The sequence below is a fragment of the Lepidochelys kempii genome, chromosome 20 (genome assembly GCF_965140265.1).
Source record: "Lepidochelys kempii isolate rLepKem1 chromosome 20, rLepKem1.hap2, whole genome shotgun sequence".
Classification (NCBI taxonomy): domain Eukaryota; kingdom Metazoa; phylum Chordata; order Testudines; family Cheloniidae; genus Lepidochelys; species Lepidochelys kempii.
In genome coordinates this window covers 20,529,987-20,651,882 of record NC_133275.1, presented here as the reverse complement: position 1 = coordinate 20,651,882, position 121,896 = coordinate 20,529,987, and the positions used below count along the sequence as shown (strand labels likewise).

The 121,896-nt window shown below is 48.7% G+C and overlaps 1 protein-coding gene across 15 annotated transcripts; it reads right to left on the bottom strand.

Annotated features, from left to right (window-relative positions):
- Positions 1-6,165: 6,165 nt before the first annotated feature.
- On the bottom strand, positions 6,166-88,748 carry EVI5L (ecotropic viral integration site 5 like). Of its 15 annotated transcripts, none has more exons than XR_012155756.1 (22): positions 88,544-88,748; positions 80,401-80,549; positions 74,664-74,890; positions 66,097-66,286; positions 65,470-65,694; positions 60,755-60,829; positions 59,481-59,606; positions 58,991-59,134; positions 54,714-54,803; positions 51,875-51,972; positions 50,820-50,880; positions 50,066-50,119; positions 48,610-48,642; positions 42,449-42,589; positions 35,812-35,940; positions 29,682-29,822; positions 23,915-24,073; positions 21,340-21,486; positions 20,615-20,710; positions 20,302-20,397; positions 13,862-14,289; positions 10,746-10,831 (listed from the first exon to the last, which is right to left on the bottom strand). XR_012155756.1 is itself a non-coding variant. In XM_073319073.1 (21 exons), the coding sequence occupies exons 3-21, from the start codon at positions 74,843-74,845 to the stop codon at positions 10,640-10,642; spliced, it is 2,379 nt and encodes a 792-aa protein (XP_073175174.1). In that variant the 5' UTR covers positions 74,846-74,890; positions 80,401-80,549; positions 88,544-88,748; the 3' UTR covers positions 6,166-10,639. The 15 variants fall into 15 exon arrangements, 13 of the variants coding, with proteins under 13 accessions (XP_073175174.1, XP_073175166.1, XP_073175170.1 ...); XR_012155755.1 differs by lacking the exon at positions 10,746-10,831 and adding an exon at positions 10,957-13,010; XM_073319073.1 differs by lacking the exon at positions 13,862-14,289 and having other exon boundaries at positions 6,166-10,831.
- Positions 88,749-121,896: the final 33,148 nt, after the last annotated feature.

The following is a 121,896-nucleotide window of genomic DNA, read 5'->3' as shown; positions in this document are numbered from 1 at the left end:
GTTTACAGCTGTCGGACGGGAGTGGTCTGTAGTGGGTTAAGGCATGGTGGAGCTGGGGCTCAGGACTCCTGGGTTCCATTTCCTGCTCTGGGAGGGGAGTGGGGTCTAGGGGGTAGAGCAGGGTGGGCCTGGGAGTCAGGACTCAACGGTTCTATTCTAAGCTCCGGGAGGGCAGTGGGGGGGTCTAGTGGTTATAGGTTGGGGGGCTGGGAGTCAGGATGCCTGGGTTCTGTTCCTGGCATCCAACTCTGCGAGGTGTCCTGCCCAAAAGGGCCCTGATTGTGTCTAATCTCCATACTATTTCCTGCCATGTGGAAGCCCCAACTGTACCCGGTCTGGACAGACACAATCCATCAGCAGTAAGGAAGCCGTGGCAAGGCACTCGCATGGACCTCGCACCCCCAAGGGTTCACTCACCTGCAGCCTCCGCGCTGTGGGGGAGCCTCTGCGGGTGGCTATTCCACCACCTTTGCCATCTCAGCCTGAGAGCCGGGGCAGGGCAGAGCACTCGTGTGACGCGCAGCCAATCAGGCTGCCGGACGGGGGCTAACGCTCCCCACTGCAAACCACAGCTGGCTTCCTTCTGATCCGAACAGGCGCCTAACTGCCAGCTGCAAGGCAGAAACCACTGGCTGGAGGCAAGGGGGCGGGGGTGTCTAGTGGCAGCAGTCCCTGATCCAGCTGTGCATTCAGCAGGGAGCTGGGGCTGTTGCAGTTAACTGGGGCCATCAGCTGAAGGTCCTTAGATTGGACGCACTCTCTCTTGCCCCAAAGCAAAGCGATGGGCCCAGATTGTCCCCACGCTGCAGTTTAGAGACCCCATCCATCTGTTGATCAGGCTCTTTCCGCCAGCCCATAACGCACGCACGGCCTCTCTATTTTACCTACCAACCTGGGCAGAAATCTGCGCTCTGAAACCAGGCAGCTCACTGCAGGGCCAGCAGGGGGAAGCATGAGGCATTGCTTTTGTGTAGAGCCTACAAAAACGTCTGGAGGGAGCCGATCTCGAGTCCAGCTACATCATTGTGATGGAGATCTCTTCCCCACTGTCATGCCGGGTGCTGTGCAGACAGCGATGGAGACTGGAGGCCCTGTTGTGCCAGGTGCTGCGCAGATGCCTAGCGAGACAGACAGCTCCTGCTCACAGGAGTTTACAATTTAAATAGATGGGAGAGATGTCAAATTCCCCTTTTACAGCTGAGAAACTGAGGCCCAGATCCACAGAGATACTTAGGTGTCTACGTGTAAGGGGACTGTTGGGCCTTTACTAAAGCTCAGTGTGTGTGTGTGTGTTGGGGGGGGGGGTTGGCTAGCTCCCAGTACCAAAAGACATGGGAAGAGTCCATGAGAAATCAGTCCCCAAGGGCAGTGGGGAGAGGCCAATATTCCAGGTCAGCCTGATTGACGGGGCGGGCAGGTTAATCAAGGAGTCAGGAGGCCAGGGGGTTCCCACCCTCCTTGTGAGCTGGAATTGCCTGGGTCAGACAGAGTGGGGCTGAGCTAAGGCAAGAGCAGGGGCCCAAGCTGAGCTGGGGAGCAGAGCCGTGCCAGCCAGAGAACCAGAGAAGCAGCCCAGGGAACAGACGTGTGCTGGGAGCAGAGCTGCAGCAACCAGAGCTAGAGGGGCCAGAGAAGCTTCCCCCAGCAGCAGCTGTGCTGAGGAAGGGTGGAGCTGGGGCTGGAGCAGCTGGGGGAAGCGAGGCGGGACCCTCGGCAGTGGGCCCAGTGCAGGGAGATGGCCCCCAGCCAGGGGGCTTTGCAGGCCAGACTTGGAGGGGGATCATAACCCCAATGGGGGAACTGATGCGAGGAAGAAGGGTCCTGCCACCTAAAGCCTGAGGGCGTGTGGCTACCGCCAGAGCAAGTGTCTGACCCGCAGCATCCCTGCAGCACAGCCAGGCCTGGGACATGAGGGACAGACTGTGAACTGCCCTGACATCCCAGAGACGCTGGTTGTCATGTCCCCTGCCACAGAGAGGGGTCACGTGATTGCCTTAGCTTTTTAAAATTGATTGCTGTTTAATACATTGTATTTGCTTTGAACTGTATGTGATGATCAGTGGGTCAGGGAAGCGTCCAGAGCAGAGAGAGCACCCCGGAGTGGGACACCCTAGCCCCTGCCCTAAGTGACCATGACAAGGCTGGGGGTCAAGCCCCCCAGGAATCCTGGGCCCAGCCTTGTTGGGGTTACAAGGACTCTGCCACAGGAGAATGGAAAGGCAGCCCTGGAGGTCAGGCAGCCTCTGGGTAAAGGGAGCGGAAGCGAGGACTCAGATACTTTCACTAGCCCATTCCACTGGGGTCGTGTATAAGCCAGGAAAGTTCCCCACAATAGCGGGACCATTCCCTGGCTTCCTTATTCACCCTCGTGATCCACAAAACCCCTCCTGGCGGCTGTCAAACCCTGTAGGTGCCTAAACTTGGCACCCGTGTTTTCAGCATAAAGTTTCCTTTGGCACCAAGTTTCAGCCTCTGGGCATGCACACTCCTGTCTCCCTCTACTTGACCGGCACCTAAGCCCCAGACATTTGTGAACCCGGGAAGCTAAGCAGAGGAGCGCCTGCCTCAAGTGCAGGGCCTGAGCCGGTAGTCGGCCTCCCACTCCCATTCGGACGTCAGCCAGAGAAGACAGTGGTACCACCCCCCAGTGTTTCAGGCCAATGGTCGGGCACTCCGCAGGGATGGGGGGGACCCGGGTCCAATCGCCCTCCTACCTGCGGGGGAGTGAGGATTTGGACAGGGGTCGCCCACATCCCAGCTGAGCGCTCAAGCCACTGTGCTAAAGGTGTAAGTGGGGAAGCGTCACCCCCTCCTGCCATGCAAAGAAACAGGCACGGCTCTGATTCTCACCACAACCATCTTGGGCGCCCCCCCCCGCCCCCAGCAGAGGGCTTCCCGCTGTGCATTGCTAGAGGGTGGAGGCATCTACCGGCAGCCCTGATTTGTGCTGAATGCCACGAGAGGGGCGGGGCTTCAGACACACCCCTTTTGTCAGCATCGCCCCATTGGCTAGTTTTGACAGCTCGTCCCCCAGTGTGCTGGTTTTTGTGGGTCCTATTTGACAGCCCCACAATGGATGGGAACAGCAGATATGGTCTGGCGGAGCGGTGGGAGCAGCCCTGGATGGGCCCTGCCCTGCGATGGATGGGGATAGCTGATACGGATGGGGGGACGGGAGCAGCCCTGGATGGGCCCAGCCCTGCGATGGATGGGGATAGCTGATACGGATGGGGGGACGGGAGCAGCCCTGGATGGGCCCTGCCCTGCGATGGATGGGGATAGCTGATACGGATAGGGGGACGGGAGCAGCCCTGGATGGGCCCCAGCCCTGCGATGGATGGGGATAGCTGATACGGATGGGGGGACGGGAGCAGCCCTGGATGGGCCCCAGCCCTGCGATGGATGGGGATAGCTGATACGGATGGGGGGACGGGAGCAGCCCTGGATGGGCCCTGCCCTGCGATGGATGGGGATAGCTGATACGGATGGGGGGACGGGAGCAGCCCTGGATGGGCCCAGCCCTGCGATGGATGGGGATAGCTGATACGGATGGGGGGACGGGAGCAGCCCTGGATGGGGCCAGCCCTGCGATGGATGGGGATAGCTGATACGGATGGGGGGACGGGAGCAGCCCTGGATGGGGCCAGCCCTGCGATGGATGGGGATAGCTGATACGGATGGGGGGACGGGAGCAGCCCTGGATGGGCCCAGCCCTGCGATGGATGGGGATAGCTGATACGGATGGGGGGACGGGAGCAGCCCTGGATGGGCCCTGCCCTGCGATGGATGGGGATAGCTGATACGGATGGCGGGACGGGAGCAGCCCTGGATGGGCCCAGCCCTGCGATGGATGGGGATAGCTGATACGGATGGGGGGACGGGAGCAGTGCTGGATGGGCCCCAGCAAACAGAACAGCAAGAGGCCTGTATTGGTCCCTGTTCCACTCCTCCAGCCCTGGAAATTCAGAGGGCCGGGAAGAAGGCAGGAGCAGCCCCTCTGTCCCAGCCAATGCACATCCAGCACTGTTGGAATACAGCCACCTCTGTGGTGGAGTTACCGGCTTGAATCACAGCCATGGGGGGCGGTTTTGGCCAGGACACACACTGCTATTGCAGAGGGATCTTTAAGGTCTACACCCAGGCAGACAGGGCTTTAAAATCTTAACAGAGTGCTCCACCAGCAGTCAGCTGCTCCGAACCCACCTGCCTGGATGATAGTTGACTGCATGGGGCATTGCTGGGTCCAGCTCTCAATCCTTCAAGCAGCTCCTGCAACATGCACCTCTGAACATCCTCCCCATCGTGTCAGCCATGTGCCAGTTTCACTCTCTTGCCGTCTGGTTCTGCTCTGACTCACGGGAGCCCTGATTCCCCTGCCCACTTCCTGTCTCAGCTGGGAGGCTGTTTGCACAGATCTCGCTCTGGCCGGGCAGGCTGGCTCAGTGCAAGAACTGAACGGGCAGTAGGGGTGATGCCTTTGCTCTGATAAATCCTTCTCATGAGCAGCAAGTCACAAATATCTGGTGTGTGCAGCAGTTGAGTCCATATGCCATTGGCTGCCAGCCTGGCTCAGACTGATGGGCCCATCTAGCCTGGTATCCCACCTGCGGCAGCGTCCAGCACTGCTGACCTGGTAGGAGCCTGCCCGGTGCAGCCATTGACAGCGGAGGAGCAACTCAGCTTCACTAGATATTCCAGCCGAGAGCAGCTCAGATCCCCCCAGCTCAGCCAGAGGGAAACTCCTATTTGCTGCTGAGGCACCTGCCCAGCCCTGCTGTTCAGACCCCAACTGCAGCAGCATGTACTGTCCACTGCTTCGCCCGTCTCTATGGAGGGGAAGCTCGCAGGGTCCCTGCTAATAGGGAACTCGAGCAAAAGGCCAGCAGGGCAATTGTGGCTCACAGCCACAGGGCAAGGAGTGGGAGTCCTGGAAGGGAATTATGATCAAATTCAGGAGCCCTGGCAAAGGGATATCTGGCCAGGGTCACCTCGACAACAGCCTGAGTTTGGCGAGAGCCCGCTCAGCACGGGGGAGAGGGCAGCCACGCACAATGATCCGCACGAGGTCAGAATGTGAGTGTCGTGAATCTCCCCTAAGCGGGAGATCTTACCCCACTAGCCTTCCTTTATGGTGCATTCAGTCATGGCTCTGGGGTCCCACAGCTGCCAACTAGGACTGGACTGTGTGAGATGGACACCAGCCCTTCAAGAACCGGGACTCAGACCCACCAAACAGCCACCATCAATTTTCACTACCTGAGCTGGGCTGGCTCTGAACCACTGACCAAGATGGCAAAGGCTTTGGGCAGGATCCCAAGCTGATGTAAATCAGAATTGCCCCATTAAAGTCAGTGGAGTGATACTGATTTACACCAGCTAAAGATCTGGCCCGCTATGTCCCATATCAGTTCTCCCCTCACCCCTTGCATAGAGTTTAAGACCAGAAGGGGCCACTATGCTCAGTGTCTGCCCTCCAGCATGATCTAGGCGAGAGCAACGCACCCAGGGCTCCCAGCACACAGCCCATATCTCGTGCTTGAGCTACTGCAGCTCATTGAAAAACACTTCTGCTCAAGTGCTGGAGAATCCACCCCGCACCAGGTCATTTCTGGTGGTCAGTCACCCCTCTCCTCATTTGCACCTTATTTTTAGTCTATATTTGTCTGGTTTTAAATTCCAGCCACTGGACTGCGTGATGCCTTTGGCTGCTGGTCATAAGAGCAGCCTTCTCCCAACCCCGAGTACAAAGGCAGAAAAGATCCACTGGCTGGAAGCTGAAGCTAGATAAATCCAGGCTGGAAATAGGACGTGCATTTTAATGGAGAAGGAAATGAACTACTGGGACAATTTCCCAAGAGGTGCAGTGGATTCTCCATCACTTGGAAGACCGACTCAAGAGTGGCTGTATCTTTCTCTGTGTGAGCACGCGTGTGGTCTAGCTCAACCACAAGCTATGGGCTGGCTGCAGGAGTCACTGGGCGAGGGTCTATGTGGTTTATGTTATACTGGCCAGACTACCTGATCACAATAGTCTTTTCTGGTCAATCTGTGAATATTTTTAACACGCTGACATTTTCCAGATGCGCTCCGGAAGAGGTGCTGACCTGCCGGCCTTCCCAGCCACGCCTGGAACAGAAGCGCCCTACAGAGCCCAGAGGCACAGAGTTAGTAAGACAGTGTAAATAGTTTATTGTTTTTGATGGTTTTTCTCTCTTTTTCTGAAAGTACAGATGCTTTTTGCACAAGTCAGTTTTTTTTTAAAATGGGCGTGGGCTGAAGAGGACGAAGGTTACAGTCAGAGAGGAGGAGGAGGGGTCATCGCTACACGGATACACCAGACACACGAGTTTGGGAGCGGTCAGACCGTCGGGCGGCAGTTACAATACCATCAAAATGAACCAAAATTCACTGCAACCTGAGTGCGCTTCTTGGATATGGAGCCAAACGGGCTTCCCCACAGCTGAGCTCTGCGCACCCCGCAGGAAGGCAGCATCCAAGCCAAGGGGGTGGCACCGATCTGACATGCCTTTGCATGCTGATTGCCAGTGAGGGAGGCGCCCGTGTGTTGGATTCCCTGTGGGGTGGGGTGTCGGTAATGACTCCACCCACGGGTGGGAAGCCCTGCCGGGTCCCCTCCTCCGTCTCACTCGCATTTCACGGTTACTTTCTCTGGAGAGACCAGTTCCACACTTTGCAGCTCCAGTGTGACTCCAATGTACACCAGCTGGTTCACCCCACCTCGGGATCAGTCCCGTGATTCCTGATCCATAGCGGGTGAGCGATCTCTGTGTCTGAGTGCCGGCCAACAGCCCCTGGTCTAACCTCACCTATCCTGGGGGTTTCCCCTGCCTCGCAGAGGAACTATTGGAACCATTTACCAGGGTCGTGGTGGATTCTCCATCACAGATGATCGTTAAAGCAATGCTGGACGCTCTTCTCAAAGCTCTGCTCTAGGAATTGTTGGGGGCAGGTCTCTGACCTGTTATCTAGGTGGTCAGACTAGACGATCACAATGGTCCCCTCTGTCCTTGGAATATGTAACTCCTTATGATCTCCTCCATTGAATCTTCTGTGCTCTCTGCTTCCTGGCCCCCAAGGGTCTCCCATCTGGCTCCCATCAGCACCGCTCCTTACTCAGCATGGGGATGGGCATGGAGAGGTCCTAGTTATTCCCTGGCAGCCAGGTGGGGAGACTCAACCTGTGTCAATCCATGTGACAGCTGAGTCCTAGACACAGATCCTGGCTAGTCCTGGTCACTCTGTGGGCCTTTTCTCTCTGGGTCTGCCCTCTGTGGGACTGTCCGCTAAGAAGTAGGGCAGACCTGGAGGGGGCCGTGTGGGAGCTGTTAATGCCCCAACAGCACAGTGGCTTTACAGCCTCTATTAAAGATGGACAGGCAGGAGATCCTGAGTGGTAGAAACTCTGACATTTTTGCTCTTAAATGTTGAGGCTTCCCCAACTTCAGGGGTGTCACAAAATGTGTTTCCTAGAGGTGGATTTGAACCCAAGCCCTAGCTCCAAGTGCCCCCAAATTTGGGGGAGTCCAGGCTGAACTTTCAGGCTCTAATTTTGCTTCCCCTTCTCTCCGGGTCCTGCACTCAATAAATTAGTAGTAGCTTAAAGCCTGCTCTGAACTTCCCTACAGGATGACCTTGGGCAAGTTCCTTCCCTTCTCTGGGTCTCAGTTTCCCTCTCACCCTCCATCCTGTCTATCTAGACTGAAAGCTCTTTAGAACAGGGGCTCTCTCCTACTGTGTCTGTGCAGCACCTTCCAGCCCTGATCTCAGTTAGGGTCCCTCGACACCGCCATAGTTTACCTACTAATATTTCATCCAGCACATTCCACATGTTTTACAAACATAACTAGTTGACCAGCCTGGCACCAGATGGGGAAACTGAGGCAGAAAGGAGGAGGCAGTGACTTGCATTGCATGATCTGGAGTCAGAGCTGGGATGGGAACACAGGAGACACCGGGCTCCCAGACTCAGAGTCTACCCACTAGACCATGCCTCTCCCTCCCTAAAGGGCAGAGTTCAGGTGAAGCCCCCCCCCAACAGCTACTCAGCACCTACTCCCTCTCTATGCATCCACATGGGCGCTGCCTGCAGCCTGCCCCGCAACCCTGGCTGTGCTAAACAAAGGGCTTGCCGGAGTGGATCAACCTAACGGTCTATCCAGTCCTGTCTACAACTGGCCAGTCCCAGCTACGTCAGAGGAAGATGGATCCTTGCAGCGGGCAGGCAGTTGAAGAAGCAGCAAGGGGACCAAAGCTGCCAGGTTAGAGGCAGCTAGAGTGAAATGTCTGGCTGAGGTTTGCCCATGGTGTGCTGAGCTGTACTTACGCTCCTGCCGGGGAGGGGCGGGCATGCGTGAGTGTCAGCAAGCAGGTGTGCCCTGCCGCCCTGGATGCTGCCTTCTCGGATCTAGGCGGCTGCAGCCTACTACAAAGCACACAGCAGGTCACCTTTAGGCACCTTGTTTTAGTTGCTACTCAAAAATCATCCAGGAAAAAAACAAACCAAAACCAAACCCCCCAACATAAGTAGCTCGAGAATGAGCATCGCCAGAGCCGCGGGGAGCTGGGGAGGCGGTGGATTTTCCCTTCTAAACTCAGTTCAGTTTGCTTTAGTCATGATCCAAACCCTTCCACGTGCCATAGTAGCCAGCACTGCAGGTGGGATTTACAGGCTCTGTCCATGTCACGGAGGCGATAGCAACACATCAGGCAAACTCCCTTGCAGGCAATGGGAGCCTTCAAAAAACGCCTTCTCCGACGCCTTGAACTTGGCACCGCTTATCCACACAGAAAAGCCAGCTGAGACCCCGATGGCCCGCTTGCATGGAGTGCCTGGGAAGGAACCTGCAGCTGAACTGGCCCTGTCTACGGTGGATGGAAAGCCACCCAGAGCCTTCCTACCAAGTCACCCCACAGTGCTCAACTTCGTCATTTGTAAGAAGCCCATGCTCCCAAGCCGTATGGCCCGGCGCTATGGAGCGGGAGCCCCAGGATACATTGCTACTGGGGACATGGTGTACGGATGTGTCGAAGGGTGTGGGGTGAGGGACCAGGCTGAAGAGCGACATGCTGCCATTGATGCAACCAAGGGTCTGCCTAGAGTAGACTGTGTCCAAGGCTACTAGGGAGTCTGGACAATATTCTGCTCCGACGCCCTCTGGCTGGGCACTTCCACTGACAGCAGTGGGGGCAGAAAGTGGGTGGCCAACCACGCCTTGCAGTTCTTCTCTAGGTCCAGCCCTGGGGGGAGGGCAGTCAAGGAGTAACCCAGTGGCCTGCTGTAGGCAGCAGACTCTGCTGGGCTGGAATCCAGCTTGTGGTTACACCCATGCAGTCCCACCCATTTCAGTGGCATTGCATGGGACTCAGCAATGGCAGAATCTGGCCCTCTGTTCATGCAGGTTGCTGCAATTCTGACTTGAACCAGGGACCTCCTGTTGGCTGCAGGCAGCACCCCTATCAAAGAGTCCCTTCCCCACCAGCTGTGCAAGAAGAAGGGGTGCTAAACTGGGAGTCAGCTCATGCCACCTCCTGGGGTGGTCTCCAAGGATATTACCCCACCCTGCTTCCTCACGGCCCAGCACCTCTGTGGATGGGATGATGTCCTAGGGAGGGTCTGGGTCTCCCTGAGAGCTGATTCCTTATGGGGGGTGGCGGTGGGCAGGGAGCCGGTCCTGAACACCTGACTGCTCAGTGTGCAGCTGTGGAAGTGGGCATGCAAGAGCAAAGTGGGCATCTGGAGCCCACTCGTCCTGTACCCCAGATTCTGCTATTACTAACTCCAGTGTGATCCCACTGAAACCACTGTGTGGGTCTATGTGGGGACAGGATTCCAGCAGAGCAGAGCAGGGCTAGTGTCTGCTCCCTACAGCAGGGTCACACCCAACTGCAAGGTGCAACGTGCGAAGTCTCTGCTAGAACGTGATAAAGCCGCCCAAGGGGACTGTCCTCTTGGAAAGGGTGTGAAAATAAGGGCCTGATCCTGACTACAGCAAAACTCCCAGCGAAGTCAAAGAGCCAAAGCCAGAGACCGTGAACGATTTACTCAGTTTACTCAGGATATACTCTAGAAAACTCCCGCTGATTTCAAAGACATGTTTTGCCTAAGTCCTGAGGGCCAGATCTCCAGTTGGTGTAAATTAGTGTCACTGTGCTAGAGCCAGCGGGCTAAATCCCTAGCGGGTGTAAATCAGCGTATGTGCACTGGGGTCAATGGGGTTACGCCCATTTGCGCTGGCTGTGGATCTGGTGCAGACGCACTGCTCTTAGTAGTAGAAGCAGCCCACGAAAGCTGACGCTCCAATAGATTGGTTAGTCGCTAAGGTGCCACAAGTCCTCCTGTTCTTTTTGCAGATACAGACAGACACAAGCTGCTGCCCTGAATCCTCCAGCTGTCGCCCCGGTACTGCTCCCAGCTGCAGTACTTTGGAAGTCCTTTAATAGGAGCCAAATGCCAAAGCCTTTCCTTCGGCAAAGCTCTCAGCTCCTTGACTGGGTAAGGCCCAGGTAAATGCCGAGTACAGGAAGGACTTGGCCCTATGGGACAGATTCTGATCTGTTATTCCAGCGTTAATCTGAAGCAACTCCACTGAAATCAATCAATGGGGGAAGGAGCTCCAAATCAATCCCTTATTTCCAGAAGGGCTTGTGCCTTCGGGCCGCTCTCTGAAGCTGCTAGTCCTCGTCTGGTGCTATACAGAATAAATAAAATAAGGAAGTGGCGCATATGACCAGCTCCGTAACCAGCAAATGGATTCACAAGCCATCTTCTGTTGTAAACAGGGCCCCCAGCATAGGAAAGTGGCATCTGGAGCTAAAGGCAATGGCAGAGAAAGGCCTGCATGTTAATCACCCTCAGCTCATGTGGGATGCTGCTGCTCTCTGTGGGGGAGGGAGGAGGAAGGGGGAGAGGTATCACAAGAATTTGGCAATACAGTGCAGCATGTATATATATATAATATATATATTAAAATATACAGATTATAAATACCCAACCAAAGCCTCTCCCAGACATATTTATAGAAGTATACATAATACTCTAGTCCAGTGACGTAGTGGGCCAGTGAGGGGCTCAATCCAAGCATTCAGGTCCACTGGGGCTGTTTTCCATCTCAGAAGGGGAAGGTTTAGGATATGGGGGAAGGTTCTGCCAAGCTGGGAGGTCCAAGGCATCCCTCTTTGGAAACAGACCGAGTGAACTTAATACACCAGCAGGGAAGGGGAAAGCTATGAAAATACCTATTGGCAGGGGAGGGTTGGAGGTATATACTGCATTGAAAGTGACATTTGCAATCGGCCGGAGAGGAAATCAGGCAAAGCCATCCATGGGAATGGGTTTTCCTCAGCTGCTGGATGTCTGGGTTTATTGAATTCAGAGAGCAGAAGGGAAATAAGAGGAGGGTGTAAAGCAGGGGCAGGATGGGAAAGAAAGAAAGGAAATAAAACTCAAGTCCGTAAGAGAGCAAGCCAGATAATCTCCACAGGGACTGATGGATCCAGCCAGCTCCACACCCCTTCCAGCATTCTGCTTCTCTCTGCCTAAGCAGGTCTGTGCACAGGCTGCTCTCGATGGCTGGTACCCTCCATAAATAGAACAGCCAATGGGCAACAACGCACCCCATGCGCTCAAGGTTTTAAAGCGGCCATTTGTGCCTAGCAGCATCAGTCTCTCCCAGGGACATGACAATGGCCCCGAAAGGGCCCTCCCGCCATGTCCCAGCACCACGTGAACTCTGGTCCTGAGCCCCACGGCCTTCGTTTGCCATCCAGGTGCCTGGAAAACTCAGCCTTCATCCCAGCCACCCGAGATCTTCCACCCCTGCTGGGAGCAGCCAGTCCTGGAGATCTCGCCTTCCATTTTCCACCCGTGCTCCTCGAAGGGCATTGGAATGGAGCTGTGTTTCTGCAGCACAGAGGGGTTGGAAATGAACGGACACTACAGGCTCAGGGGCTTGCAGCTCCATGGCATCTCTCCACCGCCAGGAAGTGATGCAAAGCCCCGAAGCAGGAAGTGATGCAAGACGGACTCTGTCACAAACAAATGGAAGCGCAATCTGGACCGTTTCGTAGTGAGGGAAGCAGAGCCCGACACTGGAAATTAGGAGTCAGAGCTGTAGACAGAATGGACTAGCTCCTGTGCTGGTGTAGATCAGTGTAGCGCCATTTACTGCAGCTGAGCTCGGGGGATTTGCACCAGCTGAGCAGCTGGCTTGCTGACTGCAGGCAAAGCTCTTGGGGTGAAGGGCTGTGATGGTGGGCCTGGCCGGCTCTTCCACACAAATGATACTTGATGGGCACTGTTGCCAAGACCGATGTCGCTAGCCAAGGTGGGAGCACGGCAGGCTGCACTTTATTGGAAAATTCCTTCAAGAGGGATCATGTTTGCAGACTGGCTCCATCCCAAGGAAGCTGCTTCATCTGCTGCCTGATCACCAGGGCAGGCTTCGAAGTGGCGAATGGTTCAGCAATTCTGGCCCAAGGTGGCCTATTTGGAGATAAGCAGCTTGGGTTTCTCTCTGATTAGGAGCTGAGCTCTCTATTAAGGGCTACTCCAAGGAGCTGGCATTTCCATCATCTGACCAGGGCTCGCTGAGCCGTGCATGCTGTCCATCCATCGCTCCAAATCTCCTTACTGCTCTGGCAAACTGGAGGGCATCTCACGGGGCTACTGAAACGGTACGGACACATGGTGCCAGCTGCAGAGCTGGGAGAGCCAGTTCAGAGGAACACAGGCCAGGCTGGCTGAGGGAGGTGAAGCCCCATCATGCATAGAAACAAACCTTCTCCAGATGATTCCTGGCTGGGGACTTCTCTCTAGGCTCCTCCCGAAACTGCTCTTGCTTACTGGGCACCTTTGCTGTGCACCAGACAGATCTTGGTAGGGACACGAGGTTTAAGGTGGCTCTCTGGGTAGAGTAAGAAAGGTTCTCCTAGGGGATTTGTTTCCACATAGCCCTCTCCAGACAGGGAGGTTAGGAATTTAGCTGGAAACCCTGCAGTTTGCCATATGGAGCAGAAGAGAAAGGGAACAATTACAACACCTTCTGGAGAACTTAACTGAGCAGGAGATTGAGAGCGCAGCTCCATTACGGATGGAGGACAGGAAGGCAGCAGGGCAGAATGCTGCTCCCCTAGATTTCCTTATGACACAATAATGGTCAGTGTAATTTCCTAGAACTTAAAGCTTAGTGTGGAGCTCCCCGAGGGGAGCCCAGTTGGCATCATAACAGTTTAAATAAATAACATCTGGAGAACAAAAATAAAATATAATCTCTCACGTAACCAAGCAGGCTCCTCGATCCAGAATCCCCCGCGCTGGGCCCTTCCCATCCTGGGGAGAGCTCCCTTGAGAATAGGGATATGAAGGCCTCCAACTCTCCCCTCTCCGAGCAGATGCTCTCGGGATCATCGGGGACATGCATTTAAATAAAAGGAAGAGGGACCCACCTTCCTGCCCTCTGAGTGTGGAGGGGAGGGAATGGTTTGTTGGGCAGTTGCCCACAGGTGCTCGGACCAGGTGGATGGTCATTGGGCCTGGATATCCAGCGGCCTTGCCGTTTCCACACCCACTCAGGATGACACTGAGTGAGTTCTCAAGTGTGCAAACTTTTGGGAAAGGGCAATACAAGAAGGAGGCATTAGGGGGTGGGGTTGGGCGAACAAGGGTTACTCAATGGAGTCGGAGTGTAACTACCGGTGACGACAGAGCAGGAGAAAGGCAGTGCAGACAACAATCAAGAGGTTCTGTATAACACAGGCCGGCTGGAGAGCTGTCCCTGCATGGCAGCAGACGTGCAATGCTCTCTAAGTCCAGCCATTATGTTGGGTCTATGATCTCCCCCACCTGCTGCTCCTGAGAGCGCCAAGGAGAGGAGTCTCTTCTCTCCAGGCTGCCCGCTCAGTGCCCGATTGGTGGAGGGGGGATCCCCCTGGCATCGGCATCTCCTCTCACTTGCTGAGGGTTTCTCCGAAGATGATCTGCGGCTCCATCTCGCCATCAGCCTCAGCGGTGGAGGTGGGGTCCTCGGGCTCACTGTCCGTGGAGCCATCGCTCTCCTTGCCGGAGCTCTCTGTGCCCCGCAGGAAGCGGGCGTTGCAGGGTGAGAGTGGGTACAGCACGTCCTGCAGCGCGCCCACCACCATGGGGTTGGTCAGCAGCTCCTCATCTGAGGAGTGCAGCGAGTCCTCGTCCACTGCCAGGTGGCTCACAATGTGGATGCCATCAAAGCCCATGGAGTCCTCGAAGGGCTTCTGGCCCTTCATCAGCCGGATCTGGAGGGCACAGGGAACCGGAGGTGAGGAACAGCAGTGACAGGGCTGGCTCATGCACCCTTCCCAGCCCTGCCTGGCTGGCCTGGATGGGGAGGGGCAGGGCACGATGGAGCTCAGAAATACACTGGGGGATCCGGCTGTCCAATCCCCCAGAGACAAAAGGGTGTACAGACAGCTCCCGCAAGGGGGGAGCACAGGGCGGACTGGGTTATATTTATGGAGACTACCTCTTCCCAGAGTGGGGTGGAGGGAGCTTGGGGGGAGGAGGAGCAGAGACAGCCCCTCCCAGTATGGGGCAGAGGGAGCTCTGGGGAGTGGAAGGAGCAGAGATGGCCCCATGCAGCATAGGGCAGAGACAGCTCCCCAGTGTGGGGCAGAGGAGGACGGCTGATGGAGGATGGCTGCTTACTCACAGAGCTGATCTTGAGGAATTCGACAGAGAATTTCTTGGCTCTGCACAACCTTGGGCAAGTCACATGCCCTGTCCGTGCTTCAGTTTCCCTGTCTGTTAAGGGGTTAATAATGCTGTCCCACCTCCCAGGGTGGGGTTGTGGGGCTGAATTCATTCCTCTTTCCAAAGTGCTTTGACTCAGATCCCCAGCAGTGACAAGTGCTGCCTTTATGATTCAATATGTACAGCCAGATCCCCAGCTGGTCTAAACGGGCAGAGCTCTATGGGAGTCAATGGACCATATCCCCACCTGGTTTAAATCAGCGTTGCTATACTGGAGTAAATGAGGCTACAGAAATTTACACCAGCTGAGGATCTGGCCCAATGCAGTCTAGAAACCTTGGTCACCTGGGAAATTGACAATTCAGCGTACAAAGCATCACACCGGGTGACACCGTGACAGCCAGGCCTCCCCGAGCAGTGAATCCCAAAAGTCTTTAGGCCTCCTGGCAGCAAAGCAGTCAAGCACAGGTTAATGGAGAATCAGAGAACTCAGACAGACAGCGAGCATGGCCAAGCAGGTGAGGCATCAGACTAGGGACAGGAGACATCAGGGTTGTTTGAATTATGGTAGCATCTAGAGGCCTCAACCAGAGCCAGGGTCCCACTGTGCTAGGCACTGCATGGACCCCGAGCAAGACTAGGGTCCCTGCCCCTTGTGCTGGACACTGCGCAGACCCTGCCTGAGACTGGGGCCTGGTTGTGTTGGGCGTTGCCACTCCCTGCCTGAGATTGGGGACCCATCATGCCAGGCGCTGTCAGACTCCAGCCTACCAAGATCTGTGCGTGACAAAGCAGCTGCTAGAGTCTCTGCTGAGCCCAGCTCCCCATATAGGCTTGTCCTGGGGGTTGCTGAAGGGGCTGGTTGGCTGACTCAGAAGCATACCTCCGATCTCTATCAGCTCCCCTGAAAATCAGTGACTTGGAAGCCTTAGTCACAGGCTGTTCCTCAACTCGACTTCACAATGCGTAGGTGGCTGTGGTCTGCCACAAAGACACTAGTACGAGAGTCCCGGGAGCGAATCTATACTGCGTTCAACCGGCTTGGCTTAACAGCGAAATCTTCAGCAAGTTTAAACACAAAAAGGAAGCTTACAAGAAATGGAAATTTGGACAGATGACTAGGGAGGAGTATAAAGATATTGCTCAAGCATGCAGGGGTGTAATCAGGAAGGCCAAGGCACAATTGGAGTTGCAGCTAACAAGGGATGTGAAGGGGAACAAGAAGGGTTTCTACAGGTATGTCAGCAACAAGAAGGTGGTCAGGGGAAGTGTGGGACCCTTACTAAATGGGGGAGGCAACCTAGTGACAGAGGATGTGGAAAAAGCTGAAGTACTCAGTGCTTTTTTTGCCTCTGTCTTCATAGACAAGGTCAGCTCCCAGACTGCTGCACTGGGCAGCTCAGTATGGGGAGGAGGTGACCTGCCCTCAGTGGCGAAAGAACAGGTTAAGGACTATTTAGAAAAGCTGGATATGCACAAGTCATGGAGCAGGTCCTCAAAGAATCAATCCTGAAGCACTTGCATGAGAGGAAAGTGATCAGGAACAGCCAGCATGGATTCACCAAGGGAAGGTCATGCCTGACTAATCTAATCGCCTTTTATGATGAGATTACTGGTTCTGTGGATGAAGGGAAAGCAGTGGATGTATTGTTTCTTGACTTTAGCAAAGCTTTTGACACGGTCTCCCACAGTATTCTTGTCAGCAAGTTAAGGAAGTATGGGCTGGATGAATGCACTATAAGGTGGGTAGAAAGCTGGCTAGATTGTCGGGCTCAACGGATAGTGATCAATGGCTCCATGTCTAGTTGGCAGCCGGTATCAAGTGGAGTGCCCCAAGGGTCGGTCCTGGGGCCGGTTTTGTTCAATATCTTCATAAATGATCTGGAGGATGGTGTGGATTGCACTCTCAGCAAATTTGCGGATGATACTAAACTGGGAGGAGTGGTAGATACGCTGGAGGGGAGGGATAGGATTCAGAAGGACCTAGACAAATTGGAGGATTGGGCCAAAAGAAATCTGATGAGGTTCAATAAGGATAAGTGCAGGGTCCTGCACTTAGGACGGAAGAACCCAATGCACAGCTACAGACTAGGGACCGAATGGCTAGGCAGCAGTTCTGCGGAAAAGGACCTAGGGGTGACAGTGGACGAGAAGCTGGATATGAGTCAGCAGTGTGCCCTTGTTGCCAAGAAGGCCAATGGCATTTTGGGATGTATAAGTAGGGGCATAGCGAGCAGATCGAGGGACGTGATCGTTCCCCTCTATTCGACATTGGTGAGGCCTCATCTGGAGTACTGTGTCCAGTTTTGGGCCCCACACTTCAAGAAGGATGTGGATAAATTGGAGAGAGTCCAGCGAAGGGCAACAAAAATGATTAGGGGACTGGAACACATGAGTTATGAGGAGAGGCTGAGGGAGCTGGGATTGTTTAGCCTGCAGAAGAGAAGAATGAGGGGGGATTTGATAGCTGCTTTCAACTACCTGAAAGGGGGTTCCAAAGAGGATGGCTCTAGACTGTTCTCAATGGTAGCAGATGACAGAACGAGGAGTGATGGTCTCAAGTTGCAGTGAGGGAGGTTTAGATTGGATATTAGGAAAAACTTTTTCACTAAGAGGGTGGTGAAACACTGGAATGCGTTACCTAGGGAGGTGGTAGAATCTCCTTCCTTAGAGGTTTTTAAGGTCAGGCTTGACAAAGCCCTGGCTGGGATGATTTAACTGGGAATTGGTCCTGCTTCGAGCAGGGGGTTGGACTAGATGACCTTCTGGGGTCCCTTCCAACCCTGATATTCTATGATTCTATGATTCAAGTCCATGGGGCCAGGTGCAATGCATCTGAGGGAGTTGGCTGATGTGATTGCAGAGCCAGTGGCCATTATCTTTGAAAACTCATGGCGATCAGGGGAGGTCCCGGAAGATTGGAAAAAGGCAAATATAGTGCCCATATTTAAAAAAGGGAAGAAGGAGAATCTGGGGAACTACAGACTGGTCAGCCTCACTTCAGTCCCCAGCAAAATCTTGGAGCAGGTCCTCAAGGAATCCATTCTGAAGCACTTGGAGGAGAGGAAGGTGATCAGGAACAGTCAACGTGGATTCACCAAGGGCAAGTCATGCCTGACCAACCTGATTGCCTTCTATGATGAGATAACTGGCTCTGTGGATGAGGGGAAAGCAGTGGACGTGTTATTCCTTGACTTTAGCAAAGCTTTTGATACGGTCTCCCACAGTATTCTTGTCAGCAAGTTAAAGAAGTATGGATTGGATGAATGGACTATAAGGTGGATAGAAAACTGGCTAGACTGTCGGGCTCAACGGGTAGCGATCAATGGCTTGATGTCTAGTTGGCAGCTGGTATCAAGCAGAGTGCCCCAGGAGCCGGTCCTGGGGCTGGTTTTGTTCAACGTTTTTATTAATGATCTGGATGATGGGATGAATTGTACACTCAGCAAGTCTGCAGATGACACTAAGCTGGGGGGAGAGATAGATACGATGGAGAGTAGGGATAGGGTCCAGAGTGACCTAGACAAATTGGAGGATTGGGCCAAAAGAAATCTGATGAGGTTCAGTAAGGACAAGTGCAGAGTCCTGCACTTAGGAAGCAGGAATCCCATGCACCGCTACAGGCTGGGGACCGACTGGCTAAGCAGCAGTTCTGCAGAAAAGAACCTGGGGATTACAGTGGACGAGAAGCTGGATATGAGTCAGCAGTGTGCCCTTGTTTCCAAAAAGGCCAACGGCATATTGGTAGGAGCAGTGCCAGCAGATCGAGGGAAGTGATTATTCCCCTCTATTTGGCACTGGTGAGGCCACACCTGGAGTATTGTGTCCAGTTTTGGTCCCTCCACTACAGAAGGGAGGTGGACAAATTTGGAGAGAGTCCAGCAAAGGGCAACAAAAATGATTAGGGGGCTGGGGCACATGACTTATGAGGAGAAGCTGAGGGAACTGGGCTTATTTAGTCTGCAGAAGGGAAGAGTGAGGGGGGATTTGGTAGCAGCCTATCAAATGGATGGATGGAGCTCGGCTATTCTCAGTGGTAGAAGAGGACAGAACAAGAAGCAATGGTCTCAAGTTGCAGTGGGGAAGGTGTAGGTTGGATATTAGGAAACACTATTTCACAAGGAGGGTGGGGAAGCACTGGAATGGGTTACCTAGGGAAGTGGTGGAATCTCCTTCCTTAGAGGTTTTTAAGGTCAGGCCTGACAAAGCCCTGGCTAGGATGATTTAGTTGGGGATTGGTCCTGCTTTGAGCAGGGGGTTGGACTAGATGATCTCCTGAGGTCTCTTCCAACCCTAATATTCTATGATTCTTCCCCCTGCCCCTCTGGATTCTGATCACTCTCCACAGCCCTGCACCAACGACCTTCAAAACCCACTGTGCGCGGTGATATGTCCACCCCGCCGTCCATCAGGGCATGCCAGTGAATGTTCTGCCCCATCCACTGCAGCAGCAGCAGCAGCCTCACTGCACCCCACCCCCCCGCCTCCCTTTCTTATGAAGCCAAAGGCTTTTCATGGGGAAGGAGATGAGCCACCTGTAGAAGCTGTGGAGGTGAACAAACAGCCGCCAGCTACTGGCTCGGCCACACAGGACTGGGGATGTGGGATAAGTATATGGCTTCGTCTATGGCCCCATCACTGTAGGATCTGAGCACCTCATGAACTTTAATGCATTTATCCTACCACCACCACTGTGTGGCAGGGCAGGGCTATCATCCCTACTGTACAGACAGGGAAACCAAGGCACAGAGCAACTAAGCAACTTATCCGAAGTCACCCAGGGAGTTTGTGGCAGACCAGGGAATTGAACACAGGTCCCCCGAGGTCCTAATCACTGTGCCACCCTTGTCCTGGCTCTTACAACATTGGCATAGTTTGAGTTCTATATTTGGGAGGGCAGTTCCAGCCAGGCCAATGGGACCGTGCATGAGGGCCAAATTCCACACCTGCCAGAGGCTTGCAGTTGGGGGGGGGCACGCCCCCCATGCCCTTCCCAAACTACGCCCATGTCTTGCAGCCAAAAGTCACCAGCAGAGAGGGTGCTTGCAAGGACAGGTCTGAGCCGGGGGCACTGCCTTTCCCTGGCCCTTCCAAAGCTCTGTGCTACGCAGCACAGAGACCTGAGTAGTCTATGGGATTGGTGCCTTACATACGCATACAATGAGGCAGAGACAGAGGAGAGTCGTGATAATATGGGTTGCAACTAGAGATGGGCTGCAGACAAGAGCCCAGGTCCCAAAGCCCCCAAATCCAGAGCTCGATCCAGTTCAAAAATTTGCTAACAGCCCCAATTTCCTGTGGGCCAGCCCAAAAGCCTGGATCTCGATTCACTCTCAGTGCCGAGGAGGGATCAACTGGAAGGAAGCTGGGTCTGGCATCCCCCATTCGGAAAGTGGTTTCAGGGATCCTGCAAGAAGGGACACTGCTATTCACCCAAGGTCTAAACTCGGACACAGGGGAGCAAGATGGCCTGGCAGGACCCTGGCCAAGGAGGAACCTGATAAGCTGCTCTCTGCCCCCATAATGGACACAGCACTGGGGGTGGGGACTGCACTCACCTCAGCCTTGAGCTCATCAATCTGGTCCTTGAGCTCCCGGATGTATTGGGAGGAGTCAGAGTTGTTCAGCTGGCCCTGGATCATCCCTTCTTCCCTCTGTGGAGAGTGGGGAGAGAATCAGGCTTGGTCCAAAGGCGACTGGGAACAGAGATGGGGGAAGGGATGCCAAGGTGACAGCCGTTTCCCTTTCCCATCTCACTCAGAGATCCCTTCCTGACCTCCAGCTGGGATCAGGACAGGCTCTGGAGCAGGAGTGTGGTTTTTGTGCTCACAAAGATACACATGTCTGGGTGAGCTGGTTATTTCCCCGCACCTGGATCTCCAGCTCAGCAATCCGCTGCCGCATCTCTGCCACGGCTGCCATGCTGTCGGCCTCCCGCAGCCGCACTGCCATCACCTCCTCTTTGCTCTGCAGTGTCAAACACACGGTGTTAATGTCAGCGCAACAGCCAGGGGAACAACAGGACTCAGCAAGGGGAGGGTTCAGATCCGCCAAGACCCAGCTCGAGGATATGCCATGCCCCTGCTCAAAGCACCACGAGCCTCCAACATGTCACAGAGCTGCAGAGCCTGGAAATTCATCTGCGTTAGTTTGGGGTACAGCCCCTCCACCCACATACGGGCTGCATCGTCACCATGTCTGGCCTGCTGGGTCCAGGTCTACACAGGTGGTGGTGTGTTCAAAGCAGGAAGGGAAGCCCAGATGTGGGCCACCTGATCCCTGCCCCCCAAGCTCATCCCCTTGGGTCCCTGAGTCAGCACATCGGGGGCTGTGAATCCCAGGTCTGGGGAGAGGATTTCTGCACAAGCTGCTGTTAGATTCACTGTCTGGAGGCCACACCTGGGGGCTGACAGTGCTGTCTTCTTGCCACCTAGCCCCTGAAAAGCAGCTAGGTGAATTTCACCCAGTGCCGAGCAGAGCAGAGCAGAGCTGGCTGGGGTGGGGCAGGGCAGGGCAGGGCAAGGGACAGTTTCCTGGGCTGGAGCAGGCCGTCCCCACTGCATTGCTGTGGCTGCCCCCCACAGCCTGGGGCTCACCTTGCACTCGGACTCCGCATGCTTGCGCTTGGTCTCACTCAGCTGCGTCTGCAGCCCTTTGTTCTGGGCAGTGAGGTATTGCAGCTTCTCCTGCAGCCCTAGGCACTCCTGCTCCGTCCGGTTCAGCAGATTACTGTGAATCTGATCCTGGGGTGCCGGGCGGAGACAGACAGGGAACAAAGCTCAGGTGACAGGCCATTCCACCATGCCCGCTCGCAGCAAACATGGGGTTCCAGCCCTACAGCTTCCATGGCGTGTGTGTGTGTGTGTGTGTGTGTGTAAACACCCAATACACTCCCTCATCCCCAACTGCACCCCCACTCCCACCCTGCAAACACCCACATCCCCCAACTGCATCCCCACAGAACACACCCCCATAACTGATCTCCATGCACATGCAACACACACCCACTCCTCACAACTGCGTCCTCCCATTCTATAGCAGCACCCCCAACTCAGTATGCTCCACAACTGCACCCCCACTGAATCCTCATTGGCACATCCACTCCCCTAGCCCCCCCAAATACCCACCACACGCACACTACCTGCCTGCAAACATCCACCCAACTGCACCCCTACACAATGCACCCCCACACTCCATGGCTCTGCTCCATGCACACACAACACACGTCCCCACCACCTGCACTCCCATCCCCATAAGAACGGCCATAGTGGGTCAGCCCAATGGTCCATCTAGCCCAGTGGCCTGTCTGCCGACAGTGGCTGGTGCCAGATGTTTCAGGGGGAAGGAACAGAACTGGGAAATTAGCAAGTGATCCACCACTGTCCAGCCCCAGCTTCCGATCATCACCCAGCGCACCCGCTCCGAACAGCCACTCCTTAGTGCACCCCCCACTATGGCCGCACTCCAGGATTGCACTCCATGTGCACACAACACCCCTCAGTACACACCACACACTCACTCCCCAACACACTATACATGCCCACATACTCCAACACACTGCTCATGCCTGCCAAACTCACCACCCCCAACACAGTGTATGCGCCCTGCATGCATCCACACCCAACACACTGTACACACCTCCCAACCCAAACACACTGTACAAGCCCATAGCCACCCACTTCCCATCACTGTGCACGCCCTGCACACACACACACTGTGCATGCCCCCACCCCAATACACTGACCTACGCCCCGCAGTCCCCCACCACGATACACATTTCACCCCAACACACAGTACATGCCCCACGCCCCTCCCATACCCCACCCACATCCCCCTTCCCTACACACTACCCACATTCCTGTCCTTTCGTACTGCCCGTACCCCACCCACATCCCCCTGCCTACACACCGCCCACATTCCCCCTCTCTACGCAGCGCCCACATCCCCGTCCCTATGCACTGCCCACATTCCCCCCTGTGACAAAGTGAGACTATTCTTAATGTTTCCTCTGAATATTGTGGGGGTGCCTCAGTTTCCCAAATGCAGTTCTTAAGTGTCTAGGTGGTGGGATAAGGCTGTATGATCATTGCAGAGCCCTAGAGGGCAGGTGTGTGCAGGGGTCTGGACACAGAGAATGGCCGACACCCTGTTTCCTGGCAACTGGTGGCCTGGGCCCTTCCCCCCTGCAAGGTGAGAGCTAAAGGGTTGGAGAACAAAGGAATCCGGTGACCTCCTGGCCCGGGAAAGGGACAAAGCCCAGAGGAGGAGGGGCTGGAGAGAGTTTCAGTTTGGGGCTGGCTGGGGCCATGGAGTGAAGTGCAGACGTGGTTGTCTGGCTCACTGCCCCCAAAATGGACCCAGCTGAGGGGTCCTGTTCTCTGCATCTACAAGCTCTGTGTTAGACAATGTTCCTGTTGTGTAATAAACCTTCTGTTTTACTGGCTGGCTGAGAGTCACGTCTGACTGTGAAGTTGGGGGTCAGGACCCTCTGGCTTCCCCAGGACCCCGCCTGGGCGGACTCGCTGTGGGAAGCGCACGGAGGGGCAGAGGATGCTGAATGCTCCGAGGTCAGACCCAGGAAGGTGGAAGCTGTGTGAGCTGTGTGTCCTGAAGACAGGGTGCTCCCAGAAAGGAGACTTCCCCAGAGTCCTGTCTGGCTTCGTAGGGAGCAGTTCCAGAGCATCGCCCAGGGACTCCGTGACACTCCCCCTAGACCCCACCCACATCCCCCTCCCTACGCACCGCCACACACCCCTCCCACACCCCCCTCCCTACGTACCACCCACGCCCCACCCACATCCCGTCCCTACGCACCACCCACGCCCCACCCACATCCCGTCCCTACGCACCACCCACGCCCCATCCACATCCCCCTCCCTATACACCGCACACATTCCTCTCCCTATGCACTGCCCATGCCCCACGACCCTCTCTATACATAGTACACACCCCACACACATCCCCCCCTCAACTGCAGCCCCCCTTATACACCCACAACATCCCCCCCTCCTTACTTGCATGCTTCCCCCACAGCCATCACCCACACAACTGCACCCCACCCCTCTCCCCACTGTCAGGGGTCCTCGCCCGGGGGTACATTGGGACCGTGTGCCGATCTCCCATGGGAACGTTCCAGACCCAGCTGGCTTGTCACCCTGCCAACTGCCTCACCTGGGTTTCAAGCTCCACCAGCCTCTGCCGCAGCTCGCGGAGGTCGGCTTGGGCCTGGGCCTCCCGCAGGCGGATGGTCATCAGCTCATCCTGGAGGTCGTTCATGGTGTTCTTGCGGGGGGACTCCTTCCAGCGCCCGCCTGCCCGTGACAGATGAGCCTAGGGGAGTGGAGGGTGCACAGGGTGAATGTGTGCCCCCATGTCAGGATTCACGCACCAACCTGCGGAGCTCCTGCTCCTCGCCTGCACGGGCCCCTCCAACCAGGGTCCCACAGCGCTTCTCAAGCCTCGTTCTGCCCCACTGCACACCCACGAGGTCAGGTCATGATCCCCGCACTGCCAATCCTAAAGCCATAGAAGTGTGCAGCCAGATGGACGGGGTTGACACTGGGGACTAGAAACTAATCAATTCGGCTTTGCTGCTTAAGTGTGAATTGACCTGAGGCTTACAGGAAAAGGTTTCAGGGTGTGCAAAAGACCCAGGGTGTGACCTAAATGACAGCCAGCACCCTGATGGGAGAATATCTCCACAAATGGGGTAAGGGTGCAGGGCTCACCATGCTGGTTGGGTTGGAAAAACTTTATAAGATCTGTCTCTATGAGCTTAAAATGTGGTCAGTGGACAGAAAGCCTAAAGATCTGTGGTGTGCAGGCTGGCTGGCAGATGAGTTTGTGGGCAGCAGGGCTGGGTATGAAGAGACCCAAAGGGGACTGGCCTAAGCCTGGGAAAGGAAACCCCTGGAAGCATCCCAGAAGGGGACTCAGGAAAACCCAAAGTTGGGGTACGGCCGATGGAGACCTCCTCCAAGGGACATCTGAGACCTGCGGTATAATTTCTGTAGGAAAACAGGGCATAAGTGGGCAAAATGCCCAAGGGTAAGGAAAGAGTGGCCAAACAGAACCTTCAAAGTGTTAACTTGGCCAACGCCCAGGGCAGAGGGGCTAAATCAGCGTCTGTCCGACCGGAAAAGCACCCTGAGCTCAGGCTCCAGGGGCAAACTGTGACTCAACTATTGGAGGAAAGCAGTCACGTAGTCAGCCCCTCAGGGACATGCTGGACAGTGACAGAAGGGCTCCCAATCCAGGCACCAGTACATATGTCCTGCTATCCTCTCCTGTGCTTAGATACATCTGACCCCTATAGAGAGCAGCAGGTTGTGGCTAATGGGAAGACATTCATGGGGTGCAGAGATTCTGGGTCAGAGAGAAACTGCATCAAACCATGTGTTGTGCAACCCCATGAAGTGCTGAATGGCTGTGTAACCTAGGTGAAGGTCCCAAAAGTGAAGTCATTTGCCCTGCCTGTGGCTCAGGTCTCTGTGAGGACACAGGAAGGATCGGGGTGGGGTGGGGTAGTTGGGGTTCTCCGAGGATATCACCTTGGACATCCTTTGGGAAACGACTGTATCACTCTAAGCAAGGATCCAGTCCCTGCTTCTGTAGTGGCCAAAGACTTGAATCCAGGGAGCCAGAAGGCTCAGAATGAAGGTGTCATAGAACATGCAAATAGCCTAGCGGGCAGGGAGGAGGGGTTTTCCCCCCTGGCTGCTAACACAAAGGAAGGAGCTGCTAAGCTTAAGACACCTGCCTGTCTGCCCTGTAGCTGAGTGGGGCAGAGGGGTCACCTCGCCCATCTCCACATGTGAGATGTGACAAGGAGAACTGCCATGTTTGCCCTGTCCATGGGTGCGAGAAGCCCCAGAGAAGGGTAATGCAGCTGGAAGGCTGCTGCTGGCTAACGGAGACCCCTGGTCAGAATGTGGCCCTGGTCATGGTGGGTTTTCCTGAACAAGAGACCCCGAATCATAACCCTCCAGAACAGGGCCCGAGAGAAGACTCAGTCCTGGGGGTGAGGGCAACAGGGTGACCCCAAGAGGGGAGATGGGCTCCTGGCATATGCACAGCTCTGGGGTTGGGACACCCTGCATCCCTGCCTCACCACACCTTGGGACACCAGAGCCCCAGAGATGTGACTGGGTGAAGACCCAAGGCTCAAGGGCTCACTCCCTAATCCAACCAAGAGGTAAAGGCACCCCACTTTGCGGCCAAGATGGCTGACTCATGGAGGAATGTGGGCTCATTGCACTCCTCACTCCGGCAGGACCCCATCCCAGCTTTGGGATGGCAAAAGGGCACAGAGCTGCATGAAAACTCCTTATGCGTGCCCTGCTGGTGCCATCTAACAGACCAGACCCAAGTGAGGACATGAAACTGCACTGACTTGTGTATTGGGCACTGTATGTTTGATTGATTAGCAAGGGTGCTAAATGAATCTTGCTAGTGCCTGGTAGAACAGCTGCCAAGGAAATGTGAAAGATGCTGTGGCATCTATGGATAACATTGGGGGTTCGAACGTCCCTAGGTCACTGGTTAAAGTGACCCTGCTCAGTTCAGTCTCAAAGGGGGAAGAGAAGTGACAGCGTGGGAATTCTCTGTAATATTTTGTAGGAATACTGTGTGTGCCTCAGTTTCCCCTATATGCTGCATTGTCATCTGGGGGTGGCAAAGGGCTGTTTACTCTCGGGCAAGCTACCACACAGGTGGAAATGGTGCCTGGCTCTCTGCGGACTGGCCCGTCATTGGAGAGTCAGGGAAGACAACGGCAAAGCCAAACACTGGAACATTTGCTACCTAGCAACAAAGGACCATGGATGGTCCACACCCTCCCCAGGAAGCCAGCTGTGTTTGACCAGTTGGAGAACAAGGGACTGAGGAGGGGCCAAGCCAGGAACTTGAACAAGGAAGGAGGACACAGAGGGACAGAGCAGGAGCCAAGGGTGGGCACTGCTTTGCTGGGACTCCAGGCTGGCCAAGATGAACCAGGCTGTATGTTTCTGTTCTGTGTGATGACCAAGGACTTTCTACGCTGTGTCGCAGACATCTAGCAATCCTGACTGCTTCTGTGATGCTGGCTGAGAGTCAGTGCAGCTGCTGAAGGGAGGGAGTCCGGTGCACTTACTGCTCCTTTTGAGTGTACAAGTCTCTCTCAGGTGCTTGCTCATCTCAGTTGGACTCACTGAAGGGAGATCATGAAGTGAAGCAGGAGTGCTGAAGACCCTGAGGTCTAAGGAGGCGGTGAGGCCGAGTGGCTCACCCTAGTGAAAGAATGCGACTCTAAAGGGGGTCTGGCACACTGAAAGGCGTACAGAGGGGAAGGAACTTGCCTATAGTTGCTCTGTGAGCCCAGGATAGAACCCAGGAGTTCGGACTCCCCGCCCCCACTGCTCTGTCAGATCATCCCAGGCCAGCTGAAAGACATTCCTTACTGAAGCACAGATCTGCTGAGGGTGAAGGGAGCTCTTACCCCCTAAGGCTGAGCTTTGTGGGAAAGTGGACTGGTCTGTGACCCTGGGAGCCAGCTCACTTTGAGCCCAGATACCCGAGCCTGTGACACCGTGAAGGAAATTTATGACAAACAAGGACATTGTGGACGCTTCTTCACTGAAGGTTTTCAAAAGGAGGCTGGAGCCACCTGTCTGGGATGGTTTAGACACAACAAATCCTGCATCTTGGCAGAGGGTTAGGCTAGGTGACCCTAGTGGTCCCTTCTAACCCTATGATTCTAACCCCCTGCCACGGTCCTGTTCCAGGTTGAGATTCAGGCCAGTTTTGAGCTGATTCAACTAATAAAGCCCCAGAGGGGCAGATCTGAGGATCACAGAATCCCAGAACTGCAGGGCTGGAAGGGACCTAGAGAGGTCTTCTAGTCCAGCCCCCTACACTGGGGCAGGACCAAGACCATCCCTGATAGGTGTTTTTCCAACCTGTTCTTAAAAATCTCCAATGACAGGAATTCTACAACCTCCTTTGAAAGCCCATTCCAGAGTTTAAATCTCCCTTGCTGCAGATTAAGCGGATTACTTCTTGCCCTACCTTCAGTGAACATGGAGAACAACTGATCTTCGTCCTCTTCAGAACAACCTTTAACATATCTGAAGACTGTTATCATGTCACCCTCCCTCCTCAGCCTTCTTTTCTCAAGATTAAACATGCCCAGTTTAACCATTCCTCACAGGTGAGGTTTTCTAAACCTTTGATTATTTGTTGGTCTCTGTGAATTCTCTCCAATTTGTCCACATCATACTTGAAATGTGATGCCCCAAACTGGGACACAGGACTCCAGCTGAGGCCACACAGGTGCTGAGCAGAAGGGGACAATTACCTCCCATGTCTGATATACAACACTGCTGTAGGTATACCCCAGAATGATGAGAGCTGGTTTTGTAACTGCATCACATTTGACTCAGCGTAGACTCATAGACTTTAAGGCCAGAAGGGACCATCATGATCATCTAGTCTGATCTCCCGTATATTGCAGGCCACAGAACCTCACCCACCCGCTCCTGTAACAGACCCATAACCTCTGGCTCAGTAACTGATGTCCTCAAAGTCACTAGTGGCTCATATTCAATTTGTGGTCTACTATAACCCCCAGAACCGTTTCAGCACTACTACCACCTAGCCAGTGATTCCTCTTTTTGTATTTATGCGTTTGATTTTTCCTTCCCAAGTACAGTACTTTGCACTTGTCTTTGTTGGATTTCAACAAATTTGTCAAGGTCATTTTCAATTCTAAACCTGTCCTCCAAAGTGCTTACAATCTTTCCCAGCTTGGTGACTTCTGCAAGTTTTATAAACATGCTCTGCACTCCATTATCCAAATCAGTAATGAAAATATTGATTAGTACTGGACCCAAGATTGACTGCGGAGCCCCACAAGATACAGTTTGACAGTGAACTTTTTACAACTACTCTTTGGTCTTTCAACCACTTGTGCATCCACCTTATAGCAATTTCATCTAGACCTTCTTTAGTTTGCTCAGAAGAATGCCTTGTGAGATTGTCAAAAGCCTTACTAAAATCAACACATATCTGTGACATTACACCCCATATTCTTCATAGAAATATGATGATAGCAATATGGCATGACTAAGATATACTTTACGCAAGATGGCTCATGTAAGATATCATTGGAAAGGTTATGATTCACTGAATGTGATTATCCAATTTGTATGCATGTATCCTTTCTGTATCTGAAGTTAGGAATATTGACTATGTAACAACTACAACTGTGTGTGTACTTGGGGGAACGCCCACCAGATAGCAGGCAATCCTCAGTGCAAGACAGTATTATTTTGGGTTTATTCCCCCAAAAGGGGTGTGCACATGAGTGCTGGGTGAATCCTCTCACACAGAGCTGACTTCAGTCTGTGTCTGTAGCTGGGTGGGGCCCTACCTGTGTGTTTGTGTGCTGCAAGAGGCCAGAGAGCCTCATTCAACAAAACAGGGAGAGGAAATCCAGGCTGGTGGAACAGAAGGGGCTCAGTGAGACAGCAGTACATCAGGTGACATCCCAAAGGGGGGGTCTAAACCATCACAAAATCATATCTACAGCTTTCATGCATCTGCTAGGCCGGTAACCCTATCAAAGAAAGAAATTAGGTTGGTTTGGCACAATTTGTTGGTTATTACTTATTACCCTATTATCCTTTAGGTGCTAACAAATTGATTAATAGTTTGTTCCAGTATCTTTCCAGGTACCGAAGTCAGAGTGTTCCATTATTCCCTGGGTCCTCTGTATGCCCCTTTTAAAGATAGGTACTGTGTTAGCCCTTCTCCTGTCCTCTGGGCCTCACCCATGAGTTCTCAAAGATAATCGCTCATCAGATGTATCACTGGTTGGGGGGTTGTCTCTGCCCACGTGCTGGGGTCAGGGATGGGTAGCTGGCCTGGTGGTGAGTGGAGCCGACGGGGAAAGGGGCTTTACCTGCCAGCTGTCATTGAGCTCCTTCACCTGTAGCTGTAGCTCCTTGAGTGAGGTCAGTGCTGCCACCTCACGCACCTTCAGTGCCTTGAGCTCCTCCTGCAAACGGGCCACGTTGTTCTCGTCAGGCAGCGAGCTGTTCTTCTGCAGGGAGGTGGGGGCAGAGGGGGTCAGACTGGGACCTCAGCAGCACAGGCTTCTCTGCTCTGACCACTGCACTGTGCTGCCCACCTTTCCACATCCAGGCTCTGTGGGCACTGAGGGTGCTCCCATGGGTGGGTGTGGGCAGGGAACGAGCCCCACAGCCGCACACTCATATAATTTGGGGCTAGGGTTGGAGCCTTTGGAAGTGCTGCTGGAGTGCAGAGTGACATGCTGCTCTGTGTGACCCCCAACCTAGCTCCTGGAAGCAGCTCCCTGAGATCGCAAGGCCACCCCCATCCCTTAATATTCAGCAGGCCGCACTCCCACCCCGGCTGTAAGCAGAGGGCAAAGAAGGATATCCCAGGTGGCTCCAAGTTTCCTACTGGTGGGATCTCCCGACAAAAAGGGACAGCAGCATGGCCTAATGGGCAGCTCTAGCCCTGGCATGGTGGGGACACAACCTGGTCCCATCTAGAGAGAGCCATGTTTGCACCCTGACCCTGCTGGAAGCGCAGTCCCCAACACGGTGGCTGTTCTAGAGAAACCAGACCACTGGCTGACAGTTCAGGAGATGGGACAGGCTCTGGCTCGCTCCCCTGGAGATATCTCCTAGGATTTGTCTAGAGCAGCACAAAGTGAGAAGATCGGAGCGGGGCAGAGACCCGAGGCCTGCTCTCTGCTCACAATGGTGGAATTCCACTGGCGTCCATACAGCCCTGTTGCTGTAAAGGGACAGTCCAGCCTGGGTAGCAAGAAGGGGCTCATGTTTATACCCACTTCTTGACTATAACAACTGCAGCAGGGCTGAGCGCGCTCTGCAAACCCCCAGCTACAGAAGAAAAGAGGACAGGCATTAGCACAGCCCAAGCAGAGCCTCTCTGAACTCTCATCAGCCCTTAGGCACTGTTGGAAAGGGGGGTCAACCGAGTGGCTTTTCTATAACACGCTAGGGAGCAGTGAGCTGAGGCCTCGTCTACACTGTGGTTTCAGCCCTGGAGAAGCTGCACCAGTGCTGATCACAAGGGCAGATCTGGTCTGAACTGGTGCAGCTCATCTTGGCTTTACACCAGGGTGAGCTGTGCTGGTGGAAACAATCTTTATGCTGGGTTTGAACCAGTGGCTGAAATCCCAGGGGCAGATCCCTGGCTGGTATAAATCAGCGCTGCCCCATGGGAATCTGTCCCTAGAGCTGTGCAGGTTTACAGCAGCGGAGGCTCTGGCTGCCAGTGCAGACAAAGCCACCCAAGGAGCTCCGTGATTGCTGAGTGATTCACACACAGTGCACAGGCAGGGGAGGCTTCCAGTGGGTTTCAGACACCGCCCCCGTGCTCAGCAGGAAAGCGATCAAATGAGGTGTTATCTCACCTCTGCTGGAGCAGAAATCACATGCTGGAAGCTGCAGGGGAGGCGTGAGGGGGCAGGGTAAAGTTTGGTGATTGCGAGTTCATCTCTTCTGAACTGGTGCTGGGGGGCCAGTGGCCCTGCACCCACCATGAACCCTGGGGTTCATATCGTGAGAAGGCAATCACAGTCATCCCCTTCATCTGCCTGGGCTCAATACTCCAAGCAGCAACATGGCTCATACTGATCTCCTGTCATGCCACTAATCATAACTAGCTCCAGTGTCACTAGGTACACCCTTGTCCCTCGGTATCTACCTGCCATCCCTCATCTTATACTTAGACGACAAACTTCTAGGAGCAGGGACAGGTGTTATTATTTCTTTGGTGTATCACGGCAGGCAGGGAGCAGGACCCCATTGTGCTAGGTGCTGAACATCTTAGTGCTGTGTGCACACAGTGCCTGGCACAATGGGGCCCTGGTCACCAATTGCAGCCTGTAGGTCAAACCGTAATATCAATCAACAGTGAGAAAACACCACCCTACCACCAACTGTGTGCAAAGAGGTCTGTTTGGAGCAGAAGCAGCTGCTTCTCTGTCTCCCTCTGCTTCATGGGACTATCAGGAGAGAGGACAGGTGTGTGTGTGTAATGGGAGGCGGGGGAAGTGATGACCCCACTTAGAATGGAGCAATCACACATAGAATTATAGAATATCGGGGTTGGAAGGGACCTCAGGAGATCATCTAGTCCGACCCCCTGCTCAAAGCAGGACCAATCTCCAATTTTTGCCCCAGATCCCTAAATGGCCCCCTCAAGGATTGAACTCACAACCCTGGGTTTAGCAGGCCAATGCTCAAACCACTGAGCTATCTCTCCTGTCTGGTAAGACTGCAACATCTGTTAGTCAAATAAACCCTGGGCCCGTCTGGTTCCTAGGACAAACGGGGACCCAGCAGGGGTGTCACACACGTGGCTATGCATGGTCCAGCTCTTTCCTCACCCCACGCCTCAGGGGTTTTCACACTGATGTGTTGGGTGGAGGGTGAGGCCTTGAGTCATTCTTTGAGCTCCCAAGCCCCCATGGGCTTTCTCACAGGTTGCTCCAGTGTGATCGCAGTGCAAGCTGCAACAGGAAGGGCTGGTTCGGGGCCTGTCGGGGTGTTAAAAGGGTGGGAGGACTTGATTCTCACAGCTCTGATCAGCTAAGATGAGGTGCTCCAGCATCAGCTCAGCCCAAGCTAGAGGTTAGATTTAAGGTACAGAAATTCAGCTCTGGACAGACCACCCCCAAAAGTGGAGGGTTGGGGATCTGACATTCGGCTCAGCCTGCTATAAGGATGGGGATCCTTTGCAGTATTTAGATTCAGGTCTGTTATCAGACTTCAAGCCCCCACAATGTCTGGAGGACTTAGAATAAGGGGGGTTTATTCAGGCCCAGTCTCTGGCTAGATCACAGCAAGGCTGCAAGGCAGAGGAAGGATTAAGTCCTACGATTAAGGTGGTAGATTACGATTAAGGTGGATTAAAGTCCTACGATTAAGGTGGTAGACTGAGACTTAGTAGATTTCAAACTTTGGGGCAGGAACTGTCTTTTTGTTCTGTGTTTGTACAGCACCTGGCACAAGGAGGTCCTGGGCCATGACAGATGCTTATGTATTATACCTAATAAATAAAATAATAATAATAATAGAAACTTCAATTCCTAGCTTTCCCTGGGTGACCTCAGGCCAATTGGGATGATGATCCTTCCCTGCCATGCTGGGAGGATGAATTCAATAGGTAACCGTGAGGTGCTCAGATTGGGGCCCTGAAGGTATCTTGATGGATGGGTCTTGCTGTGTGGAGGAGTGGGGGAACCTTTGGCCCTCGGGCTGTGACCCATGGCACCCTCTTGTGTGTCTCTGTGGCACTCAGTCCCATCTGCATCCAATGGGGGAGCCCCATGTACAGGATTGGACTGAACCTACTTAGCTGAGGTTGCTTCGCTTTACGAAGTGTGTGCTGAGCAGGCCACTCCTTGCCTTTTCCCCTTCCCACTCACTCCATATCCTGAACCCAGCCCTTACTCTCTCCTGAAAGGAGGCCCAAGTGCATTTGGGAACATTATAGACCCCACTGGACTGGGGAGGCTGGGACCCCCCTGGCCCTTTAGCTCTTGGCCTTTCATCCAAGGCTGTTTGGGGGGGAGCAGATTAGTGCCAACAGGTGGGTTTTGTGATATAAACTGGATTGGCACCCATCTCCCACTCGAGTAGTTAAGGCTGCTGGCTTTGGGTCAGGTCTGCTGTGTGAGCATCCACTAGCCACCATCTGCTAGCATCCACTAGCACCATGTTCACGCTCTGAGCTGCCCCTCTCCTGCTCCCATAGGATTGCAGCCCAGGCCTGAAACTGACCCGGCAGTAACTATGTAGCCTTCCCATTGCCAGGCTTTGCAGACAGACCTGGTCTGGTTTTGTGAAGCACAAAAGTGTGCTGACGTGCAACTTACAACCATGCAGGAAGGAAATGGTTACAAGGCAAGGCCTTTTCTGGAAGGGGAGGGTTTATCTAGTTGCTTTTATTTTTAATCATGCTCTGATAACCATCTTCAGAGGTTTTCAAATCTAATCCCAGTTGTGACCGCAAAGGAAAAAATAAATCAAATGTACAATCACTTATTGCAGGATGGTCAAGGAAAAAGAAACGTGGGCAGAAAATCTTGACTGCATGAGATCCTGTCTCGGTTCAGTGTCCATGGGGACACTGAATGGGTCCAGGTAGATGCTGTGTAGGGTAGGGAGCCTTCTTAATATAACCCCCAAACAGTTCAGGAGGGTGTGTGTGTGTGTGATAAAACGCTATTCTCAGCAGAGGATTCAGGCTGAGCAAAAACAGCCACCAGTTATTAATTTATAGCAGTATCCAGAAGCCTTGATTGAGTTCAGGGATCCCACTGAAACAGAGAAGGGAAGTGACTTGCCTAAGGCCAGACAGCAAGTCAGTGGCAGAGCTGAAAAAAGACCCAGGTCTCCTGACTCCTCCTATGCATGGCCCACACTGCTTCTCACTGCTAGTGAAATGGATTCAACAGAAGACATACTAAAGATACCTGCAGCCTGAGTGAGGCAAATAAAGTAAGAGTCACAAAAAGCAGGCATGATCAGCCTTGTGCTGTGATCAGGTCACACCTCAAAAGTCAGGAAGCATCAGCCCAACTTTGCACTTGGATGGGAAACCACCAAGGAACATCCAGGGTGCTGCAGGAAGGGTTAAGTGTGGCTTTAAGGGTTAAAGCTGTGCCCCAGTGTGGTATCAGGGGCACTCTGCAACGGAAGCACTGCCTTTCAGAAGGCTGGGAGCTACACAGAACCCAGCTGAGATCAGAGGCCTGTTGAGCCAGGTGCTGCATAGGTCATAACTGGGATTCTTCGTCACTTCCTGTCCTAAATTCTCCCTTAGTGTTGCTTGGTGCCATTGATCAAATGCTCCACCCTCAAAAGATGACTGAATTTCAGTGGGGTAGGTTTGACCTCTGCAGACGAAGCTAAGTCCCGTGGGGTCCTTCAGGCTGAAAGGCACTCAGGCAGCAGTTCACAAACTGTGGGTCAGAACCTCAAAGTGGGTTGCAACCCCATTTTAATGGGGTCACCAGGGTTGGTGTTAGAATTGCTGGGGCCCGTGGCTGGAGCCCCACCGCCCAAGACTGAAGCCGAAGCCGGAGCCCCACCACCTGGAGCTGAAGCCAAGGCCCGAGGGCTTCAGCCCTGGACAGCGGGGCTCAGGTTACAGATGCCCGCCCAGGGCTGAAGCCCTTTGGCTTCCCCGCCGGGGCGGTGGCTTGGTCGGGCTCAGACTTTGGTCCCCTCTCCTAGGGTCGTGTAGTAATTTTTGTTGTCAGAAGGGGGTCACGGTGCAATGAAGTTTGAGAACCCTTGCACTCAGAGAATACAGGTTATCTTCAACTCCTCCTTTAATCACTGTGATACGCACAGCAGCTGCTATCAACTCAATTCAGGCCCCACTAAAAGGAAGGCTGAGTCTAGCTCAGGACTTCCTTTGCTTAGGACTGTGAACTACAATTAAACATCAGGCATGCACTTCACCAGCCTAACTCCACATGGCACAGATCAGTAGCATCACAGTGAATATCTCAGGCCAGATCCCCAAATGACATCAGCTGCAATATCTCCATTGAAGTCAATAGCACTATGCTGAGTTACCCCAGCTGAGCATCTGACCCCTTATGCCTTTCATCCTGAAAGACCCCAATGCACTCTGCAAACTACACAGGGTTCACTTAACTTCTCACTTAAATACACCCACTTCTTGGGGGACACAGCAGCTGTTTAACTACACATCAGAGGAGGATGGAAAATCCCACATCTAGCTGAAACTACAGGGAGGAGAGGGTCTAAGTAGGCAAAACCCTTCTATGGTACTGGACCAGGAGGGCTGGGCTAACAGCTCCACTTTTATGGAAAGCATCACGGGATCTTTAATGACCCTGAAGCCATCAAAGGCCTCAGTTTTACAACCCATGCTATAAAAGTAACAGATTCGCAGGAAGTTATAGGGGCACAGGCTGCTCATGGCTGCTCCCCCCTTGACTCCCACTGCATGTTTAAACAATGCTGGAGCAGGGATTTCTCCCTCCCCACACACACCTTTTCCATGTCCAGCACTTTGTCCTGCATCTCCTTGAGTGCGCCCAGTGTCTCAGTCTCCCTCAGACGCGACTGCTCCAGCTCCGTTTCCAGGTGATTCACAAAATCCTCTGTGAACCGGGGGTTTCCCTGTGAGCAAGCAGAGGAACCCAAACCAGGCATTGTTAACCAGGGAGGGGATCTTTAGCACTGAAATCACAGGCCTCTACCAAGTGAGGAACTCCTCTAGCGAGAGCAAGGCTGTTCTCATTGAAGGGGCCAGCCTCTAGGGGGAGACATGCTCAAGCACACATAGCCAATTTTTATCCACAAGTGCACCCCCATATTCAATGCAGGACAATCAAGAGAGGCCGCTGGAAGGAACTCCCCTGGCAGCCCTGTAGGGCAGGGGGAAGGATGGCAGATTGCAGGATTACAGACACAGATCTGCACTTTGGGGGCCTAGCGCAATGTTAAGCTGCACCCATGATCCGACAACTCTGCTCACCTCCCCCCGCCACTCTCGCTGCCCAGGTCTGGAGTCCCTCTTCGTGTAGACGTGCCCTCTGAAGCGACTACTGTGCCCATCACTGCAATGCAGCAGCTCTGGGGTGGTACGTGGCACTGGGTAACAGATGTACAGCAGTGTTACAGCTGAAGGTTGTAAGAGGTGAATGAAGCATTAGTCTGACTGGGCACCAGGGTTAACACTCCCACTTTTGCAGAAAGGGCCACAAGGCTAGGACTATAACAGGGTTTAAAAGAGAACTAGATAAATTCATGGAGGTTAAGTCCATTAATGGCGATTAGCCAGGATGGGTAAGGACTGGTGTCCCTAGCCTCTGTTTGTCAGAGGGTGGAGATGGATGGCAGGAGAGAGATCACTTGATCATTACCTGTTAGGTTCACTCCCTCTGGGGCACCTGGCATTGCCTGCTGTCGGCAGATGAGATACTGGGCTGGATGGACCTTTGGTCTGACTCAGTATGGCCATTCTTATGTTCTTAGGATCTTTAATGTCCATAAGCCTTCAAGGCCTTGGTCTTGTGTCTCATCCAAGAATCACAGTGAAGGCCAGCACGGTGCCCCCTAGCAGCATGCTCTGAGATTTCCCGTTAAGGCTTCACATTGGACCAAACTGTCCAGGACTTGGCTTCTGGGGACCAATTAACATGACACCTGGGCAGCTGGGACGGGGGTGATTCTTAAGAGCCAGGTGACTGCTGCCTTGTCAGTCCCTGCTGAGCTATGGGGCAAATGGACCCAACTCCCGTCACTGTACCGTGCACTGCCTGATGGGGTTAGACACTTAGCACCTGAATGTGATGGCTGCTCTGGATCTCGTTCTGAACCTTTTCTCCAGTGGCCACAGTTCTGGCAGGGACTAGACACACTCCAAGGAGGAGGCAGGCCATGAGGCTGCTTATGCGACACCCTGGGGCCCCTAAAAGGGTAGCTGGGTGGGGATACCGTTGCTGGCTGATGTAGGCTCTCCTGTAGCGGGATCCAGCTGGCTCTTCACTCTCACCCCACCCCACCCAATCTGAGCAGAGTGCTACTCTCCAGAGCACGCCTCAACCACAGCAACCTCCGCTGGGGGAAAGACTGGGGGAGCGCTGGCATAGCTCCTACCCACTGTAACCGTCTGTGCTATCGCAGCTGTTGGCAGTTCATCAGATAAACACCAGCTTGTTTTCTGGGGGAGAATTAAACACGATCCAACCCAGCCCTTGGGGGAAGGGGCGGAGACCTCTCCTTGCAACCAGATGCAACCTTGAACCCAACACTCTTTGAATTTTGGAGCGTTTTGGATTGGAGGCCTCGCATTCAAAACCACCCCTCTGTAGCTGTGGTTTTAGGTTGGACCCAAAATCAAAAGGGGACTAATTTCTGGTTCTACTTTGGTTGGGTCAGAAGACTTGCGCCAGCAAGGTGTGAGATCTCAGCACCCTTGAATCAGAGTTTTAGGGGCCAGATCCCCGGATGGTGCAAATCGCCATCGCTGCATTGGAGTTAATGGGTCCGAATCCCCAGCTGGTGTATAAACCAGCATCGCTCCATTGTAGTCAATGGGGCCAGATCCCCAGCTGGTGGGATGCTGCATCAGAGTCAGTGGCAATTTATATCAGCTGGCCCCCGTTTGGCCTCAAACCTTAACCCAGATCCAAGCCAACCCTATCCAGCACGAAGCTTGAGTGGCAGAACCATCATCTCTCATCAGTGAAGCAAGAACCCTCCCCAACTGGATCCCCCCCATGCTGAGTGAGTGCAGCTGCAAACCCCACAGGAGAGGAATATGCTGGGGGGGGGGAGGAGGAGAACAACCATCCCTGCCGAGGGGAGCAGGATGTGGGGACCTCGGTCCCTGCCCTTGCCTCTATGGGTGGATGGACTAGATGGGCACTCGCAGGGCTTGTCTGTGATCACTCTGCGTATTGCCAGCCAATGGGAGGGGAGGTTACAGAGTCTGATACCATAGCTGGTTTAAAGGCAGGCTGGAGAGTTTTGTGGCCGTTGTCATGTGAACGGAGATGATGGGGTTTATCAGATCTCATGTTGGGGCACACACTGATTGCCAGTATGGGCTCAGGAAGGAATCTCCCACCACAATGCACCTGGTCAATTCCACAGTGCTGCAGATGCGTGAAGGAGGAAGGAGGCATGGGGGGTGAGAAGGTTCCGCTTTCTATGAAGCTGTGGTTCTCCAGTTCTTTCAGTCTCCGGAGACCCACCCCCCCACTTCCAAACCCCCTCATCAGCCACCACCAGGATCTGAAAAGAACTGCCAGGAAGGGCTGTCACCACTGATGGTCCAAAGGAGAGGCTGCTCTGATGCCTCGTGTAGTGGCCTCTGCCACAGTAGATAGACCAATGTTCTGCTCCAGTGTGGCAAAGCCCCGTCTTCTCAGAAGCTGAACTCAGAACCAATCCAGCTGTGAACTCCCCTAGGATTGGTGAATTAAAGATGGGAAAGGCCAGCTGGGTCACAGCTTCTCATCCTCCCCTCAGCTAGTGTAGGATTCTTCTCCTGGATGGTCTGGTGCTTTGCTTAGCAGCCTGAGATGTTCCCGGATCTGCCCAAGAGGGAAGAGCTCTCTGCAGCGCAAGGCTCAGGTGGGAGGGGACTCCCTCATTTCACTCAGCCCATTTGCCACAGATTTCTCATATGGGACAGTCCATGTGAACTGACACCTTTGGTTTATGCCCAGAGGTGAACAGTTATCCCTCTCCAGCTATCAGCTCCCCTCCCGGGGTCTTTGGCTTCCATCAGACTTCTCCTCTGTAGGGTTGTACCTCTGGAATGAGTCAGTTGCCCATGGAATGGAAGAGACATTTCTAGTGTAACACTGTGCCTCAACACGCTCCGCATTTAACAGCAACACTCTGCCCGTCTCCCTCTCGAACATCCCAACGTTTACAGACGTTAAGTAACTTGATATTACAATGTTCCTGCTGTGTAGAGAACTGTTATCCGCATTTGCAGCTGCAGAAACTGAGGCAGAGAGAGGTGTTGAGATTTGCCTGAGGTCACACAGTCGGTGGCAAAACCAGAAATAGAACCCAAGAGTCCTACCACCCAGACCCCTGCTAACTCACTAGACCCCACTCAGAGCCAGGAACAGCACCCAGGAGTCCTGATTCCCAGTCCCGTGCTCTGACCAGAAGACCAGCCCTTCCTTCCCACAAAGAACCCATTTTGGATGAACCAGAAGAGCCAGAAGCCAGAAGATGGGCAGAAGAGCTCATGAAGCAGACAAACCTCTAGGTTCTTTTTTTCTGCCCATCCACCATAGGCAGGTCTGCTTTCTAGGTACTATTTATTGTTCTCCCTGTAACCACACAACCCTGCGTTCTCTCCTGGAGAGCTTTCACCTGGGGCTCTTTCTGAAAAAGAGCCGCTGAGCACTGTTTTAAGCACTTGTCTCCATTTGGTGAGAGTTCTGCATTTTTTGATGGGGTAAAATACCAAAGACTTCAGTTGCACAAAGAAGGGGGGCATTCGAAGCCCTCCCCCCACCCAAGAAAAAACAACCTACTGCTTGGCCGTTTTTCCCACTTGCAAGGACACCTGTGAGATTCAGAAGAAGCCCTGATCAAAAAGCTTCTGCCAAAGACAGGCAACAGGTGGCAAAGAGATCAGGCTCTCAGCAATGTGCTGAGACATGGTGACCTTTACATGGGAGTGTGTGTATGTGAGACCATCACAGCCACCAAGAGCCCCTCCCACACACACTTAGCTTTTGCTTTGCTTTCATCTCTGTAACTTCCACTAAGTGGTTCAGCCCTGACTTCACAGCAGCTGTAATGCCCACAGCTATCAACAGTACATGTCCAAAATTATTGTAGCAGCAATTAGAAAGCTCATTTGAGATCAGGGCCCCAGTGCTGCACAGAGACAGAATGAGAGACAGTCCATGCCCCAAAGAGCTCAGAGTCTGAAAAGACAAAGGAAGGGAGCATTGTTATCCATCTTTTACAAGTGGGGAACTGGGGCCAAGAGACATGCAGAGACTTGTCCAAGCTCACACAGAGAGTCAGTGGCAAAGCTGAGAATGGAATCTAGATCGGAGTCCCAGCCCAAGGCCTTAACCACAAGGCCATCCTGTGTCCTTCCTCTCTAGTTATTTTCACAGTACAGATATTAACTGTGTTATAGCAAGCTCAGCCCCAGAGTGGGGGCTCCCTGCTAAAGGGTACACTCCAGCTGTTTGTTAGGGCAAGATTTGAATTTCGGCTTTGGTCTGGATTCAGCAGGAGTAACACGTGTGCAGCAAGCTGCTCCACAGATGCAGATCACAAAAGCAACCTTTGCTACATCACCCATCTCCAGGGCCACTGCTGAAATCCACAAGCTCACCTCCACTGCTTCTTGCAAGACGGAGAGTTTGACTATAGAGAACAGTGACCAAAGTGGAACCAGCAGAGGCACCATCACCGATTTAAAAAAATAAAAATAAATAAAAAACAACTGATTTTTCAAAACATACATTGGATTATTTAAAATTTAAAGTGCATATTTTTCCTTTTTAAAAATGATCCTATTTAAAATTAAATTTGAAGTTATGGCAATATATGTTAAGGCCTAAACAGACTGTAATCTATTAAAATAGTTTAAATTAAAACAAAACATTTAATATTAAACAATACAAGTTTGCTGCTAAAGTTTTAAAGAAAGTCAAACCACTGAACTGGTGGAAGACACTGGGCTCAGCACCTGCAACCAGAGTTTGTTGAAGTACTAAGTGAGTTTATGACAGCAGTAGCTTCTTCTACAGGTGCAAAGAGAATATTTTCTTGATTTCAGTTTATTCAAATAGTTCAGTTCAATGACTAGTTCACTGAAAGTTAAGAAACCAATTGGGAGTTGAAAAAGGAGGAAAACTTGTTTACCTTTTCCAATCTATGAATAAAAACTAGATGTTAGAGGATGAGATCTGCTAGTTCTAAAATCTCGATGAGACAAGATGGGTTAGGTAATATCTTTTATTGGACCAACTACTGTTGGTGAGAAACAAGCTTTACATACGCTGTATATTAAAATCTTGAAGGACATGTTTACCAGAAGCAGTTACTCATTGTCAGATAATACTTTCTTTGTTCAATAAATAAATTAGTTTTAAATGAAAAATGTGTTTTGATTAATTTATTTTTCTTACGTATCCAGAACATTTAAGGTAGTTTTATTTAACTAATATTTAAAAAAAATATTTTTTTTTGGCACATTTTAAATTAGACTCCAGTTTCCATCCAAATAGAGCTTGACAAACTTCACAAATAAAAAAATCATGTAGTAAATAAATGCATCATTTACCATTTTATAACATTATAAAAAAGTAAACATTAAGACTCTGAATAATCTGAATGTTAAGCTCTATAACTGTGTAAATAAAAGTGTATAAATATAGTGTACCCTGCTGGTTAGAAAAATGAAGTTCCAAGTTTAGGGTAAAGCTTATAGTTTGGTGGAAATCAACATGTTTTAATGTTTAACAACCCATGAGAATCAACGCCTCTTTAGAACAATAACTAAAAAGTGCAAACACAAAATAAGATTAAAATCAATTATTTAAATCACTGATTTAAATCTATCCACCATAAGCCCTGTCCAAAAACCAAATATGGTCTTGTGGTTAAAGTGCTGAATTAGAACTCAGGAGATGTTGGTTCAAGTCCTAGCTCTACCAAATGCTTCTTGGGCACAGCTCTGTGCCTCAGTTTCCCCAGGTATAAAATGGGGCTATTAATCTTTCCTTTGCGTCATTAGAGTGTAAGCTCCAGGGCAGGGATTGTCTGTGCAGTGCCTGGCACTACACGGCCCCAATCTTAGTTGGGGTCTCTGGGTGCTACCCTAATACAAATATTACATTCTCTTGTTGCAGCTAAATGGCAGCTCCCTGAACATCTGGGATGCAGGATCCCAAGATGGCATCGTGTGGCTAAATCGTACCCAGCTAGATGTGCAGCTGCACTAGCATGGGCAGGCCTCGCTGCTATTTGCCCAAGGGTAAGCTGCACATCAGGGCTTACAGCTGCTTTGCCCATCTAGTCCAGGGGTTCCGGTGAGCAGGGCCAATCCCCAGGCCTGCATTTTTAGTGCCACCGGGCTCCCTGTGTCATGCTCCCACCCCAGCAGTGCCACCCTAGCCTGCTTCCTCACCTGTTGGTCCTGCAGCTGCCGGATGGTGCTCTGGGCCTTCTGCAGGTTCTCCGTGGCTGAGCTGCACTGCTGCTTCACCGCCGCCAGCTCTCGCTTGATGATGTAATTCTCTTCGGCCTCCTGTGCGCGGGTGACTTGGCCCTGGGGGAGGGGGAGGGGGGAAGAGGAGAAGGAAAGAGGATGTCAAAGGAAACACCTTCCACATGCTCCATGTGCATCTGCATGGTAAACCTCTTTCTGGGCCACATGCCGTAGCCGGGATCACAGCCCAGTGGGATCAGATTTACCGGTCAGAAGCGAATTCCCCAAGGGGCCGCCTGTGCCTTAGACAGCTCTGTCGGCAGCCGCCCAACCTTCTGCTGCCAATGCTCCAGTGCCAGTTACCCCTTCTGAGTATAAAGGTACTACTTGCCATAGGGTCTTGCAGCTAAAGTATACAGAGCTGGGAGTCAGGACTCCTGGGTTGCATTTCTAGCTCTGGGAGAAGAGTGTGACCGAATGAGATCAGAGGGATGGGACTCAGGACTCCTGGATTAGAGTCTCAGATCTTGATGGGGAGTGCGGTCTAGTGGTGAGAGTGGGGGAACCTCTGGGGTTCCACAACTGTGACCTTGGGACAAAAGCTTGCCTGCTTTACAAGGAGGCATACAACATATTAACGCTCATCCCTTTCAGACCAGTTTTCATGCACAGGCCACACTGCTTTAGAGTAGTGAGTAAATGGGGGAAACAGATGGGGAAACTGAGGCACATAAAGGTGGGGGGAAGTGACTTGCCTAAGCTCACATTAGTCAGTGGAAAGCCCAGAATTAGAATGTACAGGGGGCCTGACGCCTAGCACCCTGTCCTGTCCATTGGGCCACAATGTCTCATTTATTCACTGATGTGCTTGGACAAAACACCCCCTCCAAAAAAATCAGTTACTAATCAGACTGGCCTACGAACACCCTGCTAGCAAGAGGATGAGTGCCACCAGGGAGCCAGGACTCCTGGGTTCTATTCCCAGCACTGGGAGACAACGTCTCCATTGGTTAGAGCAGGGAACTAGATCACCTGACTTGTATTTATTGTACCCAAGGGGCAGCATAGTGTAGTGCTTAAAGCAGAGGGGAGGGATTTGGAATCAGGGGCTGCTGGCTCTCCCACTGACCCTCTCTCACCAGATTGGAGGATCCTCTATCCCAGAAATCCTAAGAACGAGCATCAGGCACTGGTGACTTCCTGATGGGTGAGAAATTGAAAGGCCCTAGGATACTGTATTGGGCAGAGGGACGGGCGCAAAACTTGCACAAAAGGTCATTTACCCTGTGCATGGGTGCACAGGTGCCTCACCCCGTGCAGATCATAAAGCCTGTGTATGCATGTGCATGGGGCCATTTACTCTGTAGGGTCATTTTTGGGTGTGTGCAGCACCTAGCACCCTGCCAATGGGGGTCATTTACTCTGCATGTGGGTGGGTGCAGTGCCTGGCAAAATAAGGCACCGATGTGATTGGGCTCCAGGTGCTATGACTAGCTAAATGTTAAATTATCATCATAATGGTGCTGAGAGCTGGCAGTGCCCGCCACCTGGTGGATGAGCTCTGTTTCCTCCCTCGAAGCCTCTGTTTTCAGCTCCATAGCCCGGTCTCTCAGAGGGCAATCGGGTTCTCTCATGTTCACCAGGGTACAGACACAGGGTCCCATCTACTTGGTGAAGAGAACCACCACATTTTTCACCAACAGTGGGCTCAGTGACAGTTTCTAGACAAAATCTGCTCTCATCGCCCTTACGTGGCTACTAGCTACCTCTCTCCACCCCAGAGGTGACTGCTCTTGCAGAGGAGCTGTCTGCAGCTGGCATGAGAAATGTTTTGCAATGTAAATACGAAGTATTAGTACTAACGAGATAACAGCTACATTAGACCTTATCATACCAGCTCTACAAACAATGCCAGCCTTCATGTCTCCTCCCACTCCCATCTCTGTATTCAGCAGTCCCTCCAGCCTGGTCCACCTACCCATTGCCCCTTCTCCTGGTTCAAACCTCTCCTCACAGCTCTGTGACATGGGTGTGTGGGACATGCAGGAAGGGGTGAAACCTCTTCTCTGGGCACAATGGAGGAAGCTGGCCTTGAAAGCCTGCCAGGGTAAAGAGCTGGGAGCTGTGGCTTGCTAGGAGGTGGCACTGATAGCTGGGCCTCCCAGGTGAGGGAAGTTATAGTGGTCTCCTCCAACCAAGGAGACTCCTGAGCAAGCCCTGGATGAGGCAGAGGACTTGGCATTGAGGAATGCACTAGGGCTGAGGGCTGTAATTCAAGAGGCATTCTGGTTAGGTTTCTTTTGTTTCATTGAGACCCACTGCTCAGGAAAACTGCCCTGGGACTTTTATCTTCCTCTGGCCAAGAGCCACACTTCTCATGATTTGACTTAAAGAGTCCATGACGCTCCCTCCCCCTGAGGGTGGCCCAGTGGTGTCGCGACAGACTCCCCACTGCTGTGCTACACCCAAAGAGGGAGAGTTCTCAGCTAAGAAGAGCTAAGGGGGCTGACTCTGCTGAACACTGTGCTGGCAGCATGAAGTGAACACAATCAGTGGTGTAAAGGGGTGCTGGAGTTATTGAGAATGTGGCCCTAGCTGAGGCAGTCTACACAACCAAAATTGAGTGGGATCACTACAGCAAGCCCCTTTCTCCCCCCCTGCCCCCAAGCTTGGGAGTTCTCCGTAAATACCCACAAAGCCACTGTCCTCTTTCAAACGCTCCTTTGCCACAATTCTACAAAACTCTGGATGCTTGGGAGACTGCTGGTGTGTTGAGCGCACTGCCGATCAGGCTGTCCAGTACTGTTTCACTGTTTTCTTGTACTGCTTTCGTTGGCTGATATTCATCTGCTGCCTCTTGTCTTAGATCTGAAGTCCCCAAACTCTGGGCTGTGCCCCTTAGGGGAGCAAGGAGGAATGTTCGTGAGGGCAAGGTGGACCAGGCCAGCCCTCACAGGGGGCAGGGAGAGAGTACCACCCAGCCCTGCCCCCAGCCGCAGCCGCAGCCCCGGCTCCCAGCCCCATGACTACCCCCATCCCTGCCATTGCTCCACCCCCAACTGGGGGCCCAGCTGCAGCTCCACTCCCAGCTCCGCTCCTGGCCCCAACTCTGGCCCTAGCCCCACTCCCAGCTGTTGCCCCAGTCTCGGCCCCCTTACCCCGTCTGCTTCCTCCTCCCTCCAGAGCTGCAGTCCTGCTCCTGGCCCTGGAGGGGCGGGAGGGTATGGACAGGGGGAAGGAGGGGCCTGACTCTCAGAAGTTTGGGGACTACTGTCTTAGATGGGGAGCTCTTTGGGGCAAGGACCATCATTCTGTTGGGTGTTTGTACAGAAACTAGCAAAATGAGGGTCTGAGCCATGACTGGGGCTCCAAGGTGTTATAATAACACAAATAATAAATCAAAGTAGCTGCTCGAGTGCAACCAGTAATGATATGCAGAACTGGTACTAACATAGGTGTTAATTACCAGATTAAGGTACACTGCATCTCAGAGGGGTGCAGTGATTTAATTACAGCAGTTTAGTTACACAAGGGTGAGTTTCCTTAACACAGGCAGGGCTAGTTATTCCTGCCTTGTCCTTCCCATGACTTTGCTTTCTCTCTTCAATTTGCATCTTCTACAGCACTAAGCAAATTGTTGGCGCTTAAAGAATAGCATGACGAACTCACAGCCATCAACCCCTGCTCCCAGAAGAGGAATGCACACCAGTGTGAACGCCTTCCTCAGTGTCCTCAACATTGCACCAGTTTAACTAAAGCCATTTTAGTTAAATCAGTACAAACCCGTTATGTAGCCACTCATAAAACTTCATTCAAACCCAATTTGTCAATGTAGCTTAAAATAGGAAGAAACAGACTTAAGCTAAGTTGATACAAACCAGGTTTACATACATTTAAGTGCCTGCACAGGAGTTTGCATTGGTGTAACTTCACCCCTTCAGTTAAACTAGTGTGGAGACTAAGCTGTAGTAATTTAGCTTCGGCGACATACTTAATGTACATAAGTGGTTGTGCTAATCCCACCGCTACTTTTAATGCTAGTGTGTTCTAGAGGCTCTCACTCCTGGCTCCTGTAGAAGCAGCAAAGCTGGGAGCTGCAATATAATCAGGAAGTTGGCCTCAGAAGCTTCATGCTGTTAGCCAGTGGCTTCCATTGCCCCATCTTTGTGGGCTTTGCGCTGAAGACCCTGGCCCAGCTTTTAGATGGCAATGCAGACTTCCACAGTGACTGCAGGTGAGGTGGGCATTTCCAACCCTGAATTTGTTTTGACTGAAGTGAGGCACAGATGGGGTCCTTCCCATCTTCTAGTTCTAGGAGTCAGGGGCGATGGGTATCAAAGTTAGAGTCTTCCCCCACCCTCATCGCACAGCACTGTGGGTCTCCTCTTCATCACACTGCCCCAGTGACCTCTTAACTAGAGTTGACTAGGACATATAGTAAAACAAGGCTCATTGCTCCTTCATGTCGGAGGCAGGGGAGAAGAAGGGCCATGCAAGGGCTGCTTATACTGCATACACAAGAATTGACCCACCTTGCGTAAGAACTGGGTCAGACCAAAGGTCCATCTAGCCGAGTATCCTGTCTTCTGACACTGGCCAATGCCAGGTCCCCCACAGGGAATGAACAGAACAGGTAAATCATCAAATGATCCATCCCGTTGCCCATTCCCAGCTCCTGGCAAACAGACGAGGGATACCATCCTTGCCCATCCTGGCTAACAGCCATTGATGGACCTATCCTCCATGAATTTATCTAGTTCTTTTTTGAACCCTGTGATAGTCTCGGCCTTCACACCATCCTCCTGCATGGAGTTCCACAGGCTGCCTGGGTGTTGTGTAAAGAAATACTTCCTTTTGCTTGTTTTAAACCCGTTGCTTATTAATTTCATTTGGTAACCCCTAGTTGTTGTTGTTTATGCTTCATAACACAAGACTTCCTTATTTACTTTCTCTACACCAGTTTTGAATTTATAGACCTCTCTCTCTTAAAGTCCCAGTCTTAAGCTGTTCCATACCTCTCATCATTTTTGTTGCTCTTTTCCAATTCCAATATATCTTGTTTTCAGATGGGGCGACCACATCTGCACACAGGATTCAAGATCTGGGCATACCAAGGATTTATACAGAGGCAATTGGAGGCGGAACCACCTGCCCCTGCAGGGCACTTTGGAGCTTACTGTGCTAGTGGCATTGTTACAGTGGTAAGTCCTGCAGGAACCACAGTTATAGTAGGGACCCACTTTGCTCAGGTTTGCTACACCAGATCACGGGATGCGCTCCCCACACCCAACCTTGTGCCCCAGTGGTTAAAGGGACCCTCCTGTGCTTTACAGCAGCTGGGCATTTCTGGAATCCTCCAGCCAGGTATAGCAGACAGGGCTGCCCACCCACACCTCACCCTGGCTCTTGCCTGATGTGGAGGGGCCAGCTCTGTGGCTGTCAGAATTACCTTCTCTGCCCTAGTTGGTGCTTGGCCGAAGACTGGCAACACGCATACCTGACAGCGTGGTGTCATTTAAGCAGCAAGAATGGTCTTGCAGCTGAAGCACAAGCCTCGGAAGGTCTGGATGCCAATTCCCACCCCAGCCCCATGCTCACTGTGGAACCCTGGGCAAGTCACTTCACCGAGTTTCCCAGCTGCAAAACAAGAATAATCCTTTCCACACCCACTTTACCTGCCTTGGCTAGTCAGTCAAAGCCAGGGGTGGGTGGGCAATAATTTTTGCAGGGGGGCCGCTCCACAAATGTCTGCCTAAAGATCAAGGGCCAGCTCCTCAGCTAGTGTAAACCAAAAGTGCTCTAGTGAAGTCAACAACACTATGCCAATTTACACCCACTGGGGATCCGGCCCTTTTATTTTAATAGCGCTTTGCTGATTTATAGCAACTGAGGCTCTGGCCTGAAAATCTTTTTCGAGTACTTGTTTAAGAAGTCCCCTCTCCCGAAGGCCTCTGAAACTTTGTGATAAAGGAAGGATGCACTTGCAGCCCTTTGAATCTGGCATAGGAGTGCTGCTATGACCTTGTATAAAGACAGGTGAAGCAAATGCAAATCATACACAGAGTGGGTGCAGCTGTTTTGTTTCTGGACTGAAATGTAAAACCAAGAAAGGAGAGATGAAAGTAAAGGTTTTACAGTACCTGGATCAGTCTGTCTGCCAAGGCAGCGCTCTCCTAGGGGAGGATCCAGACAGGGAAGGAAAGATGGAGCAGGAAAGAGGAAAAAAAAAAAAGACATGACAATAACAAAGTCATTGCACAAGCGCTCCAACCACAGCTAGAAGCACAGAGGACAGCAAGACTTAGCAGCAGGAGGAGGAGAACCCAGCAGAGCCCAGTGAGATAGTGCACCCAAGGCGAGAAGTCTTCCAGAGCAGCTAGGACAGGGGAGTCCAAACTTTTTCACCTAACTACCTTTTGTTGCAAACAGTGGCAGCCTGTCAGGAGCCACCCCAAACCTGTACTGGAATTTGTCCAACAAGTGTCTCCCTTGATAGAAGGCTAGCTGCTCATTGCATTCACCAGCAATAAACCTGCCATTGATTAGCTGGGTCTGAACCCTTCAGTTCCAGGGGGATAGAGAGCTGCTATGGACAGCCTTTAGGGCCACATGCTGCCTGCAGATCTTGAAGATGTTCTCAGTGATGTCCTACAAGACTGTAGTAATTAGCAATGGAAAATCCATGAGAGCCGGAGTCCTTGACAGAGGACATATCACCTGCAAAGATTAAATACTTGATCTTGGCAAGTGCTGTCAGGGAGAGGACCTAGCATCGTGAGCCTGCTTTTACCGAGGTGCTGAATGCCCACATTTACCTACTGAGGTGGATGGGAGCTGCAGGTGCTCAACATCTCTGAAGATCAGGACATTCGTGCCAGAATGCAGGACAGCAGTGCGGATTGGCTATTTTGTGTCTTTTTTTTTTTTTTTTTTTTTAAAAAACCACACAAGAACTAAGTAGTGTGAGGTATTTTACAGTGTGAGGCTGAGTGACAGAATTAGAGGCTGAGGTACAAGACTCAATGGTAGGGCAATCAAATCCATTTCAGGCCAGGATAAATAGGTTTTAAAAGCCACACTACAGTATGGTCAATGCCACATGGGAAAAGAAACCAGGCACTCTGGTCAGTTCCAGAGATACGCTTTTACAAGTGACCTCGGCGTATCTGCAGGCTCTATACATTTTATTCTGCAGTTGAAGATTTAAAAAACCAAACAACAATCTAAGCATCGGTTCAGTGACCTGGCAAGTAAGATTTAAAGTGCTTTAGCATCTCATCCAGATTGCAAGATGTTTGAACACATAAGCATCACTTTAATAGTCACCCTGAGAGTACATCTAGTTCCTGCCCTTTGACCTGGCTCCAAAGACATCCTTTAGGAGCCATCACTATTGTTGACAGTGCATTAGACTGACATGCCAGGCAGTGGTGTGAGCTTATGATGCAGCCTATAGGGCCTGAGCTAATGGTTGCCTTTCCTGGGCACGTTTATAGTGAGCTGGGACAGGCGGCTGTGCAAGGCCTCGTTTTTGGAAGCCAAGCTAGTCTGGAAGTGGAGAAGGTGGATTCGCACACGGCCCGGCATGCCTCTCACCTTCTCCAGGGTCTCGATCCGCTGCTTCAGGAGGCGGTTCTCAGTCCGGAGCCTCTGCAGAGGAAGAAGTGAGACATCAACAGGAGCTTCCTGTACACAAGCCTGGCCTTAAATAGGTTGGGTCTGCCCTCTACTGGGAAATAACTGAAATCACAGCAAGTGATGGACCAGAGACCTAAAGAGAACTTCTGGGGTGCAGAAAACCCTTTGCTAGTGCTTTGGGGTAGGCGCCAAATTCAGCCATAAGAATGAAGTAGGAGTAATCTCTTACATTTATATAGTGCCTTTCATATCCTATGAACCCAGACAGTATATATAGGGATCACCATGCTCATCTCTGAAGAGCAACTGTCTCTGGGGTGGAACATGGCAGCTGTTTAACAGCATGCAGCACCACCGTATAGGAAACGAAGGGGGCATCCGACTGAAGCTGCTGGGGGAATTTCAGTACCCAAGTGCAGTTAGCTACACAAATGTGAAAGGCCAGATGGAAGAGGGAAGCATCTGTGTTATGCTTATAAAAAGCACATGGGATCTTTTTCAGGGGAAAAAGGTCTGTAAAGCTGTAATCTCTGTCCCTACAGGTCTAGTTTTGGATAACGGTGCTGGAGCACCAATCAGAAGCATTAGAGGCAGTGATCTGATGAGCTCTCGGAGTTAAACTCAGGTGGCTCCCATAACCTTTCCCTTGGTGTGCTGCTGTGCTTCAGACAACACTAGAGCAAGGAGGGCATGGAGCAAAGGAAGGACTTACTTTGATCTCAATCTGCTCCTCCATCTCTTTGTTTTTGATTGCAGCATATTCCTTTTCCAGCCTGAGACAGACATGCAAGCCAGGTTGGATCAAATCTGCTTCAGACACCCCCACCCACTCCCCTACCCTCAGCAGAGTGCTCAGGGTCAGTGGGTACACCTGCAGTAGACAGGAGCTAACAATTTAGGCTGACCCCAGCTCCCCTGCAGTGCCTTGTGCTGAGGCCCATGCAGCAACAGGCCACACATATTGACGCTTCTGGGCACGATGGGGCAAATTAGTGAACCTGGATTGGGGGTTTTACATATATGCTGGTTTTTACAAACACACTGCCCCACCCAAGTATTATATTTTTAAGTCCCCTAGCTGAATGGCTGAGGTCTTACATACTCGTAATCAACTTAAAGACCTACCACTGACACGAGTCCTTTAACTGAACTACAAGGAAAATTGGAATATCTCAAATTTGCCTGATCTTTATCTTTCTATCTTTTGCACCCTCCTTCACACCAAGTGTCAGGATGACTGTCCCCACTTAAGAGATTCAAAATGCAGGCTTCTATCTTCCAGGAGAGGAAGGCAGGAGGTCATAGCATCTCCTGCTTGCACAGCAGGAGATGGAAGTTTGGGGCAGCAGCTATACCCACTTCCTTGGATACACAAAATCATCCCCCCCCCCCCCCAACTCCTAGCAAAGCCAGAGTCCCTGCCAAGGCCAAGCAGCTCTGCTGCCATCAGCCTGCCTGGTCTCTATATTGTAGAAAAGCTTTCATGGCCTCCCACAAACCCATCAGACCTGCTGTCAGAGGAGGCAGTAATTCCCTTATTAGGGAGTCCTTCCGCACAGCACTCACTCATCTCTTCTCTATTTTCACTGCTGCTTGCTGTGTGGCTCTAATGAATAACTAGAGGATCCCGCGATGCACGCTCCCTTTCCATTCCCTATCCTCCTGCTTACGTCTAACGCAGGATCCTTGGAACAGCACAGCCCAGGGAGGGGTTTTTCTGCCAGTCGCCTGTCTAGGATCTTTCACAGGGTGAGGGAGCGAACTTACCTCTTCATTTTCTTGGGGTTGTATTTGACCTGATATGCCTTCAGGATCAACTTGTCTGGGCAACTGTCGAACTGATGAGGAATCACCTTCTGGAAATACTGTGAGAAGGGAGCAGAGGGCAGGATGCATTTCTCTGAGCCCCTTTTGAGCACTCTAATAAATTCTACCCACTCTTCCCAAATCTCCTCCCATCCTCTTCATTCAGTACTTGCTTCCCCTTTCAAGCCAGAACAGGCAGCGCAGCAACTTGCCTTCCCTGTGCTACCTGGGCTCTACTGGTTCCTGACCCTCTTGATCACTAGAAGTCTCAGTGTTTCAAGTGCACCTGTGGAATGTGGGACTCTTCCTGAGCAGCACTTGGGAATGTTCAGTATCTGGAAAGTCTCCAAAGTTCCAGCTTCAGCAGCCAGGGAAAAGTGTGGGGAGCAAAGCTACATGAGAAGAAGCTGGATGGCTGGAGTCAGTAAGGGGAGCCGGGGAGGAAGAGAAACAGGAGGGTATTTCTAGGAATTCTGGAGGGGATTACACCCTTACCCCAATTAATGGCCCAGGATCATGGACAGGCTCCTGCTGACAGGGCAGCATGGACACTGCACCACTCTTGGCATTTTTATAGTTCTTATCTTCAAACCTTATCTTAACACCAGAGGGGTGAGTTAGGAGAACTGAGGGACAGGCAGGTGACATGACTTGTAGGATCTGAGCTCCTGCACAAGGCAGGCACAAGAGGTTTATCTAATACTGTCAGCTCCAAACACACAGAGGATGTTCATGTGTTTGGTCTCAGGACATCTCAAATCCAACAGGACAACTGAAAGTTACGCCTCATAGTGCCCCATGCCCAGGCTGCAGGGGGACTGAAAGGAAAAATCACTCTGCAACCTCAGCAGGCCTGAAAGTGCTTCTTCACCTTCTGTCTGGTGCACGACACGGACAGCACAGCGAGTTAGAGCTGTAACTGCTGTTGGGCCAGGCTCACAAAGCCCAATTGTATTTAACACAGTAATGCATTCTCTTGTGATGTAATTGTTCTATTCACCCTTCCCACCAATTGCTTGACTCATCAGTGGGTCCCACACAGCCAAGATGTTGGTACTGCATCATCTGCAGTCTAAGCAGAACAAGAGCTACAGGTTACAGGGTTGTAAGATTAACCCTGTGCATGGCACTGCTGGGATAAACCGTACACATTGCAGGCAACTATTTTGCTGTCTGGAGAGTGAGAATATCTAGTGATTCTTTCACATCTCACCTTTGAAACTGTGCCTAAGGAAAAAGGAAACTGCCTGTAGAAGTTGCTTAAACTCACTTTTCACAAAGATCTGGATTCAGGTTTTGAGCTAGACTGGGACTAGAGGGCGGCAGGACGTAAGAGAGGCTGCTCAGACTCCTGGCCCATTGAGTTTCAGAAGCATGACAGGATGAGCCTCTTCATGGCTGGAAGCACAGCACCGTTACACCAAAAGAGCTCCAGGCAACTCTGCGCTGATGCCTGGGCCAGTCACTAGGAAATGGGCTGACCTTGGGCGTTATACGGGGCATCTTCTATTTATACACTGGACATGTGTCAGGGAGTGTGCGGGAGTCAGGGCCCTGCACCCCTCTTCCTGGGTTTCAATGTCACTCTCAGCCAGCCAGCAAAACGGAAGGTTTATTGGACAATACGAACACAGTCTAAAACAGAGCTTGTAGGTACAACCAGGACCCCTCAGTCAAGTCCTTCTGGGGGGCAGGGAGCTTAGACCCCAGCCTTGGGGTTCCCCTACTTTCCAGCACAAAACTGAAACCAAAAACCCCTCCCGTAGGCTCTCTCCTCTAGCCTTTGTCCAGTTTCCCGGGCAAAGGTGTCATTTGGCCCCACCCCCTTCCTGGCTCAGGTTACAGGCCCATCCCCTGCTATCCCACCCCCAATGCAGACAGTCCCAGTAGAATTAGACGACATTCCTTGGTCAATCCACCCCTCTCCCTACTGCATCACAGCATGGCCAGCCAATCAGAGCTCAACAGGATTATGGGTAGGACCCTACCAAATTCACGGCCATGAAAAACGCGACAGACCCGTGAAATCTGGTCTTGTGTGTTTTTAACTTCTACTATACCGATTTCACTGAGGAGGCCAGCATTTCTCAAACGGGGGGGTCCTGACCCAAAAGGGAGTTGTAGGGGCATTGCAAGGTAATTTTTTTTAGGGGGCGGGGCGTGTCACAGTATTGCCACCCTTACTTCCGCACAGCCTTCAGAGCTGGGCAGCTGGAGAGTGGCAGCGGTTGGCCAAGCGCCCAGCTCTGAAGGAAGCCCTCCCGCCAGCAGCAGCATGGAAGTGAGGGTGGCAATACCATACCATGTCACCCTTATTTCTGTGCTGCTGCCTTCAGAGCTGGGTGGCAGGAGAGCGGCGGCTGCTGACTGAGGGCCCACCTCATGCTATCCTTACTACAGCGCAGCTGCTGGCGGCGGTGCGGCCTTCAGAGCTGGGGTCCCGGCCAGCAGCCGCCACTCTCCAGCTGCCCAGCTCTGAAGGCAGCACCATCAGCAGCAGCGCAGAAGTAAGGGTAGCAGTATCACAACGCCCCCCCTACAATAACCTTGTGACACCCCCTCCACACAACTCCTTTTTGCGTCAAGACCCCTACAATTAGAACACCATGACATTTCAGATTTAAATCACTGAAATTATGAAATTTACAATTTCTAAAATCTTATGATTGTGAAATTGACAAAAATGGACCATGAATTTGGTAGAGCCCTAATTATGGGCTTCTTTCTACCACAACTGCATGGCTGAAGTATAAACCCCTCCCGAGAGGGCAGTTTGAGTGCAATGCAGAGCTGCTCTGACCTGCGACATCCCCTCCATATCCAGCTGCATCAGCTCTGCCTGGTTGAACTGCAGGAGGGCCATCCCCACACGAAAGATGATCTCCAGCCCCTATGGCAAAGCACAGAGAGGTTTCAGCCCCAGACACAAGGCTCATGTGGCATTTGAGAGTGCAATAAAAAGTTAGGTGCCTAAGCTCAGAGATGCAGAGAGGACGACGACAGGGAAAGGCACTCAAGGCCTGATTCTCATTTACAACCAGGCCCGGACATCACTATGGCAATAAAAAGAACCTTAAAGTAAATGTAATTTATGCCCACACTAAGCTCCCTTTAACCTGCCAGAGCAATGACCACACAGGAACTTCACTGCCAGAGCCACATAGCAGAACTGAGAAGTAGGCCCTGAATTTCTAGTGGGTCATGCAAAAGCCTCACTGGGGGAAAACTGTCAGTTTCCTCAGGATCGGCTACAAGTTAAAGCTTACATCTCATATTTGCACATGCTGTGTGGGGAACCCGAACTCTGACCAGCTCAATGGTTCCTAAAGGCAACTTGCCAGGCTTAGGGAGGGCAAACTAACTTGCGGAAAATGGGCGTATGCAAATACCTCATCCTGAGTGTGCGTCTGGTCAGCCATGCCCCTCGGATCAAGAAGGCTGACTACGACTTAGAGTAGCAGCCATGTTAGTCTGTATTCGCAAAAAGAACAGGAGGACTTGTGGCACCTTAGACACTAACAAATTTATTTGAGCATAAGCTTTCGTGAGCTACAGCTCACTTCATCACTTGATGAAGAGTGATCAGGTAAGGTGAGCTATTACCAGCAGGAGAGCGGGGGGTGACAATCAATTTTGTAGTGATAATCAAGGTGGGCCATTTCCAGCAGTTGACAAGAACGTCTGAGGAACAGTGGGGGGTGGGTGGGGAGAATAAACCAGGGGAAATAGTTTTACTTTGCGTAATGACCCATCCACTCCCAGTCTCTATTCAAGCCTAAGTTAATTGTATCCAGTTTGCAAATTAATTCCAATTCAGCAGTCTCTTGTTGGAGTACGTTTTTGAAGTTTTTTTGTTGAAGAATTGCCACTTTTAGGTCTGTAAGCGAGTGACCAAAGAGATTGAAGTGTTCTCCGACTGGTTTTTGAATGGTTATAATTCTTGACGTCTGATTTGTGTCCATTTATTGTTTTACGTAGAGACTGTCCAGTTTGACCAATGTACATGGCAGAGGGGCATTGCTGGCACATGATGGCATATATCACATTGGTAGATGTGCAGGTGAACGAGCCTCTGATAGTGTGGCTGATGTGATTAGGCCCTATGATGGTGTCCCCTGAATAGATATGTGGACACAGTTGGCAAAGGGCTTTGTTGCAAGGATAGGTTCCTGGGTTAGTGGTTCTGTTGTGTGGTTGCTGGTGAGTATTTGCTTCAGGTTGGGGGGCTGTCTGTAAGCAAGGACGGGCCGTCTCCCAAGATCTGAGAGAGTGATGGGTCGTCCTTCAAAAGAAACTACAACATTTGCTCAAGAAACTCCCTGAAAAAGCACAAGAACAAATCCGCACAGACACACCCCTGGAACCCCGACCTTTGGGGTATTCTCTGCTACCCAAGATCCATAAACCTGGAAATCCTGGATGCCCCATCATCTCAGGCATTGGCACCCTGACAGCAGGATTGTCTGGCTATGTAGACTCCCTCCTCAGGCCCTACGCTACCAGCACTCCCAGCTATCTTCGAGACACCACTGATTTCCTGAGGAAACCACAATCCATCGGTGATCTTCCTGAAAACACCATCCTGGCCACTCTGGATGTAGAAGCCCTCTACACCAACATTCCACACAAAGATGGACTACAAGCCATCAGGAACACTATCCCCGATAATGTCACGGCAAACTTGATGGCTGAACTTTGTGACTTTGTCCTCACCCATAACTATTTCACATTTGGGGAAAATATATACCTTCAAATCAGCAGCATTGCTATGCGTACCTGCATGGCCCCACAGTATGCCAACATTTTTATGGCTGACTTAGAACAACGCTTCCTCAGCTCTCATCCCCTAATGCCCCTACTCTACTTGCGCTACATTGATGACATCTTCATCATCTGGACCCATGGAAAAGAAGCCCTTGAGGAATTCCACCATGATTTCAACAATTTCCATCCCATCATCAACCTCAGCCTGGACCAGTCCATACAAGAGATCCACTTCCTGGACACTATGGTGCTAATAAGCGATGGTCACATAAACACCACCCTATACCGGAAACCTACTGATCATTATCCTTACCTACATGCCTCCAGTTTTCATCCAGACCACACCACACGATCCATTTTCTACAGCCAAGCTCTACGATACAACCGCATTTGCTCCAACCCCTCTGACAGAGGCAAACGCCTACAAGATCTCTATCAAGCATTCTTACAACTACAATGCTGAAGTGAAGAAAGACTGACAGAGCCAGAAGAGTACCCAGAAGTCACCTACTACAGGACAGGCCCAACAAAGAAAATAAACAGAACGCCACTAGCCATCACCTTCAGCCCCCAACTAAAACCCCTCCAACGCATCATTAAGGATCTACAGCCTATCCTGAAGGACGACTCATCACCCTCACAGATCTTGGGAGACAGGCCAGTCCTTGCTTACAGACAGCCCCCCAACCTGAAGCAAATACTCACCAGCAACCACACACCACACAACAGAACCACTAACCCAGGAACCTATCCTTGCAACAAAGCCCTTTGCCAACTGTGTCCACATATCTATTCAGGGGACACCATCATAGGGCCTAATCACATCAGCCACACTATCAGAGGCTCGTTCACCTGCACATCTACCAATGTGATATATGCCATCATGTGCCAGCAATGCCCCTCTGCCATGTACATTGGTCAAACTGGACAGTCTCTACGTAAAACAATAAATGGACACAAATCAGACGTCAAGAATTATAACATTCAAAAACCAGTCGGAGAACACTTCAATCTCTTTGGTCACTCGATTACAGACCTAAAAGTGGCAATTCTTCAACAAAAAAACTTCAAAAACGTACTCCAACGAGAGACTGCTGAATTGGAATTAATTTGCAAACTGGATACAATTAACTTAGGCTTGAATAGAGACTGGGAGTGGATGGGTCATTACGCAAAGTAAAACTATTTCCCCTGGTTTATTCTCCCCACCCACCCCCCACTGTTCCTCAGACGTTCTTGTCAACTGCTGGAAATGGCCCACCTTGATTATCACTACAAAAGGTTCCCTCCCCACCCCCCACTGGTAATAGCTCACCGTAAGTGATCACTCATTACAGTGTGTATGGTGACACCCATTGTTTCATGTTCTCTGTGCATATAAATCTCCCCACGGTATTTTCCACTGAATGCATCCGATGAAGTGGGCTGTAGCTCACGAAAGCTTATGCTCAAATAAATCTGATAGTCTCTAAGGTGCCACAAGTCCTCCTTTTCTTTTTGACTAGGACTTGTCTCCCCAGAACTCCATGTGTTGCAGTTTAGCCACCGCTAACATAGAAATGACTCCAATTTACAGACACAACAGCTAATGGCCCAAGGATACTTCTGCTAACATGGCCAGACTCAGTGGGGAGGGGTGAAGTGCAGTACAGACGAGCCTCAACTTATGCTGGGGTTACGTTCCACGGTCAGCAAGTAAAGTGAAAATTGCGTACAGTCAAAATTACTTTGAGTGTAATGGCAGGTGGAATCACCCGCACTACAGGTATAGTATTTAAATTGTTATTTTTCTCTTTTGTTTTTTTTGTATTTGCCTACCGCGCAAAGCTGAATTTGCGCATGTTAAATGCGCGTAAGATGAGACTCACCTTATAACCTGTATAGGGCTCCTGCCACTAAGCTGTTCCCCTTGCTAGTCCATCAGGGCTAATCATTGCTGATTTTCAGCGTAATCTCATCTAGTCACCCAGGAATGAAAGATTCAATGGGAGTTTGGGATGCTCAGTGTCATTGGAAAAAAGGAAAACCAGGACACAGGGTTTTAAAACACTTGAAGCACTGTGTAGCCAGGAAACTCCTTTCTTATTTTACAAGCAAGCCCAAGCAAGATCTAACGAGGTCCTTCTATTCAAGTAGAAAATTCAGCTGTGTTTTTTAAAAATGATTTATCTTGTTCTCAATTAATCCATCCCAGACGCTGGCATCATTGCCTTTGAACACTGCACTGAGAAAAGCAGCTGCTCCCACTGAGTATCAGAAATCCCTCTGAGCCCATGATCATGCCCCCAGTCGTCCTGGTATGAAGCACTTTACCTCATACATGAAGATGTCAAACACTCGGGTGGCCACAGGCAGAGGGAAGGTTGTGAGGAAGAGTGTGAGAAACCAGGATGAGGAGTACATGGAGGTGAGGAAACTCTGGGAGCGGAAGTGGATGTTCAGCTCAGGCAGCTGCTCCTGAATATGAGAAAGACACAGCAGCAGTAGTAAAATGCCTGCTAATTACAGCCAACTGGGTTCCGCCATCCCCTCTGGGATATGGGATGCTCTTGGCCAGAGGAGGCTCTGAACAATCAGAGCTAAGGACTTTATTGCCGGAACCAATTCCATTAGCCGCTCTGGTCTTCTCTGACATTCCCAGGGGAATCTAGAAAGGAGCCAGACTTCTCCAGCTTGGATTCACAGACCATTATGTGCACAAAGAAACCACTGGCCAGTTCCTCATAGTTAGCCTGCTACTACTCTGGATCACATGGTCTCATTGTCTAAGCTACTATCACCCTGGTCTCCTCACTGTATTTACCTGCAGCATGTACTCAAACTGGTAGATGCAGAGGCCTAGCTCGGCCATGCTGGGTTTGAATAGCTCTCGTAATCGATATTCCTGCATCAGTCGCACAAATACACAGAAAGCCTCTTCTTCAGGCATCTACAGGTTCAAAACGAGACAAATCCCACATTAGTCCCTCAACAGAACCTGGCACAGAACTGACCCAGAACGATGCTCTAACGTAGATCATACAAACACTTGTTACAAGAGGTGGAGCAGCTTTACATAGAACAATGCTTTACATTTGGGTTTGATTCCTGACACTTCTGGGCAGCGATCACATGGAAGCAGCAGGAAAATAGAGTGGCCAGCGACTGCTCAGATAAAACACATTCCCAGCGGAGAATGTAATCCCACTCGCAAACTGAATAGTACCTTGCCATGCTGGGCCCTCTTCTCCCCAGTAGGTCTGTATTGATTTTACATGTCATTTGTACAGAGCGTACCATAAATTTATGCTGGACTTTACGAACAGATTAGTCTGATCTAGAGAGGTTCTAAAAAGGTAAAGGGGAGGCCCAATGACTTTTCTCCCCCCACTTCCTTTCATTCCTGGTTTTAGGGATCACTGGTGTGAGGTAAGGGTCAAAACAGGCGATGAGGAAACAAAGGAATATTCAAAACATTTTCCAAGTGGTTTGCTGATTATGAGAGGAAACATCTAAATTCCTGGCCAGATGCAAGTGTGTCGATTCACCTGTGAAGTGTTTGAGAGGCATTTCCAGCACCGGTTCATGACCAAACAAGTACTGTATTAGCTTTTCACCTTTAAAAGTCCCTCCTTAAAACCCTCCACGGTGTTTCACAGGGCGAGGTAGTGGATTTGGGCTTTTAAAAGGCTTTGCTTTGTTACACAAATGCAGGAAGGATGCCATATTTTATGCTCAATGTCAATGGAAAATTCCTGTTCCCTAAAAAAGGCACTCCAGCACCCAAGCGAGGACACGTTCCAGAAATGGCAGAAAACCAGAAACAAGTCAGCACAGCTCAAGCTGGCTGCATTCACAGTCCAGAAGGTCACTAACTCTGGTCCCCGGATTTGCATTTGTACTGACAGTGCAGTAAGCATCAGGGGTCCTTTGAGTGAGCCATTAAACCAAGTCCCTTCTGCCAAGTCTCAGGGGGAAGTTAAAGATCCTGTGGCATTTCCACAGCAATTAACTGAACTGGGAAGAGCTTTGGGCTAGCAATTTTGGTGGGACCGATGCTGCATATTCTCCTGTTATATGATCTCCACTCATACCAACCTGCATTAGCAGCAATCCCACGATGAATGCGCTGCCCTGACAATATCCAACCTCACGGTCCACTAGGGAATAGGCCTGGAAGAGAGAGTGCTTGAGTGTGATGCAGACAGGGATACCATCTCTAGAGTCCTGCAGGGGAGCTACAGAGCTCTGACGGAACATACTGAGACACAAGTGATAATTACTTAGAAGAGAACAAAAGGGCAAGGAGTAAGGCAACAAAACCAAGGGTCATTGGGGTTGGAGATCAGAGGAAGAAACTTGGAAAAGGATACTTCGTTTTAGGACCAGGAAGTAGCTTAAGTATTTCTATGCAACCCACCCTGCCCCCCCCACCCACATGCAGAGAAACATATCTTAGATGATATTATGCCTACAATGTGCTCTCCTGTGCCCCAGGATTGCAGCCAGCAAATGTAGTGCTTTAAATACCACAAAGCTACATTACTGTCTACAGCAGGGTCTGATAAGAAACAGAACTTAAATCAACATCCAGTTACTGTCAGAAAAGCAACTAGGTAGAAAGCATCCGACGTAGTGGGTATTTACCCACGAAGGCTTATGCTCCAATACGTCTGTTAGTCTATAAGGTGCCACAGGACTCTTTGCCGCTTTTAGGTAGAAAGAGTGCACTTGCCAAACACACATGGGACACGTAACAGAGTCTAAAATGCCCTCACTGCAGCCATATTTATTCCAATGAGATTCCAGCCACAGAACCATAGCACAAATAGGTCTCGCTCATCTCTCTCTGCAAGTGCATAAAAATTGATTTCTTGGAATGTAATGAAGTTATCACTACAAATTTAAATTAAATCCACAGAAAACTTCAATGGGAGGGTGGGGACAATCTGTGCCTTTCCCACAACATTTATTCAGAGATAAGAAAAACTAAATAGAAAAGAACATACAAACTGAAGGCCATAATCAGAGATTAGATCCCACTAACGTTTAAAGGATTCCGTTCTCTCCCTAAGCCAGGCCCCTAACAGCCACTGATGAGAATGAGGAGTTATGTCCCAATAAGGGAAGAAACCTGCCTGCATAGCAAAGCAGCTCAAAGTCCGACTCTCAACCGGAAAGCTGAAGAGAATCGCTGTGAAATGCACATGGAGACAAAGCTTTATATTACTAGCATATCTAAGATGCCCCCTGGTGATGGTCAGTATGTTTGTGACCAAGGTGTCATTTGTGATACCAAAAAGAAAAGGAGGACTTGTAGCACCTTAGAGACTAACCAATTTATTTGAGCATAAGCTTTCGTGAGCTACAAATAAATTGGTTAGACTCTAAGGTGCCACAAGTACTCCTTTTCTTTTTGCGAATACAGACTAACACGGCTGTTACTCTGAAATTTGTGATACCACTAATGCAAGGCAGCCACTGGGAGGTAGGGCTGAAAGAAATGGCTACTAAAAAACAGAAAGAAGAGGGTACATTATAAATGTGAGATGCTGTATTTATTGTCCCTCAAGGGCTCCCAGATCACAACTGCTCAATTCCCAGCACTAAGTTTATTAAGATTTCTGTAACCACCAGTGCTTGCAAACTCTCACTGGGAGGTCATATTCAAGTGGGTTCTCCCTGCCTCCACCCTCGGCCCCAGTAACAGAGATTTTACAGTTGGAATTTACCAAACAATACTGTTGACGCATAATCCAGCTTGCTCTCCAATAGCTGGATTGGCTACTTCAGGACTCTGATGTTTCCACAGAAGTCTCAGATTGGTGTCGAGGCCACATGAAATGAGTTTGTGGGCTCAACTGGTTTGTCGTAGACTACCGAGCACCCAGAAACCATCATTGCAATCGGCCTTCTGATTGGGAGCCTCGGAGCCAACCACTGAATGAGCTATGGAGACTGGAGAACCCTGAAGTCCTTTGAGAGTCTTTCTAGAACAAGGCAGCATATTGGCAGGGGAAGTTTGTATGGTGGCTGCCCATGGGGCGTACCTGTTCTTGGTGAGACAATATCTAGCTCTTACACAGCACTTTTCATCATAGATCTCAAAGTGCTTTAGAAGACTTCAAACTCCAACACCTTTATATTCCAGAGGAATGTGCTTTCATCCATTGTTTAATAATTGAGACACTTTGCTGATGTATCACCAAAAGCATAATTTCACCAGAGAAAATTGAAGAGCTTTAAACCACTGTATACAGCTCTCCACTGTATTTATGCAACAAGAGATAAGAATTGACACCCAGGCTGTGGCAAAGGTCCTGAGATTGCAATGAGACCTTAAAGGGAAATTGTCTCATTTCTCAGGTGCTTTATTAGCCCCCCTCTTTCTAAGCCCATTTTCCTTATTTGACAGGCAAAAAACACACTCCGTGTTTTAAGGGGAAAGCATGCTGCAGTGATTTGCAGTTGATAGGGTGTTTTCATTTAATACGCCTTTACAGCTAGAAGAACAACTTGGTATACATGGTCCCTTCTTACACCATCTCCCTAAGTCAGATGAAACTGACAAGTTACTCAGGTTCCTGTTAGACCTGCAAGACCCATAAAGTTACAGCAGAACGATCTGGGTATTAGTCTTCCTCATCCTGTCAGACATCATCATTGGGGATGATATGAGGGGCGGGAGGAAGAGAGTTCCCTGGCTGAACTTGTCACCAGCTTCTCAGTGATGGGTCAGGACATAATGAAAATGATGGGGAAGACAGATGGAGGAGGATACTGTTAGGATATAGATATTCAGGCCCGTCTGTAAAGGCCTAGACTCTAAGAATTTAGGTGTATTCTTATCACTTGGCTAGTTATAGACGTATAAAAGAAAGAATCAAAATCACTGTCTGCCAGTGTAAGGTCCTTCTCTTACTGTGACAATCTGAGGCCCTGTTCTTAGGCTAAGGCCTTTGGCTAAGCAGCAGAAGCAGTCATAAGTTGGGAAGCGACCAGTCACCTCCTCACATTCCAAACTAGTCACATTGAAATAAGGTGTTATTGGGCTGTTAGGAACACAATCCTGTCCTGATAATGCCTATCACCTCAAGAGAAAGGGAAGGGCCTAGAAGATGTAAAAGGAAACTTAGTTTGATAGCATCCTGTCTGGCAAGAACTCACTTATCAATAGCTGGGATGTGAAATCCTCATTTCTGTTTTCAGAGTAGCAGCCGTGTTAGTCTGTATTCACAAAAAGAAAAGGAGTACTTGTGGCACCTTAGAGACTAACAAATTTATTTCTGTGTTTGTTCTATCACTGTAGTTCCCATTTCCCCATTGTTTGTCTGTATAATCTCTGTCTGGTTCTGTGATTGTTTCTGTCTGCTGTATAATTAATTTTGCTGGATGTAAACTAATTAAGGTGGTGGGATATAACTGGTTAAATAATCATGTTACAATATGTTAGGATTGGTTAGTTAATTTCAGTAAAATGATTGGTTAAGGTATAGCTAAGCAGAACTCAAGTTTCATATATAGTCTGCAGTCAATCAGGAAGTGGGTGGGTGGGTGGGGGAAATGGGAACAGGAAATGGAGGTGGGGAAATTGGAATCCTGTTTGGCTAAGGGCAGGAATGGGAGCAGGGACACAGGTGTAAGGCTCTGTGGTGTCAGAGCTGGGAAGGGGGACACTAAGGAAGGAAACTGGAATCATGCTTGCTGGAAGTTCACCCCAATAAACATCGAATTGTTTGCACCTTTGGACTCTGGGTATTGTTGCTCTCTGTTATCTGCGAGAAGGACCAGGGAAGTAAGTAGGTGAAGGAAAAAGCCCCCTAACAGATACTCTCTGGAGAATGTTCTGTAGCCTAGTCCCCTTGAAGTATTTAGTAATATCATGCCCCAACATCTTTGGTACACAGTCAATACAGGCTTCACGCAAGAGAACCTCTCCAACCCCTTATTTTGTACATACCCACAGGTTTAATCTTCCCAGATCCTTCAGATAGCATCCCCTGCCTGGCATAGGCGCTGACTCCGTGGGTGCTCCGGGGCTGGAGCACCCACCGGCAGCTCCCCATCCCAGCTCACCTCTGCCTCCTCCCCTGAGCGTGCCGCAGCTCCGCTTCTCCCCCTGGCTCCCAGCTCTTGTGCTGCAAAACAGCTGTTTTGGGCGGTAAGCACTGGGAGGGAAAGGGGAAATACAGCACGCTGGGCGAAGAGGCAGGGCTGGGGCAGGAATTTGGGGAGGAGTCCAAGGGAGCAGGAAGGGGGCTGAGTCAGGGGGGTGCGAGCACCCACCGGCGGCGCCGAGGAAAGTTGGTGCCTGGGCTGCCTGGTATTATTCCTCTGAGCATTCCCTTAGCAAGCAGCCCTTTTTCTGACGCGGGCTCTCCCTCCTCCTGACTAGGAAGTACCTGTACTTTTTAGGGCCCAGACTCCTGACTCCCAGCATGCTTTGCTAAAGACTACTAATAGCCAAGGCTCCCTCCCCTGTTCTAACAGTGAGTGAAATCAGCTGGATCACACCCTAACTTGAGGTAGGCACAAACTCTCTTCAGATTACTTCCTGGTAAGACGTGCTTCTTACAGGGCTTGGGGTTTTCACGCCCCCTCTCGCCCCATATGAGAGTTTACTCTGTCACAGACCTGTCATTCAAGACCGTGAAATGGAACTTATGTAGCTTCCACTGAGTCACTTTTCTGACTGTACGCTCACTCAGAGAGTGCAGTGCTTGCATCATGTGCTGCCATGGCTCACATACACAATCTGCTCATATGCTAGATACTGCCCTCCAACGTGACCATTACAGGTGGTTCCTTCTTACCTTCATGACATTGAAAAGGACCTCTTGGCCTAGGCTGTCCTGTCCCTTGAAGAACTCATGCTCAGGATATGTGCGGGCTATGTCCCTCCGGATCAGCTTCTCGCAGGGGGAAGACATCTTCAGCAGCTCTGAATACTGGTTCTTGACAGGCATATCTGTGGCACTGCATAGAAGCTGCCATACAATGGCTCGGAAGTGGTGTGGGATTCCTTTCCGTATAAGCTCCTGGTGAAAAGCAAGGTATGGCAGATCATGAGCCAGCATGGGAGAACGTTCCAAAATCCTGGTATTTTGTGTGGCCCCTCTTTGTGCCACAAGGGGTGAGTGGGGTTCAATCCTCTGCATGAGCTTGTGCTGATGCACTTGCTGGCAAGGGTTTGGGATGCTGCAGAGGGCTCTGAAGAGGGCCCATCCTTTCTCACTTGTGATTGAGATGGATAGACATGGGGGTGAGTAGAGAAAGAATGTTTGTGGCAAGTCCTAGGACAGGGTTAGAGCCACAGAGGAAATCAAACCACCTTTGATCCTGAAAAGAATCTCAGATTTTGTTGGGAATGAGCATGGGGAGTGGGGGATGTCTGTGCTATCAGCCTCTCAATTTCTCGCTAACCTGCCCTCTTTCCTCACCTTCAGCAGTTTCTCTTTCTTCTTCCGCCATTCATCCCATTCATTGACAATCCTCCCCCATAGGATCCAGGTGTCCTCCTCGAGGTGGCTCAGGTTTGAGGAGGCTGAGGAGCTGGAGACTAAGGAGGAGCCGCTGTTCCTGCGGGAGCCATTCATGGAGCGCATGGACTTGGAATCTGCTTCCAGCAGCCTGCAAGAGATGCCATCACCATGGTGAGACCAGAGCTACTGCCACCGCTTCCCAGATTCCACGTAGCAAAGCCACAAGGGCAACAACCAAGCAACCATACAAGCCACGTAGCAAGACCACCGAAGCAAGTCTGTCCCCCTGGTGCTCTGCATCACATGCATGGAGCTAACACTCCTCATCCAAAGAGAAAGCGCTCCTGCAGGAAGAAGGGATATTAAAGTAACCAACCTCTGCAGCAAAAGCAGAAACAGGAGGGAGAGTTTAATGTGTTACTACATTACTTTTAAAAATAAGAGTTCAAGTTTGTGTGTTTCAGGAAGTGATTCGGACTCAAAGATTCCATCAAGGGACACGGATTTTTTTGTCGAGGTATCTTTTAAGAACAAAAGTTTAACTAGACTTGCAATAGGGCTTTTTGAGAGGGAATTTACACCAGGTGTTATTCCTGGGGGAATTCTGCGCCAAAAAATTAAAGATTCTGCAAAATTTATTGGCAAAATAACACTATATAATCATGCCAGTTTCAATTATTTCGGTACTTTATTTCGAATACCTGTAATAATACAGACAAAATTTTCCCCAGGAGTAGAGAGTTAAAGAAACCCCTAAAACAACACAGTTCCTATTTCTCTACCCCCCCCGTCGCCCCCCAGAGTCCAGCCAGATGGGCCAGGCACCTCTTCTCCCCCCAGAGCCCAGCCATGTCCCACCTGAGCCCAGACACTCACCCCCCCCCCTCGCAGAGCCCTGCTGCAACCCCCGCTCCACCCCGCCTAGACACTCACACCCTCTCCCCTCCAGAGCCCAGTTGCAAGCCCCCCGCCCTGACAGATACACTGCCTACCCCCCAATATGCCAGCTGTGGGCGCCCCGGCCTGGCCCAGGCATTCACACCTTCTACCCCTAGAGCACAGGGATCCAGAGGGATAAACAGTCTGATGCTGGGTCCTGGGCTTGCACAGTTTCCTGTGCACCGCTGCCTCCTTCCTTCAGGGCTTGCTGGGAACTGCAGCTGACTGGAACCCTCCAGTTCCCTCCCACTGCCCTGTCTTTTATTTGTGAGCTGGGCTCTGCTGGGTCCAGCAGCCCCTAGTGGCAGCTAGCAGCACTGCAGCCCATTACTTGGGGGGGGGGGGGAGAGAAAGAAAATTCTGTGCACACAACATTAATTTCTGCAAAATTCTGCATTGTGCAGTGGTGCGGAATTCCCCCAGGAGTAAGGAGTGCAACCAGAGGCCAGGGCAAACCCTCTGTACTGCTGTGGGAGGATCTTAGGATCTGTCAATTTCCAATTTAAGCTCTTTAACCCTTCTTGTCTTCTGTTTCAAAGGAAGATACCAACCTTTAAATACAGTCAGAATTAATGGGCAAGATGAACTCCATCTTGTCACCTTTTGCAAGTCACTTTAATAATCTGTTTTGATACCCCTCTTAATCTGACTATGGGGAGTGTGTGGTGGGGGGGTGCTATTCAGCACATTACTACCTTTAAAAAATAGATTAAATGTAAACCTTAATGTTATGTTGTTAGAACACAACACTTTAAAGTTTACATTTCATGAGGAAAAGAATAACTGACATCAGCCTATGTACAACACAGCCAAGTTCACTTATTCCTGGGCCCTTGATCTCACAACCCTAATGCTAGGGGCCTTTGCATTTAATTGTCTAGGAAAAACAGAAGTCTGGAGTTAATCAGTGCACATACTTTCCAAGCTCCTCTGTGGGTTTACGTATTCTTGCTCCACTGTTGAACTCTCATGCCCTGGCCTGAAGGCATTCTGATCAAACTTAAAAAAAACCCAAAACTTTAAAAAATTGCCTTTGGGCAGAGACCAAACTAGAAGGTATCAGATTAAAAGGTGAATGATTCAGAAAGTGATGACCCTGGACTACAGGGTGTTATAACTAAAGATGTCTGGAGACCTTATATAGGAGATATTAGCAAGAAGCAAATTAGAATAAGAATCACAGCCCCTTTTGCTCTGTGTGTCTATGGCACTTAGCACCATTGGGCCCCAACCCTGGCTGGGGCTTACTGTAGCATTACATTGTTATTCCCTTATGATGCCACCACGTGGACATTTAAAATAATTGCAGGCTACGTGATGTAAATCAGCATAGCTCTATTGAAGTCAATAGAAATAGGGCATTTAAATCAGCTGAAATTCTGCCCCTACATTTCAGGATACCAAAGTGCTTTACAAAGAAACTGTATGCAGTGTTGTTGTAGTCGCGTAAGTCCCAGGAGATTAGAGAGACAAGGTGGGTGAGATAATAAGACCAACTTGTGTTGATGAGAGAGACAAGCTTTGGAGCGTACACAGAGCTCTTATTTAGGTCTGGGAAATTTAAGCAAATCCATAACTTTGCTAGACACTAAAAATCATGGATTGAACGGTCACTGGATTTATGGTTTATTACAACTCCTGTCCCCCATCACTGGAGAGGTGTTAACAGGCTACTTCACCTTGAATGGTCCCTTGAAAGGTGTTAACTGCTTATGCTAAACGATCTGTTCCACCTTGTATTTAGCTGTGACACCCTGAATACATTTCCCAGACCTAAAGAAGAACTCTGTGTAAGCGCGAAAGCTTCTCTCTCACCAACACAAGTTGGTCTTACCACCTCACTCACCTTGTCTTTCTTACAAAGGAAATTAAAAGGCAAAGCAAGAGAAGAGTTCTTCACCTTTCAGTGAAATGCTACCACTTCTGGGATGGGACACAGCACGTATTTAACAGCACACAGCAACACTGTGCTACAGTTTAGAACAGGAAATGAAGATGAGCTACAAATTAAACTGCACAGGGAGTTTTAACCATGCAAGATATAGTAACCCAATACCTAATTTGTAACCTGGCCAAGACAGAGGTATCACCCCCACTCTTGCTAGAAGTACCATTATCTTCAGCCACCACAAGCAGGCAGCACCTTTGCTTTCCATTTCATCTGAAGACAAATCATTGTTCAAAGCTGCTGAACCCTTACCAGGATTCTGCATTTTTCCTCCAGTCACTCAGACAATAGAGCTTAGAGCTGGTTGTGTTTCCTTTTAAACATTCAGCAACTAAGAAATCGGATGTGCTCAGGGACACCCAGGTGCACCCCCTCAGAGCAATCAGAGAGGGAAGGAAATCTACAACTGAGCTACAGAGTCAGATGCCTATTGGGGCAGAAATGAGCAATGAAAGTGGCTTTTGTTATCTGCAGCACAAGCTAGGGCCGTGCAGAGTGACTTCCCGATTTGAGACTAATAATTACTCTTAATATAGTATTAAACTCAGCAATGAAGCTGAACAGAAAAGGAGTCTCCCTTTCCAGAAATTCTCAGCGTCACTTTAAGAAAAATCACCTTCTTGATTAAAAGAACGTGGCACATTATAGAGCTGAGTGGGACACAGAGAAGCAGAATGGAGGCAGTTTCAGTACACAGGGGATACAGTATAGTTTCAGGGGACATTCTAAAAGATGGGAAAGGGTACTGAATCTGGTGCCTTTCTGAATATCTGTTCATCCTACCAACAGCTGCATCTTTCTGCTTTCAAGTTCAGCTGGCAAGGTTGGCTGCCATTTTTTGACTCAGTGTCATCAAATTAGAGACTGATTGATTGGCTGCTGAGGAACAGGGAGAGGAAAGTATGAGGAAACAGGATGATCAGTACCTGGCAAGGTCAGTGTCCCCCATCCTCTTCCTCACACTGTGTAATTCCTCCCCTTCCCCACCACAAACTGCATCCCCGAGACGTCAACCTGTTGATAGGAACCTCCTCCAGCAGCGTCCTTGCCATAGCACAGTCAGAGATCTAGGAGAAGCATTTGCTTTTGTGGCCTGGATTCTTTAAAGACAGATGGACAGAGAATCATAGATTGAATGGTTTGCTAGAGTCCTCTCCTACTACAGGGGGAAGGTTAGCCTCCCACTCATGATGGGAGGAAGGAAAATGGCATTTATAGAGTCATGGCTGGAACTATGCAAAGCCAACAGACACAGATTCCAAGGCCAAAAGGGACCATTGTGATCATCTAGTCTGACCTCCTGTAGAACACTGGTCATAGAACTTCCTCAAATCAAATCTGGTGCCCTCAGAATGGTTTTTCCAGACTAGACATCACTAGAGAAACCATTCATTTTACACTCAGAAAAAAAAACATCTTACCTGGGGAATGAGAAGAGGCCTGGGGATCGAACTCAGGTTCGCAATGTGGCCATTGCGTTGCGTTGATACTAAGTGCACATATTGGGATTCGCATTTGCTCTCGTGGGGTGTGGTGCTGGGCCCTTGGCCAGAATCTCCTGTTAGCAGGATATGCTTCTTGCCAAGGCAGAGTAGAAGATAATTACTTGATTAACTCATCTCCACTACAAGTTTAACAGTGGAGATCAAAGTTTAAAAATGATTTGTTTTAAACTTTGAAAATTGCACTTAAGCACAGGAGACGGGATTTCTTTTTTTTTTTTTTAAAGCAAGAATTATCCGGACCATCCTTTACCAGGGTAAGATGCAGCACATGATGCTATTTCAAATGGTCCTTTTCAGACACTTTAATGAAATAACTTTATTAAAGTCTTCAACAGATCCTCTCTCTCGGTTTTTCCCCACACGGTGGATCACAACCCTCCAATGGGTCACGAGAAGATTGTTGCCAGTTCAGAGAGGAGGCCCCAGGGGGCTGTGGAGGAGAATGGGAGAATGAGCCCATCTTGTGCTCACCCCATAGCAGCTCCTGCCCCATGGGGGTGAGCCTGGCTCCCTGCTCTGGGAGTTGGGAGCTAGTGCATGGAGTTGCAGTGCCACTCAGGTTTGGCCTGGCTGCGGGGTGAGTGTGGGCGGCCTTCCACTCCGACCCAACCCTGCCTTTGGGGCCTCCCCTCTGCATCTGACTGGGATTAGGGTTGCAGTGCCCTGATGGAGAGTGTTGCTGAAGGTGGTCAGTGTCCACTCAGTGGGGCAAGGAGGAGGAGAAGCTGCCAGAGGAGTAGAAGAATGCTGGCCTATGATTTTGCCCCCCCCATCCCCGAATTTGGATCCTGTGTGGGTCACAGGAAAAAAGACAAGATGCAGTTAGTGGGTCATCTTAGTAACAAGTTAGAATCAGGAGTTCCCAAACGCCTTCTGTCTCCAACTAGGGATGTAAAATAGTAAACAGTTAACCGGTAAGCACTAGTCTTATCGATTAACTGCCCTAGCCATTAACCCCAGCTGTGCTGGCCAGAGCAACCTCAGCCCAGGGCCAGCCAGAGCAGCCCCAGCCCCAGCAGTTAACCGGTTAAACGATATAATTAGGGGTGTCAATTAAATCGCAGTTAACTCACACGATTAACTCAAAAAAAAATCATGATTAATCGTACTTATAACAATACCAACTGAAAATTTATTAAATATTTTTGGATTTTTTCCACATTTTCAAAATTGATTTCAATTACAACACAGAATACAAACAACACAGTGCGCACTTTATATTATTTTTATTACAAATATCTGAACTGTAAAACTAAAAAACAAAATAAATGATATTTTTCAATTCACCTCATATAAGTACTGAAGTGCAATCTCTGTCATGAAAGTGTAACTTACAAATGCAGATTTTTTTGGTTACATAACTGCACTCAAAAACAAAACAGTGTAAAACTTTAGTGCCTACGAAGTCCACTCAGTCCTACTTCTTATTCTGCCAATCGCTAAGACAAACAAGTTTGTTTACATTGACGGGAGATACTGCTGCCTGCTTCTTATTTACAGTGTCACCTGAAAGTGAGAACAGGCATTTGCATGGCACTTTTGTAGCCGACGTTGCAAAGTATTTACATGCCAGATATGCTAAACATTCGCATGCCCCTTCCATTCTTCAGCCACCATTCCAGAGGACATGCTTCAATGCTGATGCTTGTTAAAAATATAAAATAAAAGTGCGTCATTTAAATTTGTGACTGGACTCCTTGGGGGGAGAATTGTAGGTCTCCTGCTCTGTTTTACCCGCATTCTGCATATATTTAATCTTATAGCATTCTCGGATGATGACCCAGCATATGTTCGTTTTAAGAACACTTTCACTACAGATTTCACAAAATGCATAGAAGGTACCAATGTGAGATTTCTAAAGATAGCTATCGCACTGGACCCAAGGTTTAAGAATCTGAAGTGTCTTCTAAGATCTGAGAGGGACGAGGTGTGGAACATGCTTTCAGAAGTCTTAAAAGAGCAACACTCCAATGCAGAAACTACAGAATTCGAACCACCAAAAAAGAAAATCAACCTTCTGCTGGTAGTGTCTGACTCAGATTATGAAAATGAACATGCGTCAGTCCACACTGCTTTGGATCATTATCAAGCAGAACCCATCATAAGCATGGAAGCATGTCCTCTGGAATGGTGGTTGAAGCATAAAGGGACATATGAATCTTTAGTGCATCTGGTACTTAAATATCTTGCAACGCCAGCTACAACAGTGCCATGCGAATGCCTGTTCTCACTTTCAGGTGACACTGTAAACAAGAAGCAGGCAGCATTATCTCCTGCAAATTGTAACCAACCTTGTTAGTCTGAATGATTGGCTGACCAAGAAGTAGGACCGAGTGTACTTGTAGGATCTAAAGTTTTACAATGTTTTATTTATGAATGTAGGGTTGGTTATGTTTTTTAAAAAAAAAAAGACAATTCTACATTTTTAAGTTCAACTTTCATGATAAAGAGATTGCACTACAATACCTGTATGAGGTGAACTGAAAAATACAATTTTTTGTTGTTTTACACTGTAAAATATTTGTAATAAAAAATATAAAGTGAGCACTGTACTTTGTATTCTGTGTTGTAATTGAAATTAATATATTTGAAAATAATGTAAATCCAAAAATATGTAATCCAAATATATTTAAAATAAATAGTATTCTATTGTTTAATCGCATGATTAATCGCAATTAATTTTTGTAATTGCTTGACAGCCCTAGATACAATTTTAATTGTTTACACGGTTAACTTTTTTAAACAATATTTCCATCCCTATCTCCAACAGGCTAGAGATCACAAGGTCTCAGCAACATTCTTGTACTTTGTTAAAATGCAGCTATTTGCTTGGTTTCCCAGAGAATCATTAACAACTGTTTGTATGGACAGATGACAAAAGAAGTTCCAGCTGCCATGAGCTAAATTACCATGAATGTAAACACTAAAATTGCCCCATTCTAAAAAAGAACAAGCTGTGGAAATACCCACGTCTCACAGGGAAGTTGGTGCCTTCCCTTACCCCTTTATTTTGCAAACTTGAGCTGCACAAGGCTCTTTACACTTCCAGTGTCCAGACCTCTCGTGTTTGGGTCAGATGTTAAAGAGAACACGTTCACTTGTATTCTAAAAACAACACAAAACCAACAAGGGAATCATTTTTCCCCATCAGAAACTGCAGATGAGGCAGATACTAAATTCATCAGGAGATAGGCTGCCACTGCCTTTATCATTCCAGAGATCTTTTGTCCCAGGACAAATGCTACAGGCCAGTTTTTCTCCTTGGATGCTCAGAGGTAACATCTGCCAGTGTTAAGGGGACTCAGGTGCATGTCTCCAAGGGCAGAATTTGGCCCAGACTAATTAAGCCTCAAAACCCCTCTTTGGGGAAGGTAAGTATTCTTATCCTCCATTTTAAAGATGGAGGAAACAAGGCACAGAATGGTGAAATGACTTGCCTCAGGCTACAGATTAAGAGGCAGAGTGGGAAAAGACGTCCAGCCCCCAGTTTTGCAGACCAGATAATTGGTCTGTTACTGTGGACACTATGCACTGTGCTAGGTGGATGTTTTCTGTAAACAGCTACCCAGCTGGAACTATACCTACTATGGAGCAAGTGGCAGGTACCTCAAGATAGATGAAACATCAGAAAGAATGAGATCTGCTGGACAGAGTAACTCAAGTGATTGGCTGAAATATATGGCGCCTTTCACCTCTAGATCACTGAAGCAAAAGTGACCTAGTTTAGTTAAAAACCCTTGGTCACTACCATTCATCTTCTGGCTGCAGGGGGATCTCTGAAGTGAGCTGTTGGTGGGGAGAAGGAAGCTTGCACACACTTGCCACTAGCACAAGACTGTCAGACACAATTGAGGTCTTGCTGATAGTCAGGAGTGAGGTAAAGGACTGTATGGGCCTTCCAGGCCAAGCTGTCCTTTCACCTGAAGAGGCAATCCCTCCAGGTCAGGGCTGACACACATTGCTGGAGCACTCAAGCAGTACTGTTCTTTGGTGGTTTCACGCTACGGTTCAGATACAGGTGATGACACATTGCACACTACAACATACAGAGACTCCTTGGATTATAAATTACCTCCCATCGGCCTTGGCCTCCTCAGCAACAAGGACACACTAGAACTTTAAGCTTCCCTCACCTGTTCTGTTCCTCCAGCTTTGCCAACAGCTCCAGCTCATCTGGGCTTAGGTTCTCTGAATCTGAGGTGGGGGAGCATGCTGGCGCAGAGTTGACAGAAGAAAGAGCCTCATGGGAGGAAGAGTCTGGGCTGACTGCCGGACTTGCCATCTCAGGAAGGCTGAGGGTATCAGGGATGTTCATTCGCAAAATCCACAGGAACACCCTTCAGGAAAGTCAAAGTTTCATCTGGAAGTGAAGAAGCAGCATCAATACACATGGACAGCACCAGAATCTATAGCTCCTTTATTTTAGACCTTTTCTTACCCACACTGTGTCAGTTTCAGCAGCCACTGGCTCCCCTATAGAAAACTGAATTATGCTAAATAGGGCTGTTGCTTAATCACAGTTAACTCACGCAATTAATTAAAAAAATTGTGATTAATCGCAGTTTTAAATCGCACTGTTAAACAATAGAATATCAACTGAAATTTATTAAATATTTTGGATGTTTTTCTACATTCATATATATTGTATTCTGTATTTCAGTGAAATCAAGTATATTTTTTATTACAAATATTTGCTCTGTAAAAATGAAAAGAAATAGTAATTTTCAATTCACCTCATACAAGTACTGCAGTGCAATCTCCTTTTGTGAAACTGAAAATTACAAATTGTTTTGTTTTTGAATGCAGTTATGTAACAAAAAAAAATCTATGTAAAACTTCAGCGCCTATAAGTCCACTCAGTCCTACTTCTTGTTCAGCCAATTGCTAAGACAAAACAAGTTGTTTACATTTACAGGATATAATGCCTCCCTCTTCTTATTTACAATGTCACCAGAAAGTAAATACAGGCATTTGCATGGCACTTTTGTAGTCGGCATTGCAAGGTATTTACGTGCCAGATATGCTAAACATTTGCATGCCCCTTCATGCTTCAGACGCCATTCCAGAAGACATGCTTCCATGCTGATGACTCATTAAAAAAAATAATGTGAGCTACAGCATCCGATACAGTTGCATCTGATGAAGTGAGCTGTAGCTCACGAAAGCTTATGCTCAAATAAATTGGTTAGTCTCTAAGGTGCCACAAGTACTCCTTTTCTTTTTGCGAATATAGACTAACATGGCTGTTACTCTGAAACCTGTCATTTTAAGAACACTTTCACTACAGATTTCACAAAATGCATAGAAGGTACCAATGTGAGATTTCTAAAGATAGCTATCGCACTGGACCCAAGGTTTAAGAATCTGAAGTGTCTTCCAAGATCTGAGAGGGACGAGGTGTGGAACATGCTTTCAGAAGTCTTAAAAGAGCAACACTCCAATGCAGAAACTACAGAATGCGAACCACCAAAAAAGAAAATCAACCTTCTGCTGGTAGTGTCTGACTCAGATTACGAAAATGAACATGCGTCGGTCTGTACTGTTTTGGATTGTTATCGAGCAGAACCCGTCATCAGCATGGAAGCAGGTCCTCTGGAATGGTGGTTGAAGCATGAAGGGATATATGAATCTTTAGTGCATCTGGCACATAAATATCTAGCGACACCGGCTACAACAGTGCAATGAGAAAACTTGTTCTCACACTCAGGTGACACTGTAAACAAGAAGCAGGCAGCATTATCTCCAGCAAATGTAAACAAACTTGTTTGTCTGAGCGAATGGCTGAACAAGAAGGGCTGAGTGGACTTTCAGGCTCTAAAATTTTACATTGTTTTATTTTTGAATACAGGTTTTTTGTGCATAATTCTACATTTGTAAATTCAACTTTAATGACAAAGAGATGCACTACAGTACTTTATTATTAGGTGAACTGAAAAATACTAGTTCTTTGGTTTTTATGGTGTAAATACTTGTAATCAAAAATAAAGTGAGCACTGTACAAGTTGTATTCTGGGTTGTAACTGAAATCAATATATTTGCAAGTGTAGAAAACATCAAAAAATATTTAAACAAACAGTATTCTATTATTGTTTAACAGTGTGATTAATCGCATGATTAAGTTTTTTAATCGCTTGACAGCCCTAATGCTAAACCAACAGGGTATTGACTGAAATGTAGATAACCTTCAACTCAGCACTCTCAGTCTAATCTCATGCCCCTTCGTTTCCATTAGGAACCGCTCAACTACCCATTGCAGAGATTCATGTCCATGTTGGCCTCATCCAATGCCTTCTGTCATGGTCTCTCCCAGGCCCAAGACTCCAGACTTTGCACCCATTGTTTGCAGTCTGTCACCATAAGGGAGCTTTTAGGGTGAGTTGAAAGGACCACATCTCTAGCAACAAACTGCCCCTTTATACAGGTTTAATTTTATGCCGTTTAAAAACCAATTTAAATAAATTGATCCAAAAGTCACAATTAAATTTAAGTCAGTTTAAAGGCTTGTCCACACAAGGAGTTATTCTGAAATATTTATTCCTGATTAACTCCATGTGTGGACACCCTTATTCTGGAATAGGAGTACCGGATTCCGAATTAGTTTCTCTGAATTGGATTAAGCTAATTTGGAATTAGGCAGTTTTACTCCAGAGTAACAGTATCCACACATGGAGTTAACCAGGAATAGTTGATCTGCTTTACATTCTCACCCTATTTCATTCTAGATTATCTTTAATAAATAGATAAATCCGGAGATTTAAGAGTATCAACTCTTGATGGCACTGGTTAAACTAAATCAGTTTTAAAAAATCATACCTATAGCTAATCTGGTGCAACTTTGAATATGGACAATGCTTTAGCACCCAGGTAGGATGTGGGCTCAGAGGGGACAGCACCTCTACTGGTGGACCTAAAGCACAATGGGTTTTTCATAGATGGCTTACACCCAAATACTAACCAGGCCTGACTCCCATTACTTGCAAGATCTGACAAGATCACAGCCCAAATTCATGTATGGCTGCAGACTATACTATCTATTTTAGGTACTTAGATGGCTCCCATTACCATAATATCTGAGTGCCCCTCAACAGTTAGCATATTTATCTTCACAACACTTCTGTGATGTAGGATAGTGTTTGCAAGCCAATTTGAATTATGTTTTTTAAGACAGAGGGAAGTCACATGCAGCTAGTTTATACTTACCCACAGCATTCCTTCCATCTAAGGATTTTGTAAATTTAACCTCTTAAAAACCTCAGTCAAGTTTCTCAGAGATGATTTGTTGGATGACAGACATAACAGCAGCCTTAGCTATGAATTAATTTATGGTTGGTGTCAGCCTTCAGGTTACTAAAATGTGGTTTAGTTTATGTATTAATACAATATTTTACAGAGGAATTCCTCCCAGGGAGGGCAAGACTAGAGTGATTGAGACAGAGCAGTCCACAGAGTCTACTTTGTGCGTCACAGCAGGAGAGTAGGGTGGGAGGAGGTATTTTTTCATGCTTTGTGTGTATATAAAAAGATCTACACTTTCCACAGTATGCATCCGATGAAGTGAGCTGTAGCTCACGAAAGCTTATGCTCAAGTAAATTGGTTAGTCTCTAAGGTGCCACAAGTACTCCTTTTCTTTTTGCGAATACAGACTAACATGGCTGTTACTCTGAAACAAACATTAGTAGCATGCAGAAGGATATTTCCTCATGCACGCATACCGTTTCTTAAGTTTGATCTCAAGCTGGCAGAGCACTGCACTTTCCAGGGACACAAACAAGGGTCACCTATCCCTTCAACCTGGACCCACTGCTCAGGTATACTTTTAAACCCTTTGTGCTGCTGTTCTTATTCTAACAAGCTTGCATCAATGTCTCCTGAGTTAACCATTGAGGGCATCCCACACAGGAACCAAGTAAGGTGCTTTGACCACAGAGTGATTGACACAGGTTTCCAAAGCTGCTCCAATAAGTCTCCCTCACATGAAATCTAAAAGAGTACACTCCACATGTAGTCAACTAACTAAGTGGCCTTTCCTCATGGCATACAGAATGTGGGGTTGGGATGGTTGGAAGGCAGGTGTGTTCGCAAGTCAAAGTGGTCTGCTGAATGAAAGAGCTGGAGGACCAGTGTACTAGTCACCACTGGGATAGATGGGGGAAGATCAGAGAACAAGGCTCTGACAGACAAATGTACCTCTCTCTGACCACTTCTAACAGTCAAGTCTTTGGCAGCCCTGACATTACAATTCCCCTGTCACTTCCTACACTTTTTTTAGGAGAAGAATACTCCTGTATCAACACTTTGTACATCCAGTACCCGTCTTAAATTTATGGCAAAAGGTACTTGCTGAAACAGGCATTGAAAACCACACATGAAGATCCAAGATGTTACACTCGGACAGAACTGCATAAGGAATGCTAGAGGGTCTCATTCTGCCCTTCCCTAACCTGCAATTTGGCTACCTCTGCCCAATTAGTAGGGTGAACGTACGTCCCATTTTGGCTGGGACAAACCATTTTTAAGCCCTATCCTGGTTGTTCCAATTTTTCTGGCAAAACTTGGCATTTATCCTGTTTGCTCTTGCCAACTGATCATCAGTTTTGCCAAAAAAGTGGGGTGCGACCTCTAGTGGGGTGCAGAGGAATGTGCGGGGGCTGGGGGGAGGGGGAGAAGAGGAGTGACAACACCAGCCCCTTGCAGGAGGAGGGCTCAGGAGAGCACCTTAACCTGGGCCGGCCCTGCACGAGCAAGTGGCAGGGAGTCTTGGGCCAGCCCCGGGCACACGGGGAAAGAAGGCCTCAGGCTGGTCCTGCACGGGGAAGCGTGTGGATGGGGTTCCCTCAGGCCGGCCTGTGGTATGTCCTGTTTTCCCTTTGGGAAAATATGGTCACCCTACCGATTAGGGTGAAGAGTCTGGCACACTGAGCTCAACTTGAGAAGACCAATAGAGTATACCAATACCTCAGGAAAGACAGACATCACAATACTGAAAAGTTTTAGTAAGTACAGTGGGTTCATAATAGAACTTAGAGTACAGAAGGCAACAAAGGTGCCCAGTATATTGTTTTCATACTGGGGATAAAGCACTGAAATAAGACCAAGGAGGCTGGTATATTACACTGAAGCATCAGGTCTGTAGCACTGAGATACACCTAAAACAGTGGCAGACCCTGGTGGGCAGAGGGGACCTAAGCATCAATTTCTGCTGAGCACAAACACTCATTAAAAACAAACAACCACCACACACCCCCCCTCAACAAACACACACACATATCCCTCTGATTTGCACAGGTGCTGTGCAGCCACAGCTCCCACGGAATTCAGTGAAAGCTGCAGGTGCTCAGTGCTTCTGAAAATCAGGTCACAAGGCTTTTAGCTTGCATTTATTGCTGAGAACCTTCCAAAAGTGAACCCATACAGGGCTGTTTCCCTGAGACTACAAGCAGAGATATGGTACCTCTCTCGCTCCCCATTGCTTTCTAAACAAGTGAAATTAACAAGACTCATCCTAGTTTCACCATAGTTGTTCTAGGCAGCCAGGAAACTGACAAGGATGTAAAGTTAAAACTTAGGCTGCTGTAACTGCAAGCAGTGATACTATTTGTGACGGACAACCATCCCCCTTCACCCCCACCCAGAAAAACCCAACACCACAGAGGCTGGAGGAAGGATAGAATAGGAGACCCCCTCCACCCCTGTATTTAGAAGGCTTTGGAGTGTGTGTGGAAGGGGAAAGAGTTCATCTCTTCCAGGAGCTTGGGATCTGTGCAGAGAAGAGAAGCAAGAGGCTTCAAAAACTGGTATAGCTATCATCCAAGGGCAATGAAAAATAAAGATGTATAAAAACAATAAATAAAAAGAGTCTGGGGGGTCACCTTGGAAGGAACTCCCCTCCAGTAGCTGGAAGTGGTGGAGTAGAGCTTCTCAGTTAGACACTGATTCTGGACTTAACTGGTGCCTCGATCTTTTGTAACAACCTCTATCCAGTAACGTGTAGTCCTCTAGAAATCCACCATGCCTTGTCCTAGTTATGATAATAGGGCTGATTAATCAATGTGATAAATGATTATGCAGGCTTCTACTAATTTTATAGCTATTAGTCAGCTGCAAACATGTAACATGTGCTTCAATTTCTCCCCCGTTCCCTTAATACAGGAAGGGTATGACATGTTCTTATAAATCTCAGCCTCATTTATTTGCTGACACCAGCAGGGCATTACTGTAAAATTACAACTATTATCCACAGACTGGAAGCACCATGTCTGAAAAATGCAGCAAAGTTAATTTTACCACTGTGAACAATGCAGCTAGCTCTGCCTGTTTTAACAGACCCAGACACTTTTAAAAGGGAACATTTTCTAGTGCTTATTAATAAGTGATCCCTTATCCTTCCTGGATTAATTGAGCATTATTTTACTCCCAGCTCTTCTGAGCATCCCTGTTACAACAGGCAACTGGCAGCTATGTGCAGGTTTGGATCCGAGGAAGAGGCACTGACAAGGTACACTGTAGCAATCAGTGCCACAATCCTGCTTCTCATTCGTAGATCTACAAAGGTTTCACTGCAAACACACTTGCTGGGTGTGATGTGTTTGATCATCTCTTCCCTGTCACTATGCAAAAATGCCTGTGCCATTGTACATTTCTCAGTCTTCTTCCGGGGAGGAGCTCAAAGAGCAAATCTGGTTTAACAGCTTCTAATAACAATGGAAATTATACAGGACACCAAAAACTCTTCATAAAATTGTACCCACTCATGTTTGTAATCAATTGAACATGTTTCCATATGAACTCTGAATAATAATGATCACTACACAATTCACTGCTATAAAAATGGGCATTATGCAAGGAGTATGATTAGCTGATAGATTCTAGCACAGCATGTAGCTGGTTATAAATCAGAGGTCAGGACTCATTAGCTAATTGTTTATAACATTAATAAAGTATGTTTTGTTACAAGTAACAACACTTTGAGAAGGACAGGTATAAGCAGATACCTGCACTGCTCAAGAGGTGTGGTTGAAAAGGCTTCACCTTCAGCCTTACAGGATAGTATAAGGCCATAAGAAAACAGGAACACATGACAAAGGCAACCTGAAAACCAAATCAATCATGACATTTCAAAAGCTTCAGGGCTACATTGGGAATGGCACTGAGCTTGCAGGGCCCTAATTTGATTTCTGGCACAAGAGGGTGCCTATTGCTAATAAGGCAACCTGCAGTAACTATCAGTGAACAAAACAGTAACAAATGTTATAAACAGCTCTGAGATGAGAGGAAAAACAACCAAACCACCCTGAGAAACAGGGTTTTGGAAGACAAGATATTTTTAGTAATTAACATTCCTTATTTACCTGCATCAAGTTTAATTCAATCTCAATGCAAACCAGATGCCATCAGAATAAGTGACTGCCTATTGTGAAAGATGCTTGCTTAGGTCTACTTCAAGAAGGATTAAGCTGTGCTATAATTTTAAGTTGTCAGAAAACTGACTATCCTAGTAGGGAGCAGCATTTCATACAGCTTCCATCCCTTCATCAGAAGGAAAGTGGGCACACTAAACAGACTAAAAACCTGGAACAGCCAGACAGAAAGAGTGGATAAGACAGACAACACCTGATAATAACTTAAAGTTATTTCAGTTTGGAATATCGTGTTAACATGCCGTTAGGTTAATAGTTCTGAAGTTCAGCAAAGTTTAACCAAAACATTCAAGTCTAAAGGGCATAGCTACTCGGCCCTAGGAGGCAGATGGGAATTAAATTGTTAACAGAAGTGGCTGCATTATAAGGGACTGGTTAGTGAGTAGCTTTTTTTTTTTTTAAAAGGAAAAAATCCCAAGACCTAGATTAAGGTTGAGCAATTCTGCTTCCAACTCCATGATCTGCTTCCGACTGGTGCCGTACAACTGACACTAGTCTTGCCCCATTGCACCGTTAAGATTTTCTGTGAATTATTACATTCTATCATCAAAAATAATTTAAGCAGAAGTGCCATATTGAAGACTTCACAGACCTCTCTGTGAAGTCTTCAATATCATTTACAGGGAAAATATCACTTCACTACCATCTGTGGTTCTGTGATGCTTAAGAAATAATAGTCTTGAAGTAAACTTTCATAGATTCAGCCAGCCTATAAGATCTTCCTCAAATTGTCTTGAGCAGATCTTATTTTTATATCTATAGGGAACAAAACACACATTTTCAGAAGCAAGTATCGCCTATACTGGGACTGTAATTTTAAACACACATCCTCCTTGCTCTTATTAATATCACCAGCAGAAACCTTTGCTGAAACCTTAAGGAATGTCCCAAATTTTGCTTCATTCTGAAACAAAACCAAGGTTCTACTTTAAAATCATTAACATTTTTTGGAAGGGATAAACATTTAGCAGCTTTCCAAAAAGCAATTGGAAGCAAAAACCAGCATTATCCTTAACATAAGACATAGCCTTGTTTTATTTTACACACACCCACACCTTTCTGATAACATGCTTAAAATTCACTGTAATGCTTAGAGTTCTACAGTGGAGTAATGACATCTACTAAAAACATGAGTCCAGTGGACTAGTATACAGCTGCCAAGATACAGTATTTATCATATAGACTTTTTCACCTTTTGTACAAAAGAAATTTCCCTCTAATTTTCCACCATGGGACAGGGAAGGACATCAAAACTCTATAGCTTGGGGTATGCCAAGATTAAAAGGCTACTGGTTTATTCATACCAGTGCAGTTAACCATTAGGAGCGAATCACCCACAATTGCAGCAGTTAATTCAGTACCTGGCTGAGTTATCACATGTTCAGGCAAGGAGGAGGATAAGAAAGAAATTAATATAATAAACCCTTCATTTTAGTAGGACTGTCCAATCCACATATCTAACATTGCCACAAGTGCTCGAAGATTAAAAAACCACTTTGTTCTTCCTAGCTCTGAAGTTTACAGGGTCTTAATTTAGCAGCTCTACATCATCCAAGATGTAGGCTCCTCTAGGTCGCTGGTTCAAATCCATTTCTGAGGGTGGTGGGAGTTTTAGAAGCACCATGGGATTCAGACAGGTAGTTTGAGGACTCGTGACATTCTCATTTGGGGGTGTGAATCTGGTTTCTGACCCAGGGGAAAGACAACTCATGTTTGTCATTCACTAGAGTCATTCCACTTTTTAATGAGCCTCAAAATAATATCTAAACAATGGGCAATCTTAAATGCTATAGTAAAATCTATATTTCTGCAGAGGGATACGATGGCAGCCCTAGGTCTGAGTTTTCTTGCTTTTATTAGTTTAACTGAGACTGTATCCAGTGTTAAACAGCTCATGCAACAATGCTGATATCAGACACAGAAGCAGCTCTAGTAATATGACTAAATGTTAGCATTATGACTATGTTAGACTTTCCAGGCAAAAACTCAGTGACCTCTACGGTGCAAGAATCTTCTTCACTTCAGTGGGAGTTCTGAGTAACAACATGCCAAAAAGTATAGGGGGAAAAAAAAATCAGAACACACCATCAGTGTCATCATTCAAAGCCTTACCATTGCACAGGAGCCTTGCAAGGTGCTAAAATACCACAGTTCAGACACAGTAGAATTATACAGCTAGGACAGCTACTCTGATGGCATAATCCCTATTAATCAAATTGCCATCAATGCCCCCAAACCTCCCAAGTTGTAGGAGGTCTTAGAGGACTCAGTGAGCAACAGGTCTTGAACTCTAAAGCTCAAAGGTTTTCTCTTCAGGGCAGCTGCAAGATGCATTGGTGCAAACAGCATGTGGTGAAACTAAATTGAATTGGTGCTGTAAAAACTGTCCTTTAAGACAACCACCTAAGTAGCCAATGAACAGTCTACCACCTAACACACTGAATCAAAAGTCTTTCCTTCCCAATTTCATTTTGCACGATGCATTTTCAACACAGATCATCAGTCTTTGTATGTATGCAAATATCTCATTGTGCTAAGCATCTCACAAGTATAGGCAATCCAATTTCAATAACTTTCCTGGCATGACAAATCATAAGAGTGTTGCTAGAGTCAATATATCTGGACTCCAGATATAGGTCAGTTTAAAAAGAACACCTTTAAATATACATTTTATAACATTAGAATGATGTAATGTTGCTAATATACTTCAGAAAAACTTCAAGGTCATAAGAAACCCTTAGTTCTCAGTCTTTGGCTGCCAGTATTTACCAAAGAATCTATTACTCCCAAGCACACCTATAAAGTCCCATTGAGATCAATGCCACAGGCAACCCAGGGCTTTATTACTTTATTACTGAATGTTAAAGTAAATATTGCTTTAAAGGGCAAGTGTCAAGTCTATTAGGTCTGAAATTATATTGGCTAATTGTCCTGGATCTTGCATGATGAACCCACACATGTACATGTCACATCTCCTCTTCTGAGAGCCATAGCAAGCCACTAGGGCCCTATAATTTCAAAGAATCTTGCACTCTAATGTGGACAGCAGAGAAGGACGGATGGTAAAACTCATGCCTACAAGCCAGAGCAAGTTCAATGCTCTAGGATTTTTTGAAGTTGGCTACCCAACAGAGAAACTGGGTTTCATCCCAACTTGTGGCTCTTCTTTTGGATGGTAATAAAAGTATTGGAGAGCACTGGCTATTTCCCCACCCATCCCCAAATTAAATTTTTGTAGACTGACATGTTCAAAGGCATTTCAGGGTTTTAAGCAACCGAATCCTTGTCAGTGGGAATTGGGTACCAAGCTTCTTTAGCCTCCTTTACAAATCAGAAACTTAAATGTTATTGGGTTTTTCTGGAGGGTCGGGGATGTTTTTTGATACATGAAATTTTCAGCACACTTTTCTAAAGTTTCCTAAAACAAAAATGTTGCCATAGGAAAAATTCACAAATGGACATAAGATTCAACTACTAAGCGGAAAAAGAATTTTGTTTCAAATATAAAGTTGTTTTTCCATTGGATATCCCAACTGCAAAACCAGGTCCATTGATAATTTACAATTGGAAAGGTCTTTGTCAACAGTATGTATGTCATGTATTAGATTGATGGGACTTCATATCTTGGCTGTTTCACATTAATATACTTCTTGATACTTAGAGTGTAAGAAATAAAGCATGGTTAAGAGAAACTCCACAACCATGGATCAAAAATTTTCCCTCTTCTGCTCACTAGTTCAGGAAGGATATCTGGAAGCATTAACTGATCCTGGAAACCTTGATACCAGTTGACCAAAAAAAGTCATATCGTTCAAATGATCTTTTCTTTCCACTTCAATTTTGACATGATTTCAGCAGCTGACATCTCAGTCTCCAATGTCAGCGGGTCAGTTATACTACTTGAAGGCTGAGACACCAAGCTACTTCCAAATGGTAAATGACACCAGTTTCTAACTGTTAAGGCCCCATCTATTTTACAGAAGTTAGTACTCATTTTTTTGGAACTGTGTATGAATTAGCGTAAACTAGCTTCTGGCACTTTTACTATATCAGCTAATCTTGCTGGAGGTGTCTGTATTATGGAAAAGATGCTTTAGGCCTTGTCTACAAGAACAATTAGCTGAAATGGCACGCTAGTGGCCTAAAGCACTCTAACCAACTACTAACAAGCATCAGCAGGATGTATGCTGACAGACTGTGGCAGGCTAGCGTGGGACAGATTCATACCCCATTTTACCACAAATAAATTGTTTGTGTAGACGAGCTCTTAGTGTAAATAGCCTGCCAGCTGCCAACACCATTTTATGCATTCTGTTCATGAGACCTGCCCACAGCAAGTCTGAGCAATAGTTTTCAAAGCCATGCTGGCAGCGGAGGGTTGTCTACAATAGAGCATTTAACATTATTAGCACTGATGGAGATGAACTTCCAATGCCATAGTCAAAGTTCACAGTGTGCATTTATGAAAGGGTGGTAAAATTACTTAAAGCCCCATCTACCCAAATGCTTGTGTCACTGCTGAAAAATGGGTATCAGTTTTCCAAGTGCAGAAGCACCCTAGTTGCTCCTGAGACAGTGGCTGCTAAAATCCTATCTAAAGTCAAGTGGAGAACGACACCACAGGATGGTGATCAAAATAATTTGATTTTTTAAAAGGTGCCAGTAAGTTGCAACTTGGGCTGACAACAAAGGTTTTATATCCTTGAGAAGTTTTCCATTGGTACCTAGTCTGGTGCATGTGCAAGATCTCAGACTAGCAGTGCTTTCTTTGCATTGATCCAGGACTGACTAAAGCAAGTCCCAGGGACACCAAAAATCAACCTAATTTTCATTCCCTGCAAGCAACCTACTAAGCAGTTAAACATCTGGGCCATTTTGAGGCATTTTCTTTCTACAAGCAAATCAGTCACAGCAGAGATCCTCCTCTTCGTAATTTAGCCATTTTGGGCATACTGAATAGGCAAAAATTAAACCCGAAGATTGGAGCATTTAACACCATTTTGGCAATCTTTCATTCGAAGGCAGTCAGTTGGCAGTGTATTTTTTAAAAGTTATCTCAAGAGGGACAAGCTGTGTCCAAGGTTTCTACCCCAGTTACTAAACCCCACTAAAAATGAACACAATGGGCACAATAACAAACCTTCAGCTATAGCACAATTCAGTGGATGCTGCCACTACACTTGCCAAGTGATATCCAGTTAGACCAGAGGTTCTCAAATTTTTTTTTTTTAGCTCCCCTCCCAACATACTATAAAAACGCCATGGCCCACTTGTGCCACAATAACTGTTTTTTCTGCATATAAAAGCCAGGAACGGTGTTAGGGGGTAGCAGGCAGGGCAATTGCCTGGGGCCCCATGCCACAGGGGTTCCCACAAAGCCACATTGTTCAGGCTTCAGCCCCATGCGGTGGGGCTTTAGTGTTCTGTCCTTGGTCCCAGCGAGTCTAATGCTAGCCCTGCTTGGAGGCCCCCCTGAAATCTGCTTGAGGCACCCTAGGGGGCCCTGGACCCTTGGTTAAGAACTACTGAGTTAGACCTTGAGACAATCCTCATGTCTGCGCTGGGTTCAGCGCAGCCATCAACTAAGGGATTTTGGATACTGGCCTAACAACAGGCCAAAAAAGGAGCAAGGCCCACGCAAGAGCTAGAACTGGGGAGTGAATATCTCAGTTTCAGCAGCAGATACCATTTCAGAAAAGGAGGCAAAGGGAGGGCTCCTTCTAGAACAGACTAGGATATCACTTGGCAGGTGTAGTGGCAGCATCCACTGAATTGTGCTATAACTGAAGGTTTGATTCCCTGGCCTAGATTTCACATTTTTTTAACCCAGAAGAAGATGGTAGCTGCTGGGATTGGGACACAGAGAGACACAGCTTCAGTGGCCAGGAGCTGGTGATGTGCCAGTGCGTGCTGAAGGCAGATGTGCCAGCTTCTACCATCTTTCCCCTGGAAAGAGAGGGGATCTGGCACTCTCCCTTCCCTACGCCCATCTCACAGGGATATGAGGGGCTGTGGGACGGGGGTAACACTGCGCAGGGGCTGTGGGACAGGGGTAACACTGCGCCTGGGGGAATAGGGCATATGTGAAATCCTCCTGGGGGTTGGGGGAAAAGGAGGGCACTAGGGGAACAGGGAATATCCACGCCTCTGGGCAAGAGACCAGGCACTCCCTAGAGGGGAGGGGGGTTACAGATGCCACTCACCGAGCTGGGAGAGGAGGGGGAGCCCGAGGCAGGAGGGGTTTGGTTTGGGGGTCAGGGTGAATCACTCCTATCCCAGGGCAGGCTGGGCGAAGGAGCAGCTGGTTGGGAGGGGGCTCGCCGTGGCTGGGGGTGGCAGGTGGAGTCTGGGAGCAGACGCCCCCCCTCCATCTTTCTGACGGGGATTCGGGGGGGGGGGGGAGGGTAGCCGGACCCAACCAGGCTGGAGCGGGGAGCAGGCACCCCGCCGGGCGGGGTGGGGCGGGAGCAGGCACCCCGCCGGGCAGGGTGGGCCCCACCCCGCACACACGGGGATCAGGGTGTCTGGATGGGGGAAGGGCACTGGGAACCAGCCGTCCCCGGGCTGGGGGGAGGCCCCCGGCTGCTCCTCCTACCTGCGCGGCGCTGCCATAGCGGCTCCCCAGCCTCCTCCTCAGGGGGGCGGGGGACCGAACCCCGCGGGCGCGGGCCCGGCCTCCTCTCCCCGAGTCACCGCATGAACGGGGGCGGGGGCGCCGGGCTCCGCAGCGGCCATGGAACCGCCACCTCCCCCGCCGGCTGCCCGGACCAGGCGGGCGGACAGACTGACTGACTGACTGACAGGCAGGCAGGCAGCTCCGCCCTCCTCCCCGCCCCCTCGCCCCGCTACCCAATCCCGCCCCGAGAAGGTACACTCTGAGCCCGCCTACCGAGCCACATCCTCCAATCGGAGCTCAGGGCTGGGAACAGACCCGTATCCACACCCACCAGCAGTCGGCGAGGGAATGAACTGCGGTTCCGAGAGGAGAAGGGTGGAGTGGGGGCGGGGATATAAGCCACGCCTATTAAACGATTAACCAATAGCCACCGAGAATAGTTAATGGACAAGACTTCCCACCCATTACGTTGAAAAAGACGTTGAGTGGCAGGACACAGGGGGCAGGACTCTCCTTGTTGCAGAGACCAATAGAAATCGCAGGAGGTATTGATAGACAGGTCTCTTCACCTATCAAGTGCAGAAAAGCTTTGGTGTGACATGCTTTGTGATGGAAGACAATAATCCCCACCTCTTGCTCCCAGGGCCAATAGGTTAGCAGTCTAGCTTTGATTGACAGGTAACTAAACGGATCAGTTACAGGAAGGTTTCGCAGTGGCAGCTCGGCAAACCAATGGATTGTGAAGACCGAGCCGTCCAGGTCTGTCGCGGCCCTCTGAGCTGGAGAAGAGTTCTAATTGGTAGAGAGCAGGAGACGGACAAGGCTCTCAACCTATGGGGCGTCGAGTAGCTGGAGTCGCGTTACTGAAGGGAATTTTGCCTTGCTTTAGTTACCTTTCACCAGGCGGAGCCAAGCGCAGGAAGTGGGGGGAGAGGCTGGAGGAGAAACGTTGAGGGAGGGGTCCATGGGGGGTTGCCAGGGGGTTCCCAGGGAGCCCTGGGGGAGGGGACCTGAAGGGTTGCCGGGGGGTTAGGGAGCATTGGGAGAGGGGGCCTGAGGGGTGGCAGGGGGTTCCCAGGGAGCCCTGGGGGAGGGGGCCTGAGGGGTGGCAGGGGGTTAGGGAGCATTGGGAGAGGGGGCCTGAGGGGTGGCAGGGGGTTCCCAGGGAGCCCTGGGGGAGGGGGCCTGAGGGTTGCCGGGGGGTTAGGGAGCATTGGGAGAGGGGGCCTGAGGGGTGGCAGGGGGTTCCCAGGGAGCCCTGGGGGAGGGGCCTGAGGGGTGGCAGGGGGTTAGGGAGCATTGGGAGAGGGGGCCTGAGGGGTGGCAGGGGGTTCCCAGGGAGCCCTGGGGGAGGGGGCCTGAGGGGTGGCAGGGGGTTAGGGAGCATTGGGAGAGGGGGCCTGAGGGGTGGCAGGGGGTTCCCAGGGAGCCCTGGGGGAGGGGGCCTGAGGGGTGGCAGGGGGTTAGGGAGCATTGGGAGAGGGGGCCTGAGGGGTGGCAGGGGGTTCCCAGGGAGCCCTGGGGGAGGGGGCCTGAGGGGTGGCAGGGGGTTAGGGAGCATTGGGAGAGGGGGCCTGAGGGGTGGCAGGGGGTTCCCAGGGAGCCCTGGGGGAGGGGGCCTGAGGGGTGGCAGGGGGTTAGGGAGCATTGGGAGAGGGGGCCTTGCGGGGTTGCCAGGGGGTTCCCAGGGAGCCCTGGGGGAGGGGGCCTGAGGGGTGGCAGGGGGTTAGGGAGCATTGGGAGAGGGGGCCTTGCGGGGTTGCCAGGGGGTTCCCAGGGAGCCCTGGGGGAGGGGGCCTGAGGGGTGGCAGGGGGTTAGGGAGCATTGGGAGAGGGGGCCTTGCGGGGTTGCCAGGGGGTTCCCAGGGAGCCCTGGGGGAGGGGCCTGAGGGGTGGCAGGGGGTTCCCAGGGAGCTTTGGTGGAGGGGGCACTTAGGGGTGGCAGGGGGTTAGGGAGCATTGGGGGAGGGGCCCCCGAGGGGTTGGCAGGGGGTTCCCATAGAGCATGGGGGATCCCCAAGGAGCCCATAGGGGATTGGCTCAGGAGTGTCAGGCCCCCAAGCATTTCCTCAGCCCTTTCTCTCCTGACACAACCTTATTTCTGCCCTCTAACTAGCAACAGTTGGTCAGTTGTGAAGCAATGCTATGTATGAGCTTAAATTGCACCCCATTCCATTGCCCTGAAACTTCACAGCCCCTTAGCCCCAACCCTGGCCCCCTTTTGGCTCATTATGTCTCAGCCCATCAGCAGAACATGTCCCCAAAGGAATGGTGCAATGTGGAGCACACTAAGATTCTGCTGCTCTGGATGAATGGACAGGACTCCTGATTTTGTGTGGAGGTGGACTCAGAGACAGTGACGCTGGCAGCATGGCTGAGAGCCAGGTAACATTGCAAAATTAGAGGGAAAAAAGTGTGGTGTGACCAAGGCAATAGAGTCCTGGATTCACTTCCTGGCTTTGCCACCATCTTCTTCTGTCACCTTGAACAAGTGTCTTATTTCTTCACATGGCTCAATTGCTCATCGAAACTTTGGGATGATCGTGGTACTTCTGTAGCTCCCCAAAGTGTTGTGATACTTATCACAGTGTTACAGATGGACAATTAAGATACAGGGAGAACAAGTAAAACTGGGTACTCTAATTTCACACGTGATGAACGATGGAATTTTGTTTTTTTTTTAATGATTCCTATGTGTGCCTTCATTTCCTTTTATGCTTTGCATTGCTGTGCATGGAATATGTAAAGGGTTAAAAGCTGCTCTTAGGGCAAAGGAGGAGACATGAGGCATTTGTATAACTGTCGGGGTTGGTATGAATGGGTTGTTAAAGGACTGGTTGAAACCAGCCCCTATCAATGGAGAATCCAGAAAGACAGTGGGAAAGGGAACCCCAAGGACTGAACAGTGGATACCTATCCCTGGGAAAATCCTTCAAGCAGAACATGTGAACTCATCATGGGTCTGCAGGAGGAAGACAGTGGACCAAGATATGTCAGGAGGACAGGATAAGAGCTGGCCTTTGGGAGAAATACAGCAGCTCTCACCTAGGACTGAAAGAGAAAGAGAGACAAAGGGACAGAGAGATAGATAGAGAGGAAACCAAGATTGTTCCTTCAGTAGCATGACTCAAGTGAACGCTGGCTTGGCCAGTATGAACTGTGTCTTAATCTTTGCTTTTCTTTACTAACCTAAGGACTTCTCCATGCTGCGTTCCAGCTAACTTATAAACTTTATTCTGTTTTGAAAAGGCTGCCTAGTGTCACTGCAAATACTTGCTGAGGTATATGACCCCTGTAGAGGGCAAAATGTCTTAGCACAGGAATCTATCTCAGTTGGACTCACTGGGGTCCACAGGCTCAGTCTCAGAGGCTGTGAGACTGCATGGCTTACCCTTAAGGAAGAGTTGGACAATTCAAGGCCTGACACACTGATGGGGCTCCTCCAAGGGACTGTTGAAAAGATAGGACATAGCACAGATCTTGTGGATCCATGACAACGCAATCAAAGATTTACTTTAGTACAGTGGTTCTCAGTCTTTTCCATACCAGGATGCCTTATTCCAAACAAAGACACACCTCACCATAGAACCCCTCCCCAGTCTTGGTGGGATCCTCTACCTTTCACCAGAATGGGAAAGACAGAGTGACAGCTATCTCACAGTTAAGAACAGTTGCCCTACTAACTTAAGTTTTTAGAGAGCCCTTATTACAATAGTATCTGAGCACCATACAATCTTTAATTATGCTTATTCCATAACTTCCACAGCTGTGGTAAGGAGACATTAATTAATGATTCATTAGGTCTGTAGGGAGCTGGTGTGGTCTCCCTCCGAACCAGAGGGTGAGGAGTCACTCTCTCAGCCTGAGTGGGCAGAGCCAGGCCAAGTGTACTTCACCTCCCGGAAGGGGAGGGGTGGAACAGGAAGTACAAAAGGCGGGGCCCTTAGCCCAGTCAGGGGAGCACCAGGGAGGGAGACAGACATAGGCTGCTCCCTATGGACCCTGCTGCCTAGCCAGGGGATGCCCTGGACCTGGGGAAACCTGACCCAGAGGAGTGACTCGGGTTACCAGGACTGACGGTATCCCGAGGAGCTGGGCAGTGACCCGAGCCCGATGCTGAGAGCGAGTTGAGGCTACCGGCAGCTGAATACCCAGACGAGTTGGAGGAACCAGAGGTACCCACTCGAGAGACCGGGTAGGAAGCAGCCCAGGGGCAGAACTGGACAGTGTGGTGAGTTGGTGTTTGGCCAGCATGTTGCGGATGGATCCCCACTGACCCAATGGCAGGATTTCCCCTCCCCTTCTCCCCCTGCCACTGTCAGGGCCCTGGGCTGGAATTCAGTGGAGTTGCGTGGGCCTGTGTTCCCCTACCCCTGCTACCCTGCCTCTGGGTGGCAGTGTTGGACTAGATTGATAACTAGTATATTTCTGATATGGGAAATGTAAGAAAGAGTGACTCCACAGCAGACCCCAGAATTTGGCCTGGCCATTAGAAAGAAATATGTTTCTCAGCCACCCTGCTGAGTCTGTGTTGATTGAAATTGCCTGTCAGTTTTACAAGGTCAGTGTTAATGGTAGAAGCAGATCCAGAGACAAAAGTAACAAGATGACAGCTGTCCTTTATGGCTGGTACAACTTTGTTTTCCTAAACTCCAGAATAAGATTTGTGAACCCCCCACTCTTGCATGCTTATCTTGTTTGTTTCCTTTTAGATGTAACAAGTGGGATGAATAGACTTCTTGAAGTCTCCATGTCCCACTGATTTTAGAATTGTTATGTTAAAGGATAGGTGGGTGATCAAGTTCAGATGTGACAGGATATACGTTGGAGTGTGATTGTATGTATGATTAAATGAGGAATGAAAGATTAAAGATTGAGGTGCCAGCCTTAAAATGAAACCGATTGGCTGAAGAATACAGTGGACAAGATAGCCCAATAACCCTGAGGGCATACTTGCCCCAAGGACAGGAGGGCCAAAGAACAAGATAACAACACACTGTCATTCTGTCATCGCTGTTCCATCTGCATCATTGCATATCACTTCATACGTGAGAACAGTCATTGATTACCACTTCAAACATGAGAACAGCATGACAAGGCAATTACATGAGGATGGATCCCTAAGAACAGATCCTGAAGACTGAGGACTTTGAATATGATTCTACAAACCAACTTCCAGGAGCATCAGATGCACATCTGACAAGGCCCTGCTCCCTCCTCTTGTCCAGGCTACCTGGCCAGTGGCTTGGCACGAGCAACTCTAAGGCTGGTAACTATGATAACAACCTTGCAGAACCTGTGTGTGTATGAATGAATGTGTGAATGAATGTGAAATTCAATGGAATGTTATAGCTATAACTGACTGCTTACTATGATTCTTTCTGTATTCACAATAAATGTGGCATTTGGCCTTATCCCTTTAATAAGATCTGCTGGTTTTTATTTTATTGGTATAACACGGAACCCCGAAAAAATGCTAAGGACTCTTGCTGGCGCTCCCCCTGCCTGAGGGGTGCGCCATGGACCTTTGTTGTCACTCCCCTGCTGGAGGGGTGTGCCACGGACTCTTGCCGCTACTCCCGTGTCGCGCCAATTGCGACATCACACCTCCCTCTGCTAATTTCTCATTGACAGAGGGGTGACCCAGGCCTTTTAGCAAGGCAGTAGCTCCCTGCCGCCCTCCAGCTGCTTGGCAGACCAACTGAGACCGTGCTACACATGGTGGAGAATGTGGGCAGCTGACCCTATCCCTGTGGTAAGGGATTAGAATGAGGTGGCCTCTGAAGCGCCCCTAATGGAAGCATGGAGATGGATAAGCTTCTCAAGTTCCTTGCTGAGATCCAGCAACAGCAGCAGCAACAACTAGTACAGCAGCTGGGTGTCCAACAGCAGCAGTTGCTTCAGACCTTGGGGGCCCAGCACTGTGAACAACAACAAGTTATGAATATGAAGTCGCAGGGACTCATATTACTGGCCTAGTTGATGCGGGCTGTGGGCAGACCCTTGTCCACCAGGCACTCATCCCAGATGCAACCAGACCATTGCGGAGGTCCAGATCCAGTACATCCATAGAGATGTGAAATCGTACCCCCCGACGGCTCAGGTCCCTCTCATGGTAAATGGGGCGACCCAGTTAATGACCATGGCGCTGGCAAGGGCAAGTCATGCCTGACTAATCAAATTGCCTTCTATGATGAGATAACTGGCTCTGTGGATGAAGGGAAAGCAGTGGATGTGTTATTTCTTGACTTTAGCAAAGCTTTTGATATGGTTGTCGCGGGTTGGATCACAGAAACCCCCTTGGGAGCTACCACCTGATGTGCCAAGACTACTTCTGCCCCTGCTTTCCTGCCCAGTCATCTTAGGACTTCAGTACCGTGCCTAGTTTGAGCCAGACCCGCTAGCCTGCTGCAAACCCAGACCCAGGTCTGTATCATGCCCCCTACCAGCTGTAGGCTTAACTGAAAGCAGCTTACAGAAGTGTGCCTGTCTTTAACACTCAGATGCCCAACTCCCAATGGGTTCCAAACCCCAAATAAATCTGTTTTATCCTGTATAAAGCTTATACAGAATAAACTCATAAATTGTTCGCCCTCTATAACACTGATAGAGATGCACAGCTGTTTGCCCCCCCAAGTATTAATACATACTCTGGGTTAATTAATAAGTAAATTGATTTTATTAAATACAGAAAGTAGGATTTAAGTGGTTCCAAGTAGTAACAGACAGAACAAAGTGAATTACCACGCAAAATAAAATAAAACCTGCAAGTCTATGTCTAATAAAACTGAATACAGACAAAATCTCACCAGTTCCCATAAGCTTCCTTTTACAAACTAATCTCCTTCTAGTCCAGGTCCAGCAATCACTCACACCCCTGTAGTTACTGTCTTTTATTCCAGTTTCTTTCAGGTATCCTTGGGGGTGGAGAGGCTATCTCCTTAGCCAGCTAAAGACCAAATAGAGGGGTCTCCCACGGGCTTAAATAGACTTTCTCTTGTGGGTGGAGACCCCCTCTTCTCTCCTATGCAAAGTCCAGCTCCAAGATAGAGTTCCCAGACTGCTGCGCTGGGCATCCCAGCATGGGGAGTAGATGGCCAGCCCTCTGTGGAGAAAGAGGTGGTTAGGGACTATTTAGAAAAGCTGGACGTGCACAAGTCCATGGGGCCGGACAAGTTGCATCTGAGAGTGCTAAGGAATTGGCGGCTGTGATTGCAGAGCCATTGGCCATTATCTTTGAAAACTCATGGCAAACGGGGGAAGTCCCAGATGACTGGAAAAAGGCTAATGTAGTGCCAATCTTTAAAAAAGGGAAGAAGGAGGATCCTGGGAACTACAGGCCAGTCAGCCTCACCTCAGTCCCCGGAAAAATCATGGAGCAGGTCCTCAAAGAATCAATCCTGAAGCACTTACATGAGAGGAAAGTGATCAGGAACAGTCAGCATGGATTCACCAAGGGAAGGTCATGCCTGACTAATCTAATCGCCTTCTATGATGAGATTACTGGTTCTGTGGATGAAGGGAAAGCAGTGGATGTATTGTTTCTTGACTTTAGCAAAGCTTTTGACACGGTCTCCCACAGTATTCTTGTCAGCAAGTTAAAGAAGTATGGGCTGGATGAATGCACTATAAGGTGGGTAGAAAGTTAGCTAGATTGTCGGGCTCAACGGGTAGTGATCAATGGCTCCATGTCTAGTTGGCAGCCGGTGTCAAGTGGAGTGCCCCAAGGGTCGGTCCTGGGGCCGGTTTTATTCAATATCTTCATAAATGATCTGGAGGATGGTGTGGATTGCACACTCAGCAAATTTGCGGATGATACTAAACTAGGAGGAGTGGTAGATATGCTGGAGGGCAGGGATAGGATACAGAGGGACCTAGACAAATTGGAGTATTGGGCCAAAAGAAATCTGATGAGGTTCAATAAGGATAAGTGCAGGGTCCTGCACTTAGGACGGAAGAACCCAATGCACCGCTACAGACTAGGGACCGAATGGCTAGGCAGCAGTTCTGCGGAAAAGGACCTAGGGGTGACAGTGGACGAGAAGCTGGATATGAGTCAGCAGTGTGCCCTTGTTGCCAAGAAGGCCAATGGCATTTTGGGCTGTCTAAGTAGGGGCAATGCCAGCAGATCGAGGGACGTGATCATTTCCCTCTATTCGACATTGGTGAGGCCTCATCTGGAGTACTGTGTCCAGTTTTGGGCCCCACACTACAAGAAGGATGTGGAAAAATTGGAAAGCGTCCAGCAGAGAGCAACAAAAATGATTAGAGGGCTGGAACACATGACTTATGAGGAGAGGCTGAGGGAACTGGGATTGTTTAGTCGCGGAAGAGAAGAATGAGGGGGGATTTGATAGCTGCTTTCAACTACCTGAAAGGGGGTTCCAAAGAGGATGGCTGTAGACTGTTCTCAGTGGTAGCAGATGACAGAACAAAGAGTAAGGGTCTCAAGTTGCAGTGGGGGAGGTTTAGTTTGGGTATTAGGAAAATATTTTTCATTAGGAGGGTGGTGAAGCACTGGAATGCATTACCTAGGGAGGTGGTGGAATCTCCTTCCTTAGAGGTTTTTAAGGTCAGGCTTGACAAAGCCCTGCCTGGGATGATTTAGTTGGGGATTGGTCCTGCTTTGAGCAGGGGGTTGGACTAGATGACCTCCTGAGCTCCCTTCCAACCGTGATATTCTATGATCCTTGGCATACCCAGTTATTCTGGGCCGCGACTGGCCGAACTTCATTGAGGTAGTCTGATCCCTACCAACAGAAGAGGCATTCGAGGGAACTCCACCCAAGACAGAGGTAGCCCCGGACATTATGTCTGACCCCGGAGTCGCCCCAGCTCCCACACCTGATGGGAAGCGCCCGGAGACTGCTGGCCCCTCTCCCGGCCTTGCAGACTTTAGTTGAGACCAAAGGGAAGACCGTACACTGCGGTTTGCCTATGAGCCGCTGGCCCAGGTGGATGGTGAAGTCGTTGAGGCCCAGCACGTGACCCAATGGCCTAGGTTCGAACTGAATCACGATTGGCTCTATTCATTGACTGAGACCTCCACATCCAAGAAGTCAGGACAAAACGAGCTCCTCGTCAGACTGTCCTGAAACTTGCACATGACTCTTGCCGACTCTCCCCTGTCTGAGTTGCTCGCCCCAGACGCTTGCTGGCGCTCCCCTGCAGGAAGGGCTTGCCACAGACTCTTGCCAGTACTCCTGTGGTGCACCCACTGTGATGTCACACCTCCCTCTGCTAATTCCCAGTCGACAGAGAGGTGTGACCACGGTCTTTCGACGAGGAAGTAGCTCCCCACCGCCCCCCAGCAGCTTGGCAGACCAACTGAGACCATGCTACAGGGTCAAAGTTGAAGATAATTCTCACAGGGCAGCTGGTAGGTATTCAGAGCAGATGACCATGGCACCTTAGAGAGTGTTGAGTGATAGTTTGAAAGAGTGGGACTATCAGAGCCAGGTCACGGGCAGCCAGACCAAATGGTCAGCGCCAGGGTCCACAGTCACAGGATGGGAGTCAAGAGTCAGCCAGGTCAGGATACCAGGAGATCAGAAACAGCAAACAAACTTGAAGCAGTAATCAGGCTGGGTTGGAATATCAGGGGGTCAGAGGCAGGAGACAAACCAGAGGTTGGAATGGCAAGCTGGATGCCAGAAAGTCAAGCCCAGGGCACAGGAGCAGGAAGCACATAGAGCAGGATGAATCCCAGTTGCATGGACCGCTTCCTGGTCCTGTGCTAGGTTTACATAGCAGCTGTGGACAAATCAGGACCCCCAGCAGTCTGCCAATCAGGTTCTAGGACTGGAGTCCTCTGTCAGGGTTCAACTTCTACCCTCACAACTGTGAGCAGGTCCCTGGGTGGCACTTACAAGCACCTAAGAGTCCAGTGGACCTCCGTTCAAGACCCAAGGATCCTGACATCACCCTCTCCCCAAGAGGCACCCTCAGAGTAATGAGGGACCAGGTTTTTCAGGGCGATTCTTATGGAACGCCTGTACAAGGAGCATGTACATTTTCCGCACGCTCATAGGTGCATTCCTCAGGACCACACCCTTTCCAGTCATCAGGATACCAAAGCCTGCCACATTTGTCTTTGGAGTCCAAGATCTCATGAATCACATATGCTTTGTGGCCCTGTACTTGTACCGGTGGAGAAGGTGGCTGGGTCCTGTGAGGTAAAGGGTTTTCTGTGTAGAGTTTCAAAAGTGAAACATGGGTTGAATCTTGGAGAAGGGGGTAGTTGGAATTCAACAGTAACTGTATTAACCTGTCGCAGGTTCTTAAAAGGGCCAAGGAACCAAAAGTCCAGCTTGCGAGCAGGCCTGTCTGTGCGGAGGTGCTCTGTGGAGAGCCATACTTGTCCTACTGCATAGATGAGGCCATGCTACCAATGCTGGTCCGCAAGCCACTTATAGTTTGGTTTTGCCTTTTCTAGGTGCTTCTTCACTTCTTCCAAGGCCTGACAAATCTGCTGCACCAGGTCTGAGGCAGCTGGGTTGGGCAAGGGTGCAGGTAATTGTGGGTGAAATTGTGGGTGTATCCACAGTAGGTTAAAAACGGGGCTCTGACCATAGATGCATTGTCTGAATTGTTGTAGGCAAACCAGCATAAGGCAGAAGTGAGGACCAATCGTCTTAGTGATGATTGATGTAGCATTCCAGATACTGCTTGAGAACCTGGTTGCCCCTTTCCATCTGGCTGTTGGACTGTGAATGGTAAGCAGAGGAAGACATCAGTTTCCCAGCAGGTGCATGGCCTTGTGCCAGCACCAGACCATGAACTGTGACCCGGATAGGAGATTATGGGCTTTGGAAGGTCATGGAGGTGGACTCTCTCTTCAGCAGGAGAGACCTGTGCAAGGGATAAAGTGGGCCATTTTGGTAAAGTGGTCCACTATTGTTAAAATTGTCATAACTTTGTTGGACTTTGGTAATTCTAGGATAACATCTCTAGCAATGCCTGGAGGAGACCACAAGGCTTGTGGTGTGGGGTTATGAAATGGACACAAACATCACAGGAGGCAATGAATGACTGTATGGTTTGGTGCATCCAGAGCCACCAAAAGGAGCAGGATATTAGTCTTTGGTTCTTGAAGTACCCCAAGTGTCCTGCTAGGGGAAAATTGTGGCATAGTTGCAGAACTGCGACCCTTGCAAGTACTGGGGGCACACAGACACAGTCCCTTATGTATGACAGGTTTCAGAGTAGCAGCCATGTTAGTCTGTATCCATAAAAAGAAAAGGAGTACTTGTGGCACCTTAGAGACTAACAAATGTATTAGAGCATAAGCTTTCGTGAGCTACGGCTCACTTCATCGGATGCATACAGTGGAAAATATAGTGTATATTATGTATATTATCCCTTCCCAGGAGTCATGTGGCTGCTTGTCAATAATAGCTTCACCAGGTGGAATTCCTGAGGCAAAGGCAGTGCGTATCTATCTGAGTATATCCTGGTGATAAGCTGCACTGAGAAAGTTATGGGATGTGTTCCTGGTTGGGGGTCTTGTGGAGTGGTATCATTTCTTTGGGACAGGGCATCTGCCTTGGCATTTTTGGATCCAGGGTGGTAGGTGATAATGAAATCAAATCATGAAAAACAGATGTTTTTTGGGCAGAAAGAGAACCTGAACAAGCAAGGGAAAGGCTGCAGAGCTCTCCAGGCAGTGGAGAAGCCTGAGGCTTATAGCACGAGGAGCTGCTACTGGAGATTGTTATGTGGGCTCTGGGGTAAACCTGGGTAAAACTGAGCCTGTAAACCTACAAGTGCTCCTTTCAGAAGGCTTTATTAAAGGGAGAGATAATGCTGTAAAGAAGAGCTCTTAGCTTCTCCTTGATGGAACATTTTAAGTGATCTCAGTGTTACCCCATTAAGGGGAGGACCTGAGGCAGGCCACAGCAGAGCCACATTCAGCAAAAGGGGGTGCTCTGGAAGCAGTTGTGCCCCTTCTGTGGAGTCAGTATTCTGACCTATGGAACCAAACAAGCAAACAAAATTTCAGAAAACTAAGAAATGCACAGGGCAACCACAAAACCTTATTTCTGCCCTGGTGATGATGGCAATATACTTCAAACATTACTATCCAGATTACAACCTTCAAATTCAGGAACGTTCTGGTCTGGGATTTTGGCTCAACCATGCTGTGGTTCATACTTAGTTTGTGTGGTGTGAGTAAAGCAGAATGATCTGTGGATCATCAGTTCACTGACATCTTGACATATTGGGACAGTGACTGGATGATAAAAACACAAAGAGTCAGCCTATATTATATCCCTGCTCTAGATTCAGCCAGCACCAGAGGGAAGCAAAGGAGTGTTTAGAGATAGCTTAAATTAGGTTTCTGTTCCCTGTGTACAGCATTGTGCATATAACATAGAGGGACTGGCATTTTTCCCCTTCAGAATGAATCTTTTCTTCCCTTCACAAGGCTGCAGTTGTAGAGAGGTCAGCTGTAAAAATTGTGATGTATTGTACTCTACTATGGGCTCCACACAAGGAGGATTATTATAGTTTTGTCTTTTCTGCATGCAAAGTTGCATAGAAATGGGGTAATGTGACTTGTACACTCAAAACATTTATGGTTAGATGCCCAAGTTTCATCTAGGATTAAATTCACAGACCCCAATTCTCTTATGCTTGTTTTACACCAGTATAACTCTACTGAAATCAGTGGAGTTACTGAAGTGAAAGGAGAATCGGGTGTAATGTGCAAGATACTACTCAGTTATACCAGTGTAAATCCAGAGTGACTCTGGAATGCAGTAAAGTTACTCCAGATTTATACTAGTATAAATCAGAGCAGGATCTGGTCTGACAGAATTACATGAGTGTACACCTGGTGTAAGATCAGAATCAGGCCTACAATGGCTGTTTCTAAGGAAGGAAGAATTGTCTTGAAGTTGAGATACAGGCCTAGAAGGTAGAAGACTTGCATTCTATTCCTCATTCTCCTTTCACACCAGTTTATACCAATATAACTCCACTGGTTTCATTAGTTACTTCTGATTCTCGCCAGTATGCGGGGAGAATGAGGCCCACAGCCTTTCTCTATAACTGGAGGCAAGTCACTTAAGGATTAAATTCTAATAACAGTTACAGAGGTGTAAATTAGGAGGCACTCCACTGCTGTTAGTGGATTTAAAATGAAGTAACTGAGAATAAGTATTTGCCGGCATTGTAAGCTAGTATTGCTGCAGCACTCTGAGAGGGTCTTAGTCTCCCCTTACTTAGGTTTTACATCAGTGCAACTGCATTGGGCTAGATCCTCATCTGATGTAAATTGGCATAGCTCTGTTGAAGTTAATGGAGATATACTGATTTACATCAGCTAAGTGTGATTGACTGGCCCATTGACTTCATGGAGTTACTTCTGATTTACACTGGGATAAGTGGGAGGAGAACCAGACCTTGTTAAATCCTTGCATGTATAAGTGCAAAGTTTTATAATTTTGTAAATGAACATACAACTAATCTGCTACTCTCCTAATAATGATCTTGATAAAGAAAAGAAACACTGAGGATATGATGATTAATGTCTTGCTTAACAGTTTCTTTGACCCTGTACTTTTTAACATTTTTATCAATGACCTGAAAGAAAACATAAGATCATCACTGATAAAGTTTGCTGATGACCCAAAAATTGGGGGAGTGGTCAATAATGAAGAGAATAGGTCACTGATTCAGCATAATCTGGATCTCTTGGTAAACTGGGTGCAAGCAAATAATATGCATTTGAATATGGCTAAATGTATACATCTAGGAACAAAGACTAGGCCATATTTACAGGATGGGGGACTCTATCCTGGGAAGTAGTGACTCTGGAGAAGATTTGAGGGTCATGGTAGATAATCATCTGAACATGAGCTCCCAATTTGACACTGTAGCCAAAACAGCTCATGAGATCCTGGGATGCTTAAACAAGGGAATCTCAAGTAGGATTAGAGAGGTTATTTTACCTCTATATTAGGTACTGGTGTGACCACTGCTGGAATCTTGTGTTCAGTTCTGGTGCCCACAATTCAAGAAGGATGATGATAAATTAGAGGGGGTTTGGAGAAGAGAAGGTTAAGGGGTGACTTGATTATAGTCTAAGTAACTACATGGGGAACAAATATTTAATAATGGGATCTTCAGTCTCTCAGAGAAAGGAATAACACAATTCAATGGCTGGAAGTTGAAGCTAGGCAAATTCAAACAAGAAATAAAGTATAAATGTTTAACAATGAGAGCAATTAACCATTGGGACAATTTACAAAGTGGTGTCATAGATTCTCCAACACTGACTATTTGTAAATCAAGTATGGACTTTTTTCTAAAAGATATGCTGTAGAAATTATTTGTTGTATGGCCTCTATTACATAGGAGGTCAGACTAGAATATGATCAGAATGGTCCCTTCTGGCCTTGGCATCTATGAATCTGTGAGGAGCAGGAAATGTGTGTCACAACCAACACTTTGAAATCAAAAGAAAGATACCTGAAAATGAGATAAATATTAGAAGTTGTCTGCAGCCTAAACAGCTTCTGTGACCAAATGTGGTGTTAGGAACTATTGTACTTTTGGAGATGATGTGCCTGCTTGCCCTGGATGCTGAAGAGCCTAGTTATGACTCTGCGGAGACAGCTTTTTCTGATCTGCAACGAGCAAGGAAAAATCCAGGACATTTCTTCACATTTAAAAAATCCACTTGGATGGAGATCAGAGGACCAAAAAAGAGGTCATGTCCAGGAAATCCCGGACATATGGTAACCCTATAATTACGGGAAACTCACCTGTGTGGGAACAGATGAGATTTATATAAAGACAGGAAATTGGAAGCAGAGGAGGCTGCAGGAAGGTGTCTGCAATCGCTCCCTGGGAAAAGAGTTGAGAGACTGGCAAACCAGTGTAGCTGCACCTGTGCCGCTGTGGTACTGATAGTGTAGACATACCCTTGGTGTTTGAGTGTCAGCCAGGTGGAGACCGCTCCTATTTGCTACATCTGACCTAAACCCTAATTCTAAACTCTTAAATAAATAACTTTTTCAATATTGCTTCCCCCTAGAGTCAGTGGACGCCATGCCCTAACTCAGATAAATACCAAGTGACTGAGATCAGTTGGGGAACAATTAGAGTCACGTTGAGCAATAAAAGAAGAATGAGTTAATTTTGTAAAATGCTAGTTTTGGGGGTCTGTCTCTTGAGAACCCCATGCTCAAATGACCCCAAATTTGGTCCTCTAATACTACCCAGCACCCTTATGATGCACAGCCAATTTCAAGACAATCCAAGTTAGAGCACTTAGAACAGTCCACCTTTAAACAAAAGCAATGCTCAATCTTCTCTTTAGCAGAGAAGCATATATGATGTGCATTGGGAAGTTCCTTCTTAAAACCAGCATGACACCAGAGTACTCTGATAATCTGGTAGTTGGTACATTATAATCTATATAGATGCATACATATAATGATAATTAGATAAACTTCTGGATGCTGTCAGGGATTGTTAATAGAATATTGAAACTTTCAGTTCTATCTGATTTATATAGCCTTCTATACCATACTCAGTGGAATGGTATACAAATGCCTTAGTAACTTCTAGTTTTGTGGTCTGAGTTCAGCCTAGGTTATTGCAACAGAGTTGTTCATATCCAGTTGTAAGGCATCCACCTTACAGAACCCATCCTCACACCTGGCACTGCTGGCAACCTTAACAGAGAGACCAAGAACTGAATAGGCCACAAAAATTGAATTATTGTCATATACCCAGAAATTGGATCCTCCATGCCAGGTTTGAGACACAGTGGATAAATGTGGTGTATGGAAAATATGTACAGCTGTTGCCAGTGCTTCTCTGTGGAAAAATAGAGGAGCAAAGACCTATGATGTGTTGTGTCCTCAGTTCCTATGGGCCTCGGAGCATCTCAGCAACACACAGGATCAAGCCCCAGTTTGCCAGTCCTATACTTTCACCAGCATGAAATTCACACATAGGATTAATTAATTAAGAAGAAAAGAAAGAAAATAATCAAGGACAGGCACTGTACTCGTATAGTTCTGGATGAGAGTCTGATCTCATTTACACCTGTGATAACTCAGCTAGTGTTGATGGAATTACTCCAGATTTACACCAATATGACTGAAATCAGTGTCTGTTCTAATTCATAGATTCATAGATATTTAGGTCAGAAGGGACCATTATGATCATCTAGTCTGACCTCCTGCACAATGCAGGCCACAGAATTTCACCCACCACTCCTAAAAAAGACCTCACACCTATATCTGTGCTATTGAAGTCCTCAAATTGTAGTTTGAAGACCTCAAGGAGCAGAGAATCCTCCAGCAAGTGACCCGTGCCCCATGCTACAGAGGAAGGCGAAAAACCTCCAGGGCCTTCCAATCTGCCCTGGAGGAAAATTCCTTCCCGACCCCAAATATGGCGATCAGCTAAACCCTGAGCATATGGGCAAGATTCATCAGCCAGATACTACAGAAAATTCTTTCCCGGGTAACTTGGATCTTACCCCATCTAAAAACCCATCACAGGCCATTGGGCCTATTTACCATGAATATTTAATTACCAAAACCATGTTATCCCATCATACCATCTCCTCCATAAACTTATCGAGTTTAATCTTAAAGCAAGATAGATCTTTTGCCCCCACTACTTCCCTCGGAAGGCTATTCCAAAACTTCACTCCTCTGATGGTTAGAAACCTTCGTCTAATTTCTAATCTAAATTTCCTAGTGGCCAGTTTATATCCATTTGTTCTTGTGTCCACATTGGTACTGAGTTTAAATAATTCCTCTCCCTCTCTGGTATTTATCCCTCTGATATATTTATAGAGAGCAATCATATCTCCCCTCAACCTTCTTTTAGTTAGGCTAAACAAGCCAAGCTCCCTGAGTCTCCTTTCATAAGACAAGTTTTCCATTCCTCGGATCATCCTAGTAGCCCTTCTCTGTACCTGTTCCAGTTTGAATTCATCCTTCTTAAACATGGGAGACCAGAACTGCACACAGTATTCCAGGTGAGGTCTCACCAGTGCCTTATATAACGGTACTAAAACCTCCTTATCCCTACTGGAAATACCTCTCCTGATGCATCCCAAGACGACATTAGCTTTTTTCACAGCCATATCACATTGGCAGCTCATAGTCATCCTATGATCAACCAATACTCCAAGGTCCTTTTCCTCCTCCGTTACTTCTAGTTGATGCGTCCCTAGCTTATAACTAAAATTCTTGTTATTAATCCCTAAATGCATGACCTTACACTTCTCACTATTAAATTTCATCCTATTCCTATTACTCCAGTTAGTTTAACTTAGTTTCTAAGGCCATGTCTACACTACGAAAGTACTCCGATTTTACAGAAGTCGATTTTTGGGAACAGATTGTATAAAGTCGAGTGCATGCATCCACACTAAGCACATTAATTCGGCAGTGTGCGTCCACAGTACCTTGGCAAGCGTTGACATTCCGAGCAGTGCACTGTGGGTATCTATCCCACAGTTCCTGCAGTCCCCTCTGCCCATTGGAATTCTGGGCTGAGCTCCCAATGCCTGATGGGGCCAAAAATTTGTCACAGGTGGTTATGGGTAAATGTCATCAGTCAACCCTCCCTCCCTCCATGAAAGCAACAGCAGACAATCGTTTTGCGCCCTTTTCCCTGGATTGCCCGAGCAGACGCCATAGCACAGCAAGCATGGAGACCGTTCTGCTTACTGCAGCAGTTCTGACCACTGTAAACACCTCACACATTATTGTGCAGTTTATGCAGAACCAAACCTGAAAAACCAGGCGAGGAGGCGACGGAAGCGCGGTGATGAGGACATGAACACGGATTTCTCTAAAACTGCGATCCCCAGCAATTTGGAGATCATGGTGTTACAGGGGCAGGCTCATGCCATGGAATGCCAATTCTGGGCCCGGGAAACAAGCACAGAGTGGTGGGACCGCATAGTGTTGCAGGTTTGGGATGATTCCCAGTGGCTCTGAAACTTTTGCATGCGCACTTTCATGGTACTTTGTGACTTGCATTCCCCTGCCCTGAAGTGCAAGAATACCAAGATGAGAGCAGCCCTCACAGTTCGCAAGCGAATTGCAATAGCCCTGTGGAAGCTTGCAACACCAGACAGCTACCGGTCAGTCAGTAATCAATTTGGAGTGGGCAAATCTACTGTGGGGGTTGCTGTGATGCAAGTAGCCAACGCAATCCTTGAGCTGCTGCTATCAAAGGTAGTGACTCTGGGAAATGTGCAGGTCATACTAGATGGCTTTGCTGCAATGGGATTCCCTAACTGTGGTGGGGCTATAGACGGAACGCATATCCCTATCTTGGGACCGGACCACCAGGGCAGCCAGTACATAAACTGCAAGGGGTACTTTTCAGTGGTGCTGCAAGTACTGGTGGATCACAAGGGACTTTTCACCAACATCAATGTGGGATGGCAGGGAAAGGTTCATGACACTCACGTCTTCAGGAACTCTGGTCTGTTTAAATGGCTGCAGGAAGGGATTTACTTCCCAGACCAGAAAATAACTGTTGGGGAATGTTGAAATGCCTATAGTTATCCTTGGGGACCCAGCCTACCCCTTAATGCCCTGGCTCATGAAGCCGTATACAGGCACCCCGGACAGTAGTAAGGAGCTGTTCAACTATAGGCTAAGCAAGTGCAGAATGGTGGTAGAGTGCGCATTTGGACGTTTAAAGGGTTGCTGGCGCAGTTTACTGAATTGCTCAGACCTCAGCGAAACCAGAATTCCCATTGTTATTGCTGCTTGCTGTGTGCTCCACAATCTCTGTGAGAATAAGGGGGAGACGTTTATGGCGGGGTGGGAGGTTGATGCAAGTCGCCTGGCCACTGAATACGCGCAGCCAGACACCAGGGCGGTTAGAAGAGCACAGCAGGAAGCGCTGCGCATCAGAGAAGCTTTGAAAACCAGTTTCATAACTGGCCAGGGTATTGTGTGACACTTCTGTTTGTTTCTCCTTGATGAAAACCCGCCCCCTTGGTTGTGTCTAAATTCCCTGTAAGCCACCCGCCCTCCCCCCTTCGATCACAGCTTCCTTGCAAAGGAAGTAAAGTCACTATCATTTTAAAAACATGTATTCTTTATTAATTGATTATAAAAATAGGGAGATAACTCACAAGGTAGCCTGGGTGGGGTGTGGGAGGAGGGTAGGAGGGAAGGAAAAGGCCACATTAAAACTTCTTGATTGACAGCCTTCTGTTGCTTGGGCTGTCCACTGGGGTGGAGTGGTTGTGTGCCCGGAGCCTCCCCCCGCCTTCTTGGGCATCTGGGTGAGGAGGCTATGGAACTTGGGAAGGAGGGAGGGTGGTTGGGGAGGAGGGAGGGCGGTTAAACAGGGGCTTCAGCTGCAGTCTGTGATCCTGCTGCCGTTCATGAACCTCCACCTGATGCCGGAGCGTGTCCATTTGATCCCATAGTAGCCCCAGCCTTGCCTCATGCCTCCTCTGATCTTCCTGCTGCCACCTCTCCTCATGTTCATCAGCCACTTTCCTGTACTCTGCTATTGTGTCCCTCCACACATTCTGCTGAGCTCTGTCAGTGCCAGACGTCATGAGCTCAGAGAACATTTCATCGCGCGTGTGTTTTTTCGCCGCCTTATCTGAGATAGCCTTTGGGACGGAGGAGGGAGGCTTGAAACATTTGCAGCTGCTGGAGGAAAAAAAGGGAGTGAAGTATTTTAAAAGATACATTTTACAGAACGATGGCTATATTCTTTCATGGTGAACAACACTATTCACATTACATAGCACATGTGATTTTTGGTACAAGGTCGCATTTTGCATCTTATATTGAGTGCCTGTGGCTTTGGTGTTAGAGATCACACACACAGTGCCGGGCAACAGAATTTGGCTTGCAGGCAGCCATGGTAAGCCATAGTCTTTCGGCTTCTGCAACCTTCATAATAGCAGTGCCCTCCTCTCCCATACCAAGCAAAGCACATTGAGTTGGCCATTTAGTGCTGCAGTTTTCCTGTTAACGTACAGCAGCAGAAACCAAACTAACTCCCACCCCCCAACCAATTCTCTGGGATGATCGCTTTACCCCTCCCCCCACCGCGTGGCTGGTATCAGGGAAGATCCCTGCTAGCCAAATGCGAACAGCTCAGCGCTAATGCCCCCCTCCCCGCCCCCACCACGTGGCTAACTGTGGGGAGGATTTCTTTTCAGCCACAGGCAAACAGCCCAGTAGGAACGGCCACCTCTGAATGTCCCCTTAATTAAATTCCCCTATTTCAACCAGGTTACCATGAACTATATCACTCTCCTGACGATAACACAGAGAGATAAAGAATGGATGTTACTTGAATGCCAGCAAACACCGGGACCATACGCTGCCAGGCTTTGTCATGCAATGATACCAGATTATTTGCTACTAGCATGGCGTGGTAAAGTGTCCTACTATGGAGGACGGAATAAGGCTGCTCTCCCCAGAAACCTTCTGCAAAGGCTTTTAGAGTACCTCCAGGAGAGCTTCATGGAGATGTCCCTGGAGGATTTCTGCTCCTTCCCCAGACATGTTAACAGACTTTTCCAGTAGCTATACTAGCCACGAATGCATCCCAAGTCCTCAGGGCTACTTAATCATTAAAAAACACTTGCTTTTATAACATGTATTATATTTTAAAAGGAACACTCACCAGAGATCCCTTCTCCTGCTTTGTTGGGTTGGGAGGGTATTTCAGTCAGGGTGATAAAAAGATCCTGGCTGTTGGGAGAATGGTGTGCTGTGTGCTCTCCTCAAGCTTGTCCTCCTCCTCCTCCTCATCTTCCCCATACGCAATATCCTCAGGCATGGCGGAGAGTAGCCCATCATCACAGTCCACGGACAGGGATGGGGTAGTGGTGGCGCCCACCCCTAGAATTGCATGCAGCTCAGTGTAGAAACGTCATGTATGGGGTTCTGTCTCAGAGCATCCGTTTGATTCTTTGGTTTTCTGGTATGCTTGTCTGAGCTCCTTAAGTTTCACGCAGCACGTGTTGCGTCCCTGCTGTAGCCTCTGTCCCTCATGGCCTCTGAGATTTTTTGAAATGTTTTGGCATTTCGTCTTTTGGAATGTAGTTCTGATAGCATGGATTCCTCTCCCCATACAACGATCAGATCCAGTACCTCCTGTTTGGACCATGCTGGAGCTCTTTTTCGATTCTGGGACTGCATGGTTACCTGTGCTGATGAGCTCTGCATGATCACCTGTGCTGATGAGCTCGCCTGGCCAAACAGGAAATGAAATTCAAAAGTTCCCAGGGCTTTTCTTGTACATCTGGCCAGTGCATCCGAGTTCAGAGTGCTGTCCAGAGTGGTCACAATGGTGCATTGTGGAATAGCTCCCGGAGGCCTTTGAATTGCATCCACACTAACCCTAATTCGAAACTGCGATGTCGATTTCAGCGCTAATCCCCTCTTTGGGGAGGAGTACAGAAATCGGTTTTAAGAGCCCTTTATGTCGAAAAAAATGGCTTCTTTGTATGGACGGGTGCAGGGTTAATTTGATAACGCTGCTAAATCCGACATAAAGTCGTAGTGTAGACCAGGCCTCAAAAAACCAATCTTCCTATAAATCCAAAGGGCCAAATTCACACCAGTGGAATCAATGGAATTACATGAGAGATGAATTTGTCCCAAATGCTTTATTTAAAGGCTGTCTCTTTATTTTTCTTGATTTGTTAGAATGCAGTGGCCATTGTCCCAGGAAAGCAGCGTGAATAGAAACATTTAAACAGATGAACTATTGTCCCCTGACTTGCTAGAATAGTTTCCTCTTAAGAAACTAGCTGGCATTAGACAGTAGGTGGTGCAGTGCCTTTTCTGGACTTTATGCTGCAAGTTTGAAGGCATTTTCTGGAAGTGACTAGCATCGTTTCATCAGAACCTATAGCAGTGGTGGGCAACCTGCGGCCCACGGCCCGTCAGGGTAATCCACTGGCAGGCTGCAAGACAGTTTGTTTACATCAGTGGTTCTAAAACTTTTGTACTGGTGACCCCTTTCACACAGGAAGCCTCTGAGTGTGACCCCCCCCTTTTAAATTAAAAACACTTTAAAATATATTTAACACCATTATAAACGCTGGAGGCAAAGCAGGGTTTGGGGTGGAGGCCGGCAGCTCACAACCCCCCCCATGTAATAACCTCGCGACCCCCTGAGGGATCCTGATCCCCAGTTTGAGAACCCCTGGTTTACATTGACTGTCCACAGGTACAGCCGCCCACAGCTCCCAGTGGTTGCAGTTAGCTGTTCCCAGCCAATGGGAGCTGTGGGAAGCAGTAGCCAGCACATCCCTGATTGTCCTTGCTGCTTCCCGCAGCTCCCATTGGCCAGGAATGGCGAACCGCGGCCATTGGGAGCTGCGGGTGGCCATGCCTGCCAACGGTCAATGTAAACAAACTGTTTTGTGGCCCGCTGGTGGATTACCCTGACGGGCCACGTGTGACCCATGTGCCACAGGTTGCCCTCTGCTGACCTATAGGATCAGGTGCTACCTTCAGTTATGCTGAATTAAATCTAGAATAATTTCCCTGAAATCAGTGGTGTAAATGGTAACTGAATCTAGCCAAGTGAAGTTATTTCAGATTTACAAGAGGGTAAATGAGAGAAGAATCCAGTCTAATGTAGTAACTGCAGATTTATACAGGTGTAACTGAGAACACAATCTGATCCAATGAAAGTACTCCAGTTTTACACTGTGTAACTAGAAAAGAATGTGACCCAGCTGGCCAGATCCTCAGCTGGTGTAAATAGGCATAGATGCATTGAAGTAAATGGAGCTATAACAATTTATACCAGCTGAAGATTTGGCCCACTGTCTTTAAGGAACTTCCAGGCTGTTCCAAATCTGTCAGTCATTTATACCAGGATAAATTCAGAGCAACTCCATTTGCTGAAGAATCTTTTGTCTTACTAATAAGTATTCTGGTGGGAGTCTGATTCTGATCATCTCACACCAGCACAAATCGTGAGTAACTCAACTGAAAAATGGAGTCACATAGGTGTAGAGCAGATCAGAATCAGGTGTGGTATCTAGTCGTTAGTGTGTGGGAGTGAGTGAGCATGTGTTAACTAGAGATCAACATGTCTTAACTAGAGATCAATGGCTCAATGTCTAGTTGGCAGCCGGTATCAAACGGAGTGCCCCAGGGGTCAGTCTTGGGGCCGGTTTTGTTCAACATCTTCATTAATTATCTGGATGATGGGATGGATTGCACTTTCAGCAACGTTGTGGATAACAGTAAACTGGGGGGAGAGGTAGATATGCTGAAGGGTAGGGATAGGGTCCAGAGTGACCTAGACAAATTGGAGGATTGGGCCAAAAGAAATCTGATGAGGTTCAACAAGGACAAGTGCAGAGTCCTGCACTTTGAATGGAACAATCCCATGCACTGCTACAGTCTGGGGACCAACTGGCTAAGCAGCAGTTCTGCAGAAAAGGACCTGGGGATTACAGTGGACAAGAAGCTGGATATGAGTCAACAGTGTGCCCTTGCTGTCAAGAAGGCTAACGGCACATTGCGCTGCATTAGTAGGAGCATTGCCAGCAGATCAAGGAAAGTGATTATTCCCCTCTACTTGGCACTGGTGAGGCCACATCTGGAATATTGAGTCCAGTTTTGGGCCCCCACTACAGAAAGGACATGGACAAATTGGAGAGAGTCCGGCGGAGGGCAACAAAAATGATTAGGGGGGTGGGGCACATGACTTACGAGGAGAGGCTGAGGGAACTGGGCTTATTTAGTCTGCAGAAGAGAAGAGTGAGCAGGGATTTGACAGCAGCCTTCAACTACCTGAAAGGGGGTTCCAAAGAGGATGGAGCTCGGCTGTTCTCAGTGGTGGCAGATGACAGAACATAAAGCAATGCAGTTGGGGAGGTGTAGGTTGGATATTAAGAAACACTATTTCACTAGGATGGTGGTGAAGCATTGGAATGGGTTACCTAGGGAGGTGGTGGAATGTCCACCCTTAGAGGGTTTTAAGGGCTGGCTTGACAAAGCTCTGGCTGGGATGATTTAGTTGGGGTTGGTCCTACTTTGAGCAGGGGATTGGACTAGATGACCTTCTGAGGTCTCTTCCAACCCTAATCTTCTATGATTGTATAATTCTATGACAGATTAAAGTTTGTTTACAACTTCTTCCCTGTCCCACCGGTGGTGTAAGTTGGATGAAAAGACATGTACTATTACTGAAGCTTTAGGACACTCCAGGGTGTGTTATTGTGTTACTGCAATGAGCAACCAACTAGCATACAGTATGTGCTTTGTTTGGCTTTGTGCCTCAGACCTCCTCCATGCATGGTTGCTACACAATATTTGCCCCAGCATGCCTGGTTACAACTATAAATTGCTTTTTAATTATTAGAAACAATATAAAACCAGGAACAACTTCTTAAAGTACTGGGCCATATTCTCCCCAGTGTTAGGGCAGCGTATGCTGCTCTTCCACAAATTTGTCCTAGGGGGTGCTGTGCCACAAGAAGTGTGAGTGACTCATAGTAGATGAATTTCTGGTGTGGCAATTCCTATTTACAAAGCCCCATACCATGGTTAAGACCCAAGACCATTTTAAATTGCTTGTGTGTAGCTGAAAAGTTCTTGCAAATCCAGGAACTTTATTTTAATCCCTTGACGACTGAGCAAACAAAGAAAAGAAAAGGTAGTTTCACTGATGGAATTCAAAGCTTTGATCTCAGCCTCTCTGAGTCAGATGACTTAGCAAGTCCTGGATGTTATCACTGTGAGAGGTTAGATCACAGGCTCTTGTGACTCATCCTAGTGATTATCCAGACATAATCAGTTCAGTGTTTTAAATAAATCATGAAGCTGCTCAGCCTAGGAAACTTCCATTAACTTCTGAAAAGCAGGGACTGAATTCTGATTTTCAAGGGAAGATGGTAAATCTGACCTGTCCCGTTTCTCAGGTCTGGGATGAGGGACTGTCTTATTCTGAACCTTCGCCTGTGGGCCTCGGGTGGCAGCAACTCTAATGCCAGCCCCGGTGACCCAATTAAAACAGGGTCACAACCCACTTTGGCGTCCTGACCCACAGTTTGAGAATTGCTGATCTAGCTAGATCAGGGGTGGGCAAACTACAGCCGGTGGGCTGCATCCGGACCTCCAGCCAGTTTAATCCATCCCTCGAGCTCCCGCTGGGGAGCAGGGTCTGGAGATTGCCCCACTCCAGGGTTCCAGCTGGGGAGCGGGGTCAGAGGCCGCACCACGTGCCAAGGCTCCCAGAAGCAGCAGCATGTGCCCTCTCCAGCTCCTACGTTTAGGGGAAGCTAGGGGACTCTGTGCACTGCCCCCGCCCCAAGTGCCACCCCCGCAGCTCCCATTGGCCAGTAACTGCGGCTAATGGGAGCTGCAGGGGTGGCACCTGCAGACGGGGATCAACATGTTACATGTTTGGTTACATGTTACCAAAGCCCTGTCTATCACCAGCCTGGGGGAAAACACCCCCTTCTCTGTCAGTTGGGTCATTTGTAGTCCAGCAAATGACCCCCTAGCAATTTCCTGGTCCTAACTCCTCGGTTATCATGGACATTGGAGCTGCATCTTGATTTAAAGAGACAGTTACTTTCCAAAAACGTATCAGAAATAGCATCCTGAAAAACAGGGACCTGGATTGGGGTACCCTCCGCCACCCCTTTCTCTGTCCCTGAGAAGTCAGCTGTGTGACTGCTCCCCTCCAGGAGGTCAGTTACACAGTTCCTTCTCAAAACCTGGGTCACAGGTTGAGTGCCTGGGTTCACAGGTGCTGACCCAGCCATCCTCCTAGTGTCCTGGGCATCCTGCCCTGAGTGACTAGTGAGAAGACATTCCTTCCCCAGTTTCCTCCTCTGGACCCCCTCCTAAGACACATTTCTCTGTGTTCCCTATAAAGGGTTCAGTCTGTTGTTCAGCTGCAATATTGTGCCAGCTAAAAACTGGGACAGTTTCCTTAATCACTGACAACACCTCTCCTGCCCCTGCGCCTGAAGAAAGGAGAGCAGCAGAATACAGACCCTGGACTTCAGAAAAGCAGACTTTGACTCCCTCAGGGAACTGATGGGCAGGATCCCCTGTGAGAATAACATGAGGGGGAAAGGAGTCCAGCAGAGCTGGCTGTATTTTAAAGAATCCTTATTAAGGTTGCAGGAACAAACCACCTTGATGTGTAGAAAGAATAGTAAATATGGCAGGCGATCAGCTTGGCTTAACAGTGAAATAAATCCTTGCTGATCTTGAACACAAAAAAGAAGCTTATAAGAAGTGGAAGATTGGACAAATGACCAGGGAGGAGTATAAAAATATTGCTCAGGCATGCAGGAGTGAAATCAGGAAGGTCAAATCACAATTGGAGTTGCAGCAAGCAAGGGATGTTAAGAGTAACAAGAAGGATTTCTACAGGTATGTTAGCAACAAGAAGGTGGTCAGGGAAAGTGTGGACCCCTTACTGAATGGGGGAGACAACCTAGTGACAGGGGATATGGAAAAAACTAATGTACTCAATGCATTATTTGCCTCTCTCTTCATGAACAAGGTCAGCTCCCAGACTACTGCACTGGGCAGCACAGTATGGGGAGGAGGTGACCGGCCCTCTGTGGAGAAGGAAGTGGTTCCGGACTATTTAGAAAAGCTGGATGAGCACAAGTCCATGGGGCCGGATGCACTGCATCCAATGGTGCTAAAGGAGTTGGCTGATGTGATTGCAGAACCATTGGCCATTATCTTTGAAAACACATGGTGATTGTGGGAGGTCCCGGATGACTGGAAAAAGGCTAATGTAGTGCCCATCTTTAAAAAAGGGAAGGAGGAGGATCCTGGGAACTACAGGCCAGTCAGCCTCACCCAGTCCCTGGAAAAATCATGGAGCAGGTCCTCAAGAAATCAATTTTGAAGCACTTAGAGGAGAGGAAAGTGATCAGGAACCGTCAGCATGGATTCACCAACGGCAAGTCATGCCTGACTAACCTAATTGCCTTCTATGATGAGATAACAGTCTGTGGATGAGGGGAAAGCAGTGGACATGTTATTCCTTGACTTTAGCAAAGCTTTTGACAGGGTCTCCCACAGTATTCTTGCCAGCAAGTTAAAGAAGTATGGGCTGCATGAATGGACTATAAGGAGGATAGAAAGCTGGCTAGATCATCGGGCTCAAGGGGTAGTGATCAATGGCTCCATATCTAGTTGGCAACCGGTATCAAGCGGAGTGCCCCAAGGGTCGGTCCTGGGGCTGGTTTTGTTCAATATCTTCATAAATGATCCGGAGGATGGTGTGGATTGCACCCTCAGCAAGTTTGCAGATGACACTAAACTGGGAGGAGTGGTAGATACGCTGGAGAGTAGGGATAGGATACAGAGGGACCTCGACAAATTAGAGGATTGGGCCAAAAGAAATTTGATGAGATTCAACAAGGACAAGTGCAGAGTCCTGCACTTAGGACGGAAGAATCGCATGCACTGCTACAGACTAGGGATAGAGTGGCTAGGCAGCAGTTCTCCAGAAAAGGACCTGGGGTTACGAGAAGCTGGATATAAGTCAACAGTGTGCCCTTGTTGCCAAAAAGGCTAACGGCATTTTGAGCTGTATAAGTAAGAGCATTGCCAGCAGATAGAGGGACGTGATCATTCCCATCTATTCGACATTGGTGAGGCCTCATCTGGAGTACTGTGTCCAGTTTTGGACCCCACACTACAAGAAGGATGTGGAAAAATTGGAAAGCGTCCAGCGGAGAGCAACAAAAATGATTAGAGGGCTGGAACACATGACTTATGAGGAGAGGCTGAGGGAACTGGGATTATTTAGTCTGCAGAAGAGAAGAATGAGGGGGGATTTGATAGCTGCTTTCAACTACCTGAAAGGGGGTTCCAAAGAGGATGGATCTAGACTGTTCTCAGTGGTAGCAGATGACAGAACAAGAAGTAAGGGTCTCAAGTTGCAGTGGGGAAGGTTTAGGTTGGATATTAGGAAAAACTTTTTCACTGGGAGGGTGGTGAAGCAGTGGAATGAGTTACCTACGGAGGTGGTGGAATCTCCTTCCTTAGAGGTTTTTAAGGTCAGGCTTGACAAAGCCCTGCCTGGGATGATTTACTTGGGGATTGGTCTTGCTTTGAGCAGGGGGTTGGACTAGATGACCTCCTGAAGTCCCTTCAAACCCTGATATTCTATGATTCTGCTGGAAAGGAGCTAATCTCAGCCCCTCCATACTTGGAAGCACCCTGCTTCTCTGTTTTACAGAGTCACAAGAATCCTCACCCACCTCAGTGGTTTCTGAGACCCCCTGCCCCTTCTCTGGCCTCTCCTCTGGGACACATTGCTTTATGCTCCCTAGAGCCGGGTTTTGCCTCTGGTTTAGACTCTCTCCCATTCTCTCAGCAGTTCCTGAGACCTAACGTTTTCCCTAGGGTGTTCCAGCATAAAACTCCCTCCTGCTGCAAGCAAATACTTTAATCTGAGCTAAACGGAAAAAATCATTATCAAGAAGCAGGTCGACTAGGTGGTGTTCCATTACCCCCACAGTCAAAACACTTTCCAAACCTTCCCACACCACATGGCTTTTAGCTAGTGGTATGAGGAATCTGCTTTCACCCACCCTCACAATCTCTGCCATTTGGCCAGGTAGCATACTGGCCTTTGGGACCACTGCTTAACCAGAGAGATCTGGACCCTGTATCCCTCTGTCCCAAGTATTCCCTGCCATCAATTTGGACAGCCTTAACATGCTCCATATCTGGTTCTGCAGAGGCTAACCTCACAGAACCAATATGATAGGTTTCAATTGCTTGGGAGGTTTCTGTGTTGAGGACAGCAGAACTAACATGAGCTATTGGTTGCCTGCTACCTCCTAGCACAGGGCATTTATTCCTCAGGTGATCAGTGGAATTACCCTGATATCACCTTTTGGGCTCTTCTGCTTTTACACGAGATTTGGGATAGGCATTACCAGTAGAGGAATGTTTCTGGGTAAGAGAATGTTTAGGCTCCCATCCCCCTTCTGTCTTCGCAGGGGCAAAATGGGATCATCCCTTCCCACCCCTCTTTAAACCCCTCTTTCTGTGGCCTGCTGTCAATAGACACCTGAGTCTGTTCGAAGGCATCAGCTAAAAAAGCCATCTCGTCCACAGACTTGGCATCTTTGTCCCATACACACTGCTTTACATCAGCCTTACATATGCTTAGGAAATGCTCTTGAGCAACAAGATCAAACATTCCTTGAAAACTTGCCACCTCTTTACCCCTCACCCATTTTCCGAACAAATCTTTCATTTGGTTTACATATTCCCCATTACTCATACCAATATCGCTCTTAAGATTCCTAAATTTAACTCTATATGTTTCGGGGTAATCTGAAAACTTTGCAAAAAAGTATCTTTACATTTACAATAGTCTAAAACATCTTCAGTAGGCATTCCACTGAATACATTTTGAGCTTTACCAGTTAATTTTGCAATCAGGGTATAAGTTCTCTTATCATCAGGGATTTCATTTATTACACACAGCCTTTTGAAGGTAGTCAGATATTCAGCAATATCATCACTCTCACTGTATGCAGGACATAAGTGTTCCCATTTGTGGATTTTTGGAGTGATGGGAGTAGTTGAGTTTGGGGGCCTCTGGCTCTGCTTCTCTAACAGGTCCAGTTGGTGTTTTCGTGCTCTCTCTTTTTCTTCTCTCTTTTTCTTCTATCCCCAGTTCTTTCAGTTGCAATAATCTCTGGTGCTTCCTCTCCTTTTCTGCAGACTGCAGCCTAACAAGCTCCTACCTCGCAATTGCTTCACTGCTTTCACTCATTTTCCTGCTTTTCTGTTCCTATTTCCCTTTCCCGAAATAAGTAAACAGAAAATAACAAAACTGTGACCTCCTCCTTACTGTTCTTAGCCACTGCACTTAAGAGTCACTTAAAATCACAAATATCAGTGCTTAAAGTGTGAACTTCACTTGGAGTAACAAGCTGTACATACACCCTGCTCACTGTGCCACTGTGACGTTCCCTTCTCGTGTTATACGGACTGGTGATCTGCTTGGTCATTCCAATCCTTGACTCTGGGAGCCAGCCTTACCCTGCTCTGCTGTGCGAACTCACACTCCTGGGCTGTTCACACACAGCCTCTGGCATGTAAGCTACTCCTTGGATTGTGCAACCGAATGACACTAGCCAATATCTCTGGTCTCAGACACAACCCTAGGAACCTCATCTTGTAGCATCCAGTTATGCCTGCTGGATGCTGCAAGCTTATATGAGTTGTCAATTTAACAAAGAAATTGATATGTACCAGGCTTGTTATCCCAAGGGGAGACTCTGACATGCTTCAAATCAAATGCACTGCTTCAGGTAGAATAAACAAGCAGATTTATTAACTACAAAGATAGATTTTAAGTGAGTATAAGTCAAAGCATAACAAGTCAGATTTGGTGAAATTAAATAAAAGCAAAACATTCTTAGCTGATCTTAACACTTTCAATGTCCTTACAAACTTAGATGCTTCTCACTATGGGCTGGCTGGTTGCTCCTCAGCCAGGCTCTCCCCTTTGGTCAGCGCTTCAGTCACTTGGTGTGGTGTCTGTAGATGTAGGTGGAAGAGAGAGAGAGCATACCAAACATCTCTCCCTTTTATAATGTTCTTTCTTCCCTCTTGGCTTTGTCCCCCCCACACTGCCTCTTCAGAGTCACGTGAGCATTACGTCATCGCAGTCCCAAACTGGCCAAAGGCAGGAGGGTGACTCACTCGAGAGTTCAACAGATCTTTTCGTTGCTGCCTAGGCCAGAGTCCTTGGTTCCTGCGAGGCTGGGCTGGGTTCATCCCATACATGCACTGATGAGGTGTGAACTGCCTCTCTGCTCTTGGAGAGTTTTTGCCTGGGCTTATTTTAAGCTGTGAGGATACATTTTCAGCCTCATAACTACATACATGAAATTATAACCTATAACATTACTGTAACAACAATGCTCAGTGCATCATGAGCCTTCCAAGACACCCGACGTGACAAACTTTGCATTGGATACCACCCAATTATTTTACAAGGATGTACATGGGGGTGCTGGGTGTTCCCCCAAAGTACAGAGCAAAGAGAATCTGCCAGAGAATCTGTCCCTAGGTTAGTTTTTAGTTATAGAGTCATGGCTCCATAATCCATTGAGTTTGTCCCATGTACCTGAAGAGAATACAAGGCTTCCCGCATGGAGGCTCAGGGCCTATCAGAAGAGGACGAGTTTTGGAATTCTAAGCCTTGCAGCCACCTTGTTAGTGAGAAATTAAAAAGGAAACCAAGCAGACAAGGGGCGCTGTTGTGTCATAAGATCCTATCAGCTGAAACTGAAAACAGGAAAAGGCTTTCTTCTCAGAATACCCTGCGTCTTCTCGTTTATCTTGACACCAATTTCTTCCTTTCTCACTGGACCTCACAGCCCCCTCTGTCTTGAGAAATCGAACCTGAAATTCGCTGTCAAAATTGCACATCTAGGCATAGCCATGATCAAGAGATAATGTGTTGGCTGCATAGCAACAGGAGTAGCCGTGAGGGGTATCCTGCTTCAACAGGCTTTTCTCCAGTTTCATATTGGAGCTCTGAGCAATCATACCACTCTCTTACATACAGTGGAACTCCTCCACCTTTCCTCCCCTGCCTGTTCTTCGTGAACAGTTTATACCCATCCATTACAGTGCTCAAGTCATGTGAGCTACCCCACCAAGTCTCTGTTATTCCAATCACATCATAGTTCTTTGACTGTGCCAGGACTTCCAGTTCTTCCTGCTTGTTTCCCAGGCTTCTTGCATTCATGTACCTGCACCTAAGATAACTAGCCAATTGCCTTGCAACCGTCTCCTTGTGTTTCCTCACGACAGATCCTTTGTAGCTGCCTATGCCAGTGTCCTTTGTTCCTGTGAGGCTGGGCAGGGTTTGTCCCATACATGCCCTGATGAGGGGTGAACTGCCCCTCTGTTCTTGGAGAGTTTTGCCTGGGCCTGTTTTAAGGTATGAGGACACATTTGCAGCGTCATAACTATATCCATGAAATTACAACCTATAACGTTACTATAACATTACTGTAACAGCAATTACTGTAACATTTTCCCAACAATGCTCAGGGATCATGAGCCTTCCAAAGACACCCAACAAGACAAGCTTTGCATTGGATTCTGCACAATTATAAGGATGAACATGGGGGTGCAGAGTGTTCCCCGGAGGTAGAAAACATCACACCTCCCCCCTTAGTTTACTGCAAGAGGGTTAGTCACTGACTAGCTTGAAGGCAGTTTGTGTTATAGTTCTCTTGGCACCCAGCCATCAGGTGGTGTGCCTCAGTTTCCTCATTCACCCACAGCAAACCAGGTTTGTTATGGTTTCTCTGCTGTGATAAGCTTTAAGGCTATTTACAGGTATTAATTGAAAAGTAGCATCATCATAAGATTTAACATACATGTCAAAATTCTTGTCTCCCGTCATAAATATAAAGGGAAGGGTAACCACCTTTCTGTATACAGTGCTATAAAATCCCTCCTGGTTAGAGGCAAAGTCCTTTTACCTATAAAGGGTTAAAAAACTCAGGTAACCTGGCTGGCACCTGACCCAAAATGACCAATGAGGGGACAAGATACTTTCAAATCTGGAGGGGGGAAAAAAGGGTTTTGTCTGTCTGTGTGATACCTTTGCCGGGAACAGATCAAAGATGCAAGCCCTCCAACTCCTGTAAAGTTAGTAAGTAATCTAGCTAGAAAATGTGTTAGGTTTTCTTTGTTTTGGCTTGTGAAATTTGCTGTGCTGGAGGAAATGTGTATTCCTGTTTTTGTGTCTTTTTGTAACTTAAGGTTTTGCCTAGAGGGATTCTCTATGTTTTGAATCTGGCTGCCTGTAAGATTATCTTCCATTCTGATCTTACAGAGTTGTTCTCTTATCTTTTTTTTTTTTGTTCTTCTAGTAAAGTTCTGTTTTTTAAGAATCTGATTGGGTTTTTTGGGTCTTAAAAATCCAAGGCTGGTTTGTGCTCATCTTGTTTATTCTCAAGCCTCCCCAGGAAAGGGGGTATAAGGGCTTGGGGGAATATTTTGGGGAAATAGGAACTCCAAGTGGTCTTTTCCCTGATTGTTAAATCACTTGGTGGTGGCAGCGTTTATCTCATCCAAGGGCAGAGACTTTGTGCCTTGGGAAAGTTTTAATCTAAGCTGGTAGAAATAAGCTGCAGGGGTCCTTCATGTGGGTCCCCACATCTGTACCCTAGAGTTCAGAGTGGGGAAGGAACCCTGACATCTCCAAAACTGAACATTAGTACCAACATTTTTATTTCAGATGTTCATTTACAAGTATCTTTATGATATCACACCCCCTGTTCAGATATTCTAGTTTGAGGTTAG

Coding starts and splice junctions, on each gene's coding strand:
- EVI5L (XM_073319065.1), bottom strand. CDS start 74,845: ATGAACATCCCTGATACCCTCAGCCTTCCTGAGATGGCAAGTCCGGCA. Junction 24,074..29,681: donor AGCTCAATGACAGCTGGCAG/GTAAAGCCCCTT, acceptor CCACTCCCCTAG/GCTCATCTGTCACGGGCAGG. Junction 20,398..20,614: donor TTGCTGAGCTGGAGATCCAG/GTGCGGGGAAAT, acceptor CACTCTCCACAG/AGGGAAGAAGGGATGATCCA.